Source organism: Passer domesticus, chromosome Z, assembly GCF_036417665.1.
Source record: "Passer domesticus isolate bPasDom1 chromosome Z, bPasDom1.hap1, whole genome shotgun sequence".
Lineage (NCBI taxonomy): Eukaryota > Metazoa > Chordata > Aves > Passeriformes > Passeridae > Passer > Passer domesticus.
In genome coordinates this window covers 46,082,586-46,191,484 of record NC_087512.1, presented here as the reverse complement: position 1 = coordinate 46,191,484, position 108,899 = coordinate 46,082,586, and the positions used below count along the sequence as shown (strand labels likewise).

Below are 108,899 nucleotides of genomic sequence, written 5' to 3'. Positions count from 1 at the left end.
ATTTCATGGTCCTTGCAAATGAATAATTTGTTTCATTCCAGCAGGTAGGATTTAAACACCTACTAAGTACCTCAAGCATCCTTACCAGTTTGTCTCCTCTGTGGCCATTGTTAGCAGAGGATAAAGTGAAATGTGGGAGGAGAGAAAGCTTATCATGATCCTCTTAATGGGTTCAGAGGACTAAACGTTCCAAAGCATTCATTGGTTTTATATTAAGATTTGAGAATGGAAGAATACCTGTAATATCTAAAAGGATTATTTTCCAGGGTTTATATTTTTGGAAACCTAATACTTAGGTTTAGAGAATTCTTTCAGAATTTGCTTTTTCTCCCAGGTTCTACATTTTAAATGAAAGCTCATCTCACAAAAATACTCAGTGAAATCTCCAGGCATTTAAATTATTAAATTTAGGGAGATTAAGTAGAGCTGTCCTACAAATTACTGAGTGCCACCAATTCTTGTAGAGGTCATATAAGGAATTTGACACATGGTGTGGATGAGGCCTTACTTGCCAACATTCAATTTCTGGCATTTCCTCACCAATGAAGGAGTCAACAACACAAAGTTGTGCTACAAAAAAAGGTAGTTACAGGAAATCAGATAGTCATGGATTTTGGATGAGGTTTGTACAGTCTCAAGGTCTATGCAGCTGCCATCCATTCATGATTAAAATTGCATAAGGGATTGTCAGTGGTGGATCTGAGTAGAGGCTGATCTTGCTATGTCTATGTGCAAAGGCTCCTAGAAACATGGGAAAGTCCTACCAAAAGAAGCTCATACTTTCACTGGAAAGAGCCACTGAGAAATTTTTATTTCCTTGCATTTTGGAATATTTACCATTTCCTGAATGACACAGAAGTTACTGGTGTATGCATTTTGTATAAATTAGACTCCTAGGAAAATAGGAAATGGAAATGTAACTGTTGAAAACTACTTAATCTGTAGTAAAACCTTTTGATGTGTAATCAAAAGTTATGTTAATTCCAGTAGCATATCCTCCTGACCTGGGCACTCACAATTACTAGAATTGAAAAAATTGCAACCTCCAAAATAAGACTGAAAGATTGAAAAAAAAAAAACATATTCTGCTTTCTGATTCATCTTTTGCTCTAAATCAAAAAGAAAGAAATTCTGATATGCTCTTCACAAAACTGTTGCTAAGAAATATGGTTTGTTATTCTGAATGGAACATAAGGGTGCTTCTCTCAACAAACTGGGAGATGATAGCTGCACAGAAATGCATTTGGCTAGCACAGAGACTTCCTTATACTGATAAGTCCTTGGAGAGCTACTAGAAATGTATTGAAAGGCACCAGCATCATGCAGGTTTACCTGGACCATTGTTTACTTCATTGAGATTCATGTTCCCCTAAGCAATGGAGCTTGTCTTGTCAGTGGGAGCAAGCATCTGTCTCTTGTGATGCACTAACCCAGGACCTGCATACGTGCAGGGAGCTTCTGGCCCCTGCGAGTCAGAGTGCTGTGGCACCGTGCTGTGCGTGTGTTGAGAGCAGGTGAGCTGGGACATGTGCAGCCCAGGTGAAATGCTGTTCCGTGTTACAGCGATGAGGAAAGCAGGTTGCTGTCACAGTGCCAAGTTCCAGACTTGTTATGCAGTGGTCCCGGGTGCAGCCGGAGCTTAGCTGGGTTTGGGGAGCTGCGTCTGGGTCATTTCTGCTGAAGCAAGTTGTTAAAGTCAAGTGGAATGGGAAAAGAAATAAATGTCTTTATTGGTACCTTCTCCCTCCCCCTCCAAAACCAGTAAGTGATCCAACTGCAGATGTTCACAACAGAGGTGTTTTGTCTTGGGTTCAATATTTATCCTCTGCTTCCTCTAGCAACTTCTCCAAAGGATCGGTCCACGAATGCAAAGTGCACACTGTCTGTTGCCTCTTTGCTTATGGGGAGAGCCTGCTAATGGTGTACTGAATTACTCAATCAGCTGGTGGGGCAATAAATAGAAATAAGCAACAAATTATATTTGGCACATTACAAGAGCTATGAGCTGCTCTGGGCTGTCCTTCACTGAAGGGCTGTGACAATTCTTATCTGCTTAAGGTCTGCAAGATCTCGAGGTCCAAGAATAAGGATCCCTGTTGGAAATTTTCCTGGATGGATTTATCTGAGAAGTCAAAAAGTAACTGTTCCCGTGTTTCAGTAAATGCATCTTGGCATCCAAGCATGAAAAGGAAAAAAGCATAAACAGAGAAGAAGTGTTGATTCATTCATGGTTCATTAATTTTTCATCAAGGGCAGGAAAAAGACAAACATTAGTGTTAACATCTCAGATTCAGAGTTGCTTCATTGTAAGAGGTATGGAAGCTGACTGATAAGGAAGCAGCAGAAAGTAAACCAAAAGAAAATTGATATTTCACAATGCTACTGTCAGACCATTCATAATGTTAGCAAAGGCTAACAAGACCATGAATCTCAACTTCCCTTATACATGCAGCTGGAAATGCTACAAGTCTCTAGACGATATTCAAAAACTTCTATACATGACTAGACTAGACTTGCAGTCCAGTACTTTCTGTGTTCATAGCTACATATTGGGGCTTTTCAGGCGTGTGTGTCTGTGTGTGTGTCTGTGTGTCTGTGTGTCTGTGTCTATGTGTGTGTGTGTGTGTGTGTGTGTGTGTGTGTGTGTGTGAAAAATGTGTATGCTGGCTGTGGACAGACGGCCATCTTCATCTTCCCTACTGCCACTGCAGAGCCAAGCTCATCCATTCTGCTCAGCACTGCAGCAGAACATCAGAGCACCCCCGTTCAGGCACTAAATCTCAGCAGAAGTGTAGGCACTGCCAGCATCACGGAGCCACACCTGACCCTTCCCCTGTCACACCCCATGGGGGGCCCCAGTGGAGTCTGCAGGTCTGTGGACAGAAAGATTCCACCATAGTTTTTCTCAGGAAGAAAAAGGCAAGCAGGGTACTGTTCAGATCTTCAGCTTCTCACTTTATACTGAGACCCCTGACATCCCCAGCAGCAGAGACCCTCAGTGCACTCAAGGGTGCAGCACACCAGGTCAGGTGCCAAAAGAAATGCCTTTCTTTCCTGATGGAGAAATCACTGTCACAAGAACACAAAGAGAGACCAAAGCACTGATCTCCCTAACTTACAGAGTTATGCAGCTTGAGATAGAGAGGGCCAGGGTGCTGTCCTGTGATCCCCAGCCCCTACAGCTTATCACCTGATTCACACTGATACATGGGGAAGCAGGGGAAGCAGAATGACAATCACATTTAAATTGAATACTGATGGACCAGCCAAGGTGCAGATAGGGAGTTAAAACACACAGAGGCAACCTTATCCTCATCCTGCCCTCCTGGGCACATACCTGGAGAACTTCTGTAGGTATGGATTTTGTGAGGGGAAGTTTCAGTTGCATCAAGTGGAAAGAAAACCCCTGTTTACAGTGGAGATGTCAGGGTATTTCCCTCCAAAAATGGTCACCTTACAGCAATATGGAAACACAAAAGAAATTCCCAGGAAAAGTAATGCAAATGGAGACATCCAGCTAAAACCCACATAAATGGAGTAGAAGCTGATCTCTTAAAATTTCACACCTCTTCTTTCTTTTGGAACAGTCACATCATTTTGTTCTTTGCATTTTCAGCTCCAGCTCTCAGGAAAGATTGAAGCTGGTAGGAGACAGACACTTATAAAGGCTGTACTGGCAAAGTGTCAGGTAAAGGGAAACCATTTTTACATTTCTGCTCTGACAAGAAAGGACAATATATTCTAGCCTGAAAGCTTAGATGGCAGAAGCAGCAGTGATTAATTGCTCTAATTAGGGCTCCAAATAGGAAAGAGTGAGTTTCCTGAGCTATTGCATGCTAAATTTCCTTGCTTCTATGAATAACTGCATTGCTCAGAGGAGATGGGCATCAGAGTGCATCATCAGAACAAACATTTACCCACTTCAACCTAGAAATACCACTACAACCTCAGTGCAAATAATGCAAAGAAATAACAGGCCGTTTTGGCACCTGGGAGGCAGCATAACATGCCGGTTCCTCTGCTTCCATAAAGAGATCATAAGTCAGAGAATCACAGAATTATGGAATGGCCTGGGTTGGAAGGGACCTTAAAGACCAACTACTTCCAACACCCCTGCCATGGACAGGGAGACCTTTCACTAGACCAGGATGCCCAGAGCTCCATCCAACCTGGCCTTGAATGCTTTGAGGCATCTGGCAGCCACAGCTTCTCTGTTTCAATGCCTCTGTTTCACCCCTACAGTAAAGAATTTTTCCCTTATGTCTAATCTAAACCTACTATTTTCAGTTAGAAGTATTTTCTCCTTGCTCTGCCACTACATGTTCTTGGAAACATTTCTCCTCTTCTTTCTTTTAGGCTCCTTCAGTTACTGAAAGGCCAGATTAGATCACCCTGAAGCTGCCTCTTCTCCAGGCTGAAAAATGCCAATTCTCTCAGCCTTTCCTCATAGGAGAGATGCTTCGTTCCTCTGATCATCTTGGTGGCCTCCTCTGGACTTGCTCCAACAGGTCAATATCCTTTCTGCTCTGGGACCCCAGAGCTGGATGCAGGGTTCATGTACTCAAACGCATGCATGAAAATGGGTGAGCTCTTAGTCTACCACACCACCACTTGCTGGTTTCAGTGAACTATGAATTTCTGCTGGCCACTAAAGCATTAGCAGGAGATTTTTCTGTAACACAGCTGGTATCTTAATCCTTTTGTGTTCTTTACTGATGTTCATTCCCTTCCACCTCCCACCTGTCTTTCAGCCACCAGTGAATAAATGTCAGGTCCTGATTCTGACCACTTTGATGTGGACAAATGGAATTAAAATCACTACAGTCAATAGAATTACACAAAAAACCTACCTTGTATCACCAGAAGGAGAAAAGATCACATAAAGTGCTGACTGTCAGCTTTGCAAAATGCATTATGGGAATTTCTGAGTATATTTCTCCAAAAAAAAAAGCTGAAAAATGTTTAGCAAAAAAAAAAAAAAATCCCACAACATTATTGTTGGAATATATCCTACACAGCCCGGGAGTCAGCCAGCTTTAGCAACACTCTTCTGTCATATGCAGGAAAAAGCTTTTGCTTCAGCTGAGTCCAGCTGCTTCTTATTGACAATCAGATGTACTGGCACGGAGAGCATCTAATCTGGATTGTGGCCATCTACAAGTAGCTAGAAGCACACAAATAATAATGGTTCATCATTGCACACTGATTTATATGAGGCAGGCAGTGACATGCATATGTCCATTATTTTTCTTTCAGTCTTTGTTTGAACTCCTCACTTGCCTGACTAATAAAACACACTGATAGCGGCTACCAGGAAAGGAGGAGCTTAGCATAGGTGCATGCCAGCAGCACTTCACATTCAGTAAGTACAGGGTTCCTTTCACTGCCTGTGCCTGTCAGAGGAGTTTCTACAGTGCTACATCACTAGAGAGGCTGCCATCAGGTCTGCAGAGGATTGCAGGCTGGTCTGAGAAATGTTCCTACTGGTGAAGCAAAGCAGAGCAGAAATATGCAAAGCAAGCTTCACTGCTGATTGTACCCTCTCATTTGTATGCTCAGCACTCTTCCAGTAATGAATCATCAGCCCAAGTTCTGCTCAGCTCATCATGGCTAGAAATGCTGCAATAGCACCAAACTGGGTGGGGGGACACAGATTCATCTCCAAATGACCAAGCAGAGGAGACAGTGGCTATGAAGCTGGCAAAAATTATACCTCGCTGATGTTGAAAGGGTCATAATAAACAGGTATCCATGGCAGGGTAGAACAGAGGAGAGACAGGCCTTGACAAGGTGTCTGCAGAGCAATGTGCATCAGTGGCGAGGCAAATGTTATTCCCCTCTAGTCAGAGTTCTCTAGAGTACAGCAAAATGCACAGCTATGTCCACATTTCCTTTAGTGAGGAGAACTTTTCATGTCAAGGCAGGGGAAAGCAATGTATGCCACAGGGAAAGAACACTCCATCCCTTTCCAATCATCCAAACAATCGAGGGAAAAAACACAATGTTTTAGACAAGATGCTTCATGCGTTCCCAGCCAGAAAGGCACACTCTGTTCCAGGTGTCTGCAGCACTTACCTTAACACGGTGCCTGCAAATTGCACCCTGGTGAGCAACAGAAGGGAGCTGCCAGTCCCACGGACACCTGAAACCAACTATGAACTTTATCCTAGTGATCCCATCTCTGGAAAAAGATGCACCTATACCTGCCAAGAACAAAGCTTACATGTGGAGATAACAGAGCAACACAGCAGGGTTTTTTTCCAAGATTTTATGATGAGAGAGTGAGGGAGTTTTTTAACAGCTCAGTTTTGGTTACAGAGATTTATGTATCAGCTTAGCCAAGTGGAACAAAGAGAAGAGCTGGAAGAACTGAAGGGACACACCAACCCTCAGGTACTGCCTTTTGCCAAAGTTGAACTCATGCATAATTCACCCTGTCTTGGTGCCCTTCAGGGGACTAGCAACAGGTGAACACGTCCCAAATGCAGAGGAAATTAAAGATGCACTGATGCCACATATAATAAAGGGGAGACATGTCTAAGCACAATTTTAAAATTAAAACTCTAAAATCAATTTTGTAAGGTGACATTTCGACATGGAGCCATTTGTCTCCAGTGTCAGTGATCTCTCAGTTCCTAGAGGATCTTAGTACCTTCTTGTTTTAGAGGATTACATTAGGCCTTTGAAGGCTTTACCATCAAGGATATTGGGGGTCCTTTATAAAGCCAGTCCTGAGGGAACAGGAAAGATTTCCTTTTTTGTCATGATTCACTTACAGCAGAGCAGTAAGGGGAACAATGGCAGGATCACATATGTCATCTTCAGAAACAAGGAAACATTAGATATGGATAAAGGGATGATTAAATAGAGATAGAAGAGGAGGAAAGGAACTTGAAAAAGTGGATTTTTAGGAGAGCAGGGGTAACATATAGATCACAACAGCTTTATTCTATAAAATGCACAGATTTGCCATGCATTTCAGTTAATGACTGGAGAAGTATTTCCTTTCTCATGAGTTAACCATGTGGTTCTTTAGACTATGTATGCTCCTTCTCCTCTATCTTAGTTCCAGAAATTGTTGCCTTTGCCATTTTTTGCTGCCTGGTAGTATTGTGGAAGGAGGTAGCAGTTCTCCATACCATTACAGCCAAGACAGATAGGGCCAACAGGCCCATAGCTCTGCACAAACACATTAGCTCCAGGGATTAAGACACTTCCTTTTCCTGCTATATTGTTGCTAGGGAGCTCCTGAGGTTCCCCTGGATACCATGCAAGAGATAATAAAATGCTGTCATCTGTCTGAACTGAACAGTAACTGCTACCAACATTTTCTCTTGTTTTCTCTCCTTTTTTTAATTCTTTTTATTTTGCTTTACCCCTCATTTGTCCCCAAAGCCAAGGTATTCCCTAGAGCTGGTGTGGCATAGGCAAGAGAGCAATAAAACCATGTATATTCAGCCTTGCATATTGTGCAGACACTGAAGCAACAGTGAAGCAGCACTGAAGCTGCTGTGCATGTCAGCAGCTCGCTCTGAACCTGCTGGGAGAGGCAGGGATGTGTTCAAGGCTGTGACCTAATGCCTACGTCGAGCACAGGTCCTCATTACTTAACACAGCAGCATTTCCAGGGTGCATCCACAGCACATCCTTGCCTCTTAGTCACTCTCCTAGCTTGCCTGAAGTGTCTGCTTATGTGCACCTCAAAATGCAGGTAGCAAATTAGATTCTGAGTTGAAGCCAAAGAAATAAATACCTTCTTGCAAACCACTGTGACCCATGTGTTGCCTGTGAGGATACAGGCTGAGGAACAGCAGGTCTGAAGCAGAATAAGAAATGTCAGATTGGCTGGAATCATGAAGTAAAGCCAGAAAGAGAAAAGTGCTCCATTCATACATCTGCCAACAAAATTTGAAAAAGATGGTTTCATCTGTTGGATTTCCAAATGAGCCAAGATTCAAACATGCAGCATCACTGAAGTCTTGTTCATGTACATTTCAGCTTCCTGAAAATCTCATTGGTTCTCTATACCCCCAAAATTTCATGTTCAAATCACAGGACAGATCCTATCTGCAGAATGTGCACGATTGAAAAAACTTCACAACCAGAACAGCAGGTGCAGACAGTCACTCTATCAGATCTAGCTGAGACCAGGTACCAACTGTGATACATCATGTCAGCTTAAGCAATAATAAAAAAAGTCTGCCCAAGGCTCTCAGTGGCCTAACACATCTCAGGTATTATAAAATCTCAGCAATATTAAAATTATTCTACTAGCCAGCTCCAGAACCTCCTCGATAATCATCCATTTTTACTGAGGCCACCTATAGCCCCTTGATGAAGGCAGATAAGCCCATCTCCAGCCTTTCAGTGAAAGGAATACTGCTTATTCTCAGCAGGTACTGCTACTGGCATCCCCAGTGAAAATTAATTTCCTGGCTCTCTTCAAGGAAAAGTGAACCTTGGAGTCCCTGAGATCAGCCAGAAGATAGCTGGGGACCAAGGTACTGTGACCTCTTATTCAATGCATTTTTCTAAATCAGGACAGAGGTGCTGAGTGACTGATATTCAAGCATTTGTTTTCCTCTGCTTTTCATATGCTTTTCCTATGCTTTTCCTTAATCTGTGAGAGGAGTTCCTATGTTTCTCCTTTTGCAGCAACTTGCCCTGCAGAAGAATGACATCAGCCCCCACCATGGGACTTCACTGGTAAACAGAGCCCAGACCTTGAGGCAGAAGTGGGATACAGCAGAGGGTTGTTTGCCCAGCTTCTGTATATTAACTGCTGGCCAGAGCACCACTAAGCTCACACTGGTGCTCCAGAGGTGGAGGCTGGTTCGTCTGGTGCAGAAGGAAGGGAGTACCAGGTCAGAGATCCTAGCCAGTCCCGAGCTGATGGTGTCTCTCAGCCATGAAAAGTGGCTGCTACAGCGAGATCACATTGCAGCCAAGCTCAGCAGGGTGTGTGGCATGACAGCCTTTCTCCTCAGGGCCAGCAGGCAGACAGCAGCTCTGAGCTCAGCAGGAGACCTGCTGCACTCGGGTCTGCCTCAGTGTCTGGCAGTGCATTCACCAGCTGAAAGACCCAGAGCAGCAGCTGGGATAAATTGCCCGAATTCAGCTCAACAGTTATTCAAAAGCCAAGGGAGATATTGGGAGGAAGTCTTGACTCCCTCAAAGGCAGAGAGGCTCTGCAGGGAGACCTAACAAATTACAGGGCCGGGCAATCACCAACTGTGTGACATTTAACAAGGGAAAGTGATGATTCTGCACATAGGACAGAGCAACCTGGATGTGTGGACAGATTAGGGAACAAGAGGCTGGACAGCATTGCCATGGAAAGGGCCCTGGGGGTCAATGGCAACCTGAACATGAGCCAGCAGTGCCCTGGCAGCCAGGAGGGCCAGCTCTGTCCTGGGGGCATCAGGCACAGCATCACAGCCAGACAAGGGAGGGGATTGTCCTGCTCTGCTGTAACTCAGCTCCAGCTCCCCCTTCTTCCCTCCAGGCAGCTTCTGGGCAAGAGCATTTGTTCTCACCATAAGACATACATACCCCCAAATATAAACAGAGCAAGGTCATCAGATTCAGCAGGACGAGATGGCTTATTTTGCCACCACAGGTGCCCTGTGACTCCGTCCCTTTAGGGTGTGGTCACCACATTCACAGCACTCGTAATCTGTAGGGGGTGAATCAGCTCTGCCTCTTCCTGGGCACCACAAGCAAAGGTGCAATGACCCCTGCTTTGCAAACCACACAGGCCCAGCAAAGCCTGGCTTTTCACAGGCTGCAAGATCAACTGCAAAGGATTATCTCAATAGAGGTTCTCATGAAAACCCCATCCTTTGTGGCCCCCTTGTGCCCACCTTTTGTGGATAATAACTCAAAAATGCAAACCCAAAAATTAAACCTGATGGCCATGTTCTGCATAAAAGATATGAGACTGGCAGTGGTGAATTATCTGCTAAATTTCACCTCCTCTTCTCTTCATAGACCTTTAAATGACAAAAAGGTGATGTCAGTTCATCCATTTCTTCCTCAAACACCAGCTTCAGTGTTGTGGTGAAAGAAAAAAATTAAAGTAAAAAAAAAAAACTAATAACAAAATTATCTGTATAATGAACTGATTTTATACTTCCCCAAAGACCACCATTAATGAAAATGGCTCCTGAGAATACAATGCCAAGAGCTCCCTGCAGAGAAGGAAACCCAAGCCTTTAAGTGTTATTAACACTCATGTCAGGACTGCTCTGATCTTCTCTCTTTCTTTGTCACCCTCAGCCTTATACATCATCTCTCATCCTATTTTCTGAGCTAGGCACATCCTTGATCTGTATTTCTGAGATGATGCCGCCTCACAAGGCCAGGAATAATCGGCAGTACATACACAGCATAACCTATCTTAAGCATGTGAGCTGGAAGCATGTACTCTGTAGTCATTAGACAGAGAAAAAGGCTCTTTCAAAGCACAAAGCAAGACAGGAACCTAATTTAGCTGCACTGAATTGCCCTCTGAGAAAGAACAAGGTGCTTGATGATAAATCAGGAAGATAATCTCTCTAGATAGTAGAGGATTTACCAAATATACCCAAAATGATGTGGCACACAAGCCCACAGGCGCAGGGACTGCACTGAGTGCAGAAATGGAGACTGGCTGCCCTGCGTGAGGCTAATGGGGAGCTCGCCCATGGGCTGGAACACACCACTGCTCAGGAGCAGCTGAAATCAAGAGGGGAGGGCCACTTGCAGCCCTCGACGCCCCAGTCCCCTGGGATGGCCAGCAGGTGCCCAAACACGGACAACTCCCTTAGGATTTTCATTTTCCTGAACTCCAGCTCAGGGGAGGTCTGTGCTGCAGCACATGCCATCACACAGCGCCTGGAGATGAGCCCTACCAGCAGGCAAAGCACAGCCTGCTCCTGCTCAGTGGCTGCTCAGAGGGTGGTTTCCATTACTGCCTGACCCCCGCAGGCAGGGAAGTGGAGTAATTCAGCTGCTTGGCTAAAAATAGAAGGAGAGACTTCCCTTTCTCCCTTTGGCCTGTTCGGTGAAAGCTCTCCACACTGATTTGAGCCACTTTAACTGTTGTCTGCCTCTTTCCTTCACTAGCCTTTCGCAGATTCTCTGCCCCTACATTTCACACGCAGTCTTCCCACCTCTTCTCTGCCACTTCAGACTTTTCTGTCTTCTTCTGTTTTTGCAGCTGCATTGTACCCCTGCAAGTTCCCTTTCCCCATCACTATTTGTACTGTCACGTTCAGGGAATCACAGATGCAAATAGGAGGTATATGAAACCATCATTTTGAGTACAGCCCCATTGCTGCCTTGCCCTCTGATGGTGACAGCTGGCAGGAGCCAACATCTGCTTCAGGCACCTGGGCTGGTGGATTCAAAGTTCTGCATAGCCAGAGAGCAAACCAGGTGCCAAGAAATACGATCCTGATCCTTCACACAGCATCCACCCTCCTGTGACAGCACAACAGCATCAGGTTAGCAGCTGCCTGAACACTGGGAGGAAGGCTGAGAGGATGGACTGAGGCATATGGCACCTTGGAGCAAACTGAGACTCAGACTGTACAGCAGCTGTATATGAACTATCTTTGTTTAAATTCTTGCATTTGCTCCACATAAAAGTTAATCCAAATGAGAGCAGAATCTGGCTTTACTTTCCATGTGTCCTATGTGCTATTATATAATCCCTTCCAAAAGTGTTTAATTGCACTTGTAAATACAGTGACTATGATACTAGAAAACTCCAGTGGTGTACCCTACTAAGATCCTTTGGCCAGCATCTACTGCTTCATGGAAAGACACAAAACTTTTGGGCATTAAGTTATTACCAAGTAAGCTGCTTGTAGGTTTCTTTCCAGCCTTCAGTGGAGCTGAAGGATAATCTCTGCCTGAAAGCATAGGACTGAATGTGCTGATTGCTTTCTTGTAACTCCTTTTTTGTAACGTAAGAATACTGGTTTTGATCCTGATAACAAAAGTTGTGGGCTAGATGCTAATAAACAGTTGGGAAAGAAGTCATCAGAACAGTACATGCCCTTCTCACCAGCTTTGGCACAAAGGACTCATCATGGAATTTCACTGTCACTAGAGTACCTAACATTAAGACTTGTAAGGTAGAAAGCTAACTTCACGAGTCAGTGTTCTGGTCTCATAGCTGCCACATCATATTTATGTAAGATGTGGACTACTGACCACTTTTGTGGAAAGTACTTCATGCGTCTAATGTTTTTCAAAATACAGTATTGTCAGAACTGGGTTATAAACAAACTAACAAACAATCAAACAAACAAACAAATAAAATAAAGGCAAATTTATTATTGTAACAGTGGCAGAATGGAACTATTCTACTGAACATTTAAATCACTGCATACTTTAGACCAACATGCCAGAATCTGTCCCACTTCTTTGCAAAAATTTCAGTGAAAAGCAATATTTACACTAGATGAAGCAAAGTATCCCTGGTGCAGAAGATGCATGACTATACAGAAAAAATGTTTCCCAGAGGAAAAGATATAGCCTACAACTTCTCATTAGGTAATTGAAGATATTGTCATGAGACATGAGTTATCTACTCAGTGACTAAATGTCATTCATCCTTCCCAAAGGTAACTTAGTAGGTTTACCACCTCTCAGGAGAAAATGAAAGGCTATTCCTGTGTGGTCTGTATTGCTGATTCCCCAACACAATTTCCTGGAGTCTCCCATACAAACTCTCCCTCATGCCTGATGACCATACGCAGACTGGTGCCTTGACTCATGCTAAACACGTAACTGTGCAGCAGGTTTTTACTGATTTTGGAAGGAAAAGGGTTTTCTGACAGAGGAGCTGTTGGCTGGCTTGCTTTTAGTTCTTGTGAAAACAAAGGCAAATGAAAGTAAGGACTGAATTTGGTGTCCAAATGCTTTGTATTGTTCCAGAAAAAGTATGGTGCCTACAGCAACAAATTCTGGTGCAGCACATTCACAGTGGTACTGGCAGCCACAGACTGTGTCCAGGCCCTGTTTTATCATTTTTCTCTAACACACTACATCCTTTGCTTCGGGTAGGACAGCCTGGGCAGCCCAGGAAACCAGTCAGACTGTAAAGGAGTAATGTCCTCTTCCAACTGGAAAATAGGTAAAATCCAACCGAGGCTTTCCTTGAGCAACCAGATCTTGTGCAAGGGATCAGGTACCAGGTGTCTGGGGAGAGAAGTCTCTTCAGCTAGAAGAGAACTACTGCATTAGAGATGAGACAAAAAAGAATCCCAGCCAAGGCAAAGGAGACTGGAACATATCGGTAATGCAATAAGGATGTTCTTCGCTTTGGTCTTTGCAGCTACTCTACAGCTGCAAGATGATCACCTACAACCACCTCAGAGACAGCACAGGCTGCAAAACCCCAGGTGGAAGACAGAATTCTGCTTTGGGAAAGTGGTCAAACATTACTCCCAAGCTCTTACTTTAACAACCGAAAGCCCAAGTAAAAGATTAATTTGAAGAAGGGTAATTAATCAACACCGGACTTTTCTTTAGTTGAAACCAATCAAAACAACATGTTTTGTGAACTTGCAATATCATACTTCCTGTATAAAAGAAATCTTTTTACTGACATCCTTATAAATCCTGGGATTTTGTCAAGAGGTTAAATGTTTATTTTGTTATTCAGTTTAAGATTCAGGAATCACACAGATACAGATTTTGGTCTCAAAGTTTCTAGCACTTATGGTGTACATGGAAATTTAGAAAGCTTCATAAATCCCTTTCCCTGTCTTCTTCCTGCCCCCAACCTTCCCCCACCAACCTTCCCCCTTAATATTTATTAAGAATAAAATATTAATAAAATAAAAGAAGCCCACTATGATTTTTATATTTCTGTCATAATACTCAGATGCCACTTCAACAACATTTTTTCTTGCAGAATTTATGAAAATTTTTTGCTACCACTAAAGTTACATTCCTTGATAATAATCTAAGCTATTAAAATAGATTTTTCCTTTCAAGAAAAAGACTGGAGCATTTCAATTAGCTTTTGAGAATTAGATAGATATAATTTTCTCTAATTAACCATTCCAATTTCTTCCTAAATGACTTCCCCCAGTAATTCAAAGATATTTCCCTTCCTAATTCTGCTACTACTGTGTCTAAAATAAGTCTACACTCAGTTTTACATTTCATTTTCTGCTACAGTGGATCTAATAAAGCACCTGATTTACAGAACGGAATGCACAGTGCTTAGGGGCTGCAGGGAGAGGTTGTCCAACCCGCTGGTTTCACAGAGTAATTAAAATTTACCCTCTCTCTAGTTCACAGCAAATAAGAGACATTTTGCAAGCTCGCTTCCCAAAGGTCAGCAAAGATGGCTGTGAGTGGAAGAAGATGCTTGAGGTGATGTGCTCTGAGGATCAGTGATTAAGAGATGGGGAAGAGTGGGAAGTGCTGGTGTTCACACAAGGTGACCTGCTGCTTGGTGCTGCCACATCAGGCAGAATGGCCTGAGGCAGACAGCAGGGCCAGGGAAAGGACACATGCCCTGAGTGACAAGTGGCACAGACTTCCACTGGGGAGGGACAGCTGGGGGTGGTGAGGGCAGTCCTGGAGTGGCAGAAATTGCCACTCCCACACCACAGAACAAGACCCATCACTGAACTCTGCAGCAGCCTAAACACAAAATGGGAAAAAGTTTTTTGTAAACAAAACTTAGCTGTCAGAGGTATCAAGAACAGGATTTTAGGTGAATTGCCAAGTTATCTCCAAATATTGTCTCCCGTATTATCCCTGACCAGAAGAACATTTGTCACTAGTCGTAGTCCAAGACTGGATACTGGAGCTGGGTGATTTGTGGTCTCTGGTCCCAGTCAAGCATTTAATCCATTTCATTCATAGACTTCTCCAGAAAAAAAGGGAGATCCTAGTCTTGGGGGGAAGATAACGTCCCTTGTCTTCTGAAGTAGAGATTATCAATATGCTGTTTAATCATTCAGTATCATACATACTCCTCCCAAACAGGCCTGCCATGTTTCTCCTCATGGAGGGCTTTCTAGGACAGAAATCATGTCCATGCATGGAGAGAAATTTTTATAAGGACATACAGTGATAAGATAAGGGGGAATGGTTTAAACTTAAAAGACAAGAATTTAGATTAGATATTAAAAAGAAATTTTTCCCTATGAGGCCTGCTAAGGCACTGGGAAAGGTTTCCCAGAGAAGCTGTGGATGCCCCATCCCTGGAAGTCTTCACAGTCATGTTGTGTGGGGCTTTGAAATATGTGATCTAGTGGAAGGTGTCCGTGCCCATGGTGGGGGATTTGGAATTGGGTAGTGTTTAAGGTCCCTTCCAACCCACACCATTCAATAGAAGTGATTCTATGAGTCTGTGTCCAGCTCACGGCACAGAACAAGTCCCATCATGGACAAGACTGAGCAATGAACCCCTGGGATCCTAGTGACTTCCTCTGCATTGTGTACAAAAGGTTCAACACATCCATTTCAGTGTGTACCAAATACAGCACTTGCATTGAACAAACCAGTTCCTCTGCAGTGCTCCAACATGAAATTTCTGCATAACAACTCTGATCAGGACATTGAACATCTGGAATTACAGGCAAACATCCAAATATGGCAGATTTCAACCAAACATCATTTTCAGCAAAGAGGGTAAATGTGAAAGAGCTGGAAGCATAACAGTTTTATGAGCCCAGAGCCAGCCAATCCTGTCAGAACAGAAATCTCCTACTCACTCATTATAAAATCAGCTTTTTTTACAACAGAAAGCAAGTATTTTTGGCTTTTTTTTTAGAGAATTTTTTATCAAAGACCTCAGAAGAGCCACCCCATCTCTCTTTTTGTTCTCCCTGTGCTTCTCTGGTACTAATTCTCTGGTTTTCCATGTTATCACTACTGTCCTGACTTTCCATGCTTTATTCAAAGCATAAGGAGTCACTGGAAGTTTTTCTGCTGCTTCAAGCCCTGAGCACACATGCAGTCCAGTGTTTGTCAGGGAAGGATTTGTCTTTATCCAGTCCAAAGCCATTTAGATTGCAAACTCAAGAGAGGCCTCTGGAGTCAATAAAAGGAAGCTGCAAGTGTCTCCTGAAGCTCACTGTGTCCCAGCACTTGCTGTCTCCTCTCTGCCTTGTGAAGCAGTACAGACATGAGCAGAACAGTGGAGAAACAAGGCTGCCACCATGGGAAACACTATGAGTAAAGAAAGAGAAAGAAAATCCCAGGAGCTGCAGCCAGTCTCCCCACAGACCAAAAATCAGGGGAAACCTGGACAACAAAAAAACATGTTTTCCTCCAAAACACAAATTTGGTATACACACCTGTAGGGCCTCTGGAGATGCATATGTAGAGGGCACATCACCTGGGTCTACAGCTTCCAGAATGAAATGTTTATGACAGAGGAAGAACCAGCATTAGACCTCTGGTCAGAAGAACATTACAGCTTTGGGTAACAGATAACTTCTTGTTATCATGTCTGTGGAATGTGTTAAAACTGGATAAAAATTTAGGTATAAAAGCAACTTGTATCTTGCTTACAGTAGCCTTCTCACCTTCCTCCAAGGGAAGAAAGGCTGCACCCAATGACTCTTACAGTCTTCTTCCTGACAAACAAAAAATTTCCTCTTTAGAGTACTTCAGTGTTGCAGTGCATATTTCACAAAGAGCAGAAAATCCTTTGCTAGGGAGCAGCAGTTTGCTATTAACAATGCAGAGTGTTACTGCCTAGTGGAGCAGAACAGCTCACAGAAAATCTCTTTTCCCCTTTTGATTCAAAGGTCATGGAGTGTCTCAGAGACAGTATCTACTACTTTATAGCTACTTCCATAGCTAGGATAGAACTTTGCACAACTGCCTGAGCACAAGAATTAGTCCTTGGTACAACAGTAAAAATTCAGCCACTGGGCTACCAGTGAGAATTTGGCCATTCAGCTAGCAAGGAAACTCTCTCTGAGCTTTTGTGCAAGGTCTTATGAAAGATTAAATAGCAGGAAGAGCAGTAAGGTAGTACTTCAATGCAGCCGTAGACAAATCCATGTCAACAGCCCAGGTCCAGGCTCCATCTGTTTCACTCCCAGACTCTGATCCCAGATTGATAGCAAAGATTTCATTTCATCTAACTCTCTCTCAGAGGAAAAATGCACAGCTGACAAGATAATTTCTCCATTATTGTCTCCATCATGATCATCTTGTAGACCTGCACCTGTAAAGGTGTTCCTGTTTCATGGTGCACACAACAGAGCATGGAAACTAGAATGCAGGACAGTTGTCTGCCATGAAATGGGAATGTGGCAGGCTGCTAGTCTCCAAACCTGTGTCATTCCTTCATCCAGCATGCATCTGCAGCAATGTCACAATCACTGCTATAAAGTTCAGGGTGGTCCCTTGCAAGGAAAAGAAGATGCATCAACATTGACTCTCTGTGCCCAGCTGCTGGAAAAAACTTAAAGGTATTTCCAGCTGTTTGAGAGAGAGTTTAATGCATGGAAGGGTCTGTCCCAGCTCTGCTGCATGGTTGCATCCTGCCCAAAGGGGATGAGACAACAAGAGCATGCCTCCAACTGCTGTGAAAGTGAAACCGTGCTTGGAAATCTGACCTAAGTCACCCAGCCTGTCATCAGAGAGTGCTAAAAAAGAAGGACCACTTCACGAAGACAACCGGGGCTCTTCTTCTTCATTATGTGTTTTCTCCAAGGTACTTATTTACCACAAATTTAAAGGTTTTGCTTAGAACTACTGTGAGCCCAAAACACTCAGAGACATTGGGGCATGAAGGACACTGGAAAACAATTTTTAGCCAAATAATTGTTTAATGTCTTTTCGTTTAGAAGGCACTTTGATGACAAGTTCCACAGGGATGCATTCAAACACTCTCTCAATATTCATTTAATGTGGGCCAGGTGAGACATGACCATAACGGGCTTCAGTTTTATTTGGATTCATTTTACTGCCTTTCCAGAACTCTTGTTCGTTAACAAATGTTTGCTGTATGAACTTTTTAACTAGTAAAGTATTTTAATACCCACCAGTAGCTGTTTGGCTTGAGTATTACACAAGACACTCTCAAAAAGCTCACATTTCCTTTGATAAGCATGGAGGCACTGTTGCAGGGCACTGAACACAACACAAAGGAGCTTGAGGGCTGAGTTAATTTTGTATAAGGAGAAACCTCAAGTGCAGACATTGTCCTTTGTTTCTAAGAGCACATTTGTCAGCTCATTGCAGAAGGAAAAGAAATTAACTCAGTAGACTGTGGATAACATTTTAGAAAAAATGTAGATCAGACATGTTTAATTTTTGGGTTTTGGATGACGAGCCGTGCAGAGCTATGAAACTCTGTGTGTGTGCATGTGTATGTGTTTGTAGTAACTTCATTGACTGAGTAGCAGCAAATTCTGTAAGGAGGTGAACCAAGAAAGAGATGCAGCAGTCCAAGCTGTGGACAGAAACCTCTGTCCCCCAGGACTGAGCATTCACATAGCTATGCCTAAATTGATGGCTTCAAGCAGCAGGACAAACAAGGAGGAAGAGCATATGGCTTTTTTCATGTTGTGGCTTATGCCAAACATTTTGTCACGCATGCTGGGGTTTTTGGAGAGATTTAGTGCTTTACAAGCACACATTACAGGAGAAGGTCCTTAAATGGGGACATGATTGCATAAATAGAGGAAGGTGCATTCTGGATGCTGCAAGGAGAGCTTCAGGGGTGGTCCTGTGACTTACAAGAGAAAATAAGGCACTAGTTTTATCTAGTTTTTTAGGTTGTCCCTACCTTGCAGTACTTCCTTATTTTCAGAATAGCCCCAAAAGCTTTCAAGGATACTCCTGCACACCGCAGATGTTCCGGCCTGTAATACAAATATCCCCCCCCCTTCTTCACAGGACTCCTTCACCAGATCAGCCAAGGATTCTGAAGCTACCTGAGATTTTCAGAGAGAAGCAAATATTAACATTTCCAAAATCACAGGGCTCCTAGGGGGCAGTAGGGTGGCCAAAGCTGTATCTGACAGCTCACCCCTCTGCATCTCCATCCAGCATAATGGGGCTTTCTCTAGCAAAAACTCCTCCATCCAGAATAAAGGCATAGGCAAAAGGTTGTTCTCCTTGCTGTGGAATCAGTGGTAATTTTCCCACTGAAAGGAAAATTTCCTCCAATGTACAAAAAGAGAAACAATAAAACCAGCCATATAATAAATAATATTATTTGTTTTGAGTTGTCAGAACTTAGTTTAGTATCTCCATGTGAAGTTCTCAGATCACAGAAACCAACTCTTATAGTGAATAACTTTTAAATCTGTTATGTATGAATGGATATTAATAATGCTACAGCTGTAGGCTGCAAGAGTGCACACATAAACACTTAATCCTAATCCAGAACACATACATGACTCCAGCGCTCTACATTTCCCACTCTATATCTTTCAACAGCAGGAATTTCACATTACAATCACTTCCAACTCTAGATATCTTATTTTGGAAATAATCTTTTCAAAATATGTTAATGCCCTAAGCATCCCACACAGAACTGGTAGCTCTGAGTTCTCCTTTATTCTTTTAGCATAGTGAATGCACACTTAAAATTTCCTAATAGGTACTAAGAAGCTCAAGGCAGAAAAGATTTCCAAAATAACTCATGCTATTTTCAGAGAATCCAATTTAAACAAGTGCCAGCTAAAATATTTCTGGACTGAAAAGTTTTCTATAGTAACTTGCAAATACAAAATCAGTCACCAGGACAGTTCTAGCTGCTATCTTTTTTGTCACAGACCTATACTTCTGTCCAGTTAAAAAATCCTAGTTTGAAAATAGAAAGGTTTGAGATGAGCGCTGATTTTTATCTAAATGTTTCAAAAAACAGATTCATGTTTCTAAAACACAGATTGCAGGTGAGGTCAAAGTCTGTCCAGAGGTCAGTACAAGGCTTGCTCCTACAGCTGCTGGAGGAAACAGAGCTATAGCTTCTGAACACAAGATTGATGGTCAGGTTCTGGCCAGTGCAAGTTTGGGCCAGTTGTGGCCCACAGCCTTCTGTGTGGATCTCACAGACCTTGTGTTGCAGCATCCCAGACAAGTGCATCTGCAAGATCAAGACCAGATGACCTATTGCTGCACCTATTCTATTTTTCATCCTGGCTCCCCCTTTAAATTCTCACTGCAAAACAAAGCAAAAACTGCTTCATGTTACAAAAAGGGGAAAACTGGAGCTGAACATAAAGAGAAGCTAAAAACCGGGTGTCAGTCACACAAAGCCATTGGGTAGTTCTGTTATTTTGTTTCCAAATGTTAAAGCCTTTGGGATGTTCTCTGCCCATCTGAAAGTCAGGCTGCACATCTCATCCTCTGTGTGAGATTTTAAGCACCTGCCTTTCAGCAAGCAATTTCCAGACTCCAGGCTCTTCTCACAGAGTCCCATGACCCTCACTGTGTGCACCCAAGTCAGAGAACCTGTTAGGAGGAGGTCTGAAGGGTATGAAGGGCGTGCTTAAATGCTCAGGCAGGCAGGGAAACATGGCTCACATTTTCAACAGGTGCTGCTGCTGTGAACCCTCCTGTGCACGCCGGTGCTGGGCTGGGGAGAGGGCAGCCCCTGCACAGTGCATTCAGGCTCCTGGACACACGCTCCTGCTCTGCTCTGAGCAGCTTGGAGACAGCTTCTCTCTCACAGCAGCTCCTCATGTCCCTGCACCACTCCCCCAACTCCCCTGCCACTTTTTCATAGCTCGATCTTTCTGTTTAGCTGCTTTACTTCCAACACAGAAGACTGGTCCCCTGGGGCAGCTCTGTAAGTACAATCAGCAGATGGAATTGTCTGCATCAAGAAGCAAACAGCAAAAACCAGCTTCTTTAACCCCAAAGAAGTGGATGTCAAGCACCTTCCCTTCCTGGAGCAATTGAGACTGTACAGGTCTCTAGTATGACATTAGCTGACACACAGCAGACCCCAGCACACAGGAAGATTTGAAAGCCTACATTCTAGAAACTCAACAAGATAATTCCACGGGGATGGAGGAGCCAAGACAGAGCACTGACTAGCACCCACACGCATCACTTCTTCCTCTGTCTCAGTTGGACAGACAGGGCACAAGCCGTCAGAAAAGTTCACACACCACTGCTTTAAATAGCAGCTAATTCCCAGAGCTCAGAACTCAACAGAAAGCTGCCTGAGGAAAAACATTCAACGGCCTGAAAATCCCAAATTAATTCATTCTGATCGCTGCTGCCAAATACACTGAAGTGGATTAATGGCAGCAGCTAGCAGACAACTAAATGTAAGGGCTGGCTTTTGGCTTGTTGCTCGGCTCTCCAGAAGACATCACAGCACATGTCTGTGCAGGGAGTTCCAGCTGCTCTGCCCCCAAGCAGCATTTGTAAGACAGGAGGCCGGGGGCTGGGGCTGGGGTTCCACAATGTGTGTGAGCATGCATCTGCTTTCAAGGACATGTTGAAAATCCACCAAAATCATCCTGTGGAGGGTCAGGGCTGAGTTTACACCTTGCCCCAGCATCCCCAGAGCAGCCACTCACCTTCACACAGTCCCAGTGCCATTGCCCCAGCATAAGCACTGAACCAGGAGCCCTGGGCCATCTCTGTCTGCAGAGGGTGGCCTCCTCACCAAGGATCTCACACTAAATTCCTGTCTCATTCTGCCTGTGTCAGACCCTCGAGGTAGATCCTCTTAGGACAGAAGCAACAGTTACCTCCAGGCAGTGCTAGTGCCCACATCGTGGACATGGGGTTCCTGTCTTCCCTTGCAACCCATCTGTGCCAGAACTTCACACTCTGAAAATGAAACCTGTAGGACGGTCAGGATGGACGGAGACGAGAGATCTCTGAAGGCAGGTCTTGGAACTCGTGGTTTATTGCAAAGGGCGTAGGGCAGGGGCCCTGCTTGGAGCTGCCAGCCACAGCTCGGAGCAAGCCCCAGAGAGAGAGGTAAAGAGTGGTAGAGAGAAAGAAGGCAAGAGCGTGGTAAAGAGGATGAGAGAGAGAGGTTCCTGTTACAATACAATAAGTTGTCTTCTGTGTTGAATATTCTAATTCCTACTAACCAATCTAATACAAGATACAAATTCTATAGCATTTACATACAGCCTATAAGAATCATTACATTAGCATACTGTGTTGCATTTTAAACCCTAAAACTACTCTTTAGACCCCTTCTGCCATGCTAGTAGGGTCTTGCTCTGACCCTTGGCCTTGTCTGCAACCAGAGGGTATTGTTTCATCAAAAGGGGATTACCTTCAGCCAGCCATACCATCGTTTTCCAGTTGTTCAGTAACTAAAGTATCTCAAAGCTTGCTTTCATTTCAATCTTGCTTATAGTTTCTATATTCTCAAAATCTTTTGCCAGGCAATCATATTTATAAGGCTTTCTTGTTTCACCTTCCACAACAGAAATCTCCCAAATGAGCATGGGCACACCTAGGAAAATGGTGGTGGCTTCCTGTAAAGCACAGAAATTAAGAACTCCCCATCTTCCATTTCATTTGGGAGTATTATCCTCTGGCAGCCCTTAGTTCCTTGAAACAATGTCCCCAAGGAGCTCCACCTTCACCTGTCAGCACCTCATCAACTGACTTCTTGCTTTTGTTGGGTGTACCTGAGAGAGCAACATGCCCAGAAAACTGCACCCCTCTTAGATTACACACTGGAGATCCATGCACACCTTCAGATAACTCTATTCTTGGCGGTACACAAGCCTCTTGAAACTCTGTGTTGCTTTTCTTTCAGGCTTTTCATTTGGACAAGACAGCCCTGCTCACTTTGTCCAATTTTAAGAAAGCTTTTGCCTTTTCTTCACAAATTCTCTTTGAGGTCTGGGAAACAGTTGTCTTCAGGTCAGTAAAGTCTCCAATAGTTGGAAGGAACCACTGAAATGTTGTTTCTCACACACCAGAGGAGCAGAGTCACCAGAGAAATCATTCCTGTCTAGATAGGTACATGAACAGGGACATTCACAAGTCTGGGTGGGACTGCTGAGTACTAGCTTAAAGCACATCAGTCTCTAAGAGCACCAGATGAAAGCTTCCCACAGAGCTACAGGAATTACCAAGCTCTTCCTTCCTGCACATCAGCTGGCAGTGAGATGCTTCCAGGTCTTTGCCCAGCCATCTGCAGTGAAGTAAGCTGCCTTCTTCCACAAGCCCTTGTGGATGGCCATATCAGGAAATGTCATTAGTTAGGATTTCTGGGAGCTGGCACACATTTTCCTTTAGCTTTACAACTTTTTATCACTGTTATTTCCCTCACATACATATACTTTGTGTAGACATTCATACAAGAACTTGCCTGATTTTTGCCCTAGCTAATAAAATTAATTCTCTCCATTTCATGCTTTGCCTTTATAAGAAATAATGTCATTTCTAGATCTGACCTGGTCTTGTGCACAGGGACATCTCACCTGGTTCCCTGAAGGTCACACTGCAAGCTGTGCTGAGGGCCATGCTCCTTGTTTTCCCTCTCAGTCCTTCAGCTTGCATAAGTAATGTAAATATTCACAGCACAGAGGAAAGCAGCTCATTATCTGAGGGAGGAACCTCAGCTCTGATGGATGCTCAGCTGCTTCACACAAAGGAAAAGAGAGTCAGCAGGAGGGGGTTGCACTGGGTTTGTTTGGACAGGCTTTGGTGGTGGGGGGAGTGATCCCATGTCTGTGGATACTGACAGCCTGTTCAGAGAGAGAAAGCCAGATAAACTTTCCCAGGAATTGTTCCGGGAAAAGCTGCAAGAAGCTCAGAGAAAAGAATGTAACAATTCTTAAGTTTCTGCATCTGGTGTTTGTGAACATATGGAATGTGTTATGGAAAGATGTTTGCCAAAGGGTAGTTTCTTAATTAGCCAATGGTTACAGTGTGTTGATTAAAGAACCACTCAAGTCCACCTGTATCAAATGTAAAACCATGTATAAAAATAATGGGTTTCCTAATAAAAATATTATTAGCCTCTGATCATGTATGGAGTATGTGTCACCTATCCTTCCTGGTCCTGACTCAATGGTGCTACATGTCAAAGAGAGCCAATGCTAAATGGCTTCAGGATGGACCTGCCACTGTTCTGGGCAGAGACAGCCAAGAATTATAGTAATGTCTCTGTGATAATGTATTTTAGGAGGAAAAGTTACTGTGCAGATGCAACTGCGGCCAGAGAAGACTGGGATGAGAATATGAGAGATGAATAACTCTGCAGACACCAAGGTCAGTGAAGAAGGACAGGCAGGAGCTACTCCAGGCACCAGAGCTGAGATTCCCCTGCAGCCCATGAAGAATCACCAGGATGCTGAGATCCCTCCACAGCCCCTGGTGGAGCCCCAGCCTGGAGCAGGTGGATGCCGTGATCCTCTGGGAGGCCTGGGCAGGAGCAGGATCCTGACAGGGACCTGCAGACCCATGGAGAGAGGAGCTGGAGCAGATTTCCTGGTAAGACTTGTGACCCTGTGGGGGACCCATGCTGGAGCATGGACTGTCTCCAGTGAGAGTGATGTCAAGCTGGAGCAGGGGAACAACTCCTGCCCCTGAGCAGCAGCAGAAACAATGTGTGATGAACTGACCCCCATACCCTGTCTTCCTGCTCCTCAGGGATAGGAGGTAGAGCTGGGAAGGGGCAGGGGCAGAGGAGGGGAAGATGTTTTTTAATACTTTTTTTCATTATCCTGCTCTGATTTTGCTACCAATAAATTCAATTAATATCCTCAAGCTGAGTTAGTTTTGCCCACGATGGTATTTGATGAGTGATCTCTCCCAGTCCTGATCTCAACTCATGAACATTTTGGTTATATTTTCTCTCCCCTGTGCACTATTGGAGAGGAGTGAGAATGTGCCTTTGGTGGATGCCTGGCATCCAGCCAGGGTCAAACCACTTATAGGGTAAAAGCACACTTCAATTAAAGCTCCTGACTGCCTAGAGCTGGAGGGACCAGACAACTGTCCCCTCAACTTGGCCATATTGAAGCTCTAATCAGAGGGCTCTGGAGAAAAACCTGCCACTGCCAGTTTTCTGTCCCATTTTGTGACCCATCTCTAAGTTTTTCCTCTAACCATGAAATCAATACTGTGAATTCAGCCTGGACCGTGGAAGCTCATTTTCCTGTGAATACATTGCACAGCAGAAGAAAGGATAGGCTAAGTGTTTCCCTTTTGCCCTCCTCCTGCCTCCTCCTGCAAGATCAGAGCTAGACCAGCTGCAGCTTCCATGCCATAGTGTGCTGCCAGCCTCATCAGTTAGCAGATTGAAATACTCATGGTTTTGTGTTGTTTTACACAACAGACAGCAATTATGGAGAAGCATGCAGAAGAGGATGAGTTTGATCTCTGCCATTTAATTTTTAATTTGGGAAAAAAATTCATTTGTCGTAAAAAGGAGTAGAACCCCAGAAACTTCCCCCTACCCCATTTGGCTACATACCAACAAGGCAGTAATTGCCCTGTGAAAGTAGAGGCACAGCACTGCTGATATAAACCAGCTTTTCTCCCTCTTGAAACACAGTAGTTTCTCTCAACTACATCACATAGATATGTGAGATGCAGCAGATGGACAAACACATACACGGAAAGGCATGCATAAAGTTGTGAGATGCACACTGAAAGAGGCACATGGTAGTGGTGTTCCCACAAGCTGGTTTATGTGCAGCTGAGTAGTGCAAGGACTCAGCAGTTAAAGCAAGAGAGGGTAGCTGTTGCCTGAAGGCTAGAAGTGATGACACAGAAACAAGCAAAACAAGCAAATACAGATGCTTGGTGTGGTCTTGCATGTTCCTGTAAGAGGTTGTGCCCAGAAAATAAGGGATTTCTATATATCTATTCACAGACTTGCTGTGTTTTTCTTTCACCAGTAAAACTCTCTCTCTTTAAAGCAATGAAAATTCTCAACCACTTTCTAGTTTCATCCTTCTTAAAACAAGCTTCTCTCCGTTCACAAGCTGTGACAGGACCTTTCTTGAGATGTTACCTTGAGGAAGCAAGCAGCTCTGTGAAGTGGGAGCCATAAAATGAGTGTTTTGTAAAACATTCATCCATGAAAAAGAAAATTGCTCTGTATTATCAATTCCAGCAATGCTCAAGGTGCAATGTCTATGGATATTTGTACATTACATTTACACTTTCCCACCCTATTCCTGCCTTTCATAGCATCGTAGAAAGATTTGGCTTGTAAGGGATCTTTGAAGATCCTGTAGTCCAAGACCCCTGCAATAAGCAGAGACATCTTCAACTCTAAGCTCAGAGACCTGTCCAATCTGGCCTTGAACATTTCCAGGAACAATGCATCCACCACCTCCCTGGGAAACCTGTGCCAGTGTTTCACCACCCTTGTAATGAAATATTTCTTCTTTATACCTAGTCTAAATCTCATAGAATCATAGAATCATAGAATCACAGATACATAAAATGGTTTGAGTTAGAAGGGACCTCAAAAGTCATCTAGTTCCAACCCCCTTGCCATGACCCAGGACACATTTCACCAGACCAGGTTTCTTAGGGCTCAACCCAGCCTGGCCTTGATTGCTACCAAGAATGGGGCATCCACAGCTTCTCTGGGCACTACCTTCACAGTAAAGAATTTTTTCCTTATTCTAAACCTACCTTCTTCTAATTTAAAACCATTGCTGCAGATCCTAATAAAATGTTTGTCCCCATCTTTCTTATAAAGTCCCTTCAAGTACTGGATGGTGCTGTAAGTCTTTCTTCTCCAGGCTGAACAGCCTGAATTTTCTCATCCTGTCCTCCTAGGAGAAGTGCCCTCTGACCATTCTTGCGGCTCTTCTCTGGATCCACTAGGTGGACCTGCTTAGGTCCATGTCTTTCTTTTACTGCCTCCACTACATGAAGGCACATTGCTCTGTGCAGGTCTGAAGCTGCACAGAGGGTGATCATGACAGGATCCCATTGAGTGCTTACTAGTCAGCAAGACAGGCTAAACACAATGAGATCCCAAGCACTCACATATTGTACTGGGGGGTGCTGCTCATAAGAAATCATCCAGTGTGGAACAGAATAAACGTTCCATGAGATGGAGAGTAACAGCAGGGAGTTTTAATTGGCAGTTCTTATAAATGCTATGGTCTTCAAACTAACTCAATTTTCCAGTGCTAGTCATTTTGTCCAGCCTATGTTTTTAAGCCCTCTTCAGTTTTGTTTGTATTTCAGTTCACAAATAAAGTGGATTGAAGTGAGTCACAAGCCCTCAAGAAACACCTTGAAAACAGATTTCAACCTAGCTTTTTCACATTACCACCAATAAGTTGAAGGATCACTCTCTGACACTGGATTCACATATTTCAGTCTTCCTCTTTTGCCTCTGTTCATTTGCCTTCCTGGTGTTTTCTATGTCCCATCTGGCTACTTCCATCTGATTCCAAACACTGCTCTTTTCCTGCCTGCAATTGTTCTCACCACTTCTCCTCTCCTGCCAAGTCTCTCCCTCCAATAACCGGCACTGCTCAGGGATAAGGTGAAGAGTGCCTCTCCTAGTATCAGTCTGCTAAATGCAGACCCAGCCTTGAGCACAAGAGTAGCTGGATGTCTGTGTCATCCCTTGAGAAGGTCTTCTCCACATGCTTAAGCATTTTCAGGATCTGGATCTTTGATGTCCTTGAATTAGAGACTGCAGCATTCTCTTTGCACAATCAACAGCACTTAAGGCAATTACACTCAGAAAATAGTACTCAATATGTGTAGGCCGACATAAAAGCAGCATGACAGTAACATTTCAAATGAAGAATTAAACTGATTTGGTCTTTATTTTCTAAGAGTACTTCATATATCTCAAGCAATACAGCATCAGGCAAGTAACAGATTTCAGTGATGGCAACTGGAAATTATTTGCAAGTTAGGGCTCTCTTGGCACCATGAGCAAAACACTCCTGATTTCAGTGAAAATAAGCAAGGCTCAATTAAAAAGCCCATTCCAGGGAAACAGTATGTTTAGTGGAGTTGGGGGGGGAGAGGAGGGGGGAGGCACATCACATGTAAGGATGTAAAATAATCTAATTGGTCTGATGAAAAAAATCCAGCAATTCGATTTAAGCATCTAACAGCAGGTGAAACACTTCCAGGGAAGTTACGCTTGCTCTTTATTCAGCTAAGATATTTTCAAACCATCACATATCAAAATACAGACTAATTATAGTCTTTGCATAAAAGAGGAAAACTGCCCAATCTCTGTACTTTTGTTTCATCTAATCTATGTTCATTGCACTCCTCATGCAAATGAGCACATTTTTTACAAATGGAGTAAAATTACTTTGCTAATCATCTAGTATTTTATCATCTGAGTTTCAGGCTTTAAATATCTTGTTTGTCTATACCTGTTTGTCTGCTAGCTGTGGTATATAGCACGTGGTATACTTTTGGTATCATGAAGTTTGCTCTGCAAAGTTCACCCTAGGGCAAGCAAGCAGGCTCCAAGTGATCCTTAAAATGCAGAAGGAAAGTCAGACCTTTGTCTGCTGATCTGTGAGCTAGGACAGTGCTGTGTGTCTCCTGGGGTGGCAGACAGCCCCCAGCCATGGCCCGACAGCATTCAGTGAGGAGGATAAAGCATTAATTCCCAGCTCACTGTCCAAGTCTCAGGCAGGCTGTGTGACACTCCTGGCTCCCTTTCTGCTGAGATGGGAATCCAGTGCAGACTGTGTCACATACCCTGACAGATACAGCACTGTGGGGGAAAGATGGAAAGGGTGATTCATTTCTATCCTGCACTTGTACTCAGGAATGAAAACAGGCAGCAGCTGTCCAGACTCCATCATAAGGATGCTGAGGCAGAGGTGCAAGTGTTGACCATGGCTGTGGATAAGAACCTTCATCAAAAACACAGTAAAATTCTGCTACTGAGGCACAGTAGCAGATGTCTGTCAGATGACTGTCTCTTTGGTGACTAAGAAGGAACTTGTAGGAGCTTCTTCACTTTGCATTTAAATAAGGTTGTTCCAGGACCAGGGGAGCTAGCAAGGCCAGGTTTTAACACCTGTTCTTTACATGTGCATGGGTCTGGTCAGGCTGCTGTTATGTGGAATGGACACTGCCTAAGTTCTGACTGCCCAGTCTTTACAGAATCACTGAATTTTTATGGATGGAAGGGACCTCAGAAGATCATCCAGTCCAGCCCTGCTGTCAAAGCAGGGTCACCCTGACCAGGTGTCACAGGAACATGCCCAGGTGGGTTTTGGACACCTCCAGAGGAGGAGACACAATGACCTCCCTGGGCAGCCTGTTCCAGTGCTCTGCCATCCTCAAAGTAAAGAAATTTGTTCTTGTGTTGAGATGGAATTTCTTGTGTTATGGTTATGGCCATTAACCCTTGCCCTGTTGCTGGCACTGCTGAGAAGAGTCTGGCAGCATCCTCTGGGCATGTGCCTTGGAGATATTTGTGTGCAAATAAAAATCTCTCAGTCTTCTCTTCTCCAGATTAAACAGGCCCAGGTCTCACAGTTTCTCCTTCTCTATTCTCATAAGAGACATGCTCCAGACCCCAAATCATCTGAGCAGCTCTCCACTAGACCCTCTCCAGTAGCTCCTTGTCTTTCTTGCACTGAGGAGCCCGGAACTGGACACAACACTCCAGATGTGCCTCACTGGAGTGGAGTAGAGGGGGACAATCACCTCCCTTGACCTGCTGGCCTCACTCTTCCTGATATCCCCAGGATCCCATTGCCTTCTTGGCCCCCAGGACACACTGCTGGCTCATGAACAGCTTGCTGTCCACCAGGACCCCCAGCTCCTTCTGCACAGAGCTGCTCCCCAGCAGGTCACCCCCAGCCTGTGCTGCTGCCTGGGGTTGTTCCTGCCCAGGTGCAGGACCCCGAACTTGCCCTTGTTGAACCCCATTAGCTTTCCCTCTGCCCAACTCTCCAGCCCATGAAGGTCCCTCAGAGTGGCAGCAAAGCCTTCAGGTGTGTCAGCCACTCCCCCCACTTTTGTACCATCTGCAAACTGGCTTAGGGTCATTTTCTATCCCTTCATCTGAGTTGTTGATAAACAAGCTGAGTAAGACTGGACCCAGTATTGATCCCTGGGGAATGCCACCACTATAACTATAGGCCTTCAATTGGATTCTGCTGTGCTGGTCACAAGCATCTGAGCTTTTTGTAGAATGTCATCATAGCTTTGCTATTTCAGCCAGTTCTTGGTCCAGCTCACTGTCTGTTCATTTAATCCACATTTCCTGAGTTTACCTATGTGAGACAGTAGCAATGTTACGTGAGACAGTGCCAAAAACATTGCTTCCCATCCAATAAACCTGCAAGCCAGACACTACACCGCTCTCCAGGGCTGTCCCGTGACCACAGACTCAGCTTTCCCAGGGGAACACCCCATACTAACAGCCTTTGCAGGTCAGCAAAAGCATAAGACCAAGAAGGGCTATTTTGGGAACTCCTTCAGCCACCAAAGACAGCAGCTTTTCAGGGCTTTTTTTTCTATTAGGAAAAGTTGAGCTCAAGTCTTCTTATCTACACAGATAGAATCAGCTCTCAGGGTAACAGGTGCAGGGTCTTCTGAGTGTTTGGGAGCTCGTGTCTTCCTGCTGGTGAGTAATACACCAACATACAGTTCTGGGTGCACGCTTGCTGTGTGAATGGGATTGTCAGGTTCTGTGTCAGCTTCTGCACCACAGGTAGTCTTTGCAGCAGACATCAGCAAATACAACACACTGCAGTGGAAATGTCAGAGGCCTAAAAAAGGCATAGGTGGTTAAAATTTTCCATGTATAGTTCATCTTGAGACTAAGTAGCACTTAAGGACCACCTCTAGTGGCTGGGCTGGCATGCTTAGTTCTCCAAATGACAATGATGTTATGCAAAAACAGTGGTGCTTTGAGCAACAAATTGAACTTTTCACTGAATTACACCTTAACCACTGTATCACACTGAAAATGTGTCCTCAGCACTCTGCAGGTGGGGAGGACAACAGCATTATCCTGAGTGGGAAGGAACAGCGCAGTTCCTCATGGCAACCCAAGCTTTACATCAAATGCTGAGGGTTAGGTAGGTAACAAGTTCTTTAGGATGGCCCTCTGTCCCCCATCAGGAAAACAAAAGGAATTAATGTCCATGGGCCTGTTTCTGAATCTGAAAACAGAAAAACAACTTCAGAAAGTTAGTCACCTATGTATGTCCTACCAAACATACCCAACACGGACTTACAGAAATCACAGTCATGCCACAAGTTTCACCTCAGGCCTGATAGGCAAGCTGAACTTTCTGGGGAACCATCTGAATCATAACAGAGGAATACAGAATAGGGCACCTTTTGTAATCAAGTCTGGAAATACTCAAGCTACAGAGGCGCTGATGGGCAAGTGACATTACAACTAGGATGTAAATGCATGACTACAGAAATTAACAACAATTTTCAACCTGTGAGCTTTATCTATTTTTTAAAAAATGACACAGACATTTTCTTTTTTGTTTTTTTGTTTTGTTTTGTTTTAATTAGGAAATCAATTACAAAGTTTTTTACTTCAGGAAGTAACCTGTGAAATGGTCAGTAAGAAATTGCAGAGACAACTTCAAAGACAATAAAACCACAGAATCCTTGCTGAATGTTGGCTGGAAGAGAACTTCGGATCACACACAGTATAACTTCCAACACACAGCGGGGCTAACTGAATGAATTTGCTCCAGTGCTGGAAGATCTCCCAGGGTACAGGGTGGAGACCTGGGGCTCATCCCCACAGTAAACACACAGGTAAGAAAAGAGTCTCCTGAACTCCTGGAAATGTCCCCAACTTGTGCCTGTTGCCTTTGGGGCTCTCCCTCTGACCTTCTGAGAAAAATGCACCTCTGTGCCTCTCCTCCTTCGAGCTGATGGCAGCCAAAAGGTCTCTGAGTCATCATTGTCCCCAGGCTGAAATAAGGCACAAATCACTGCCAGCTTAGGTGATAACAGGCTGTTCATGATTGCACAAAGGTCAGATGGGCAAGGACTTGCTGAGGATCTCAGCTAACCTAATTGCTCAATCAGCAATTTATAGTAATTTATTTAGATGACAATATAATCACTCACTAAGCAACTGGACAATTATCCCTGGTGTGAAGCACACCAGGATTAGTAAAGAAAATAAATGTCTCCTCCTGAAGATCTCACAGACTCAAGGAACTTATTGCCTGGAGGAGCATAGGACTCATGGGATCCACAGGGAAAAGCACTTCAGGATTCAGCAAAATTTATGGCATGTGTTTATGGGGATTGATGAAACATGCAAGTCATGCTTAGGGAAGAGATAAAAGGACAGGAAAAGGAAAGACCAAGATGGCTCAGAAAGGAATGAACATGGGAAAGTAGAGGAAAATGTAGAGAAAAAGTGCTGGCTCTGTACAAACAGGCCTCTAGTGTGTGTATTTCTGTGAGTCCTTCACTTCATCACTGCTGCGTGCTCCCTCCTCTCATTACATCCTACTTCTTTTGAGTGCGTCCTCTACTCTTGATAGATATTTATGAACAGCAGTGAACTTCAAGCTGGACTCACTCATAAGAGAAAAGGTCTGGATACCAGCAACAGAAGCTGGAAATCTCTGGGATTCCCTTGTCTGAATGACAGCAGCAAGGCAGGCCACTGGGATCTAGGCCAGGTACTGGATAAACTGTCCATGCAGACATATGTGTGTTTGCTCCTTGAACAGTGATGAGCTGGGGAGCAGGATCAGCCTGTCAGGGCTGCTCAGCAGACCATGGGCACCATCCTGCACCATTACCAGCCATGGGCATATGCCCAGGCTGTATTGCAGGTTGTCAGCAACCACCTCTCCAGGGTGCCAAGCTCACTCCAAAGGGTGGTCCTCCCTTTAGCATATACACCACTTCCCCTACTTGGTACCATTTCCAGATTTGCTCTGATCTCTCCCCTCATCCAGCTTAAGAATGACCCTAAAGTGCCTTGCCCTAGTATCACATCACTTCTCTGCCAACCAAGGCTGAGATGGGGTGACTCAGACACTGAAGTCTGAGCCCAGAGATCCAGTCCATCCCTCAAGCCCACTCATCTATTAGCTCAACATGTGGCTGCCAAGTACATCCTGCTGAAGGCCTTGCTCAAGCTGTCCAACATCCATGCTCTTCCCCTCTCCACAGAGTCTGTCATCTCTTAAGAAAAGAAATTAAGTACCAATGGGCCAAACACAAACTGTCCTGCAAACTCCCTCTCAGTCATTTTCCCTCCATCTAGCTCCTGGCGAAGAGTCTCCCTCTGTATTATCTGCCTGTGGGCTGAAGAGAGGCTATTTCCCAGACTTTCCATACTTCTGTTAGATGGTGCAACACCAGCCTCACAAACACCCCCTGATCACAGTCCTTCCTTCATAGTTAGGAGAGTGGGAGGCCTATAATGACATCAGCCAGCTCCTTCTCCTGCCCCACTGACCAGTGGGATCACACCTTCCTTCCCCTCCTTCTGCTGGTGAAGCACTCAGGAAAACCTTGGTTTATCAGAGGAAGCCCTTCATGGTAGCTTGTAACTGTGGCCCCCACCTCTGCAACTGTGCAATTGTGGAGCTAAATCTTATTTAGTTTGCCAATGCCTGATGTGAGGGATTCCAGAAACTGCCCTGACCCTAACAGAGAGAACCACAGGGGAACAGTGGCCTAACACACGTGCCCTGCCTGCTGGAAAGGCTGGGGCTCACACTGTGGATTTTGTGCTGGCTTATGTACAGGCAAGGAAAATGGAGGCCTCTTTTCCCAGAGAGCAGAACTACATATATGTGGTACCTGAATTACTAATAGATTTAATATTTTTTTCTTAAACCTGAATTAATTTTCAAGAATGAAGCTCAAGCTTCACCACTGTGAATCCACGGGCCCATATCAGAGATCAGTTAGGAGCTTTGAGTTGTGCTGACTGGTGGTGATCTAGTGAAATCTAGCAGAGCAAGCAGTAGCCCACAGTAACTGGTTGCACTGTCTGACCAGCATAAAAGTGCTGAGCAGAAATATTTAACATGGCAAAACGTTATCCAAATAGGGAAAACATGCCTGCTCAGAAGGTATTTAGAGGAGTCTGTGCCTATGCACAGGGCACTACCAAGGAATTCCAGGCAGATCCCACACTGGAGCAGGGACTACAGATGACTTGGACAGAAGAAACTGATATGCTCAGAATGGCAAAAAACATCCCCAGTAGCATCCCTGCTTCCCACATCACTCCTCTCTTTGTCTGAAGGTTTGAAACATGCTGAACATGACGAGAAGCAAGGTGGAACAGCTAACTAGTGAGATAAGAATTTGTGTTCAGGCATTTGCTTTATGTTGATTTAAAATAAAATTATTATAACATAATCCCTCAGTTAAAGCCTGGTTGCCTGCAGCAGGAACTAATTCATTCCTTCACTGCCTAAGATTTGCATTGCTAGAGCCTATAAGCTCATGAAGCATTATTTCATTTGCCTACACCCAAAGGGAAAGGGTGAAAAGGAATAGAAATGTCGATTCTGAAGCTGAAAGCATCGTGTTTCTTTCATATATCATGCAAACTCATGAGATGACTTGAGACAGAGATGCAGTCTCTTCTCCTTCTTTCCCCCATTCCTGGTCTAGAAGACCTAAGCCTTTCCCAAGCCATTTAATCCTAGATCCAATCCTAGATTTCAACTTCAGAGGAGAAGGGAGACACTGATCCTTTAATTAAGTAATCTGAAAAATACACACACAATAATTTAGATTCCACTATTTGATAAAAGATATACTAGAAACAAAACAAAAACAACCAAAAAAACACCAACCAACAAAAATCAACCAACCAACCAAACAAAAAAAAAACAAACAACAAACAAACAAACAAACAAAAAAAAACCACCCAAAGAAAAACAAAAAAAAAAAACACCCCAAAACAACCAGAAGGAAGGAATAAAAGACCTTGTAAATGTCGTCCCACATTGTTTTAGGCTTCTGTACCTGAAGCACTGCTCTGTGCCTTCCACCTCTTTATTATCAGCCTTTCTCTCTGACTCAAATGCCTTATAAACATACTCTGAATTTTAGGCAGGACTGCTTACAAATTAATGATGGAAATAAACAGAGAATATGTTGATAATGCCAACATGGCTGCTAGCCAGCAGGTAACCAAAAAATATTGAGAATTGTGAAAATGGTAGATGCATATTCACAAATACAAACTGGTTTAAATAACCATAATTGCCAGTAAAAAGTGATTTATCAGACGTATTTAATTTTCAATCTTCCAGCAGGTTACAGTAAAGGACATTAAGATCCAGTATTCTCTCCTTCAGGTAAAGAGCAATATGCTGACAGTGTATTAAAAATCTTAGTTGTTTTATAGCTGAAAAAATATTTTGTTATTAGTAATCAAAATAGCCTATTATTAATGTATAAAAACTAAAGGCCTACATTTTGAGATCTGTAACATGAGACAAAAAGAGCATCAGTGATTTTAACTGTGCTGTCAGCTATATCGGTCTCGAAAGCTTTATTTTTCCATATTTGCAATAAAAGTTAAAAGGTCTCTGTATGTTTCTCTTCTGATATACCTCAAATATATTTAGACTAAATCATATTAGCCAGTAAGATGGACAAAACATGGACAAAACTAAGAGGCAAAAGACCCCACATGAATACTGATATTCAGTATAGTCATTAACATGTATCTTCTTGACAGAAGCAAGGAAAACAACATTGTTAGAAATTAATCACAGCACATTCAAGTGAGATGGCTAGACAGGTCACTAGGGGGGCGGTGATGCAAACTGCAAACACTTTTTACACGTTTTATTCTGCTGTAACTTAATCCATTAAACTGTTTTCCTGTTCACTGCTCACAACTCTCTAACCATGTGTGGAAAACATGATCAGATGTTCAGCATACCTGCACCGACCTGATTTATCATTTATACATTGATAAGAAGAAACAACATTTTAGCCGTGAATGGACTCCATAAAAGATTTATTACTTTGTTAGACAGTGTTTCTTATTCAGTGTCTGAAGTGCAGATCGAAATCCATTACAAATAATGATGACACTCATCTTACAAAGAATCCTGCTTTTAAACAGAAATGCTTGCTGCCTCTGCAAAGCAAACAAAATCTCTTACCTGGGATGTTTGTACAATAAAAATTTCAATGCATCCCCTAGAAAGAAAACAAACACAAAAATCCCCTGAAGCTAATGGATTTAGGATCTTGTGAACAGCACCTAGAAATCCAGCACATTTTTAGGATTCTGTAGTCTAAGAAAGTAAAAAAAATATATGCACACAGGATTTTTTTCTGTGCCCATGAGGCACTGGTCTGTATTTATATCAAGACGTATATTTTTAAATTCAAAATAGATAATATCACCATTCTGTTATTTGGGAAGTGCTATAATGACGGCTGTAGAACAAAAGGTATCCTTGAAAAGACAGTTTATTTCAATTCAACATTTTTAAAGCAAGACCAGTTTTAACACAAAACTGATCTTGACTAAAACAAACAACTCGGTTAACAATTTGCTCTTCAAAATCTCCACAACAATTTAAAGCCAATATTTTCCATCTTGCATTCCAGTGGCACAGCGGACATTGCAATGCAGAACCACATACCACACACCTATTTTCAGTCTTGCACTCTGTAAGCGTGGTTCTGATCCATTGCTGTGAAGAACAGGCAGACAGCAGCCGTGATGAACACGTGCACTCCCTCGTAGAGGAGCTTTGGCGAGAAGACGCTCCATATGAACAGGTGGTAGCGCAGACCTGTCACCAAAACAATGTAGATGGCAACGGGGATTGAACGCATCAGAGCGTAGCAGAAACAGCCGTGACCCACTGCTGCAGAATTCCTGGGAACGAAAACAGAGGACTTCATTCTCAGGCAAACTCAGAAAAGACACTGGAGTTCCTCCCCTCTTTAGCATTATTTCACAACACAAGGAGTATTCTGAGATCTCCACTTTGTATTTGAAAACTGATTGTTAACACAATGATGAACCAATAAAATTTGTTCCTGTCACCTCTATATGTCCTATAATGTGTGTGTCAGGTGTAAGCACAGATTACAACAAAGGTGCCCAGTAGTTCACTTCACACTTAGATTGTTCTGTACTTTAATGTATTTTTATTCTAATTGTCAAAGTTTCCATTAATCAGTTTCAAGACCGCTTTGTCTCCTGTTGGCCTTACAGTGCCGTTCCACAGAGCCTGAATGGCAGAAGGAAGAGAGAACGACAGTACTCCTCACAAAACTTCCTACCTGTTCAACAGACAATCAGGTGGGAGCATGCAGCCCCCTTGTAAAGGACATAAAACTTGTCAGAGTGCACCACTGCCCACAGCCAGCAACACTGTACAAAACAACATAAAAACTGTGCTACTGGAAAACTTTGCAAAGCTTACTAACATAACATTCTCTAAGGAATACAAGGAATACCACATTCTTAGGCTCACAAGATACATTGCATTTCTGTCATAGCTGCTTAGCTCAGCTGGGTCCACTGCATCCCAAGAAATGTCTGCCCCATGTAACCTACATGGACCATATTTGCAACATCAATGTATTTTGGTGGGTGACAAGAGTCAGATGAAAATGGAAGTGAAAAGGTTTCCTGCACTTTGATTGTCCTCCCTCTCCTGAGGCACTAACTCAAAGCGATGCCAGGTTGGCCCCTGTCCAATTTCCCCAAAATACATCTGCAGAGATTAATTCACACTAAATTCAGATGTTTACCCCTTCAGACAAAAGGAAGGAAAAAACTATTTCACTGGAATAATAAGTGAACATTTTCCTCTCCCCATCAAAATATTTAACATAAGCAGCTCCCAAAAGAACACACTGGCAAAGAGTGGAAATGTTTTACAGCAAAATCCTGATCTGAGAATCTGTTCTGCTCCTCCCAGTTTTTAATTCTAATCTTGTTCCAAGTAATAAAAATTTAACATGCCTAGCACTTCTGCAAGATGTTAATTAGTCACTTATGACTAAGTAAACTACAGAATGCAGTATTTTACATAAACCATTAAACGTCTTATTTTTTAAATAAAAATAACTTGGATACAGCCCTGTTTTCCAGTGAAGTCAAGATCTAAATTCCCAAGGCTTTCAGTAGAAGGAAGAACAGGTAATGAAAGCAGAGTTTTAAAATCAAGGACAGCAGGAATGAATGACTGAAAAACATACATTCAGTTCTCAGAAAACTACTTCCCTTGCTGCTTAGCCAAGGAAACTGAGACTTGGGAGTGAACCATACTGCTCCCTGCATCTGCATAACTATCTTAGTCTTCAGTGAGCTTGTGTAAATAACCTGATTTATTTTTAATAACTGATTTTATTGACAAGGATTAAACAAAGTGCAGTTCACTCTGTCTTAACTGTTTTCATGCTGATACGAGTTAAAACAGTATTTGTAGCAAAAACAGTATTTGTAATAGTCAGATGGCCACTGAATAAACAGAGGAAATGGCTTTTCAATCAGACAGGCAGGCATTTAAAAAAACATTTTCTGGAGTTAAAAAATGCACTTGACAGACCATATAATGAATCCCCAGGTCAATGATACAATTCTTTCTGTATTGTGATATCATAAAAATAGCTAACTGTTTTCTGCTTATAAGATACCTCTACTTACAAAAGCTCTCAGCACTCACTTCACCTCTCACGATACCACAGACACATACCTTCAGAGGGAAAACTTGGACAGTTTCACTGTATAATGCAGTGGTGCTGCCTTTAGAGAAGCAGCAAAAGCACACTGTATCCACAAAGTTAAACTGTTAGTGGGAATCAACAGCAGATTAACTGGGTTTATCTCAGAGTTGGTGAAAGCGTCCGCACATGCATCGTTGCGGACAGAGCACTGGAATGACTGAGCAGAAGCAGTTAGACCTACTTGGCCTGACCCTAAGGCAATAACGTAGCTCTTCAAGCACATCATCATTCTTTCCTCTTACTTCGGCCAAGGACAAAATTTGAACAGTTAATAGTAATGCCTTTTGTGTGCTCCTTTTCCTCATTCTACAGACACAGTGCAAACAGCATCTCCAGGACACATGAAAGGCAGCATCCAAGGATCAGGCAGCTACTGACAACATGACCATGACAATCCAGCTAGTTCTGCCGGTTTCTGAGTAACTCCAAATGAATTCACCAGAAGAACAGAGAAAGCTGTCTGTGGGATGCCACTCATGTATCCTCATGTTCATGATCTGGACCAGCCAGTAATGAATAACCTTGCAAATTCTCAGTGTTGTTTCAATTAAAATAATGGAAGACTACAGGACACAACTAAAGTATCAATCTGTAACTAATCCACAGTAAATCGTCTCTTCAGCAATTAATACCTTTCATTATTTAAAGGAGAAGAGCACAGACAGATATAAACTACCTCCATGCTCTGACAAAAACAGCCCACTATTACTCCTCCACAATGCAGGAGTAACAAAAAGGAATACTCAGCTTCTAATAATCAGCTCATCTAGGAAGTTAGCTTATGGGGACTTGAAAGAGAGATTCATATGTGTTACAAATGACAAAGCATATCCAAACTTCATGTGAGATCCAGGAAAAAACAATGTTTTTGGAGAGTTCTGAAGCAAAGAACACTACAGATTAAAATCACTAAACATGCTGTAATTAGAATGCAAATATTAAGTACGGTCTAGAAAACATATCGGCTTTCAGCAAAATTTGTCTCTTAACAGAAAATATTTAATGCATAGTAAAACATGCCCAAGAAACTGTTATATGAATAGGTTTACCACTTCTTTGGATATCCTAAACCCTAGTAGTTTAATATCCTAATCTAATAGTAGATGTTTCATCAACAAATTTTTTACCTCTTAATCCTCTCTAAGGTGCCGCTGAGTAATACAAGGATTGCAAAATGAAAAAAACTACAATGCAAAACAAAAAAACCCCCAAAACAAACCCCCCCCAAACAAAAAAACCCTACTATTTTCTTGTGAAAAAATGTCTCTTAGTTATATAGAATACTTGGCAGCAGGTGGCAACAAGTTTTGTACCTTAAAAATCAAGCAAAACATCTCCATAGACAGCCTACAAATGCATCCAGAAGGGATTTTAAAATAAACTTTACAGTGTTTACAGTGTCCCAACCCTTCTTCCAACATACCATACCAAATAAACAGTATATAAATATGCAAGCATATGAAGGCGGAATACCCTAGTATTGTCACTCTTCTAGGGTTGGAAGAGGAGGGCCATTCTGAAGGGTTCCAGTATAAATGCGCTGAGTCCTTTCAATGCAAGTTACCCTGTAGCATTTCCACCCTCCCACTTCCTCCTTTTCTAGCTGAACATCACTGCCTAAGTTATCTCCTACTGGAGATACTGAATTTGCCTATTTGAAGGCTATTTTTACTGTATTAACACCTTCTACAGTATTAAGTGGCACTTTCTAGGCATTCTGCAGTTTCAAAGATCTCCCTGTTTAGTGCCCTCTGAAAATACTTGGTATTTTTTCATCTACCCCATATATACTAATGAATGGTCGCACTCAGAAACAAGCTGTGTAGCATTCCAAATTTCTCTAACATCTTAGTGTATCTGCATTGTGTGAGAAATTTCTCTGATCTAAGCAAGTATCAATCAGTTCAGCAGCAAGAACAAATTTGCTACACCTCTCCCACACATCCCATTCTTACTTAGTATAATTCTACAACACTATTTTAGATTATAGAACAGAATCCTGCCTTTTCATGGAAAAACACTTTATATTTTTAGCAGTTCCAAGGGAACCAAGACTCCTCTGTAAATTTACATGATTAATTCTCGTAGAAACTACCAATCAGGAAAAGATTTTTAATGATATGAAGTCACGATTTTTGGCACCACACCGTATCAATGGACAGATGTCAAAATGGTGGTTGCCAGCAAGATAAAAGGGCTGTAAAGTGTATTCTGCTGCCATGGAAATTATGGAACTTTGGTATGACTAATTTTTCTCTCTCCTGTGCATTCTTTTTTCCAGTAAGAAAGGCAGTGAAGGTACAACTACCTGAGCAAGATCTGTCTGTGGCAGTAAGTTACAGGGGACTGTAGCACATGTGGATTGTAGTACAGGGTTCAGCAGGTTCTCACAAAGACTTAGCCGTAAAAAGCTAGTAGGACTTAAAACTTCAATTCTCTTGATTTCAGCATCAAGAGTATGAAAAATAGAATTGTATCAATGTTTTTTCCAGTTCTCACTGCTGGCATAATCAGTTGTGCTGTGAGCTTCATGTCAGCAAAATAGGCAAAAAAAACCCCAACAAAATGAAACACCACACATACACACACACACAAAGAACCCAAACCAAAAACACACACACACAAAAAAAAAAAACCAAAAACCTTAAACAAAACAAAACAAAAGGCCAAAAACAACCCAATAAAAACCCCAAAGAAGCTCTAAACCAAGCCAGCCTATTCCCGCTGACACTGTTCCAGATTTTATTGCAGCAAGGTATAACCAAACCATCCTAACATGAAAAGCACAAATCCTAAGTATTTCAAAGCCCAGAATCAGTCAATTTTCTGTGACTATTCGTCCAAAATTCACTGAATACTTCATAAGGTTTCCAGTAGGAAAAAAACCTGAAGCAATTTACACTGGTGTCATACATGCAGGGAATAACAAAGAAATTTATAAGTTGATTTTCTGTTAAAGTGCATCTGCAGGCTTTCCTGCCCATCTTTGTACACAGTTATTCTTCATGACCTTAGCTAAAGGTGTACAGAAAAATTGCATCCGACAATTGTTATTGACAGATAGGATCTGAAGAAATTTAACACAGACTGTTAGTGTCCAAGTTATTAAATTAAATTCAAATGTAATATATTAAAATATACCGGTATAACACGACATATTGACAGTGACACAAGGCATTTCTAGAAAAATAAAGCACAATTTATTTAAGTATGCATAAGAAACTGGCCAGCAAGGCCAGAATGGATTTTTGACTCCGTGTGGCAGCCAGTCAGTCATAAGTTGGGGTCCCACAGTGAATGTTACTGAGCCCCAAACCTGCTGAGCATTTTCATAAATAGTCTACATGGTAGGACTGAAAGCACCTTTACTAATGTGCTGTTGGCACTAAACTAGGTGTTGAGGTGGACACAGTAGAAAGGAGAGCTGTCTTACAGAGAGATCTGGTCAGGCTATTAAGACCTATATGAAGTTTAACAAAGACAAGTGCAAAGTCCTTCACCCAGGTTATGGCCTAGGGTGCACATGGCTGGGAAACAGTGCTGCCGAAAGGGACCTGGCGGTACTGGAGAACAACAAGCTATGAGTCAGCAGAGCACTGCTGCAACAACAGGCAAATCATGTCCTGGGCTGCATTCTCAGGGGCACTACTAGCAGGGAGAGATGTGATTATCCCAACTCTATTGAGTGCATCTCATACTTGTAGTACTATATTCAGTTCTGTTCCTCACCCTTCCAAAAAGACACGGACAGGCTGGAGGGCCTCTAAAGAAGGACTGGAGAGCATGAAAGAGCTGCACAACATAAGACATTAGAAGTTAAGTCTCTTCTTCATGGAGAAGGCTCAGGGAGACTTCACCACAGCATTCCTGTCCTTAATTATTTCAAGACAGCAACAAAGGATGGAGGTGCTTTCCTCACCAGGTGGTACATGGAGAAAATATACAGCAATGGGTACAAGTAGTGCTGGGAGAGGTTTCATCTCAGTATAAAAAAGACATGTTCTATAGTGAGAACAATCAATCACAGATAACAATCTTGCCAGGGATCTGGTAGAGTCCCCATCACTGCAAATTTTCAAGACAAGACTCGACAGCATGCTAGATGATCTCATGAGGCTCCTCTTCCCAAAAAAGGTTGAACGAGAGGATCTTTTAAGAGCATCTCCAACTTGTGGTGTTCTGTGGTTCTGCGAAGCAATGCCCACTCTTCTGCACTGAAGAGTGCAGAATAATTTCTTGTATTTTTCCGCTACAGTAACCATTTTTAAACTTACGACTTAAATGAAATAACAGCTCCCTCCTCAAATTACTCCTGCCATCCCAGTAACACACCCATTCAATAAGAATTTGTTACCTTCAAGAAAAGGTGTGACAAAAGAAGATAGAAAAATCCTAGATAAATGCAGAATGACAGTATGTCATGTACAGTCCTATCCACAGCTAGCAGAATGAAGCAGTTACGTTGGCCATGGAAGGGAGAACAGAAAACTAATGGAGAAAAAGGAAAAAAAAAGGTGTAAGAACAGTAGGACTAGCTAATGCCAGCAAAATCACAGGAAACATCTAGAAAGATTGCTACAGTAAAGACGTATAAGAGGTATAGAGGTAAAGAAGTATAAGAGGTACAATAAAGAGGTATAACCAAACACCTACAAGTGTGACCCTCTCTTTCCAGTAGTGTTCTTCTGAATGACTCTGCTCGCGCTCAAGCAGCAGCATTAACCACTCAGAGTCCAACATCATCACGCACCTCTTGCTAATTTAAGGGAGGAAACAAAGTTGGCACTATGCTCCAATCTGTTTCAGAATAAATAGGAAGGAATATGCAAAGTACTGAAGAGAAAGGGGCAATGGAATAATTTCTTCAGTGAACTGTGCATTCATGCATTACATCAGCTTTCTTCGCAGCTTTTTCTAGCACAATGCACAGCATATTCATCTTCAGAGACTCTTTATTCCTTGCGGTGCAATGAGATGTCTTCTGGGATTACACAGGGATACTCTTACTAAGCCCAAGTGTCATACACTTTTTATTTTGGCAAGTTGATAGGAGCATTTGACTTCTTAGTAATTCAGCTTTGTGCAAATTACTTTAAAGAGCAATACTGAACATCAGGATGAAGACTGCAGAGCCCCACATACTTTCTCTGGAAATGAACTACAGCATGATCTGTAGGCCCATACCCTAAGACCTCTGCAGAGGATGAGACACTGCTATTATCATTAAGTGTAAAAGGATCAGTCAACAAAAAATGTAATTAATTGCAAGATCAATCTGATGTTTTGTGAAGATAACTTGATTAGTAGCTGCAGACCGTCCTCCTCTTTGGGCCCTAGCTGAGAAAACAGACAAATCAGCACAGGATTTTTCAAGCCCTAGTTTTGGTGACAGTGTAATTGTAATGGCTCTGAGACAGAAAATTTAAACACACAGTACACAACTTTCAGAAGATTGCAGATGTTAATTTGCAGTTTGGGGAGGGGCGGAAGGAAGTGGCGGAAGGAAGGAAAGAGAGAAAAGAAAGAAAGAGAGAGAAGAAAGAGGAAGGAAGGAAGGAAGGAAGGAAGGAAGGAAGGAAGGAAGGAAGGAAGGAAGGAAGGAAGGAAGGAAGGAAGGAAGGAAGGAAGGAAGGAAGGAAGGAAGGAAGGAAGGAAGGAAGGAAGGAAGGAAGGAAGGAAGGAAGGAAGGAAGGAAGGAAGGAAGGAAGGAAGGAAGGAAGGAAGGAAGGAAGGAAGGAAGGAAGGAAGGAAGGAAGGAAGGAAGGAAGGAAGGAAGGAAGGAAGGAAGGAAGGAAGGAAGGAAGGAAGGAAGGAAGGAAGGAAGGAAGGAAGGAAGTGGCGGAAGTGGCGGAAGTGGCGGAAGTGGCGGAAGTGGCGGAAGGAAGGAAGGAAGGAAGGAAGGAAGGAAGGAAGGAAGGAAGGAAGGAAGGAAGGAAGGAAGGAAGGAAGGAAGTGGCGGAAGTGGCGGAAGGAAGTGGCGGAAGGAAGTAGCGGAAGGAAGGAAGTGGCGGAAGGAAGTGGCGGAAGGAAGTGGCGGAAGGAAGGGGCGGAAGGAAGGGGCAGAAGGAAGGGGCGGAAGGAAGGGGCGGAAGGAAGGGGCGGAAGGAAGGGGCGGAAGTGGCGGAAGGAAGGAAGTGGCGGAAGGAAGGAAGTGGCGGAAGTGGCGGAAGGAAGGAAGGAAGTGGCGGAAGGAAGGAAGTGGCGGAAGTGGCGGAAGGAAGGAAGTGGCGGAAGGAAGTGGCGGAAGGAAGGAAGGAAGTGGCGGAAGGAAGTGGCGGAAGGAAGGAAGTGGCGGAAGTGGCGGAAGTGGCGGAAGTGGCGGAAGTGGCGGAAGTGGCGGAAGTGGCGGAAGTGGCGGAAGTGGCGGAAGTGGCGGAAGTGGCGGAAGTGGCGGAAGTGGCGGAAGGAAGGAAGGAAGGAAGGAAGGAAGGAAGGAAGGAAGGAAGGAAGGAAGGAAGGAAGGAAGGAAGGAAGGAAGGAAGGAAGGAAGGAAGGAAGGAAGGAAGGAAGGAAGGAAGGAAGGAAGGAAGGCAAAGCACATGACACAAGAGATAAAGCACTAATGAGGGAACAACAAAGCATGTGACAGATAAAGCCTACATGAAAGACAAAATATGTGAGAGAGAAGGCAACACATGTGTAAAGATGACAACATGCAGAAGGGAATGAAAGATATGTAAGAGGTGAGGTGTACAAGGGAGAGAAAATACATGCAAGAAGAAACAAACAAGTGGAAGCAAAGGTCAGTGCACAAGAACAAAGTGAAAGAATAAGAAGGGAAGGTTGGAGTTGCAAGAAAAAAAAGGCACATGAGAGAGGTACAGCATAATATTCAGGCAAAAGGCAGGAGAGGCAAAACATGCAGGAGAAAGCAAGCACTGGATAGCAGGGAAAGCATGAGAAGGAACATTCCTGCAAAAAACATACAGAATCATTTAGGTTGTAAAAGACTCTTAAGTTCTTTGAGTACAGCCATGAACCCAGCACTATCAAGTCCACCCCTAAACCATGTCCCAAAGTCCCATATCTGCACATCTAAATACCTGTAGGAATGGTGTTCCACCTACTTCCCTGGGCAGCCTGTTCCAATACTTTACAATCATTTCAGTGAAGAATCTTTTTCCTAACATCCAATCTAAACTTCCCCTAGCCCAGCTTGAGGCCACTTCCTTTTGTACTATGACTTGCCACTTGGGAGTAGAGACTGACCCCCACCTAGTCATAACTTCCTTTCTGGTAATTGTAGAGAGCCTCCTTTTCTCCAGGCTAAATAATACCATTCTCTAAGCTGCTCCTCATAGGATTTGTGCTCCAGACCCTTCACCAGCTCCACTGCCCTCTCTGGATATGCGCCAGCCCCCAGTATATATCCAGTAGTGAGGGGCCAAGAACTGGACACAGAACTCAAGGTGTGGCCTCACCAGTGTCAAGTACAGGGGAACAATCCCTTCCCTGGCCCTGCTGGCCACACTATTGCTGATACAGGCCAGGATGTCATTGGCCATTGTGGCCAACCTGGGCACTCGACGTTCAGCTGCTGCCAACCAGTACGCCCCTGGCCCTTTTCCATCAGGAAGCTTTCCAGCCATTCTGGCCCCAGCCTGTAAGTTGTGATCCAAGGGTGGGAGCTGGCACTTGACCTTTTTGGGTATCACACCATTGGCCTTGGCCCACTGATCCAGCCTGTCCAGATCCTTTTCCAGGGCCTTCCTGTCCTCCAGCAGATCAACACTTCTACCTAACTTGGTGTCGTGACTTGGTCCCCTTGTACAGGCAACTGATAAAGACAGGGGCAGGCAAAGCAAAGCGCATGACAAAAAAGCAAAGCCTATCAGAGAAAGGAAAATGTGGGTGCAGATATAGAGAGGGGGAAGAGATGTGGGAAGGGAACAACAGAGAAGAGGAAGAAGAACAACTGGAGATAATGACAGAGGGGAGAGAGGAAGGGAAGCCACTGTGTTTTGGGAAGGACTCAAGAAAGCTTGAAAGACAAATAGGAAATCCCCAAGAGAGAGGAAATGCAAATCTAAGAGGGAGGAAAAGCAGGTTCAAGACAAGCCAAAAGCAGGGTATGGCTGGGGACAGCTCTACTGATTTAGAAAAATAACTATAGAGATGGAAAGGACAGAGAATGAGTGGGAAGAAGAAAGCACAAGTGAGACACTGCAAGAGAAGCATGCAAGAAAGTGTATCTGTCAAGAGACTGAAAAGCATGCAAAGGAGAAAGTAAAAGACAAAGAGAAAAAGGAAATGAGGGAGAGAAGTCCTACAAAAAAGGCATGTGAAAGAAGAAGGGTGGGGGAAAAGATGAGGATTCAGGTAAAAGATTTAACATGGAAGAGAGAAGGAGAGTGCAAGCAATTTGCATTTGAAAGTATATGAGTGCATGTGAGAGCTGGAAAATCTGTGAGGCATGGGAAAGTATGCAATAAAGGAGAAAAGCTACAGAAGGGAAAGGAAGACACAAAAAGGAAAAACAAGAGCCATAAGGATGCACAAGATAAAGAACAAGAGGCTGAACATGCACAAGAAAGCAAGACAAAAACAAAGCACATTCAAATGAGAGAGAGAGATCATTTGCATGCTTGCAAGAGTGAGAAAGTGCACAAGCAATGAGAGCTGCATGCGTGAGAGGGGGAAGCACACAAGGGAGGAGCTGCAAGATGGGAACACTAAAAAGAGGAGAAGTGTGCCAAACAGGGGAAGAGCAGAAAGGTGAGGGAAACAGGTGAGAGAGAGGGGGAGAAAGGTATGTGAAAGAAGGGGAGAAGTGTGTGAGAGAAGATGTAAGAGCACATAAAGCAGGAAGAACACATACATAAGAAGGAGCTAGCATGATTGGGAGATGGAAAAAGTGAGTAAGAGAGAAGGGGAAAAGCCATGATGGGGAATCAGGGAGCCATGAAGTGTGAGTGAGGAAGTGTGTGCGGAGGAAGGCTCATGCAGAAGCACGAAACAGGAAGAAGCATGCTTGCAAGGGGCAGAACCATGAGAGTGACAGAAGAGCATTGAGGAGGACAGCATGAAAGTGGGGAAGCCCACGAGAGAGAAATAAGCATAGCCAGGACAGGAAGCATATGCACAAGAGGCATAAAGCAAACACATGTGGCAAGTGGGAAAAGTCTGCATGTAAAAGAGGCAGGAAACCTAAATAGGAGGGGTGATGAAAGCACAGCCATGACAAATGAAAGCACAGCCATGAGAAATAAAAGCACAGCCACGAGAGACAGGCAACATGCACAAGAAGGGTAAGTGTCTGACAGGGTAGGAAAGCAAGAGGGAGGGGGGCAGGGAGAAGACAGCTGTAGCACCAGAGAGAGACAAAGAGAGAGACTGACCCAGTGAGAGAGGAGAATGAACAGAGGTGTTAAACCACATCCAGGTCCTCAGTTTGACGGGGACACCTCATGCATAAATAAATATTTACTCTTGTAATTCTATGCTTTCCATCTTGGTCTCTCTTCTCAGTCTGCATGCAGCAGTCTTATCTTGATGCAAGTGTGAGAGGCAGAGATGTGATGCACATGCAAGTGAGAAGAAGTATGAAAAACAGATGCAGAGTATGTCTGAGAAGGGAAGTTTGGGGTGGGGTGGGCTGGTGGTGGCAAGCAGATAACAAGAGAGGGAGAGGGAAGATACCAAACAAGCTAAAGAAAAGGATGCAGAGGAATGAGAGGACAGACAGCAAGCAAGATATAATGAAGGACAGTGAGTCAGAGACAGCAGGAAAGCACAGAGGAAAATGAAACTTCATTTTATAGCAGCACCAAGCTTCACAGCTTTTCATCTACTATCAGCTGGGTTGACTAATCAAAATTTTCTTACAAGGCAGTGTAGAAAAACCTAATCCCTTTCATACAAGCTTACTAAAATTCTGCTTATTGCAGAATGATGTGGTTTTTGAAAATAACATACTGCACGACCACCTATTATCCTGCAACTTTGAGGAAAGTTAGTTTTCTTCTGTTAAGTTTCAGTAAGCATAGTTCAGTAACGACAGGAAGGACTGCCATAAGTTTATTTGCAGACACAAAACTTAACCAATCTTTCATGATTATCTTTTCAGCTTTTCAAGTCCTTTTAGAATCCTGTTAACAGTTTCTGACTAGACTGCCATTTTTCTCTGAGGATACTGTGCATGCTTACCATGGGAACATAAAACTTCCCCTAGGCTACTCATATCCAACATGGTTAATACTTATTGTCTTAATATATTCAATAAGCTTTGCATGTATTAACATTTAATGAACTCTTTTGTGCAACCAACTTTGGGTAATCTAACCATACAGGATGGCAGAAAAATACTGTCTTACAACACAGAGGTTCCAAAGAAAAATTAAGAACAAATACTGCACTCTTTTGTACAGAAAAGTGGTACTACATATTTGCATTGTAGGTAGCTGCAGTCTAAAGATGCAATGAGAACGTCAACTCAGCTATGTGCTGTTGAGCAAAAGTCACATGAAAACCAGAAGAACAAGAGGAAGAAGACAATGTAACCATGACAACCTCAAATCAGAGCTTGGGCAGAAATAAAAAGGATTTTCAGAACCCTTTCAATTCAGTATTATCCACAAAGAAAAAATGATGGACTATTCAAATTAAAAAAGTATAGCTGATGTTACTCAAAGTGGTCTCTACCTAAGACTGCAGTTCTGCTGATGAGAACAAATCTCATAGCAATTGCAATAAACAGCATCAGCAAGACCATGTAAAAGGCAAGTGAGTAAGTCTCAATGATTTGGACAGTAGCTAGCACACTGGAGGACAAGTTCTCAATTAGGGTCATCAGTCATTACTGGCAATTAAACCTCATGTTGGATATGCTAACTCTAACAAAAATTAGATCACCATTTTTAAAGTTATAAATCTATTCAGACACTTAATTTTACCTATAGAAAGCAAAAATAACCTAACCTACCGCAAATCTGTGTATTCATAAATACTGAGCACACAACTTTCCTTAATACTTACATAGAAAGTGCTTCAGCTCCTAAAACTGATTCATGGAGCAAAAGGATGATATTTAGTTTGCAAATGGCTTTGAAATAACTTGTTATTTATTTATAACAGAAGCAACTCTACTTTGCTGGATTATTTTCCAATTAGAAAATACTTTTCAATACTGAGCGTCATGGCTGCCTGGAGGAAGCCTCATAGGAAAAGTCAGTGTCTTGACAACATGAAAAAGGAATGAATGAAGAGGTATCCATCACAGAGCAGTAACAAAGTCCAAGAGAAATCTCCAGCCATCTCTACAATGACAGCATCTCAGGAAAAACATAAGTGAGCAGAATACTCTTCCAGCTTGTGGCAATAAAACCCTAGCACAGCTTTAGCCAACCACTCCAGATTTCCATGCATATCAACAAACAAGTAGATAACCTTTCTTTCTATTTATTTAGAGAATGAGACTGCTACAGTATAACAGATAACAAGTATTACAATTTTAGAAAATGCAGAAGCAGATACTCTTAGATGCCAACATTTTTTCAGCTTGCACCTTCTTCAGCTAACCTAAGTAAGACAGAATGGATTTAAACAGAAGAATTAAAAACTATTTGTATAAAATACTGAAGCGCTCAGTGGAAAATGTTTGGACTGTCCTTTGTCTTTAAGGAGACACTTTCTATCCAGGACTCAAAAAAAAAGGTATTGAAACACTCACTGCATGTCCACCTTATGTCAGAAGGAAAAGTTTTAATGCATTAACATGGGTAGTGAACCCATGAGGGGTGTCTTAGATTGCAAATGGGGGTGTGTATTCTATCACCAACTGTTACAGGTGGGGCAGTTATCTTCTGCTAATCAGGCAGTTTTCTTTATCTCTTCTATGACCCATCCTCCCTCCAGGAGATAACTTCTGTTAATGGGCCACTGAGTGTCACTGCATGACTGATAAAATTACATCATCCCACTGGAGATGCTCCAGCCAGGGGGAGGAGCCAAGCATTCCTACCTGGATATCATCTGAGATATGGAACACAACAGGCAGCTTTTTCCCACTGGACTCCCAGAGGAGCAGCTGTCTTCTTCACTGGATTCTCAGAGGAAGACCACCTACACCACCACTGGACCTTCAGAGGAAAACTGCACCCAGAGGATCACTGCTCCAGCAGAACCACACCTGTCACTGCAGGAGGACTGCAGCCACCACTTAATCAGACTGCTACCAACACCCTGACCCACAGGGTGTCAGTGTTGTTTTATATTACTGCATTTTTATTTTTACTAATAAAGAACTGTTATTCCTACTCCCATATCTTTTCCTGAAAGCCCATTAATTTCAAAATTATAATAAGAGGGAAGGAGGGGAGGGGAGGGGAGGGGAGGGGAGGGGAGGGGAGGGGAGGGGAGGGGAGGGGAGGGGAGGGGAGGGGAGGGGAGGGGAGGGGAGGGGAGGGGAGGGGAGGGGAGGGGAGGGAGGGAGGGAGGGAGGGAGGGAGGGAGGGAGGGAGGGAGGGAGGGAGGGAGGGAGGGAGGGAGGGAGGGAGGGAGGGAGGGAGGGAGGGAGGGAGGGAGGGAGGGAGGGAGGGAGGGAGGGAGGGAGGGAGGGAGGGAGGGAGGGAGGGAGGGAGGGAGGGAGGGAGGGAGGGAGGGAGGGAGGGAGGGAGGGAGGGAGGGAGGGAGGGAGGGAGGGAGGGAGGGAGGGAGGGAGGGAGTTTACATTTTCCATTTCAAGAGAAGGTCCTGCCCTCCTTAGCAGACACCTGTCTTTTCAAACCAAGATGGGGGACTCAGTCAATCAAACACATTCAGCTGAAGATAGCAAAAGCTGACATGAACTGCTGAAATTCCTTCAGCTAGCACACCTTCCTAATTCTGTTTAGGTCAGCATCACAAAAGAATTCAGAGCAAAATTTAAGTTTGCAGTGCCAGAGCCCTACATTAACAAAGTCAAGGTATAAAATTAAAGTTATGCAACTATTAACACCTCCTGTTGGGCATACATCAATTTTTGCTATCTGAAAGCCATTTGCTAATGTGAAAGCACTGTTACAGCTTTTGATATCTGAGGAACAAAAACTAATAGGCATGCAGACTTCTAGTGCTAGGGAACACACACCAGTTCACCCTGACACCTAACTAACTAAACCAACACAGATTTCAATGTGCTGGTAATCTGAAAACTATCACGATGCCTAACTGAAGAGTAGTAATTACACAACACTCTGAACATCTCTGAACATCATCTACATGACAATTTGGTTTGGGTAGGAGCTTGGAAACTGAATCCATCTGGAGTGTACTGCACAGTGAGGTCATATAATATAGGCCAAGTTATCCAACAACATGGCCCTTTTCCAGTTTTAAGGACCCAAAACCCCAAAGTTCTATCTCAGATCAGAGCAACAGAGCAGTCACTGTAAAAACTACCTTTTATATGAACCAGGTACTCACAGGAATTTATGCAAGTCACACACAGAACACTTGGTTAAGTTCAGGCATCAGTTTAATCAGTACTCCCCATTTCAAAAATAATTTCAAGAGTTATTGCACAGTTTCCATGGAGACTGAACCTAAAGAGTTCTTTCTATTTCTGTCTGTGAAAATCCCTTCACATTTATGCTGCCAAGTTTCTCAGGAGAGCCTGAACGATTAAAAGTGGCAGTAATATTCATGTTAGTGTCTATCACATGCCACTTAATTATTTTAGAAACACATTTACCTTTCCATATGAGGAGAATATCTTATAGTTTCACGAGTTTATTCAGATGAAAGCAAACTATTTATGGACTTCCAACTACATTTCCACAGCAAATGTACTATCTGAAAGCATCCTTATCTTCTATTCCACCTTATCATACCAACAAAACACATATGGGCTACATGTATCTAATGCACTTTCATCTCACAAGTAGGCTCTTAATGTCTCCCATCGCATCTCCACAAGCAAACCAGTATTTTCTGATATTTTCCTAGCCTAGTTCAGGCTGGGAAAAGCGGACATTCAGGTAAACTGAAAAACTATTCAGACGCTGCAGAAATTCCATTTGAAGGCCAGTCACCAGTGATCAACCACAGGATGTCACACAAGGGGCCAGTACTGTTTAATGTCTTCACTAATGAACTAAGTGATGTGATAAATTAGGGGGCAATGTCCCTTCAGCGAGTCTGCACACAATACACAACTGGGAGGAACAGTTTGTACAGGAGCCGGGTCTGCAGACGAGTCTGCTGCTACTCAGGGGCATCTCAACAGGCTGGAGAAATGGACTGACAAGAAACTCAAGATGTTTAACAAAGGGAGACACCAAATTCTGCACCACACACCAGAACAGGCTTGGGGCTGACCATCTGGAAAGCAGCCAGGTAGAGGAGGACATACATCATTCCTGCTGGACAACAAGTTGAGCATGAGGAAGCAATGTTCCCATGAATCAACGCAGGGCTGTAGTGTGAAAAGTGCAGCCAGCAGGTTGAAGGAGGTGATCTTCCCTCTCTGTTGAGCAGTTGTGAGATCATACCTAGGGTTCTGGATCAAATTTTGGGGTCCCCAGTACAAGATAGACATGGGGCTACTGGAGTAAATGCACTGAAAGCTCACAAATATGTCTCAGGGACTGGAGCTTCTGACAAAGTGAGAGGCTGAGAAAGCTGGGACATTTAACCTTAAGCAGAGAAAGTTTGGCAGGGTTCTCACCAATGTTCATAAATGTCTCATGGACAGAACAAGATCTACTCAGACTCATCTCACTGGTGCTCAGTGAAAGGATGAATGATATACAACAAACTGCCCTTAAACACCAGAGAACAACTGTTTAACTCCAAGTGCTGCCATATGCTGGAACAGGTTGTTCAAGAAGACCCTGGAGCATCTCTGCTTGCTCTGGCTGACTCTCCTTTTGGCAGGAAGGTCAGCCCTCAGGAGGGTCTAGACTCAAGTATTCTGTGGCTTCATAAATGCAAAGTGCCAAAAGAGGGAAGGGTATGTATGCGTGCCTGCACCTAGGCAATGGTGCCCAATGCAAGAAGCTCTGGTAAGCCAACCCAACTGATGCAGCTGTAAATTGCATGGACTCTGCTCAAGTGGCTAAAATTAATAAAGGCTTGGAATCAGGCTTTCCTATCCAGGCCAACCTCCTCAGATGCAACAGCTACATCTGAGCTGTTAAACAGGTTTCAGAATGCAAGGCTCTGCTAAGAATGACAGTCTTGAGTGGTTCTGGGCACATCTTAATCTTGCTCTCAGAACCACAATCAAATAGCAAGTGTTTGAATTCCACTAACCAAGGCACATTGCTATAAAGCAGTTAATAAGAAGCTTTTATAAAGAATATCCTAAAGCATCTATTACTTAAAAAAAAAGTTCAGTCTCCCATACACTTAAGAAAACACATTAAGTAGCCAACCCGCTCCCTTCTGCAGTTTCAGCTTTGGTTCCAAGAAGTAAGAAGCAAGTAAGAAGAGTAATTTGGACAGCAATGGCAAACCACAAGAATAAAAAATAAAAAGCATACAGACCAAGTTCTGAGCAGATTAACATATCAATTTAAGCAAGTCCCAGCAGCTAGAGATTCCAGTCCATATTTATGGACTGTTTCATTGAAGAAACAGCCTTACCAGTTGACCGAAATGAACCTTAGAATGGCTACAGACAGACTGATTGATGGAATCTACTTACATAAGTGATGTGGGTGTTACAGGCCGTAGCTACCCATTTGAGAGCAGGTTAAGCCAGCTCTGTACCTGGCAACACTACTAGCTGAGATTTAATCTGCAAAAATTCAACCAAGAAAACATCAGAATAATAAGCAACACTACTGTAGAGGTACATTATTTGAAGCAATACCAAACAAGTACAGACACTCAAAGATTTTGTCTGTCACCAAAAGCTTTTCGTTATTTTGTTAGAAGAGCTTTCCAAAAACATGCTGAGTGTTATCATTTTCCCTTCACTGTGTGTTAGTGCTCATCACAGTCTGCAGTCTAGGTTTTAAACAACAAAACTGTAGTTCTTTAAATTACAGGAGCTATTTTTTTTTTCTCCTCCTTCCCCAGACAATGCCACCAAGGCAGTGCTCTCTACTCTGCTTGGAATCCTCCAAGCTCAAACAAAAAGTGCCAGTTCGAAAGTGCCTACAGTATAACAACAAAGAATGGAGATTTGCACCACAAAAAAAAAAAAAAAAAAAAAAAAAAAAAAAAAAAAAAAAAAAAAAAAAAATTCAACATGGCAGAAACACAGATGTGAACTCTTAAAACAGCACAGAGCTATTTTAAACAAATCACAGCAGAGATATAAAGGAATTGGGAAAAACAGGACATTGAGAGAATGCAAGCAATACCCAGATTCATGGGTAACATATTTACCAGAAGACAAGTGGCAACACTTTTTATATGTACAAGTTCACTATTTCATAAAATAGAGTGAAAGAATGGAGAACACTTGAAGAGTTTGGATACTGGAAAAATGTATTGATTGAGCAAAGCAGTAACTAAAGCTAAACTGGGGAGCATTAGAAACAGAGTTAAAACTCAGTTTGGTGTCAAGTCAGCAGGTAGTAAGGAAAATTCAGGAAAGGGCTTTCTAACTTTACACAAATCAAGACATCAATAATCAGTGTACTCCACATATACTCCTGCTGAAGCAAAAAAATTAATGGAGTGAATGAACAGAGAAAAGACTGGTTTTCAGAAGTATTATATTCAAACACCAGTACTCAGACCGTATCAATCTATTTAAGACAAAAGACAACTTCAGGGTAGCTGGCCTCAGACTAAGAGGTAAGGTTTACAGTGAGTCTCAATTTACACTAAGTGCATGAGTAGATCAATACAATGGCCCAGAATTGGTCTGCATAAATCCACAGCAACCACGAAGAGATTGCTAGACATCTGTAGAGAGCCATGTAGCAGAGAGGCAAATCAGTGAGCAAAGGTTAGTCACTCTGAATACCTGTTAAGAAGCCTGTTAATCTAGAAAAATGGACACAGTGACTGGGCACAAATTTAGTCTGCTAGAACAGGTCCCTCCTGGCTCAAAAACCTCCACTGGTCTGTGCAGCTTGGTCAGCTGGTGATCCCATCTCCTTACACCTTTAATGAGCCAACACAAGCATAGTGTAGGCATAGCCCAAAGTAAAAGGAGCAAGAAGAGAGAAGGAGAAAGAAGGAAAGGGAGAGAGAGAAGCCAGAAAACAAAAATCACTGACAGGGTAAGACCAGATGACACTATGTAGATGAAGGGAGTCAGAGGTTTACAGATGTTGACAAGTAAGGCAAAAAGTTGTGCTAAACTAAATACTGTCTAAAATCCTGCCTACTGAGCCTACTGCAATATTTTTACAATCACTAAAAAAAAGTAAACAACAGAGAAAAGACTCTGAGATGGTAAGAATTTTGTCACTGTCAAATCTGTTAAAATTCATGAAGTTTTGGCATTTGTACATTGATATGATACAATAACCCCCCTATTTAAACATACTGTATCACTCAGTTTAAATAACCTGAATGATGAGTTAAAAGCAATTTTAAAGAGTCCAATCTGATTTTATATGCACACTCTTAAATTACATTAGCATTTTACAACTGTCTTCTTAAAATTCCAATTCCAATGCAATAATGCATTTTACTTTAACTCATCCACTACATAAGATACCCAAAGAAATACAAGTTAAGTTTGAATTCCATTCTTATACTTTAAAAAGCTCTTCTCAGATCTCCAAAGGTTTCAAGAAAAATGTTTTTAGGCAGAACATGCTGTCATAAAAAGAAAAAAATAAAATTTTAAGTAATTTAGCACAGCAAACTGAGAACTCATTAAGAAACAAAATTAGTAAAGCATACATGTAGATTCCCAAAGCAAAGCCTCTGCAAATAAAATGGAACTGTAAGAGTTAGGTGAACTTATACTGAAAAAAGTAACAAGCATTTTTTTAATACAAAACTACCTTTCAGAGAAAAAGATAATGTGAACATATATATTTCTTTGAAAATATATATGCTTCATGTATGGTGTTTATAACTGCAGTGCATAGAGCAGCATTGCTTTAGTTCAAAAGTTATTACCTGCTAACTTCAGAACTCAAGTAGCACAGCAGATGGATGGCCCAAAGGAAAGGTCCCGCGTATGTTGCAAATGCTGTGAGGAAGATAGCTGGTATCTCCACATAGCTGTCTAGTCCCACAAAACCTGCTGAAATGTCCACAGTAGCAATGCCATTTGAATTTCCCTGAAAACAGGATAAAATAGTAAATATCCAAATACCTACAAAGACACATTTTAAATACATTAGAATAACATTAATTATTACACCCCTTAAGGACTTACTCTTTAAATTGCTTTACAGTACAGCCATATTCTCTACATCTGAATTTCAATAACACAGCTTACCAAACAAGTGTTTTTAATTAAAATTTACAGATTAACAAAGGCATAAACAGCACGCTACTTTGTGAGTCTTATTTTTTCTGCAAATTAACATGCCTATTGTTTAATAAGTTACATTAAAAAAAATTACAATAAACAGCTCCACTTGCTGATTTCAGATACATTAATGAAAAAGATGCATCTTTTTTGTCACACAAGGTTAGAACACAAGATTTTAAGTCTGCTGCCAAAAATTACACCAAGAATAAATATTTCTTGCCCTTAGAGACAGCAGGACTCTAATTTAGAGCTGTAATGGAACATTATATCGCCCACCTGCCTGCCTCATGGCACAAGTTCCTGCATGTAAACAGATTAAGACAGGCAAATTTAGAGAGGTTTCTCCTTCTTAAGTCCCTGTACCACATAAGATTGCACTGAAATAGACCACAAGTCAGTCTAGATAGCCTGACTCATCAATAAAAAGCATTTAAACCTACCAAGAGAAACACAGAAGGAACATACAGCAATTAAAGTATCAAGAGCTGTCAAAGTCTGGTATGTTTTACCTAGTTTTCTTTTCCAGTGGCCAGAATCACTAAATAACAAGAAATAGTGCAAAACTGAAGCAAGTGTTTTCCATTGAAAATCCAAATACCTAAAGTAACAAAGACACCCTATGATTAAGGTAGAATATTTCTTAAATTAACAGGTCACAGATAGGTTTCCTCAGACTAGTGAGAAAGCTCTCAGATATTCTTGCTGTACCTTGAGAAACTGATCAGTTTCTACAGCACTGATCTTCTAACAGCCATCAAACCCTCTTTTTCCACCTACAGAATCCCAGAACAACACTAATGTAAGGACTGTCACCACCAATAGCCTTAGACTCAATCCCAGCAGAGTATATGCGGAGTGGTAGCTCCCCATTTCCCCCAAACCTGACCTCGGATCACCTTAGTGACTGCAGTCCTCTTGAACTGCAAAGTAACCCAGCAAGGAAGTGCGATTATCAAATACACACTTCTGTGACAAAGCCCAGAGCACACAGGGAAGATAAAAGATTGGCAGCTCTTTTAGGTACATAACTAACTGGGCACCAGCAAAAAAACCCTATTCCTGAGATAGCTCTAAAACCTAAGAGAAAAAGCATCCATGTTGATGGAACTATTCAGAGCCCATTCTGAGTAGTCACCATCTCAATCTCACATGAAGATATCCCCACAATATAAGAGAAGCCTGAAGCTGTAAGAGGGCTGTATGGTATGGAGTTTACCAAGATATCATACAGTAGAAAAATCTTCACTTATGACTGTTAGTCTTCCTCATTTTGACTTTCATCGTGCACCACTGTAGTAAATCACTGCACCAGTGTAATCAATTACTGTTATGCATTTAGTGCAATATCCAGCAATGCCAGGAGCAAAGCACACACACCTAAGGACAAGCAGCTAAAAAAACCCAACGTGTCTGTGCCCTAGAATCTGTAATATGAGACCGGAAAAGAAAGCTGTAAAATAAGACTACTTCTCAGGTTTAACCAGTACAGACTGAGGTCATGGCAAGAGCACAAAGGTAACACTGAGCACTGAGTAGAGTGCTGCTTCTCAGTAAGTTGGAGTTTGACAGGGACAGGTATGGAGGGAACCTGTTCTCTTTTCCTCCAGTTCCTGTCCACAGCAGCAGGTCTTTTGCCCACATCTACTTATTTTCCATTGTCCTTCTCCTCTGCATGCTGCGTACAGAGTAGAAAAGCTGAGACATCAGGTGATCCTTCCGTCTCATGTCATGAGGAGCTGAAAGGTCTCTTTACACTGTTTAATCCACACGCACATGGTTGATCTTTGACATCTTGGGGCAACTCCCCATGCCACTATATGTGAGAAGAAGCACAAATAAATGCTGCACTGCAGTGCATGTCATTGGTCCTGCAGAACTGATGCAGGCAAAAAGAGGTATTTCCCTATGGAACGTAGTCAAGGCAAGTAAGGAACCTGGAGGAAGGAACTGGTTCTCCTTCTCCTCAGCTCCCTGAGTCCCTTCTGTAGAACAAGGACACACACAACTCCAAATCACACTGTGAGAAGTGTCCAAACATCTTACTCCTACTGTGAATCTGCCGAGCCTCATGGATACTACTGTCACTGTTCTACTGGAAGAGCCCTGGTGAGTAGTAAGAAGCATTTTTTCTTCAAGTTAAATTTCTTTCTCCAAGATAAATTCATGTAATTACACAAAAATTTTCACAGCTATAAATTCTAATACTCCACACAATAAATAACTGACAATTCAGAGTGCCTCCTTTTATTTTAACATATCACTCTAGTATTTCAGAAAAGGTTGGCCAGAAAGGTTCTGCTGTCTCCAGACAGACCTTGGAGGTTTCAAGACCCTAAGCCATCTCGTTTGACCTCACAGCTGACACTGTTCTGAAAATGGGACTAAACTGTGAGTCTGCTGAAGTCCTTTCCAATGTAAATTATCCTACAATGCTTTGAAATCATAACAAGAAAAAGTTAAAATCACTTTAAATACTCACTCTTTATTAAAGGAAAGTTGAATTAGATATAAGCAATTCTAAATAATACAAAACTATTCTGGTTTCCTTCAGTGACAAAAAACACCAGAAACTGGAACTGTATTTTCTTTCTCCCATTCCGCAGAAATACTGCTCTAAGCATGGCAACAAAAGTCTCTGCAAGACTAATAAATAAATACATGGAATTTTTGTTCATTTATGAGCATTCACACAAGGAAATGAAAATATTTTGAGCAATATTTACAGCAAAATAAGTTTTTTATGAGCTGGTTTATTCAAGAGAAAAAAAAACCAAGTAATTTATTTCTATTTTTACTGCATTTTAAGGACAAATAGTAATGATTAAGATACAACATACTTTTAGAACATGGCTGTCGAGTTATGAGATGTGGACAACTCCAGACTTAGGAAAAAATCAATTATTCAAGCTCATTGCAAAATTCATCACAAGACTCTCAAGCTTTCAATAATATCCTGATAAATAAGTTGTACTCTGACTAAATGTATTAATTGCATTTATTTTTGACAATACTGGAGTATTTTAAACTTTGCTTCACTTCATCATTTCACACAAAGTAATAAATCAAGCAAAGGCCTTTAATTACTAAAACAAAACTAGAAAACAAATTGGGTTTACCCAGCTCCACATTAATAACACAGCACTTTATTCAGACAATCTCTAGAAACCTCCAAGCATGAAGACTGCACAACCTGTGTGAGCAACCTTTTCCTCTGCTTCTTATTCACTATTTGCACTTACTATTCTTGCTAAAATGCTGAAAAAATGACATCACACATAGCCTTCCCATTTAATTTACAACGGTTTAACAAATCTGACTTTTAGATCTAAACTGCTAGAAAGCAGAAAGGGACTTCCTTTGGTTTTGCAAAGGAAGGTAAGCTGGGAAACGAGTGTGAAAACAAGGCAGCTGAGCAGAGTAAAACAAGATTCTTCAGTGCCATGTCCAGGTCAGGGCTGGATCCAGAGATAATGATCAGGGCTAGATGCAGCCCAGGGACTGCAAGTCTGTAATGACAAGACAAGCCCAAGATTAGACTAGAAAGCCCAACCATCAGGTCCAGGTCCAGAACAGGATCAAGGAAGTTTAAGACAGGCACACACATACCTGCTTACACAGCTGGCATACAATACAGACAGTAAAGCATCAGATTAAAGCAGAACCAGAATGGAAAGAAGAGCCAGGCCTTTCCTTCTGCTTTTCTCCCATCAACTCCTCTCTCAATCAAGGACATGACCCTCAAGTCTGCTAACTAAACTCTGAGACAGGAGATGCAGTCAGGGTTCAGACACAAACAAAATGCAGAGTGTAAAACCAAGTCTAAGATCAACGTATTTGTTTTCATCCTGTCCTGTATTGCCAAGCAAATTGTATTTTATTTGCCATCTGTATGGCAGTTGTCTTCTGTTAAGTGGGCAGTTTTCCTTATCTCTTCCACACCCACTCCTCCCTCCAGGGAGACATCTGCTGATAACAGGCTATGGAATGTCACTGCATGACTGATAACAGCTACAGCATCCCATTGGGAGATGCTCCACCCAGGGGGAGGAGACAAGCATTCCTATCCAGATATAATCCGGAGATTCTGGAACACCAGCACACCTTCTCCACTGGATTTCCCAGAGGAGCAGCAGCTGCCTCTTCCACTGGATCTTCAGAGGAAGACTACGCCTTTCCACAGGATCACTGCTCCAATAGAACCGCACCTGACACTCCAGGAGGACTGCAGCCACAATTCCAACTGGATGCTACCAACACCCTGACCCACAGGGTGTCAGGTTGTGTTCTGACTCTGCCAGTGTTGTTTTAGTTTACTGCATTGTTTATTTTATCTTTTTATTTTCTTCTTTAATAAAGAACTGTTATTCCTGCTCCCATATTTTTGCCTGAGAGCCCCTTAAATTCAAATTTATAGCAATTTGGAGAGAGGGGGTTTACATTTTTCCACTTCAGGGGAGGCTCCTGCCTTCCTTAGCAGACACCTGTCTTTCGAACCTAAGACACAACCCCCCATCCTTCTTTTTTTTTCTACTTACATGCAAAATCAAAAAGTTAGCTTCCACGCCCCAGCACTTCATTTTTTCCCCCAGGTTCATCAGCTATAGCAATGGATTAACAAAATGTAGTATCTGTTCCTGTCAGCTTTGCTTATTCTGTACACTTGGGATTTTTGCAGATCTACTTCCATGAAGTCTTGAAGGACTCTACAATACTTTTTTGAAAGAACAGTGCCTTATTCATTAAATATGCTACCCTGAACAAGGCTATTTTTACTGGCATATTCAAAAGACCATCACTTACAATCCACACTCAGCAAGACAGTTACTCCTTTAGTCATTATGTACCATATCATCTACCAAGACTTAATAAAGACTCAGCAACACGGGCAATTCTCATTTACTTCATAATCACAGCAAGATGTGTGCAAAAAGTAGTTCTCCAAATCTCCTATTTCCAGATGGAAGCATTTCATATTTCATTTATTTTTCTCTTTTCCTGCCTCATTCGGCCAGCACAGTCTTAATTTAGTATCCAATGTGATCTACATCACCAGTGAATTTCAATGGTATTTAGTTCTTGTATTTCAACAATAAGCCTGCTATTTTTTGTATGCTACATTAGATCTTTATGTCTTTCTGGAAATTAAAACCTTAGCATCAGTCTGAACTCAGTAAGTTCAATACTGAAGCTCTAGCGACCACAGAACTTGGAGAAACAAAGTAAAGACATTTAAATCTAAACCAACAGTACAGATCATATCTAATAATACAGTTGTGCTTCCTTCACATCTCTCCCCTAGAATTCTAGCATAGGTATTGCTTGCTCCTGAGGCAGTAAACAAATGACCATCTGTTACTAAGAGCAAGCTAAACAGAGGTCAACATGTAAGGGGAGAATTTGATGGACTCCTCCAGCAGAAACAGACCAGCTGTACTTCCTTAATGTTTATTCAGTGTCTGAGAACAAACCATACATGCTCTGTCTGAAAGACAACCCTGTCCTAAGTCAGTCAAAATGTATGAACTCAGCACTGATGGTCATGAACAGGACAGGTAGTTGCCAAACCTGGGACACCTGAACTGTACTCTTTAAGAACACTGTCACTTCATGGGGAGGCACAGAAGTAAGGTGGGGATCTGAAAGCTGTCAACAAGCAAAGACCTTCCTGGTTTTCCCACAAGGTAAAGGAAAAAAATCAAATGCCTTATTCAAACAAGTAAAATCTGTTACTAAACCAATATAGATACATCCAGACCTCCACCCTCCATCACTCACTTAAGGAAGAGCTGGAAAATCTACAAACCATGCTGAATCATCTCTAGCTTCACTGGAGTTATTTGCCTATGGTACTCTCGAGATACATGAAGAAAGCTTGAGTGCCTGCATTTGTCAGAGGAGGTGTGAGTAAACAGGGAGAGGTTACCTCCATGTGTTTGGGCAACTGGTGTCCCAGTGCAGGGGATAGATTTTTTTTTCCAAATCAGGTACACAAAATAGCATAAATATTGGTAAAAGCTCACCTGTTGTATATCTGGTATGGATCCTACATCTGTAGTACAGCGACTATAGATGGCAATTAATTATCAACATAGAGTTGCCAGTTAATTATGTGTCACTAATAAACTAAAGAAAATTTCAATCCTGATTTTAAGATGTACAAATTGAGCACTTTTCCCTTTGCAACAAGTCATATTCTAGACAGAACTCAAAGGAAAGGGAAGAAGATATTTAAATACATGTTTTAAAAAATCAATAATGAAGAATTCAGTTTGGTATGTTGACAGCTTTTTGATTTTCCCTGATAATGCAGATTAGAATGCCACACTGAGGAAAACAACATAAAAGAGGCATGAAATTACATATAATTTCTGGAAGAAGTTCCTTTAGTCCTTGGAAATATGGACCCAGACTGGGAAAACTATTCTCAGAATAAACTGAAAGAAATTTACAAATGGAAGAGAGAGCATTAATTAGATTTTGAAGCACCTTTGTAACATCTGTAATTTATGAACTACCAGCTCACCCATTCTACTTTTCTATGCTAATATTCTGCAAATCAGATAACTGCTTTTCAATTGTGAAATGCAAAAAAAAAAAAAAGTCCCTTTTACCCTTGCATGAATTTGTTTCTTTCCATACCTTCAGAACAGTTTTTTCATCAGAGAATAAAAGATCAAGCAAACATTTAAAAATGGGTATTTTGGTCAAACTCTTAATCTCCACCCTAAAAAGGCATCTAATATGAATGTGCTTACAACATTTCTAAAAGAGAACTAAAAACTTTTTCTCTAAGGGGGTGGGGGTGTTGGGAAAGAAAACTGCATCTGACTTCACCCTTAAAAGCTCTTTTTTCACTAGCAGAGTTGATTTCTCTATTTCTGAAACATTTCTTTAGATGTTCTGAAAACAGAAAAACAGAAAGAGAAATAAAGAGGGACAATAGAGGAAATCCTTCCTGTTCTATTACAATTAATTTGTAATTTTAATCGGTCTTGGGCGTCGTGAATAAGCACGCACCTTAGTTTTTGTGGACAGACACACAAAAAAATTCTAGAAGACTGTTAGCATGTTCTTCGGAAACTGATACTTTTAAAAAGGCACTGTGCTAAAACAACGTAAGAATTCCTCAAAACTTTTGCTAAGCCATTGCTAATTCAAAATAATCTTCTCAAAGCTAGAGCTTTGGGACATGTGAAGGGACACAAAAAGGCAGCTTCTTATCTGGGCCTGTCCTATTTCATACAAAGCAGCATGAGAAACAACATGGGGGAAAAAGCTTTGCTGTGCTTCTAACAGAAGATTTGATAAGTAACTATCACCCAGATCAGATCATTTTCTAGATCTTACAGTGACGGAAGATGCACAAAGACCCATCTAGAAATCTGGCTCATAACACAGCAATGGAGAATTTCTCATTTATGAGATTTGGATGCTGTGACTCAGCAACATGTCTATGTGGAAGAAATTCCCTTGTCAGATCTAATTTTTCAAATATCCTGAAGTTTGTTGAAATCTGTATCATACTGGAAGTTATTATTTCCAAAGGAAACACTTCTAGAAGAAATGTCAAAATTGCCAGCAGAGTGACAGGACCTAGGCCGATGCTCTGAAACTGCAGGATGTGCAATAACACAATTTATAGTCACGTAAAATGGAAATCACTTCCAGTCTTCTAAAAATGAAAAAAACTCCTCAATTGCAAGAGTAGTTGAAACTGCAAAACATTGATCATGAAAAAGAGCAGTCTTCCCCATAACACCAGTTTAAGACCACTAGAAAGCTGAAACAGATGTTACTAGATCCTGTTATCTTCTACTGGTCTTGCATGTTTTTATTGGTGTAGGGAAAACCCTTTGACACGGCACAGTAAAATGGAAGGATGTATCAAGCTCTTGATAGTTCTAACAGCTTATTTCTGGAAGATGTTTACAGCTGCTTCAAAGCTGATGTAAATTCTTCCAGAAAAGTTAGTCCAAAATTTTTGGCATCATTCAGACCAGAAAAGACACAACATTTAATCTGCCATATTAAACTTCCAAAACAAAACTATTACTTTAAGAAGCTTTTGGTTTCTTTTCCATCATGCCATCCTGGTTGAAGATACATGGGCTACATTCATCTAAGGCACATTCATCTCACAAGCACTTTTAAGCATCTCCTCAGGCAAACAGATGCAGTCCAGGCTAGGAAGCTGGACACTCATGTGGATTGGAAACTGCTCAAATGTTGAGTTCACAGGGCTGCCATCAGCAGCGTGAAGTCCATCTGGAGGCCAATCACTAGTGATCAGCCACATGGATTGACACTGGGGCTGACACTGTTTAACATCTTTACCAACGACCCGGCCAGTGGGCAGGGAGTTCTCTCAGGAAGTCTGCACACAATACAAAACTGGGAGAGTGGCAGATACAGCACATGGGTCAGCTGCCGTCAGAGGCACCTCAAAAGGTTGAAGGAATGAAATGAGAAGAAATTTAGCAAAAGGAAATGTCAAATCTAGTACCTGGGGAGGAATAAAATCATGCCTTTAGTGACACTGGGAACTAACCATATGGAAAGCAGTTTGGAAGAGATCAGCCAGCCATTATCCTTTTTGTGCAAAGACCAACAGCATCCAAGACTCCATTAAGCGCCTCCCTAGCTATATAAGGGAGATCTCCATTCTGTCTAATAAGCAGTGGTGAGACCCACATTTGGGTGCCTGGGTGCAGTTCTAGGCTTGCCACCATGGAAAAGCCATGGGTGTGCCAGAAAAAGTCCACTGAAGCAACACAGATGACGACGAAGAAGAACAAAGAACATGTTATACAAGCAACTCTTTTCTTTTTACTCTCAAGAGGAGAAAGCTCAGCAGGGATCATAACAATGTGTGTAAATATCTGATTAGAGGAAGTACAGAAAATGTAGCCAGACTGTGACTTTCTCAGTCACGCAATAGTGACTAGCAAAGGGATGAAGAGCAATACACAGAAACAGAAATACCAGAAGTTCTGATTAAAATCAGAAACAAGTTTTTTTTTTACTAGCTAGAGTGGTCAAGCCCTGGATCAACTACCCAGGGAGCTTGCCGAGTCTTCACCCTTCTGGGTATTTGAAATAGGGAATGGATCCAGTTCAGACCAACCTGGTCTGCTTGACCTGCTGATTCATGTCAGGGTCAGGTTGGACTAAATGATCTCCAGAGACATCTTCCAGCTTCAACTCTCCTGTAATTTCATGGTCCTGTGAAATTCTCAGCCAAGTGTATCAAGAATTCAATATCATTGAAAACATTTATGAACCATTTGCTGCTTTATTAAAAAAATCTGAACCATTCTTTTTCAGTCTCATTTCCTAGGATGAAATTTCCTCAAATCCTAGACTAGGATTTTTATGCCGGCCTCCCCACCGTTAAATTTTTGGTAACTGTTTTTGTTTGGTACCTCAGTACAGAGATGGCTCTGTCTTCAGCATTTTGCCAGCTGCACTAAGGGGTGCTCTCAGTAGGCTGTAATCAAAGCTGACTGCCTGAATAGTAACATTCAAAACATGCAAAAGCCACTCAAGCAAGACATGCTATGCCCTCTGAACAGGAAAAGTAGGTACAAAAAGATCAATCATTATGATCTTACCTGCATCAGCAGTTCCCTATCTGAACATATACTACTCTCAAGCAAGGCAACCCTCAATCTGCAGTTACACTACCCTAAGCTTGACCAGAGTTTCAACATCCCCAGCCATGGCTCAGATGTAGTCAGTGGAGGTCCCACATTGAAATTCTGCAAACCCCACCTCTTAAACCTCATTCCCAGGTTAACAAATGCTCTCTTTAGACAGCCTGCCATGCTAAGGTTCCATCAATAATAGAAGGAGAAAGATCCTCTCCAGCTTCAGTGCAAAGCAGTTTTTGTGGAATTGCAACCTTATATGCAATGCAGAGACTAGGTTATTGAAGTTAGTAATCCTCCTCAGGAAAGAAGATATCATTTGATATAATAAGAAAGAAATTAGTTCTGGTTCTCGTAAGAGATATTACATGCCACAGCACCTTCTTTCATTCTTAAACAGTATATAGACCTATCGTCATTCTCAATAACCAGTGACAAAAGCCACCTGTCTTTTACTGGTATTAATCAACTCAGATGACATTTTTCAAGTAATTATCACCTGAAAAGTACTTACGAGGCCCATTAACAGACCAAAATCATCCTGGTATAGGTCTCTGGTCGTTGAACACTTTTGGAAATCTACAATGAGGATAAGACACCAAGGTATGCATCTTTCCCTGATTCTGAAAACTAAACATTATTAAAGCATTTAGAAACTAAATCCTTCTGAGAACTCAGTGAACTCTTCCACTGTAATATTTAGTTAGCATTTTATTTACAATGGACAATTTCTTTGAAAAACTATTCCATCTCCCACCTCTGCAGCAGAGAGAGTATTCAGCTTACCTGAAAATAGAAGAAAGCTTGGCCAAACCAGTAGTGCATGATAGTAATCTGTGCTGCATCCAATTTCAAAGGTATCCAAATATATTTTGTCATCAGTGTCTGAATCAGCAGACAAAACACCAAGACTGGTAAATTGTGAGGTCTAAATAGAAGAGCTGCTAGTAGAACCAATCCACTATATACTTCCCATAATCCTGTGCTCTTCGTGCTGGAGTCTGCAGAAATAACCTGTGACTTTAGTAAATCTTTAGTGCCAGTGAAGACTATGCCAAGAACAAAGACATAAACAAAACGAGCTTCAGTAATCCCCCTAAAGAGAAAATAAAATTGAAAAAAAGTTAATAAGTAAATAAACCAGGAAGATTAGTCAGTTACTAATACCTACTTCAGAGCCTTTCAAGAGAGGTCAAGACCAACCAGTTCTGCCGAACAGGTTAAATCCAAGGCTAGTATTTTTGAAATCCCTAAGCAATTCCATTACAAAATAATGTATGTTTTAAGTTTTAAGTATAATTAGCACTTACACTATGTACAAACCACTTATACATTCATTGCCTCTTAATTCCCAGTGAAAGCCAGCTTCTGAAGGAAACACAGCATGTTGTCCAAAAAAGCTGACAAAAAGGATCAATAAGCTTAAAAACTGTGACCTGCAATCCTGCAATTCTAGAAGTGCAAGGTCTGAGAAACTAAGACTAAAAGGGACTACAGCAAGGCATCTGATGCAACTTTCCTGCTCAGGCTCAGACAGGGCCCATTGCACAAACTAGAGTACATTGCACAGGATTGCGTCCAGACAGTTCTTGAAAATCTCCTCTGAGGGAGACTCCACAAGATCTCCATGCAACGTGTTCCAGTGTCTGGTCACCCTCACAGTAGCGAAGCTCTTCCTCATATTCAAGTTGAACTTTCTGTGCATCAGTTTCTGCCCATTGTCTCTTGCCCTGTTGCTTGGCACCACCAAGAAGAGCCTGGACCCATTCTCTGACACCTTGCTTTCAGAGACATTGCTGAGGTTGTCTCTCCATCATTCTCTTCTCAAGACTATACAGGTCTAGCTCCCTAACCCTTTCCTCACTGAAGAGATGCTCCAGTCTCCTAACCACTTTCAGAGTCCACCTCTCAACTCACCCTAGGACCTCCATGTCTCTCTTGTCCTGGGGAGCCCAGAACTGGACACAGCACTCTACATGTGCCTCACCAGGGCTGAGCAGAGGGACAGGATCACCTCTCTCAACCTCCTGGCAATGCTCTTCCTAAGGCATCCTCGGATCCCACTGGCCTTGGCCCCCAGGACACACTGCTGGCTCATGGACAGTTTGTTGTCCGTCAGGATCTCCAGGTGCTTCTCTGCAGAGCTATTTTACAGCAGGTCATCCCCTGTTGAGGGCTGCGTAGATGTGCCGTTCAGCCAAGACCTCAGTGCCCACTCATCCAATCCACACTTCTTGAACTTGTCTACGAGGGTATCATGAGAGAGAGTGTTGAAATCCTTGCTGAAATCAGGGTAGACAACATCCACTGATCTCCCCTTGTTCATCTCTTTATTTGTTTCATTGCAGAAGGCAGTCAAGTTGGTCAAGCATGATTTGACATGTTGGTCAAGCATGATTTGACATTTGTCACACCTTTATGGAAAGCCCATGTTATAGAATACTCAAGTGCAAAAGTAAGGTGTGGAAAAGCAGCTCTCTGAACTACTAAGCACTTTTGAAACTAAGAAGTAGCTAAATGAGCGTGGCTTGTGATCTGCTAGGTGTGGCAAATCCATCTAAAAACAAGAGATGGTGCATTTGGAATCTTTTGTAGAAAAAAAATTATAGAGTATAACTACTAGATTTTCCTCATATTAATTCTTATCTGACTGGCTTCACACCTGTCACAGTGAAAAGACACTTCATGTTGCTTAAAATTAAGCACACACCATAAAAATTCACTGCTGGTTACCCACAAATCACAATTCTATTTGTAAGAATGTAATTCCAACATAGAACATCCTATCCACCTCATCTCCTGATAGCCAAAGTGTTCAACACCTTGCTAGAAACAGTTACTTATCTGCTGATGAACTTACTTTGAAATATCTTTGCCTTCATGTTGCCATGGAAATGCAACATTTCCAATAGCTGCCCGGTAACTGTAGACTCCCAGGAGCCCAAGTGCCATAGCAATTTTTGAAACCAGGGAGCATCTTCTTTGAACCAAAAAGAAGATCATAAGAAGGGAGACTGCAGCTAAGAAGGAGAGTTCAGATTTATGTTCAGAGCTGGGGAAAAAAAAAACAAAAACGAACAAACTTTGAAACTTTGAAAACAGTAATTAGTGCTAAACACATTTGATAAGGCCTTAGCTACTGTGGTAGTCTGTTATTTTACAGTTTGTTCTTCTGTAGTAGGTTTCAAATATTCCTTGTTATAAGTTTGTAATGGTTCATTCCGTGTACCCCATGTGGCTTCCCTGATGGCTCAGTCCTGAGTTGTTTAGCCCAAGATCTTCCCACCAAGTGTATGTCAATCCCCCTACTTGTGCTATCAAAGATAGCACACCCTTTTTGTTCTGTTTTGTTCCCTGTCCTTCATCCCTTCCTCGAAGCAAGATTGGATTGCAAGGTTTGCTCCTTCCCGTTTTTGGCTTCTGTTGGAAAGCCCTTACCCTGTACTCCTTCCCTAATGCCTTCCTATTGGTAAAAGGTTGTGTCCTCCCCTTATTCCCTTCCCTCCTTAAAAGCCGCTTCTTGCCCGCAGTTATTGCCACTTGTCCCTGACTCCTCTGGGGAAATAAGCCTTCCTTGGAACTCAAACAAGTGATCCCTCTCTATTCCTTCTCCTTGGTGCCTTGTACTGGGTTTCTGCGGTGTCACCCGTGCCACAGCCGCCTGCGGCAGGGCGCTGCGAGCGCCTGCACACACCAACATCCGGGAGGGTTCCTGTAGGGATCCAGGACAGCCTCTGCCATGACTGCCCATCGGTCTCGGGGAGTGAGCTGGCCAGAGAACATACTCCCTGTGACCAGAGCCCACAGTTAGAAGCTACAGCACTGTACTAAACAAACTGTATTAATTAATGCAGCACCTAATTAATCACTGCAGTGGTGTCTCTTATGAACTTTCCAAGAGGTACGGTAAAATATTTTAGTATTTTTAGAAAAGCAGTTTTATTAAGGAGGTTTTCTATTCAAGCGTGCATATTAAAAGTGTAATTATTGTGTTGCACCGTATGCTAGTTATTCTGCTAATTATGTAAAAACTGAGCTGCATATTGCATAATGGAAAAGGGTCTACTGCTTTTAAACTAGAATTTTGTTATTTATACATTTTGAAAAAGTGCTTTTCTTATACTACAGTATTTCATTTTCTAGCACTACACAAAAGATTTCTGCACTACAGGATTAGAACTGTCTTTTGAAATAACTACATATGTATTTGTTTCATTTTAGACATATTACCTACCCTACCACCGATAGAACACATTATCTACCCAAAATGACCAAAAAGATACTTACGTAGTTTAAAACACACACACGCGCACACTCATCAGCACAATATGATTCCCCTAAGCAACTATAGAACCTTGTATTCTGTCAATACATGCAGGAGACAGACAGAAAATTTGCATCATTGGCAGAGAAGATCACAGATACAGCTTGTTTGTTTGTTCCCCTGAATTTTAAATAGGTAACACTCATTCCAGAAACAAGGGCATTCCACTGAGCATGCTGCCAGTGTTACATATTTAAATTTTCATTAGTAGGAGCAAGCCTGCAAAATGTAATGGGGTAAGGCAAAGATCCATACCCACGCCTTAACATGTAGTTTCAGGAAGCCTGCTGCAGTCCAAGAATTGCCAACCCAAGCCTACTGAAAATATTCCCAGTATAAAACCCAATATAAAACCACCAATTTTGTTAAATTTGCCTTTAGTTAAGAACAACATGTACATTTTGAAAGCTAAGGGCTCCATCTTCTGTTTTCCACAACTCAAAATCCCATGATAAAGATAACTAACTTCAGGAAACTAATACTGTGCCTGGGCTGTTACCTGCATTGAATTCAATCACACTTATGAATAACTCCAGTTTTATCTCTGATTTAATAAAAATTGTTGTACTTCAAAAACAGATTTACTTTCCTATTCCCTAACATACACTTTATCAGGAGCTTGACCAATAACTGTTCCAAGTGTTGTGCTTAAAAACTCTTGGAAAAAAGGTTGCAGGGCAGATAAATTGTCCTGTTAGCTCTGCATGCAGGACCCAGTCAAGTAGCTCATACATTTTAACATAATTCCCAAGAGATGCACTGTTCTCTGAAACCCAGTGGAGAAAAGTGAGAGGCATAAGATCTTGAATACTATGAGATAGAAAATGTAGTCGTGATGTTTCTCCTCCCAATTATTCTTCCTCTACACATGGAGAGAGCAGAAACAGTGGACTCCTGCAGCAATCTGTGAAGATAATGCAAGCACCACCTTCTTTACGATCAAAATATAACAAACTAATTTAGTAGCCACTAAACCTTTCAAATGAGCACTAACAGAAAGCACTAAGCATTCTGGTCATATTCTCCTCGGCTAGTCATTGTATGAAAGCAAGACAAATCAGGGATAAGTAACAGCACACTCTCATCATCATCTTTGTCTCTTTATCTAAAAAACTCAATACACATTGAGTTACATTCTTGACTGCTAGCACAGGGATTTGTCATACATCTCATGTCCAGGTCTTCTGGTAACAGTCTTCTGTGATCTCTGTTTGGAATTTTTTTTGAATCGTATAAATCTGTTGGGAAAAACCCTACCTGCATGATTCATAGCATGTGCTGAAGAAACAAAGAAAGTATTTACAGACGCAAAATCAGGTCAGCACAAATCACCTACAGTTTCAAGGTTTTCCAGCCAAAGTTCTTACATCTAGGCAGCTAAAATTTAGCACATGTAGTTAGCATACATTTTGAAAGGAGATGGTGGTTGTTTAACACAGAGTCCAATCACTTATCAAAGTTCTAAATGGTTTTGATAGTCTGCTCAGAAATACAAGCACAAACAAGCTACTCTGATCTCAGCTGCCATGTCCTGGGTTTTGCACAAACCATAAAACTGAAAGCGAAGAACCAATAGCTCCCTGAGAGAAAATCTGGTGAGAAGGGAAGGAAGAAAGAGCACTTTGGCTCCATTTTCCTACTGCAATAGCTTGTTAGGTCTAGACTCATACTTCTGGCAATAGAATGAAGGTTGAAGACATTTTCTTCCACTGTTTTACTCACCTCATTACTGCAAATACAAATAGAGTGAAACAAGTTGTAAATGTTCATGATTAATAACTTAAGTGGACAAAATATTTTTTAACTGTTTCTTTCATTTTACAGTTGAACTTCATTTTACAGTTGAACTGTGTCACCTTGTGACACAGAAGTCACAAGGTGTGCTAGTTTTGAGGAGAAGGGCACTTGGGAATGGTTAAGTACATTATTTAAAGAAAATGTTATCATCTTCCCATGCTGATGCTTCTTGTCACTTCTCTTCAAGCTGACAATGCCATGTAGCAGCTCTGACACCTTTCAAGTATCAGCACTGACCAAGATGATCAGCCAAATAAAGGCAACTGAATACCAGCCAATCAAAAGGAAAACTTGACTTCCAGTCAGATTTAGATTGCATGTTTTCTTCCATTTCATCTACTGTCTGATTTTCTTTTGCTTTTTGTCCCATCAAAGTATTTTTCAGATTTCACAGTCTGTCTGCAAATAACAAAGAACATTTTCCTTATTTCAGCACTGCTGAATGCTTTCCTAGTATCCAAATTCAATACACTATAGGTAGATTGATTTTCTGTGTTTTGATGCTTACAGCAAACAGGAAAATCTGGACAACAGTCTCTCTGTTTTAAACGCTGAGCCCCTTAAGCACTGTCTAGTTAAGCAAAATCCCAGTCTGAGCATGAGCACCGATGTCCAGAAAATCAACATAGAGGAATGAAAAGTTTGTTCATTAGTTTATATTAAAGATGAAATAGAAGGCTGCCTAGAAAAAGCCTGAGTAGCCCAAACTTAAACTAACAACAGCACACATGATGTGCTTACCTAAGTAAGGTTCCTAATTTTTACTAGTAAAAAACATGCTATTAAGACATAACTACACCAGTTAAACAATTACTAAAAATAGAATAACAATCAACCTTATAGACTAGCAATACATTTTGGGAAGAAGAAGTGCTTTATGCAACTCAGTTTATCACCAACTTTTAATTCATGTTAAAAGGAAAATACATCATCTCAATACTGATAAAATCACTAGGGAAACAGACATCTCTAGAACCCTAATATCATGTGAAGGAGAAGGAACAAAGATAAAACCCATGACCAAAGCAAATGGAAGCATGCTGGCCAAATAGGAATTCCCAGACACTTTACATACCACAGGATGTATAAAGATTTAGCTCCATCATTGACTAACCTTTCCAAAGCTTGTTCAGTGAGCCATAACAGAGTCATACACTTAACTACATCTCATCATTCAAGTCCAAAAATTGCCATACTTCAAATATTACTGATCTTTTAACTCTATATTGCAACTGAAGTTTATGTCACCATGGATCCATACACAATATTCTCCTGTTAGGCTGAAAATTGCCCATTGTTTTAAGTAGGATGTAGCCCCACACAGCAGCCTGAGCCTACATGTGCCAGGGCTGCCAGGGCTCTGTTCTTTCACTTGTCCCCAAACACAGCAGAAGTAGTTGCACCAGTGAAAGGGAGAAGGCAGAACTGTGACAGTGACAGTCCTAATCACATATCCTCTTAGCATGCCATGGCACAACACTCTGGACTGTTGCATAAGCTTTTTAAGCCTCCCAAAGTACAAGGCAGGGAATCATTGCTTCTTTCTCAATTAGATTTGAAAGGGAAGTGGGTTTTGTAAGGAATGCTTGACAACAGAAGAAAGAAAAAACTGTTTGTCTGCAGCACTTCAAAAGATGCAGACACTTCCACGTTCTCTTCTTACAGTAATTTCAACAACAGCAGTGCTGACTTGTATACACTTCCCTTCCTACATTCCTGTTACTAAGTCAGCCCAATTGCCTGCCAAGACTGATGGTAAATTAGAGTGAGAAGTGATCCAGCTGAAAGCCAAGAGTTTCCCATGCCATCTTGAGTTATTCTTCCAGACACTTCTATGCAGTGACACAGTAGTTCACCATACTAACACATGAACAAGGAAAATACAGGCCAGTGAGGTGAGGAGAAAGAGAGCAAGTTCCTTCACTTGTATGGCAAAATATAGTATTTTAGCCAAACAATCAGTCATAGCCTAAGATTACAGATGTAGAATCTTTTCTCTTCTACTTGCTTCAAGACCTAAGCAAATACACTCAATGTGAGGCCATAATTTGACAGGGAACAGAGGAAGAAATTAATCTGTAAAATTCTGATGGTTTTGTTTTGATCTCTAGCTGCTGTACTTCAGCCTTACTGAAGGGGGAGGCAGACAGTTTTAATAATAGGGTTGTGATGGCTTTATGAAGGAGAATACTTTATCAACCTGACAGATTTTTGTGGTGAGACAAGCTCACTGGAAGAGCACAAAGAAGGCATTGTTGTTTATCTGTGCTTTAACAAGGTTTTTAACACCATCTCCCATAACATTGCCATAGGCAATCTCATGCTAGAAAAGTGGACAGTCAGGCAGACTTAAAAGTACTCAAACGTTGCATTCACAGAGTTGCCATTAGTAGCACCAAGTCCACCTGGAGGGCAGTCACTAACTGTCAACCCTAGGATTTGGGCATTGCCCACACCGGAGCCCACACTGCTTAATGTCTTCACTAGTGACCTGGGCGATGGGGCAGTGCCCCTTCACCAAGTCTGCCCACAATACACAGCTGGGAGGGGTGCTTGGTACCGTAGGTGGGTCTGCTGACACTCAAAGGCTCCTTGACAGCCTGGAGAAATTGCCCACCAGGGATCTTATCAAGTTCAGTGAGCCCAAGAGGAAAGTCCTGCACCTTGGAAGGAATGGCTACACGTATCAGGACAGACTGGAGGCTGATCATCTTCTCAGAGGTGACTCCAAACACCGGGGTGGACCCTGACTCAACAATCAGCATGCAACATGCCCTTTTAACAAAGACAACCAACAGCCTGTGGAGCTGCATATGCAGAACCATACCAGAAGACAGAGGAAGGTTATTCCTCACCCTGGGTTCAACCATGGTTCCACTACAGAGAAAGAAATGGACATATTCAAATTCACATGAATTCCAATTCACAGGGACAAAAACCAAACACAAAAATAGAAACCTCTCTCCCTTCTCCTTCCTCAACAACAACTCACCAACAAACAAAACAAAACAAACAAACAAACAAACACCAAAAAAAAAAAAAAAAAAAAAAAAAAACAACACAACAACAAAACCAAACACAAAACCAAACCAAAAAAAACCACCAAAACAACCAGAGTAAACGGAAACAGATGTAAAAATCATTGGGTTTACCTGAATGGGTTGCTTGGAAGTTCCTGACAGGCAACTAGTGTTAGAGCTGGGCATATAGGATTTCCCACTCTTGTTATAAATTAGGAAACACCTGCTCTATCTGCAGTCTACACTCCATCTGTGTTATCCCCCTGCGACCCCCACAGGCCAAGACTACAAAAGGTTTAACTGCTTTCCAGGAATACTTAGCGCCAACAAATCAGAGGTGGGAGCACAATAAAGCAAGACAGGATCTTCAAAAGTTAAGTCCATACATGACACACAATTTTTAGAAGTCTGGTAACATTTCCAAGAGTAAATAAACATCTCTGGCAGATCACATGAGTAAAAGCATGTATCTGAAACAAACAGAATTTTTCAGCTGCAGGAGTATCAGGTCTTTGTTTCATGGCCTTGTGGCACCAGCACACTCCAAAGAAAAGGACTGACGGTCTGAAGACAAAACTGTGGCTCAGGACATTATGGGCAAATAAATCTTTTGCAGATGCTCAGGATTAATTGTAAAAATCCTCACAGTCACAAGAAATCACACCTCATCCTACTCACACATTGGCTTAGCTCATAATGAAGGAGTGAGTTATCTGTCATATGGACTTGATGTAGGAAATACAACATTTTTTTCCTCATTTCCTCATCTCAAGAGCAGAAATGCATGGTGAAAACTCTGGTATAGAACAACCGCTATAATGCAATAAATTCCCTTATAACTCATGTCTTTCAGCACTTATGCCTGTCACTGCAATTAGCATTTTATCTGTGAGGCTGCCAATAAATAACAAGTCTCATATTAGTCCATTTGCTCATGTCATTTTTAATGAATGATGAATGACATTTCATCCATGTGCTGTAAAATACTGGCAAGAAATCTATTTATCTTACACAGCAGAGCCTCTTCATCTGCTATTTGCAAAACATTGACTAGACAGTCAAAAAGTATTGCATCTCCATCCACTAACCATGAGTACATCAGACAGTTTAAGTATCACTGAATAATAACTTTAGTTCTTAAAAATACTGAAAGGCTTTAGAAAAAGCAGAAGCCCTTCTCTGCTGTACTTCCAGTTATAAAAAATTCTCTTTCTTGTTTATCATATTACACTTAATAAATTCCTTCAGCTTTTCACCCACACATTACAAGCATGCAATAGACAAGGAAAAATTCTATGTGTGGCAGCTTCTCCTGTGACTTCATAAAGTTTGGAATTATGCAGAACCTTCCTGCCTTAATTTCAAAAATTTAATTCTATTAAGTGATTTTTAATTTTTCAAACCAGACACTATGGACTTACACATGGAAAATATTTACTTTTTGCTTCTGATAAACCTATAATGTATCACTGGCATTCATTAGGTAAGTCATGGTGCAGGGCAAAGATTATAAACTATTGATAGTACACAAATAATTACTCCTGCATGAAATAGAAATGAAAAATTCCTTATGTCACTTCATCATTTATCTGCTTTGTATGTTTGCAGCACTTTCTGATCAGAGACCATAAAGAAAAATACATATTTCATCAAATTAAACACATATTAACATTTAAATAAGGCAGAAAGTGTGACAGTAAATCAGATACCCACCTTGTCAACCAGTGTCCAAAGTCTGGCCGATGAGCCCACTGAACACCTGTCTGATTCAAGGATCGAAGCAGCCGACAGCAAATAAGGATGATCCATGGAGTTGCTAAGCTTATCCACTTATCTGATCCTTTTATGAATTCAGATGAAGAGGTGGCCTTGCCCACTTTTGAATTACTTGCTGCTGGAATGTCTATATTCTTACAATCAGAGGATTCCCCAATACTATCAAAATTTTGTTTCACATTGGTGCTATGTTGAGGGTCATGGTCTTTCAGAAGAAAATTATTTCTACAGAGTTCCTGACACAGCACCAAACAAAGTGTGTTGATAAGAAAATACCAGGTTTGATGTTCCTCTTCTATAAAACTGCTTGCCCCCAAACTCAAAACGTGGCCAATTGTTCCAGCCAGAATCAGGACATCTATTTCTGACCAGTTATAACTGGACATGACAGGATTCTGGGGGGGGAAAAAAAAAAGCAGTGGTGAAAGAGTATATAAAACTTTCACTTGTAAGTATTCATAATGTGCTTACAGCAATTTACAGTGAAAACAAAATAAATAGCAGGATAACTTATTTCTATCTTTAGAAATCTCAACATTTCAGTGACACATACTCAGCACTACAACACAGTAATAACTTTTTAAAACTGCATTCTGTTTAAGGAATAAAACTTCTCTATGAATAATCATCACAACTGTACAGATTAAGATTGCCTACCACCCTGTAACAGAAGGTTCAAAAGAAGTTCATGCCCTGTTGCATATTTGTAGAAGCAAAAATAGAAATCCGGCACAAATCTTGAGATACAGACAATAGGTAATTCTCTAGTAGTTGTAATCTGTGATATCTTCAACTCAATATGGTGACAGCCTTCACTATTCAAGTTAACAGAGTTACTGCTTGATGGCACCCTTTAACCTTGTTTAGCTTGTAATGCATCTTTCATCATAAAATCTACTTTAAACCTTTACCCATCTGTTATTTACTTTACAAACTGTGCTTATCTAAAACCACAATATTTTTTGTCTAATGCCTTCATTAGCTCAATTTTCTGTTTTCAGCAGCTAACTGGAATTGCCTTACCATTACTATCTTCAATGACAGGGCTGAAGAGAAGGGCATGAGGAAGTTAAGAGTACCCAGTTTATTGCTGTTATCAGGTAAAGAACCATTTCAGCACACGGAGAAAGCCATAAAAAGACCACAGAGAGACACAACCATGGTAAGTATGCACTAAGGATGATAATGATGACCAAAGCTCTTCAGCCATTAATTGACAGGCCAATAAGAAATCACAGGGATAGCTCTGAAGAGCTCTAACAGATAAGGAAGAAATGACAGTACATGGGTGTTACAGATATCTGATAGCACCTGTGGATCTGTACCAAATCATTAGAGAGAGCTTCGAGAAAGTGTCAAGGCTGGGGAAGAGGGGGTGGTGAGGAACATGCTGGAAACAGAGGCAAAGCAAGAGGGGAAAGGAGAAAGGATTCAGTTATGTATAAGTAGGAGCCAGTACGCATCTCTGACAGAGCCCTGTGCCTGGTCACTGTGGCCTACCCTGAACTACTAAGTCCTCTCCTATCTTCTGTTCAGCCCCACTCCCTGTCCCTCCTGTGGGCATTTCAAGATGCCACTGCAAGTAGCTGGGGAGAAGTCTGTATGTCAAAAACTTGAGACCAGGGCAAGTAAAAGCAAGAACCAGAGGACACTGGAACCACCAGGAGCTTCCTAGCATACCTTAACAAATAACAAGATACATGCTTTTGAAGGGTTTTGGGAAAGACACTATCAATACACTGTCATACATTACTATTCTAGTTTATCTAATTTTGCACTATTACAGAATATTATGGAGAACCTCTTAAAACATATTTTAAGCACCTAATGAAACAAAATTTAAAAGCCAGATTGAAATTACTGTATGCCATTTTTTACTTCAGAACAAAGATCTCTGAAACTACTTTCACATTCATTTCTTTAACTGCGTATTTTAACTACATCATCCTCCTACAATTGACCTATGAACGAACTTTAAAAAAATCTTGAATATTCACAGGGATAAATTTCACAAAGAACCTACTAAAACTAAAAGATGCACAGAGTACTACAATTCCTGCACGGTTTAAGTCATGTTAATACATGAAAATCAAACCAAACTGACCTTTGAGCCGATAACAAGAAAGCAAGTATAAACAATACAAGTATCTCTGAGCATCTTCAATGCAAGCATCACTTGTGTTTATAACTTACTGACAGCAGCATATGTATTTTTGTTCAATAAGCAGAACAATGTAACACAGAGAAGACAACAAACACATGATGCAAGAAGATAGTTAACATTATTAGGAATTTTGCTTTAGGGAAAAAAAAACTTCTGCAAAATTGAAACCTAATGAGATGTATGTGAAAGAATGCAGGAGCTATAATTACAATTATGACCTATTGACATCTTCTTCATTTCTTGTGTTGTTAAAGCATACATTACATAAAAGTCATTTAACTTTAAAAAACCCAACACAACAATACAAACAAACTCACAAACAAAACCCCACACAACCAAAAAAGTCCCCATGAGCTTACACACAACAATAATGGGGGGAAAAATACCAATAATCAGAAAAAAAATGCCCAGGTTCAGTCTAAATTTACTAGCATTTGAAATTTCTTTGATGTTCTAAAGACCACTCAGGTTTGTTTAGTACTCTATTCTGAAAAGCAAATACCATAAGCTGGTATTTGGAACAAAAGGACAAGGTAGTCTCTGCAAAGACCAAAGAGCATGAAATTCACAAAGCTGGGACAAGAACAGTATATGACGGATCTTCAGCAAGTTTAAATTCCAATAATTCTATCATGCTGACCTTAAAGATCTTGCCTAACTAAATAAATGAGCATGTAAGCCCCATTGGCTTGCAGAGATAAAGGAATCTGAGATCCTAAATAAATGAGAATGAACAAGTCCTTGATATAATTTGTCTTCTTTGTAAGACATAACATAAAATCTATAGAAGGATTGGTCTCTTGTATCTGCTTTCTGTCAGCAACTGATATGAAAACTGAAGAAGTGATGCATTATCAGTGGGGAACAGAAAAAAAAAAAAAAAAAACCTCATTAAAATGATGGCATTAATGTGAAATGTCCCAGGATCAGGAATCTGTATTTCTTGCCTGCTTGTCTCTCATAACTTCAGTGAAAAGAGAAAAAAGTTACTCCTACATTTACATCAAAGGATTAAAATCCAATGACATTTACTGACAAACCACATTTCAGATCAGAGTTAAATCACTATGCAAAATTTAAAATTATGATGTAAATTATAATCTCCTGAGCCTTGATAATCCTAAAAATTCTAGAAATACCCTCATCAAGAATTTCTACAATTTACTTCTAATCCCTTATATATTAACTGTGCCTTCTTATGAATGCCATGAGTATGGTGTCATATACAGTCTGACCTTAGTAAAGACATTGAAATGTAGGTCTTACTCTGATATTTACAGCTCTGTTTTTCCAGCTGCTGAACATTTTCAGCCCTGAGGAACTCAGCAGACACTCCAGATACTAAAAAACATGTATGACTCCCAGTCTGCTTGGTATCTTGGCAAAAAAACTTAAAACAGAAGCTTTTGTTTAGAAATCTTTATATGCCAGGCTTCAAATTATGTAAAAGTATCATCTCCCAAGCCAAGGCAACTTTAACAACTGATGTATCAGCACTAATGTTTAAGCAATACAGAAACTGACCTCTCTGCCCTATCTTTGAACATACCTTGCTAGCTTGCAAACGTGTCAGTACATAAATGAGAGTAGATGCACCTTTGAGCATTAAATTTTGAAATTTCTTCACTTTGAAATAAAGCCTCCTGCAGTCTGTGTTCTGAGTCTTATTCCGGTTACCATTTTTTTTTGTGGTGTGATTGATTAACCATCTACAGTTAATGCCTGAGAAATTCTGCAACTATTTTTCAGATGACAAACATCTTATTTTTCATGCTCACCATCTCTCACAATTTTAACACTTATCATTATATTCCCTTCTGATACTTGAGCTCCCTGAACCCATGATTTTCTGTGATTGTTACTCTTCCATGACAAAGTACTACAGATCACACTTGCTCCTACATTTTCACAGCACTTTGGGATAATTTTTGAATGCTATCTGGTAAAGACACCACCCAATCAGCTTTTTTCTCCCCAAGACAGAAAATGCCAAAAATATTTTAAGTACAATTGCATAAAAATGTAACATTGTTCAATTCATCAAGAATATATAAAAAAGGAGGAAAATAAAAAATACTGTTAAATGAAAAAGTGTTTTAAAATAAACTGAAAGAATGACATTTTGTAGATGTGATAAAAACCCACTGTAATGCTGCATAATGAAAATTCTCGAGACCTCTACTTGACAAGCTTTAACTTCTGTATTCTAGTTGCAAAAAAATTGTTCGTTTTTATTTCTATCAGAAACAGCACAAAACCCCCTCACAATTAATAGTAGTAAATACCATGCTTAAATCAACTACCAAGCAATTACAGTGAAACTATGAACAAGAAGTTAAAATTTTCAACAATTTTCTGGAATTCATAAATGGCTGCAGAACTATTTAAAGCCTGAAGTATCATTAAAAGAAGGGACTGGTTCTGCTAGAAACACAGCAATCAGAATCTATAAATAACAGTCAGGAAGCAGATGCTAACACTGCCTGCACTGGTCTTCAGAAAATTCATGAACTTGGTAATCAGTTTCTATATTCAGCCACAGTGGGGAAAAAAAAGGCATTACAAATGAGAAGCACTTCAGAGAAATCTTTAGAAGTGAACGGAAACAATTTGAAGGAAAAAAAGCTCTGAAGCCATTAACAGGAGAGCTTATCTTAATTACTTTTAGAATACCTACATTTTATCGTCTAGCTTGAGCTTAGAAAAGGCTTTTTAGCTTTTTTTTTTGAACCAGAAAGGCCAAGATTGTACTCCCACCATCAGAAGACAAGGCCTTCAGAATTCTTTCAGAAGTGGACTCCACAGGCAGATTCGCAATGTGGAGATGCACAGGTCACAAAACACTTTGATTCAGAGATATTTTAGCATAAGTGATACTCACAACTCACAGAGAAGGCCCTCAAGATCAACACACAGCATATAAAAAAAAGCCATTTCCCCCCCCAAAACCTAGGCATTCTACTGGAAAGGGGATGAAAGATGGAGACAAATGTTTGGAACACATCTGCATTACAAGCAGGACCAGATTTATACACTGCTCCTTTCACCTTCTCCAGGCTCTGTATTTGTCTAAGCAGACCCAAAAAAAAACCCCACTACATCATTCTACAACAGTCTTGAGACTGATAAAAATGTTATTCAGAACCAAATCACTGCTTTTACACATAACTGGAATGAAGGCACATACTAACTAAACGAAAGGAATATTTCAAGCTTTCTTTGGAATTTGAACAGAGGCAGCAAAGCCTCCCTGACTGATGCAATGAGATACATCCAGTAATTCAGTCACCCATGGGATAGGAGTGAAGACAGGATGACAAAAATCTATTTCTACTGGTCTGAATACAAAGTCATGTCTGCCCAACCAGAATTACTATTTCCTAAACTTCATTGAGATATACTTAAGCTTCCACATTTTCAGATATATCTCAGGTGGGAATATGATCACAGACCAACCTGGGATGAAGAATCCAGTATTTTTTATATCTACCTGCCCCAGCCCTGGAAAAACAAACATATGAACAAACCCGGAAAACATTGCTGAAAATCTCATTTGTGTATTATCAACTTGAAGCAGATGATCTGAGGGTAGTGAGACACTAGAAGAGGCTACCCAGAGAAGCTGTGGATGCCCCATCAGGGTCAGGCTAGATAGAGTTCTGAGCAGCCTGGTCCAGTGGAAGGTGTCCCTGCCCATGGAAAGGATTTGAAACGGGATGATCTTTCCTATCCCTTCCAACCCAGACCATTCTATCATTCTGTGATTCTTTGAGACTATCCACCTGGAGAAGAAATGTATCATCTGTTGTAATTGCTGTCCATGCTATTGAGGTGGCATGTATGTAAATTTTATGCAGGTCTACAAAATTCATCGTATTTAGATTTCTACTGTTTACTAAAGTTAGAAAAACTAGTAAAAAGATGAAAAACAAGTTTATCTTTCATAGTTGCGTTTGTCATTGCACACCAAGTACATGTGAGATTTCTACATTGGAGCATTAATAATTATTTCAAGATTATATTGTTATTCTTTTTCTAAGAAAAAAAGCACCTAGTCAGAAATTATGGAAACAAAATTATAATCTGGTATAGTTTGAATAAAATATATTAGCAACCCTACTTATGAGAATTTAGATTTAAATCTACACTCAGGAATTACAGCACATATCTGCACAGAATGCAAAATTAATCTTCACTCAGGAATTCTGAATTTTCTGAATTGTAAGAAATACAGCTGTTACAAAATGTTTCTTCAAGTCAGAAAGCGGGCTTTTTTCCTTGATAGAGCATGTTGTCATATCATAAAAGCAAGGTATTTGCCATATTTTGTCAGACACTCAAAAAAAAGGTACTAAATCCCCAAGCTTGATTCTAGAAAACACAGATTGATGAAGGACTGTACTACACAGAGGCTGCACCATCAAATGGAGTACTATGAGCAGTGAAGCTATTGAACATCAGAGACCTTTGAAAAATATGACTAACAAGCAGTAGAAAAAACAGCTAGAAACTGATTTCATGGTGTGACTGACAGGTCTTGGTACACTAAGTTTCATAGTGGAAGAAAAGACATTGCAAACTCTCTTTCCTTGGAATTACCTGTATTCTACTGAACACAACAATAAAACTCATCAAGTAATATACAGAAGGTAATTCCTCACACCAAGAAATCCAAAATATTTTAACAAACTCTATTTCTTAAGCTTAAAAAGTAGAAAAAAACCAGATTAAATTATCTCCCTTTATCGCATTTTCAAAATTATTTTTTTAAAACCCCAAACTTTAATAACACCAATACAAGAAAAGGTATACTGGAAAATTATATTCTTCTTAGAGCATTACTGTCTGTTGTATCATCACTTGTCCTTTGTTCATATTGTTGTAAAGTATTATACATCTTGCTTTAATTGCAATTGTGAAACCTAACTATGTAAAAGCATAGGATTTATACAAGGCATATATATGTTTCCAATCTCATAAAGTCAACTGAAAAATACTGTACAGTATTTTAAAAAATTCTTCAAATCCTGTCAAAAAAAGCACTTCTTAGATCTTCATCAGGTTGGTATCATGCCACAGAGACAACAACACATTTCAATCACAGTTTTAAATAATAATACATATTCATATTACATTACAAAGAATTCTTCATAAGAATTTCTTTAAGCACACACAAAGAAAACAAAATTTTAACTGACAATATTATGAAAGACAGAAGACAGTATATGAAACACAGTATATGAAAGATAAAACATTTTGAACCATAATTAATGCACATGCTTACCTTTGGTGGAAGTCTGTAATTCTCAAAGATCTTTGCAATAGCAGATAAAATACCACACATGAGTGCAGATATCAACATCATCACTCCAACTGCTGTTAACCAGGACATACTGCAGAAATAACACAAACTTTCTGCTGATGTGCATACAATGACATGAACAGCACACAGCATCAGACACATCAAGTAAAACAGCAGAGAGAACAGTGGAGGGGAGAGGGGCACCTCAAATTCTGCCTGCTTGCTCAAGGCTTTTGGAACACTGAGCAAAAGCAGTATCAGAACCTAGAAAAAAAAGGAGAATTAATACTTTGAAAATTGGGCTTAGCTAAAGCATACAGTAAGAATTCACACAAAAAGTCATGCTGTTGTCATCCATGTCAATCTGTTAATATGCATACTATATCAAAAATACCTGTGAAGAATTATGTCGGATTTCTTTTCCCCCAGTAAGATATTACCATATAAATGGGAGAATCCAGTATTGTCTTTTCATTTATTAAGGGCTTAAACACACAAGTTCCCAAGTTTAATAACTCATCATTTGCCTCCTCACCTGTGGCAACCAGTGATATGTATGACCTTCATTCCCTGTAAAAGATCTTGAATTCCCAGTATCAAAATAGTTCCTAAGCAAACAAATTTGACCCATTGTTTGTCACCTGTAAATGCCTGAAGTTAATACACTCTGTCAAAGGCAATTTATTTCCTGTATGAGAAATACATATGTATGAGATCCTGCTGAGCTAAACAGCTTCCCAAACTAGGGGAGGTTCTCATACCATCACACAAGTGTATGCTGAATTTCTAGCTTATGAATTCTCCCAGTATTTACTTCTTGTATCTCTCCTTACCTTAGCTGAATTTATTGGTTTTACTTTCACTTTGCTCTGACCTGCACACAGATCGCACAGAATTCTAAGTTTTCTCTTACATAACTGTGGCAGCAGAGATGAACAACACAAAGAAACTTTCTGCTACTCATATACAAATCTTTACCAAAAAGACGGAAATTTCAGCCACATGCTAAAATGTTTGCAAGCTGCAGAGAAGGAGCTAGGACTAGACTGACCTCAATCAGCTAGTGCTAGGGCAAGATTAAAACAAATCAAAACAAAACCAACTATATCAGACCCCTGTAAATCTGTAATCTTTCACTGTCACTTGTGAAGACCTATGCCTAAAATTTTTCCCACACTATAGAGAGACATTGTAAAGTAGAAAAAAAAAAGTATTGCAATAGTCTGCTATTTCTTCATATTCTACTGCGTATTTCATTTGGTTATGAAAATATGTAGTTTTGAGTATCACACTGGCTTAAGTCCTACATTTCAGCCCATCACTTAAAATTAAAGCACTCGTGGCAGGAAAATGCACAAACTGTAGGTATCTACCAAAATAAATTTAGGTCTTTTGAACAAATTCAGTGTTATCAGTTCACTTCTCAGAGGTATTCTCCTTATCTGAAATACAGGACAAACAGCATCTATAGCATAGTGTAGTTTGAAGAGACATCTGAGTTTCTCTACTCTTATTTACTCAGTGAAGGTGGAAAATCAATATCAAGACAAAAACATTTTAGAGAGCAAGGCAGTTTCTTTAGTGTTGCACTGGAGAAAAGAAATAACTCCAGCCATTTTGCTGGAGTCTTACAGCTACGCTGAGCATACACTCCTCAACAAAAATTTCTGTGGTTAGTAGCTGCATATTTCTTTGATGAGAACTGATTGTGTATAACACCTAAGATTTGTTTTCCAGAAATAGTAAGTATCTACAACTGCAGTTCAAAAAAAAAAAAAAATCGAGTGCTTCATATCTAAAATAACAGCTTGAATGCACAGGTTCTGAAAACAAAGGAACAAAGGAAGATATGCACCTTCACCTTTGCACTGAACTTTGTCCACCTCCAGACCTTCCATCTGTAGAGCAGGAACAGAATCTACCATCCCATCTACGCAAGGGCACCATGGAACTCATTCCTGTGAAGCGATCAGCAGAGTGACTAACCCCACTGAGCAGTCTACCAGAAAGCCCTTTCAGAGGCACTCTGTATGCAGAGATAATGCATGGGAGACAAGGCAGACGCAGCACTCAAACTTTCCCCAAATCATCTCTTGGACAGATCCACTTAAAATTAAAGATATGATAGATCTTATCCTTGTAACTACAGGAGACATGAAGAGGTAACCCTACAGCAAGTATTTATTTTAGGGCTCTAAATCTATCTGTACAAGGAACAATTCCTGGAACTGTGAGAATTTTTCCATATAAGGTATTGTCTGCTTGGAGCAGCTATACTCAATATTAGATAAAGAGGAACAGCTAGGGATTTACTTGCCAGACTTGTTTTTTTTTCCCTAATGCAGTGAAGTTACTCAAAAATAGAAGGTTAACTAATATGGGAGTAATTGAAGTTGTAGCACATCTGCATATCTACTGTAACTAGCTACACTAAAACGCAAGTAATTCGTATCAAAAGCGCTCTTGAATCATTTTAAAGGCCAGATTTTACTTTAAAAAGAGTATTAATCTTATGCAAGCAGAATGTCAGCCAACCCTAAGAACCCATATTCAGTAATTTTAAATATTATTAGGCGTATACATTACATATCCAACACCAAGATACTTTACTTTTGTGCACTTAACTTTTTACACGGAAAGATCTATTTTCATACCTCCATAATGATCACAGTCCCCACCATCATCGAATACATGTCATATTGTGCCACTTGTTTGCTTAACGAAGAACTCAAAGTCTTGAGAGCCTCTAAGTATTGCTTCAGGACCTTCTTGCCAAGATTTAAGAGTATTTCTGAATTATTCCCCTCTAAATACAGTTTGATCCAATTACCATGGGATTTTTCTGCTATCTTAAAATGCTCATATCCAGGATCTGGAGAGAAGGAAAGAAAAGAAAAGAAGCAAGAGGATCCATGAACAAAGATTACTCGGAGATGTAATCATATTTTTATATGTGCTTGTATAATGTATAAAAATATATAATTACTATGCCAGTTGAAAATCTTTTCACAGGTTACATTGTCTTTCTGCAACATTACACTATCTTTCTGCAGCAATACCAGTTACTTGGAATAAAAGCAATTAATTCTAACCTAATAAACTGTCAAGACCTCTAACAATTGACAAACTCATTAAAATAAGTTTGTCATTCATTTTTACAAAATGTTTCCAGGACAAACAATTTAAATGCTTCAGATAATGCGGGGTGGGGGAAGAAAGCAATGCTGCCCACTGGAACTACTCATTATCCAGAACGCATTGTATAAGCTAAGTAGGAAATTATCAAATGGCTGATGTCAAGGGAAAACACCAAAGAAGACAACACACACACCACATCAGCTGGTACTATGGGCTGGATGAGTGGATGGTGAAGGTGGACTGAGAACTAAAAGAAAGGCAGAACTCAGAGGGTTTTAATCAGCAATGTAAAGTCTATCTAGTTGGAGGCCTCTTAGTAGCAGCATCCCCTAAGAGTAGACATTGGGTCCAAAGAAATTTAAGTTATTCACCAATGACTTGGATGACACAGAGCACAGAGGCCTCCCGCGAGCGAGCTCCCTAATGACACAAAGCTGAGGGGTTGGCCAATACCCCAGAAGGATGTGCAGCCCTTCAGAAGGACCTAGACAGACTGGAGGGATGGGAAGAGAAGAAACACCTGAAATTCAACAGAGGCAAGTTCAGGGTCCTGCACCTGGGGAGGAACAACCCCAGGCACCAGCACAGGCTGGGGGTGACCTGCTGGGAAGCAGCTCTGAGGAGAAGGACCTGGGGATGCTGGTGGACAACAAACTGTCCATGAGCCAGCAGTGTGTCCTGGGGACCAAGAAGGCCAGTGGGATCCTGGGATGCCTTAGGAAGAGCATTGCCAGGAGGTTGAGAGATGTGATCCTGTCCCTCTGCTCAGCCCTGGTGAGGCACATCTGGAGTGCTGTGTCCAGTTCTGGGTTCCTCAGGACAAGAGAGTCAAGGAGCTCCTGCAGCAGGTCCAGAGAAGGCCAACAAATGTGATGAAGGGACTGAAACATCTCTTCTGTGAGGAAAGGCTGAGAGAGCTGGGCCTGTTTGTCTTTGAAAAGAGATGGCTGAGAGGGGACCTCAGAAATGTCTGTCAGTATCTGAATGGAGGGTGTCAAGAGGATGGAGCCAGGCTCTTCTCCACGGTGCCCAGCAAGATGCAGGAGTCTGCCTGTTGACAAGAGGCAACACAGGAACAGAGGAAGTTCTACCTAAACACAAGGAAGAACTTTCTTACTCTGTGGGTGGCTGAGCATTGGAACAGGCTGTATGGAGAAGTGGCAGAGCCCTTTTCTTGAGGTATGTAAAAGTTGTCTGGACACATTCCTGAGTAATGGGCTGTAGGGGACCCTGCTTGAGCAGGGTGGTTGGACTAGATAACCTGCAGTGAATCCAGTCCAACTCTACCTAATCTGTGGTTCTGCTTTTCAAATACTGGTCATTGAATACAGTATGCATTCACAATACAAATTCAGTTGATAACACATGGAGAGCAAGAGCATAACTTTCAGAAACTCATATCTCACTGGAACTACACTATGCATGAATATTCACATTTATCTGCATTTTTCTGAAAAATAGATGTTCAATTTCACTTCACACTAATAGTACTTGCTATTTCCCTGCAATTTGTCTTGAAAGGTAAAGATAACTTAAGTACAAAAGGTCAATTTGGAAATTTTATATAATGTCCAGTTCTTCCCTTCTTAGCTAAAAGTAGGGTGAACTACTGTACAGCTGTACAGGTTCAGACAAAAAACATGAAAACAATGAGTGAAATAACTTTGATGTCATAAAGACTTAAGTTGCAGCTCTTTTTCACTCCTTGTAGATGAACAGTGCATTCTACTTGGAAAAAAAACCCACTTTATTATTTTTTAAGTCTTTTCAGCAAAAGTACATTATTAAATCCAGTAACATTTAAATTTTATTTCAAGTGAATGAAGGTGAATGAAGTATTTCTATTCTCAATCTGTATAGTCATGAAAGAACCGTGCTTCCTATTTACAAGTCTTTTATCACAAAAGACATTTCATGATTTACTGTGGGCTGAATTCAAGGTGAGAATTTTAAAAGGCAATGTTTAACTCAAAACGTCCAGTCTGTTTTACCAAGCATTCTAGCAGACTCCAAGGCATGCTGACCCTGCTATGCAGGGGGCTTGCAGGGATCTGCCAGAAAGCACAATCCAGCCAGCAGCAAACACCTGTATATCAAGGTAGCTGCCTGTGACACAGAGGATTTCATTTGCTTCCTGTAATTCTTTTAACTTGCCTGTCAAGTTTCTTGTTTGGTATATTTGAAATAAGAGTTAAATATTCATACATTTGAGGACATCCATAAAGGATCATCTAAAATGAGCTTTAATCAAACTGAGATTTGACATGACACACTTTCATTATACAGAAGACTGAAATGAGTTCAAGCTATATTTTGAAACATAAGTAAATTCCCTGCACATCTTCTGCTCTTGTTCTGCTCTCTTTTCATGCTTCTTGACTGGTCTCCCTCTTTAGCCCTTTTAGCATTTTTATTTCCTTCTCCTCTACTCCTTTCCATGCTAACTGCCCACCAAAACTATTGCATCCATGTTATGAAAGATGACTTTTAGCCAAACTCTCATGAATGAATGATTCAAAGATCTTTCAGACAGGAATAAAAGACCATGGTTGCCAAATTTCATTGGAGAACACCAGTTATATGGTTCAGTGGCAGCTTTATATGCAGAAAGCATAAAACAATAAGGATCATGGACATTAAGTTGTTGGAGAAGTATTTTGCTAACAGGTAGATAATACTGGCAAGTCACTCCCATACAGGATACTCATAAAACAAGTCAAAACTGAAGCAAAATCCAAAGAAAGCTTGCCCAGCTTTTCATCAAGCACTGGCAATGTTTTACTTGCATAGTATTACATTAGCACTTTGTGCTTCAGCCTTACTACTGTCTTATCATAACCAGATGGATAAGCTTTGCAAGCATCTGTTTGACAATAATTTCACTTAGTTCCTGTGACAGGCAGCAATCATTTAAAAAGGGGTATAAGAAAGAATGAATAATGTAAAAGTGACTTCTCCAGTTTCAACACATACATGTCCCAGTAAAAGTCAATTTATTTTAATCTAATGCAATTTCAGGATCAGTACCAAACTGAAAAACTTGGGCTTATTTTAATAACACCATTCAACTTCCTCTCCAGCATGACTCTTCATTCCATTGTAAAATGTCTTTCAAAGAAAAGGCCTTAATTTATCATTCAACTACATGTTCAGAAGTTCAGAACATGAGGGAAGCATTCCTAAATACCTAGGGCTGCCAATCTTACACTGAGGTATAAACTTGTTCAAAAACCCAATGTGTTTTTTTAGATAATTCTTCTTTCAGCTTTTTAATTTTTGCTAGCTATTTTTATTTTCCTTTTTCAGACTTTTTCTTCAGCTGCATGTATCCACATCTATCAAAAGGAAACATCATGTCTCACATTACAATTTATTAGCATGTTTCAAAAATATATGTTTTAAATAACAAAGCCTTAGTCAACCTTCAAGTTTCTCATGTAAAATTTAATTTACTTGATATGTTTAAGTGTGAGGATTCTTTTGAACCTTAATAAAGCAAAGCCCAAGTCCAATTAAATGTTGTGCAACCTCTAAAGTTTTAAAATGTGTGTTTATATGAACAAACCCAGGGGCAGAGTTACTGACCTACCTTCATTCTGCTCTTTATTTATTAATAGATATATTTAAAACACACTTTAAGATGAAAAGAAATTTTCGTGTATTATTACAGTTTGCTCGTAACATTGGAGCAGTTGAATTCAGGGAAATCCATGGCTTCTTTATGAAACAGCTTGTTAAAATCATTCTGCCTTCCCATCTGACAGTGATTCAACTCAACTGACAGCTGACTTATCTCATTGTGTCAAGAAGAAAACCAATATTCCACCAAAAATGAATGTATATTTTATGATATAGCTTAAAATGGGTGAGGTTTTTTCCTGACTCAGTCATCATCCTCATGGTCCCAACAGCTGGTGCTGTAAATTACAGCACTGGACAGGAATGCCATGTTTTCCCCTTCAGCAGAGCTTACTGGTTTTCACCTCAACAGTCAAAATTTTTTTTTTAAAAGCAGCAAGACTTGTGCTATCCTTGCAAGCATTTTCAAGTATATCTTTCATTTTAAACTGAAGTTACAGTCATAGGCATTTCTCTCAGCATTGAACTGAAATGTTATGATCCACTAGTTGCTATTAGAGGAGAATCCACATTGGAAAGCTTGAAACTGCAGCAGCAGTTTCAATATGAGTGATGTCCAACTAAGCAAATGACTGACTCCAACTGTCTTTTGGGGCTTCTTTCACTCAAAAAAACCTGGCAGAAGACCTTGTCTGTGGAATTCAGAAATTATATAGCCCAAGAGCTGTCAGTAAAATTCTGATGAGTGTTCAGATGTTCTACAAATGCAGATTAAAAGGTTCTGAGTAGGGCAAGTTAAAGAAGATTGCTCAGATCTGTGTCCAGTCAGATCTTGAACATTTACAGGTATGAAGCCTCCACAACCTCTCTTACCAACTCATTCCAGTGTTTGACAAATCTTACCTAAAAAGGTTTCCTCCAAATTTTTTGTGAGGACCACCAATTGGACCCTGGTCCTATCTTGTTTATTCCCTCCCATCATATATTACCTACATTGATCAGACCCCTCCTAAACAGTCCTAGCACCCTCAGGCCCTCCTTGTACGACAGACATTCCAATCCCTTTATCACCTTCATGACCATGCACTGCGCTTACTATGTTATATCCACAAAATTATGGTAGTGAGAAGCCCAGCACCAGACTCAAGATTCCTGATGTCTGCTCACCACAGCTGACAGAAGAGGCAGGACTGGCCAATGGATGACTGTCCTCCTCATGCCACCTTGGATGTCCTTCCTTTCACAAGGGTGCTCTGCTGCCTGATAATCAACTTGGTGTCCCCAGTCATGCCGTGGTGGTTCTTCCAGCTGTTTCCAGTCAGTCAAAACCCAATCTGCTATGATACATTGGGATTACTTCTTCCCAGGTGCAGGATTTGGCATTTCCCTTTTCTGAACCTTAAGAGGTTCAGAATCACCCTGTTTCTTCAGCCTGTCAAAGCGCTTCTGAGTGGCAAGAGACCCACCTATTGCATCAAGCACTTCTCTCAGATTTCTGGTGTGTCCTTCCCTTGCTAAGGACACCACTTTGTCCCACTGGCCAGATCATTGATGATGATGTTGAATAGTTCTGGCTTGGGTCATGCCCTGTGATTGATCACAATGGCCTTCAGGGGGACTTCATGCTCCTGATCACATTCACATGAGCCCAGCAGGTGAGCCACTTTTCAGTCCATCTCACTGTCCAGTTATCTAGCCTGAAATGCAACAGGATGGCTGAAGCACCACATAAGCACCATGGATGGTGAAAGTAAGACTCCCTCTAGTTGTCTGAAAAGCTCCAAATTCCTTACAATCCATCTGTCTGCCCTAGATGCCCATAAAATATTGCCCATGTTGGTCTGTGCACTAATCCTGACCCAGAAGTTCTCAGCTATTTCATCATCCACTCCCAGGCACAGCTACATGCCTGTCACCACTCTGACATAAAGATCAATTTTCCCTCCTCATATTCCCAGCTTAAAATCTTAGAATTGTAAAATTTTTCAGGCAGGAAGCTGCTTTTAAGATTCTCTCGTTCATTGCCAGCCCTGTTAATAGAGACATCTTTTGCTACATCACCACTCATTATTGGTTTCCAATCAGACAATAAGCCACCGACTTTACAGACATGCAGCCAATTTCTTATTCATTAGAGAGTCCATTTGTCAAACCATATCACTCTAACAACAGCATCAGGAATGTTCAGGGAGGCCTTACCAAAGGCCTCACAGAAATCTAAGTAGATGACACATCTTTTGTCCACTGATGCATTTACTCCATCATAGAAGGACACTAAATTAGCCAGGCACAATTTGCCCCGGCAAAGTAGTGTCAGTCATTTCCAATAACCTTTTTGTTTTCCATATGTTTTAATATGTCTTCCAGGAAGATGTTTTGTGATCTTACCAATCACAGAGGTGAGGTTGACTGGTTAAGGAGTTCCTAGGATCCTCCTTTTTACCTTTTTTAAGAAATAGGCAAACTTCTTGAACATGAATCATATTACTGAATATAATAACTTCTCTGCAAGGTAACCTCCTTCTAGAGGAATCCTGAGAGATGTGTATGTGCCTGTAGTGGTATAGTGGGATGGCATTTATCTTCACCTGAAAGCCATACAAAACAAATGGCCATCCGTGCATGATCTTGAGTTACATATATTAGTCACTGAGTTAGTGACATTTTCTTTAGTATTTCTAGGCCTGAAGTATCCACATCAATCAAACAACACTCAGCAAACAGAATGTACCGTTTCCCTGCCAGTCTTAACTGAACAGAGCCAAGCATTAACCTACAGCCTTGCACATCTAGAAACTCTAAGAAAAGCAAGATCCCTCTAAGAAGTCAACAGAAACAGGGGAAATTGACATTAAGACTCACTCTGTAAAAAAAGCTACCATGACTTGGACCTTGATTTGCACCATGTTATTGAGACTTTCCATTACTGAAAGAAGAGAAAGTCATTGTGGTGCTTTGCCTCCCAAACTCTTTCCAGTATGGTAGCACCTCTAATAAGTTTGCAGTCACAAGCAAGCGCCAAAAAAAAATCGCACATTTTTATCCTCGGCAATTTTGACTTTAATTTCTCAGATGAAAGTTGAAATTAAGCTGTTCACAGACAAAAAGTAAAACTAAAATGAAGATACAAACAAGATGCTGGTAGAAACTCCAGCCTGCTTCATCAGTGTTTGCAGAAATACTGTCAGATGGAGTTTTGTGATGGCATTTTCAGCAACATAGTCATATCCTGAAACCCCTCAACAGGGCAAGTTCCTCACTTGACACAACTGGGTTAAGTGAAGAAATCTGTGCAGAAAAAAAAATGTCAGAAGAGATGGAGCATGGGTTCTGCTATAGGCATGTTGTTGTTATAAGTAGAATTTGTTCTCTTGAGATTCCTGGACAAGGTTTAATTATGATTAGAAGCTGTGATGTTGAAAGATAATTGATTCTTGACCTAGAACAATCATTTTGTGAAAATCTACATTGCTATCCACTTTAATTATTCTTAGTTGTAAAACAGCTCTGCATTCTCATCTAGTTATTTTAGTAATTCAACAGATTACAAATCAACTGACAAGCTTCACAGTCACTTTAAGACAACATCTTCTAATGTCAATAGCAAAATATTGTCCTTCACCCTCCGACTCAATTTTTTTCACAAAATTATCATATTAACTTCATTATTTATACTGAGGTTTGTATCATGCTTCCTAATGAAATACCACATTTTGCTATGTTTGGTTTATTTTTTCTACTTGTTTTTTATTCTTTCCTCCAAATACACACACACCCCCCATGAATTTTTAATAAGCTGTTGTCTAGGTTCTCATTCCAAGTAAATATATAAAAATGAAACAATAAGATAACTTACCCTAAATTATCTCCCAGCTTTACTTGAAGCATCTTTTTATTTAAACTAGAAAATTCAGTACATTGTGTTAATTCTCCAAATAGCTCAGAGTCAGTGCCCTATATAGAACACCTCACAAAGAGCAGTTATGAAACCACTGAGATTTAACTACACTGGCAATTTTACTTTAATCTTACGCTATCATTATTTTTGCTCTTTTGCCAACTAGGAATATTAGTAGTCATTAAAACAAAAACTGTATTCAGAAGCACAGTATCAAAGTAGGTTGCAGTAAAGACTGAATTCAGTACAACGGTTCTGAATACTGCTCTCAAAAGAATAGCTAACTTGCAGTGCGATGCCATACTATTAAATTTAAAAGTCCAAACTGTTTTATAAACAGTCTCCTTTTAATATGTTTGTAACATTTTTTTAGTTAATTTACCTTTTTCATATGCAGGTGTATTCTCTTGCAGCAATCTGCTAAGCTGGAACCCATTCAAGTGCGCAAAACGTAGCTGTTCTCTCATTGTCTTGCCTCCAACAACTGGCAATATAAGGTTCCCAACACTGTTTCTTGAAATTGGTAGGCCAAGACCTATTGCCAGTGTGCTAGCTAAATCTGTTTGCTGCACATGTTCAGGTTGGGCTAGAGGAGCTAAAATGAACAAAAAAAAGAGAAAGAAAAAGAGAGAGAAAAATAAGTATTTCAATAAGAAGCCCATTCTATTTCTCCAGAGACAGCTGGCACCTTATTAGTTTGAAAATTGTTTAATTGGTGTTAGATCAGCTATTTTAAGTGGTCTACAGAGAGTTGACTGATCTTTTTCAGCTGCTATCTTCTGCTGCTGTAAATCCAATATTTATTAAATTCTTAGCCAGCACCACTCTTCAATGCTAACAACTACTGTAAACACGACATAAATGTTATACAAGTAAGAAAACAGATGGTCCAGAACATCACCTTAGTATCAAATTGCAGCCTACATCCTGAGAGGATTTCATGACTTTTACATTAGAAATAATAGAAAGCACTACAGTAGGCCAATTTAATATATGAACAAAGAATGAGAACCTAAAATAACGTTGATAGCATTCCAGAAGCATCTCCATATAATGACAACAGCTCAAGATTTAATTAATAACAGGTTGCTAGGAAAACAGAATTAGACATCAGGTAAAGAATGTTGAGGCTCCAAATCCATGGCTACATGCAGGCAAACCCAGTGATTTTTAATGAGTCCTATATAAGATTCCATTAATTTACTCCAGTTATCAGGGTTAGCCTTCAGTCCCACAGAAATCTACAGATATGAATGACTTTATTAACATAAGGAACCTTCTGTTTAAGATTGTTTTGCCAGCTGTTTCTTTTCGTGTAGAACTAGTTAGGTAACGGTATTTTTCTACATGCTTTTATTTCATCCTCTTCATAACTTCAAGCATTGAGTATTTTGACTTAAATGCAGTATAGGAAGAATTCTATATAGTCTTTATTCCTCTCAAGGCTGCTTTTAAGAGCATTAAAATTTGCCTCATTTCTCATCTAGCTCAGATTAATCCCATACTTGTACAGAATGCCATCTATAATCCGTAAAGCCTCTTTGCATGAGTACCTGTATGTCAGCAGTTTTCAGATTTTATCTTTAAAGGCAAGTTCTTAACTGGTAAAAAAAGCCAAACTACCAAACACATTTAGCCAATCATGGGTGACACATCTCTGTAGAAGGCTATACAAGTAATACTCTGACAGCATACAAAATGCAAAAAGCCCACAGAATTACTATTTTGAGGTTTACCAAATTAACCACAGTACATTTTGTTTACAGTAGGATCATAAGGAGCAGTCATTAGAATCCTCATTACTGTACCAATGAAAAGTAAGCTGCTGAATACTTACAAAGGCATTAGAAATCACAAACTCTCTCCCAAAAGACAGGTAAATAGATATTTTTCACTGTATTGTAAAAACTGCTCATTCAGGTTAAACCTCATAGAAACCAATTCCAATGAACAGGAGACTGCATTTACTGAATCTATTCTTGTGGCCTGGCTGTCAACACATGCTAGTGAAATTCATAAAATAAAAATTTAGCCAAGAGCTTTGATCCACTCTTGACTTTGTTTTGTTTACAGACCTGAGAAGAGGTCAAGGACTTCTCAAGCAGTATTTTCTATTGCATAATATAATAGCTTAATAACAGCTTTACAGACAACAGGAAAATCTACTTCCACTGTGCTGCAGAAACCTCCAGCAAGACAAATAAATCAAGGTTCTGCACACAGGTTCTAGAAGAAAATAAATAATATGGAAATGAGCAAGTGGCAGAATGCAAGGCAGAAGGAGTATTATTTTGGGGAATATATTCAGTCCTGGTATAACTACATTCTACCAATCCACTCAGTCAAGGAGTTTAAGTACAACTCTACAATAGACTACAGATTCTCAACCACTCCATTTCTTTATTGCCTCTTGCCTTTAACTATCTGGTTTTTATTTTTTATCATTATCTACAAGTAGAAAATCAGCTTCAGAACCATGTGAATTCACATCAATGATATAAAATTAACCAGCCTATACAATAAACACACTCATGGTCCATTTCTACCCTTAAGACTTAGCAATCAATAGTCATGTTAGTGCCATTACCTCTCATCCTTTCACAAGGGTCAGATAAATTTAACATTAAAAAGTAATCCTATTTCCAATAGTCTCTAGTCTTCCAAGGGTTTTCTTCCTCCTTCTGGAGGACTCTGTGTGAGAAATTGTCATTCATTCTTTTATCCCATCTGTCTGAGGGAGAAGAATGGAGGCCAAGGAAATATTCTGGCCACCAATGACACAGTTTCAACCCACTTCAAATAGGATTTTGGATCTACATCTATTCATTTACCCTTAGCCCAGTATCCTGACAACAGAGCTCATTAGCGCTCAACATTCGGATAGGACAGTGCTGTAAAAGATTATCATCTCAGAAATACAGAATTCTCTCACTGGTTACAAACTTGATTTATGATTCTCGGTTTCACCGAGATACAGATGCTAACTTTGGCTGAAACCAGAGTTTTAGATCACACAGAATGGGCTTTTCCCAAATAACTGTAAAAATAACCAAAGCACTTTTCAAAAAGAATTTTAGTATAATATAAATTAACAGATGCCAGTGTGCTCTCCTGGTTTCAACTGGGACAGTTAATTTTCTTCCTATTATCTGGTAGAGAGGCTGTGTTTTTGATTTAGTATGAGAATAATTTGATAACACACTGATGTATTAGCTGTTGGTAAGGAGGGCTTACGCTAAATCAAGAACTTTTCCACTTCCTGTGCTCTGCCAGCGAGCATGAGAAGCTGGGAGGGAACACAGTTGGAGCAGCTGACCTGAACTGGTTGAAGGAATACTCCATGCCATAGGGCATCATAGGCAGTACACAAACTGGAGGGAGTTGACTGGGGGCTGTGGATTGTTGCTTGAAGGTGGGCTGAGCACCAATCAGCAGCTGGTGAGCAATTGCGTTGTGCATCACATGTTTCTCTTGGGTTTTATTGCTCTCTCTCCCCCTTTTCCTTTAAAATAATAACTATAATCTACACATAATGATTATTGCTATTCTTGCAACAGCTATATGCAGTAGTAGTGTTCCCATCCTATTAAGAGGACACTATGCATTGGTATCTACTGGAGCCTTACACCAAGTACCACACAGCCCACTCACTCTCTCACAACCCCCCATCCTGGTGGGGAGGAGAAGGAAAAAGTAAACCTCATGGGTTGAGACTAGAACAGTTTAATAACTGAAACAAAATTAAATATTATAATAATAATAGTAATGAAAAGAAGACAGGGGGAAGAATAAAACCCAAGAGAAACAAGTGATTCACAATAAAATTTGTCACCCGCTGCTGACCGATGTCCAGTCCATCCCCAAGAAGTGACTGGCAGCCCCAGTTTATATACTAGGGATGATGTTCCTTGGTATTAAATATCCCTTTGGCCAGCTCAGGTCAGATGTCCTTCCTATGCTCCTTAATGGCTCCTTTTGCACTTGCTCAATGGCAGAGCATGGGAAACAGAAAAGTCCTTGATTCAGAGTAAACGCTAAAACACCAGAGTGTTATCAACATTATTCTCATACTGAATCCAGAAAACAGTCCTGTACCAGCCACTAAATAGAAAATTAACTCTATTCCATCTGAAACTAAGTTCTAAAAAACATCATGCTTCTTTGATCCTTACCACTTCTCTTCCCAAAAGCAGAGCTGATAAACAGTAGTGGTGTGTGCACTTCTCCTTCTGAAGAACCACCATGACTGCCTGTTTCAGACATTCCATGGTCCCCACAAACAACTAACAAATTGGGAAGAGAAGCTTCCTCCTGCAAATCACAGGAAAAAAAATCTAAATTACCATATAAACACAATTAATTTCTATAATTTCACTATCTTCATCACTTTCAAACATGAGTATGTCTCAAAATTAACTTCAGTTTTGAAACTTACTCACCCTGGGGCAGATAATAAGAGATCACTGCAATTAAGTGTAACTCAGTAATAGCAATTTTAAAAAGTTAAGCCATATTCATATCTTAACACACTTGTCAGTATCTTAGCAAAAAGAAAAAAAGACATAAAAAAAGGTTTTTTTTCAAAACCCTGAATTTACAGAGTTACAAGAAACTCTCTGGAAGATGAAAAAAGGCTATCACACCATGAGAAGAAAATCAGGAGTCCCAGAAGAGCACCATTAACACAGAAATATCCCCCCTCTTCATTTCTGCAGCTTCACTGAGTTTTAATGTAAATGCTGAATTATTAACTAACATAATATCAATTCAATATAAAAAATAATCCTGTTTCTAATAGTCTCTAGCTTCCCAAGAGCTTTAGGGATTGAAATCTGACTGATTTGGGATTTAAATCTGACAGTCAATGAAGACTAAACATTAATGATTGTCGAAGAATGATGTCGAATGAGGTGTATGTTTCTGAATAGAGACACAGAAACTTAAGTGAGGCCTGTCCAAGAATTCTGAGCTAACAAATCAAAGTGGCAGAAAATTAACAGTTCTTCAACAACAAAGTACTTTTGTATCACCTCTAGGTATTACCAGCACACATTGTATCCAAAAAATAAACTGTTTTTATTATATCTGTATCCTAAAACAGAGATAAAGGCTTGAATATAAATGGCAAAAGCCAAGATACTAAAAAGCAGCAAAACAACTGTAACATTCATAGAACTTCGACACACAGGATTTAACCTTACTTTTCAGGTAGTAGTATCCACTTGATTAAAAATACCATTAAAATCTCATAATCAGCTATTCTGAATTGCAGTAACCAAAAACAAACAATAAAAAGAGCTTCAGGCCACCTGGAACTAGGACTTGGTATTTCAGTATCTAGTCTGCTTAGGTAAATCACAACTAGTATTTAGAAAACTAAAAACAGATTCAGATGAGCTACATTTATCATTAAAAAAAAAAACAAAAACAAAAAAAAAAACCCAAAAAAAAAACCACCTGATTAAGACCACTACTTCCATTTGAATTTATCAAATATCTAAGAATTCCGTTTGCCTTCACAATTCTGGATATCAGAGCTATTAGCTACACGTGCCCATTACTTCTTCTGCAGAATTTCATTACTAGAAAGCACACCAACAACTGTTTTAATTCACAAGTGAGAGAACTTTGGCAGGCATTCCTCTTGTCTTCCTGCACATCAAGGGGATGTTATTTCCCACAGCTGCCCAGAAGACGCTGTTAGCAGATGTTACCAAGGTCAGCCACCAAATCCTTAAAAATGCTACACTGGGAAATAGTCCGGGAAGGCAAAGAACAGAATACACACTTCAGTCTATGAATAAAGAAGCTACCAACAACAACCAGCAAGCATTTTAATGTCAGTCCACAACTAACAGACATTGACCCAAGAAGCTGTATTACCTTTGAAAGAAGGGAAATATGAATCTTCTTCAGTATGTTATCCATCTCACGAAGTTTTGGTCCCACTAATGGGCTGTTTGGCCCAGTCATATGACCAATATGGTCCAACCCCAGGTAATGTAGTATTAGGAGATCCCAGTCTTCTCTCTTTAACACTCTATCCAAATGTCTCGTCACATTATCATCAACCTCAAAGAAAAGAAAAACAACTACAAGGTAAAAAAAACTTCTCTCTTTTAAAAAGCATAAAAAAATAACTGCACTACCCATGAAAATTCTATATAAATTGATGAGATTACATGTGCAATGTTAGTAAGAAAAAAAGATTGATTACTTCAGTGTCAGGCAGTCAAATATATTTGTCTAACAAAATAGATTCTTCACCCCATTTAATCTTTTCTGGTAAGGACGCACCAGATTACAGGCAAAAAAGGCAAATGGGTTACCAAGCTTCCACAGAAACTTTTAAAAACTGTTCCAAGAACTTTTCAGTCACTTTCACTACACACTCCAGATTATCACCTCCCATGTGATACAACGTATCACAAATACAGTTTAGTGATAGGAAAGTCTGAGGTACCACAAACTGTAATCTCTCAACTGCATTTTTGCTAGTGTGCAAACACAAGATGGTACTTGCTATAAGTAAAAGAACTGACAACATAATGAGAAAGAAAAACTGTTAGAAAAGTGCTGTTTGGGGCCTAACTCAACTATTTTCCAGCTTAGATTGACAATGCATTTTTAGTTGCATATACTCTCTTCAGTTATTAAAAATCCGTACACTATCTCCCATGTGGTACTAATTTGTTGAGTAAGTATATAACTACCAAAAGACTATAAAAAGCTGTGTGTTTAATAGACTATATTAAGACAGCATAAGGACTGCATAAAGAGCTTGGGAGCCACATAACCACAGATCTGATAGAACATTTGTACTTTTTACTCCAGGTAGTAGCTTTTGCAAGTCTTATCAACATAACCAATTAAACAATCTTCCAATTCACATTAGACCTTTCTAACTTCCTTAAATAATAAAATACTTCAGTCAGTAGCAGCAGGTCAATGGCTTGAGGTTTTACAAATCATAAACGTTCAAAAATTAAGTAAATTTGTCAAAGCATTTACTCTTCTAATGTGCCCAGAGTAAGAATTATCAGAATTTGCTTCACTTACTTTCCATGCTCCCTCTTTTACAACATAAACACTGCTCCCACTGCAATTACAAAAGTGATGCAATACTATAAAAGTATACCTTTAAGAGACCAAGCTAATTTATTAATGAATCTCTTCAAGATTGCACCAACTAAAAATATCTGATAGTAACTGAAAATGTGGACAGTAGAATTTTTTAACAAAGCAACTAGTCTAATTTCCAACCACAACAGGTTTTGTGAGAAAACTGCATGTTTACTTAAATTATAGAGTGATAAATTGATGATTACTGTATCATCCCAACACTTTTTACAGCATATGCATGAGGGATTCAAATGCTTAGTTTTACAGCACCCACACTAAAATGACATATAAATTCAATTTCTATTTAATTGCCAGGTGAATATTTCAGAACAAGGGTAGCTTTAGTCACTCACTCTCAGAAACTGACACTTTATATTCACTTCATTTAACTTGGAATTCTACAAAACCTCTCACCTCTGTGAAGTCTGACACAAAAAACGACGTTGTTCCATCGTATTCCACGAAGTGCTTTGGGAACAATTTGACCCAAGTATCATCACCATAAAATATTATTCTTTTCCCAGCTGTTTTTGCCTGCCATATCAGATTGTCATCCAAGAGAGCTGGAGAATTGAGGTTCACAACAACATCAATGAAACCAGGTATGCTACCTGTCATCAAAGCCTAATGAAAGAAGAAGAGACACATTAAACAGGAAACTTCCAGTGCTCAGAAGACAGTAGCAATGGGAGGAAACAATAAGCCAGATGGCAGACAAATCATATTTTTGGTAAGGAAATATAACAAAGTAAAAAACACAAGCTGTCTTGCCACATAACCTCATCTGCCACAACACAGTGCTAGTTGATGTCTATGATAACAGCTTTACAGAAAGTACAAAAAATATTACTGTCTCAATTAATGGACAGAAAAAAGACTTTCAGTCCTTTCATCAAACAAACAGTTGATGTTTGTTTCATTTACTGGTCATTAAACGGCCAAAAGACAATTTAGGTGTAAGTAAATTGACTCAACATTAAAAACAATAGTACCTTCAAAACAGTAAGTAAGAAACTTCTAGAAGAAGCACTGAAGTCCATGTATAGAGTTACCAGACTGTCCCTCCCTCACTCTCCTGCTACTTGACCTACCAATGATCACTCCTTCAGCCTCTTCAGTGCACAGAGGTGTTACTTAGATCTACCGTTAACAAGCCTGGATGATCTAGTATTTTGATGACACCAACAAAATTCATCTTTTATTTACCTGGAACTTGGCATAATTTCCTTTTTAAGCTCTTCAGAAGCATCTCTATGACAAAACAATTTTATACTAACCTGGATTTTCTCTCAGAAGTTACAAGAATACAGAAAAATACAATAAAAATATTCCTAGATAGAAGACAATGGAAAACTGGGACAACTAAGAGACTATTGCCTTCCCATGGTGACAAATAAAAAGGCTATGTCAATCATTTAAGCCTGGACTAGGGCCTTATCTGTCCTTAACCTATTGCCCATGGCAAATCAGGAGTCTATCACACACACTACTACAGCAAAGAGACATTCAGCCATAGATTGCACTAACACCACAGACATGTCCTTTATGCCAACTCCAAGCATATGAAAGAATTCATACTTCAAAAGCTTCTCCAATGAAACAATAGGAAAAAATCCCTCTTACCTTAATTCGAGGCATAGTCACAGTGGGTGGCTTGGCTTCAGCAATGAAACTGTAGGAAGTCCCTTTTTCAACAACTTGAGTAGTATATGGCATGAACTGTTTACCTTTGGATCCAAACACAAAATCATCTCTCAAAGCATCTATCAGCACAATGACGACTTTTTTGAAAAGCGGTGGAGGAATCTTGGTCCAGTTAGAAACCATTCCTAAGCAACAAAAACAGGTCATATAAAAGTCATCAACAAAATTTCACCAAAGGTGAGACAGAAGCTGAAGAACAACTTTACCACATAAATGAGTACTTTCAACTTCTTTACTAATTCTACACCCAGAATCAAGCAGCTGCAAACAGAAAACCTGGAAAGTAATATGAAGAAGATGAGTTTTCAAGCCATCCAGCACAGGAATAACACAACAACTCCAATACCATCTCTAGGAAGTAAAATGTGATGTGAAAGAAATGTGTGACATGTAATTGAGAAAACTGAGGAAAAGCTTTGAAACTGAGAGTGTTCAAAGTAATAAGAAGGAATGGCTGCTACCTTCTCTCTTTTTACTTCAGCAAAGTTGAATTAATTGTATCTGACAACTTCTGTAAGAAAAATGACATAGCATTCACCTGTGCTAATACCCAATTTTGCAGATCACAACATAAACAATGCCTCTGCGTGAAATCTTACCCTAAGATAACAGGAAGATTACGAAGAAAGAGATAGTTTCACTGAAACCTGTATGAAATAGATTTATGCACATTCACTTCCTTCAAGGTAGAAGACTGTATGACATGCTAATTCAGTGATGGCAGCTCCAGGGCCAAAATCCAATTCCAGAATTCCCTGAACATAGAGGTGGGTACAGAAAAATGCTGCTGTGCATCAAGTAGTAGGCAATGCCATGCCTTCAAGCCCACCTCTTTCTCTTGCATGGACTTAATTCTGGCCACAGCAACTCTTCATCTGCATTGAACTTGGTCCACATGGTGACATTCAGGTCTTACAGCAGCATTTTTGCTCCAACCTCTACAGGTCTCATTTCTCTATCAGGAAAAAACACAGAAGGGCAAAATGGAAGCAGAATGTATCCTGCCCACAGGCCTCTACCCAGACACCATTGTGTTGAACCAACTGCTCAATAAATGCATTACATAAAGTTAGGGGGTTTACAATCCTTTAGAGCAAAGTTTTTTTCTGCAAAAGCGGATGACAATTTGGAAACACTGCAGATAATGGTGTGCCTAACACGGCAACATCAAAAACAACCTCAGGAATTTTATTTTGGGGTACACAGATAAGTGTCTGTGATCACTGACATTCACAGAGTAGTTACTGCTAGCAATTCTTCCAGATCAAGAAATGGGGGAGAAGGGCACAGCAGGGAGAAGGAAATCTCAACAAGAAAATGCTGACTGTAAGCAATTCTAACTAAATTGATGATTTTGGTTTTTTCTGGGACTTGAATTGTCAACCTATCAGGTATGCTTTGGCTCTCCATGAAAAACTAGATGGCACCACCAGATGTTCTGTTAGTTACATCTTTCCCCCATCCACTGCTTAGTGAAAGAAAGCTTGCTGGACACCAAAAATGTTCACATCACAAACACATATGCCCTACTCCTAACCTCCTCCTGCAGTGTGATTTATCAGAAAGTCAAAGCGTTGAGAAGCTCAAATCAATTTGGAGTCATTTACAAGCCATGTGAAAATACTTACTGCAAGATAGCTAAAGCAACACATTGTCCAAGTCTTGCCATGCAGCATGCTTATTTATCTCTGCCAGGGTTACTTAGAAAACAGTTACTCTAAATGAACCTGAACTTCTGTGAAGAAAACCACGGGTACTCTACCAAGAACTTGTTACAATAGTGTGCTGCAAGCATTCAGTATCACAGCCTTCTTACAGGCAAGACAGCATGCACTCAACAGCAGTCAGGACTCACAAAATGAAACATTCAGGAGTTAAAGAAGCACTGGAGAAATACTCTTTTCTGAACAGGTCTAAAGTAGGTTGAAAGCCTTCTGCATCATGGTTTAGTAAGCAATACCCTGCTTTTAGACATTATCATCCAGACATAACTCTGCAAGCACATTGTAACCAAGTACTACTGAAAGAATTTTCCTACTGTCACTCCATTTTTGCCTAGCACACCTAGACTTGCTCGTGACATGCCTAAATTTAAACTGCTTGTAGAGCCCTGTGGCACACACTTCCACTCTTCAACACAAACCAATCCTTTCAAAACCAAATTGTCTGACATCTCCTTCCCACCCAGTCTCCTTCTACATTAGTCGTCTGCTAATAATCACATGTGAATGCAATATTTCACTCACAGCAGCCTAACAAATATATAGTGATAGTCTTGTTAAACTCAAGCTAAAAATCAACCAGCACACCACACTCTAAACCACACAACCTTGTGTTCTCTCCACTATGTCTTGCAATTTAAGTTAACCTGTCCCTACAGGCATAACATCACTCACTTTAGAAGAACTAACAGTAAATACCAAGCAGCTAAAGACCCAGTTTGGCACTTACAGTCCGGCTCGAAAAAGTTAACCATAACTTGGTGTCCCAATTAAGAGCTTTATATGAGCAAAATACTACTCTATCCAGCTGCCAAGTCAGCTTGAAGTTTCATCCCACAAGCTCCAAACTGGTGAAAAACAGTCCCTCAAGTACACAATCCTCTTCACATTACTTTAGTACAATTTGTGACTGAACGTATGAGACAACTACTTTATTAGCGTATCCTCTACAGGCTCCTTAAAAAGATTCTTGAAAATTCTGGTTTCACAATTCAGCTCTGGAACGGAGCAGGACTTGTAAAGACAGCAATTTCACAGAAATGGTGATGGATGGCAATACTGTACATGTTGCAACCTGCATTACTCCAGTTGCTTTGTCACTACGGAGGTGTTAAATGTCTCACTGAGGTGAGACTCACTGAGTCTAAGACACACACTCACACACCACGGAAACATCACAGAAACAATGAATCTCGGGCACAACACAGCCAGCGAATGATCACAGGAAACGCGTGAGGCGTTTAAGCTAAGGCGGCATCATTGAATGCAAGCCACCTGCCCTTGAACAGCACCGGGTATCACGGATCCGTCAGTCAGGGAGAGGGAAACAAAACGACAGAAAAGCACAACCTTCAAAAAAGTGACAGCTGACGCTTGAGGCTTTTCGACTGCGTGCAGGTATCCTGCCTGTGTTCCCGAACTACGTGAAAACCAGTTCAGTTCTGAACTACTCGGGAAATGGGTCTGGAAACACGAGGGCGCTACAGAAAGTTGTTCCGACACCGCGGCACGGGGCGCGTTACCTGCGCCGGGCGGGGCCGGCTCGGCGGGAGGCTCCGCGCGGGCCTCTCTGCGGGGCACGGACCTGACGGGCACCGGGAAGAAGCCGCGGAGGAACAGCGCGACGCCCAAGGCCTGCACGAGGAGGCAGGAGGAGGCGAACACCCCCGAGCGCAGCCGCATCCTGCTTCGGCAGCGCCGACGGCAGCACAGCACAGCACCGACCCGGCCCGGCCGGCGCTGCGCCGGCTCTGCGGGGCCGCACCTGCGGAGCCCCGCCTGGCCCCGCCTCCGGCCCGCCGCCCGCCAACCAGCGGCCACCGCGCCCTTCCGCCAAGCCTCGCTATTGGCCAGCGGCCGGCAGCCCCGGCGCGAGCGGGTAAGGGCAACACCGAACCGGAAGTACAGCCCCTCATTCCTCCCCACAACCCCGCTCCCGGACACGCCTCCGCACCCGCCTCCGGACCCGCCTCCGGCTTCCACAGCCCGCATAGCGCCTCGGGACCCGCCTCCTGGACCTGCGCCCCCCCTCCTGCGCCCACCCCCGAGCTCCGCGTCCCACCTCCGCCGTTGGCCTCTGGGGCGCACGTCCCGTTGCGTATCTCATCTCTGCTTTCCAGCCCCCGCTTGCCGCTCCCGCGTCCCGCACCTGTGAACCAAATCCGCATCGTGCGCTCCAACCCCTCATCCCAGCCCGCGTCCTGACCCCGCCTTCCCCGGCGGGAGCGGAAAGGAGGTTCCATGGATTGCTGCGGCGAAGGGTGCTTGGCAGGGGAGGAAGGAGGCCTGGGCAGTGGCTGCTGCGGCTGTTGGGCAAGCAGAATCTTTCCCCCCGCAAACCCACACTTCTTAATAAAATTGAATAAGGATATTTCTCAGTCTTTCCGTTGGAATGGAAATGGACTGTGGCAGGCAGATCATGTCAGAAGATGAGGAGAAATAAGTTTTAAATTTTCTGAAAAGCACACCAAAGACACTCTGCAAAGTGAAGCAGAGTTTATACTGTTCTCACTATGTATACTGAAATAGGAAGATAGCATCAAAATTTTGTTCTCCCAGAGAAAACTGCTCCTCATTTCTACCCAGGCAGCTTATGTATGGCCCAGCACCGTGCTGGAAAGATGTGGCGCACGTTTCTGCAGTGCACAAAGTCCTTGGCTTTACCTGCAAGTGGCACATTTTCCCTGACCTAACAAGCACAGCACCCTGCCAGCTGCA

At 41.0% G+C, this 108,899-nt stretch overlaps 1 protein-coding gene across 9 annotated transcripts; it reads right to left on the bottom strand.

Moving 5' to 3' along the window:
* Nucleotides 1-35,126: 35,126 nt before the first annotated feature.
* On the bottom strand, nucleotides 35,127-108,359 carry PIGG (phosphatidylinositol glycan anchor biosynthesis class G (EMM blood group)). 9 transcript variants are annotated; one of them, XM_064405616.1, is made up of 14 exons: nucleotides 108,244-108,357; nucleotides 104,380-104,585; nucleotides 103,171-103,380; nucleotides 101,518-101,706; nucleotides 99,807-99,945; nucleotides 96,017-96,229; nucleotides 87,674-87,891; nucleotides 85,002-85,283; nucleotides 77,491-77,948; nucleotides 69,497-69,688; nucleotides 67,423-67,732; nucleotides 56,629-56,792; nucleotides 36,523-36,754; nucleotides 35,127-36,063 (listed from the first exon to the last, which is right to left on the bottom strand). In XM_064405616.1, exons 1-13 carry the CDS (start codon nucleotides 108,347-108,349, stop codon nucleotides 36,529-36,531), a joined length of 2,913 nt encoding a protein of 970 aa, XP_064261686.1. In that variant the 5' UTR covers nucleotides 108,350-108,357; the 3' UTR covers nucleotides 35,127-36,063; nucleotides 36,523-36,528. The 9 variants fall into 9 exon arrangements, 7 of the variants coding, with proteins under 7 accessions (XP_064261686.1, XP_064261685.1, XP_064261687.1 ...); XR_010354225.1 differs by lacking the exon at nucleotides 35,127-36,063 and adding an exon at nucleotides 54,242-54,334 and having other exon boundaries at nucleotides 36,639-36,754; XM_064405615.1 differs by having other exon boundaries at nucleotides 35,127-36,754.
* Between the last annotated feature and the right edge of the window lie 540 nt (nucleotides 108,360-108,899).

What these genes read in the sequence shown, in the direction of transcription:
- PIGG (XM_064405617.1), bottom strand. Translation starts at nt 107,864, where the DNA reads ATGCGGCTGCGCTCGGGGGTGTTCGCCTCCTCCTGCCTCCTCGTGCAG. An exon ending in TGACTATGCCTCGAATTAAG is followed by an intron (nt 103,381 to 104,379) that starts GTAAGAGGGATT and finishes TTCTTTCATTAG; the next exon opens with GCTTTGATGACAGGTAGCAT. An exon ending in TTTGGACACTGGTTGACAAG is followed by an intron (nt 69,689 to 77,490) that starts GTGGGTATCTGA and finishes TTTTTTCCCCAG; the next exon opens with CTCTGAACATAAATCTGAAC.